At 35.2% G+C, this 144,179-nt stretch overlaps 5 protein-coding genes, 2 long non-coding RNA genes and 2 pseudogenes across 7 annotated transcripts; 3 read left to right on the top strand and 6 right to left on the bottom strand.

The window, feature by feature from the left end:
* Window positions 1-792: 792 nt before the first annotated feature.
* On the bottom strand, window positions 793-16,231 carry LOC120145889. The gene is made up of 3 exons (XR_005518162.1): window positions 16,002-16,231; window positions 15,770-15,967; window positions 793-803 (listed from the first exon to the last, which is right to left on the bottom strand). It is a non-coding gene; the product is annotated as an uncharacterized LOC120145889 (long non-coding RNA).
* Window positions 16,232-48,052: 31,821 nt separating this feature from the next.
* On the top strand, window positions 48,053-50,570 carry LOC120146014 (B3 domain-containing protein At2g36080-like). Its single transcript, XM_039159680.1, has 4 exons — window positions 48,053-48,086; window positions 48,153-48,820; window positions 48,905-49,060; window positions 50,434-50,570. The coding sequence occupies exons 2-3, from the start codon at window positions 48,244-48,246 to the stop codon at window positions 49,030-49,032; spliced, it is 705 nt and encodes a 234-aa protein (XP_039015611.1). The 5' UTR covers window positions 48,053-48,086; window positions 48,153-48,243; the 3' UTR covers window positions 49,033-49,060; window positions 50,434-50,570.
* Window positions 50,571-50,996: 426 nt separating this feature from the next.
* On the bottom strand, window positions 50,997-52,786 carry LOC120146011. Its single transcript, XR_005518170.1, has 3 exons — window positions 52,753-52,786; window positions 52,490-52,537; window positions 50,997-52,375 (listed from the first exon to the last, which is right to left on the bottom strand). It is a non-coding gene; the product is annotated as an uncharacterized LOC120146011 (long non-coding RNA).
* Window positions 52,787-53,807: 1,021 nt separating this feature from the next.
* Window positions 53,808-63,475, bottom strand: LOC120145841. The gene is made up of 3 exons (XM_039159569.1): window positions 63,281-63,475; window positions 62,428-62,590; window positions 53,808-54,316 (listed from the first exon to the last, which is right to left on the bottom strand). The coding sequence occupies exons 1-3, from the start codon at window positions 63,416-63,418 to the stop codon at window positions 54,120-54,122; spliced, it is 498 nt and encodes a 165-aa protein (XP_039015500.1). The 5' UTR covers window positions 63,419-63,475; the 3' UTR covers window positions 53,808-54,119.
* Window positions 63,476-71,094: 7,619 nt separating this feature from the next.
* LOC120146034 lies at window positions 71,095-93,149 on the top strand (annotated as a pseudogene).
* On the bottom strand, window positions 75,482-79,606 carry LOC120146033 (MADS-box protein AGL24-like). The gene is made up of 9 exons (XM_039159702.1): window positions 79,567-79,606; window positions 79,122-79,311; window positions 77,512-77,581; window positions 76,890-76,951; window positions 76,712-76,811; window positions 76,588-76,629; window positions 76,151-76,192; window positions 75,887-76,047; window positions 75,482-75,754 (listed from the first exon to the last, which is right to left on the bottom strand). The coding sequence occupies exons 1-9, from the start codon at window positions 79,589-79,591 to the stop codon at window positions 75,739-75,741; spliced, it is 708 nt and encodes a 235-aa protein (XP_039015633.1). The 5' UTR covers window positions 79,592-79,606; the 3' UTR covers window positions 75,482-75,738.
* LOC120146032 (la-related protein 6B-like) lies at window positions 91,324-123,328 on the top strand. The gene is made up of 11 exons (XM_039159701.1): window positions 91,324-91,381; window positions 114,311-114,768; window positions 115,082-115,163; window positions 115,319-115,413; window positions 115,547-115,618; window positions 115,822-115,901; window positions 116,016-116,115; window positions 121,598-121,645; window positions 121,726-121,791; window positions 122,220-122,366; window positions 122,757-123,328. Exons 2-11 carry the CDS (start codon window positions 114,319-114,321, stop codon window positions 123,015-123,017), a joined length of 1,401 nt encoding a protein of 466 aa, XP_039015632.1. The 5' UTR covers window positions 91,324-91,381; window positions 114,311-114,318; the 3' UTR covers window positions 123,018-123,328.
* On the bottom strand, window positions 94,577-100,166 carry LOC120145939 (rho GTPase-activating protein REN1-like). Its single transcript, XM_039159636.1, has 22 exons — window positions 100,128-100,166; window positions 100,012-100,050; window positions 99,876-99,938; window positions 99,735-99,785; window positions 99,597-99,633; window positions 99,398-99,474; window positions 99,030-99,100; window positions 98,861-98,939; window positions 98,482-98,626; window positions 98,270-98,389; window positions 97,974-98,051; window positions 97,829-97,881; window positions 97,665-97,734; window positions 97,488-97,572; window positions 97,043-97,289; window positions 96,535-96,783; window positions 96,107-96,361; window positions 95,848-95,897; window positions 95,591-95,642; window positions 95,423-95,506; window positions 95,231-95,344; window positions 94,577-95,145 (listed from the first exon to the last, which is right to left on the bottom strand). The coding sequence occupies exons 1-22, from the start codon at window positions 100,164-100,166 to the stop codon at window positions 94,978-94,980; spliced, it is 2,226 nt and encodes a 741-aa protein (XP_039015567.1). The 3' UTR covers window positions 94,577-94,977.
* On the bottom strand, window positions 106,596-108,825 carry LOC120145938 (annotated as a pseudogene).
* Window positions 123,329-144,179: the final 20,851 nt, after the last annotated feature.

Here is a 144,179-nt window from a genome sequence, read left to right as displayed (position 1 = left end):
TAACTTATTTTACTTTTCATATAATCACATAGTTTATATCATAGTCACATAACATGTATTCACACAGATCATATAACATATACAATAACATATAACACATATACTCATATCAAACACATGTTTATATTCATGAGTTCATGCATTCTAATATAGAAAATAGACTCGTCGCAAGTATTATTTCTATTAAACATCATATACCAACTAGTATGCACTCACTTGGACCTCACTAGCCAATTCTAACACTTATGACTCTTGTACATTCTTATAGGTTCAAATCTTCTTGAGCTTGTCTTTGATCGATATCAACACGAATATACAACTTATATAAATATCGGAGTTTGAATTTCTTATAACCAGTCAATATAACGTAAGTTATACAAATTATTAAATTAATAATTTCCATATAAGTAGTATCGGTACCCTAAGGTACAATACCGATACTTCTACCCTATGGTATCGATATTATACTTTAGTATCGATACCCAATTTCGATTCTGGAATTCATCTTCAAATTGGTACTGATACTTGCTCAATGGTATTGATACTACTCCTTTGGTATCGATACTCCTTGAACAATTTATCAACTTTTGCCTTATGGTATCGATACTTATTCAACCAGTATCGATACCCATAGCCCAAATATCACTCATTTTTCTCTTTGAAGTATCGGTATTGAATGAACAGTACTAATACCCCTTGCCCAAAATTTATTTATTTTACCCAAAAATTTACCAAACTTACTTAAATCTTCTACTATAATCTTCTTTTAACCCTTTAGGCTTAACTGCACCTATTCAAATCAACTTAGATCACTTTAATTCATCCTAATATCCAATATCCCACATACACACTTGAATTCACTAATCATGCCAATTAATCAACATATTCCAAATTCAGTTCTAACATTTTGAATTTCTTATTTCAGTTCATGACAAGTCAAATTCATCTTGAAAATCCATTTACTCCTTACTTTTCAATAATTCACTCAAAAACGCATTTTACTTAATCCCTCATAACTTGTTCATCTCTCAGTTTTGCACCAGTATAACCTTTCCTTAAGCTTTCTTAACACTCCAAGAATCAAAATCGACCTTAAAATAAAAGAATTAATCCATAAAAAGCATACTCACTTTATGCAAGAGCTTCACGGTGAAGAGGAGGAAGAAAAAAGAAGATAGAAAATTCCAGACTCCTTATTACTTATCATCCAATTTCCACGTGTTTATAATACTCTCCTCATACATTTTTAATTATTTTCTTATCAAATGACCATTATGCCCTTTATATTTCCAAAATTTGCTATCAAATTCAACATCAAGATTCTCCAATTAAGTCCCTGAACTTTTCACTTTTTCTCAAATTGATCACCAAATTTCAAAAACTTTCATTTTTGTCACTAACTTGGTTTTTGGGATGTTACACAATAATCATTGCATTCTTTTTCCATTCTGAACACATTTTAAAACTTTCATATGTCATTTTTCTTTTGAATACTTTTCAAAACTTTCACATTTATTTTCATAACCCAATGTATATGTAAGAGAATGCAAGGTACGTGAGTCGGACATAATGTGCGCACTAAGCACCAATGGTGCCATCATCATCATGAGAATATTCACTCCAAATGCAATCATATCATTTGCACCAACAGTGCTTCCTTTAATGTACATAAATGTACCAGATCATCGTCATAATTACTCAACTTAATGGCATGCCAAGTATACCTATGACTCTCTATGCAACATATAATTAGCTTTCAGATCATTTCATAATCATTTAACAATTAAACATTTTCAAATCAAAATCATTTTTAATTCATAATTGTAAAAATCGTAACTTGGACAGTTCATACCCTAAACCATTTATAAAGCCTTTATTTAAGCATTATGGAAATATCTCATAATTAACATAAAATCATTCTTTAAAAATAATACAAGGTTGACTTATCGTAAGTCTTTATCGATCAAAATAAGTAAATAAATAAGCTGCACTCACTTGGTAATGCCTCGCTAGTGAACCTTTATTTTCAGCATAAGCCTTTATTTTTGTACTTTTCCTTAGCTTTAAGCTTACTCATCTCACGATCTCGAGTACATTCTACATTAGTATAATTTATCAACATATAAAATTCAAAGCATACGTTAGTATCTACACTAACATAATAGGTGTATATTAACATAAAAATTATTGATTATGCAATTAATGCATATTCGATATAAACTTCATTTCACATTTTTAATACTAACTTTAACACTTTAAAAATACAACTTCAATCCTCTTACTATCCACATTCGTCCACTAATCTCCATATTCATCTCAATTTCACATTATTGACCAATGAAATGAATTCTTTTAGAATTCACCCTACCTTTTCCAATTTATTCGAAATGGTCCCTTTCCATTTTTCTTTAATTAACTTAATTAAAAATTCCAGCATTTAATTCTAACATAATATCTCAACAATTACACAATTTTCACTTAAATTCCCAATTTTCCATATTTGTGATCTGGTCCTCAAACTTTACCAATTTCTCAAAACGGTCCAATTTCACTTTCTAATTTCAAATTCAACATTCTAACATTAAATTCCAACATAGTACGTCAATTATTGAACAATTATACTTTAATCCCTAAATTTCTAAAAATATGCAAATATGTCCCTACACTTTCACAAACATCCAAATTGGTCCAAATCACATTTCAAAGCATGTAGAATCATTCTAATACTATTTCTAAGCTTAGGGAAATTGTTTTCAATATTGTTCCCTAATTCTTTTTCTTCATGGTCAAATATAATAAAGTGTATCTAGCTTGATTTTGAACTTGATTCAAACATGAATTCATCTTCTAAACATCATTCTCATGCAATCTCAAATATTTCCATATCATATTCAATAGAAAATCATTCTTTCCTTCAAACCCTAGCCTTAGCCAAATCCTTGTACATGTATTTCCAATTAATTTTATTCATCACACATGCTTGGAAACAATTCAACGTATACTAAATCAAAAATCCATCCTTAAATCGTTAAAATTCAACTTGTTCTTCATCCACCCTAATAAACCAAACTAATATTCCAATCAAGAAAACCATGAAATATATTTATACCAGATGATAGAGAATTTGATGTAGATTAATTCTCTATTTCACACCTTAGTCCCAAAACCTAACAAAATGGCTTAAAAATGAAAAATAAAATTTTTCTTACCTTGGCTATGAAGGCCACGGTTTGGAGGAGGAAGAAGAGTACATTTCTTGATTTTTTCCATCAAAATATCATGATACACTTGTCTTAAAACTAATTAAAATGAATTAAAAATTCATTTTATGCTAAAAGATCATTTTACCCTTTAAAAATCATGATAATTGCCAAATTACCATGCCACTTGTCCATATCATCATTCAAAGTCAAATATGAACAAAATATTCATTCTTTTCAATTTTTTCCTTATAGTTTTTCTGAATTTACAATCTAGTCACTATAATCCATCAATCTCGGTTTAACGTGGAAAATTAATTTAAATCCAAAAATCCATGTTAAATTTCACCAATTAAAAATATGAAAATGAAATTATTAACATTTTAATTTCCTCCTTCAAAATTTTCTGAATTTTTTTATTTGATCCAATTATTCGATTATTTACCAAACTTTATCGTTTTGTAGCTTTTTATAGAAACTCCGAATAAAAAATATGATTCTCACAAAAAATATCATTTTTGGGAAGAATTATTCCTTTACAGGTTTAAACTTATTTTTGGTAAAATTATTAATTTAGGCCTTGAACTTTTCTAATTTTCTACTTTGACCACTAAACTTTTAAAAATTACATTTTGATCACTTGCCTAAATTTTAGTGTATTACATAGAGTCCCCCTCGCCCAGGTGAATGGAGGGCCATGAAAATCCATATCCGAGAGCCCTTGGGAATACAAAAAATCAGGAAAAGGCCTATTCCCAAACTTATGAACCCAAGCCCCACCGGATCTTTTATCAGCATAAAGGATAACACTAAAATCTCTCCCGACAAGCCAAGGGACATCATTTCCCGGATTAACCCGCGCAAGCTGATTTCAGATATTTTTTCGACATGAACTGTGAGGGCTAGCATAAACTGCAGTGAAATAGAAATGAAGACCTCTACTGCTCTCTTGTACCATCATGCTGATGAACTGATTAGATACATGAAGGATATTAACCACAACTGCATTAGACCACAACAACCAAATTCCACCATAGAAACCATGAGCTTCGACACAGAACGAATGAGGAAACCCAACTTGGTCACCATATTGTTGCAATAGGACCACTAATCCAAGGCTCAATAAGTACCACGACAGTCGACCTATACTCACGAATGAAAGACTTGAAATATCTACGAAAGACAAGGCTAGCCACACCCTGATAGTTCTAACACAAAATCTTATTAGTAAATAAATAAAATCAAGGAAACGAACCTTATAGTTCGGCGTCGAGTCCATCTCCCTCTGAGAGGTCAACTGGATCATTCGATGTCTGGAGGTTCTCATCATCCGAGGATTGAACCATGAGAACCGCCACGTCAAGAGGCTTGGGCAAACTCCATTTTACTTCAACATTCTCCAAGACTATGCAAATGTGCTTAGCTAACTCAGAAGCTGTCATTTTGGATTTAATGTGAGGGGGTTATCGACCCACTGAACCTCTCTTATTACTATGCACTTGGATTTTACACGTGATAGTCGTTACCCGATGAGCGCCACGACCCACCTTGGTTGAATCATTAGACCCTTGCTCGACAATAGTAACAACTCTATGAACACCAGTTTTGATATTACTAGCTTGTTCTGTCACTTACACCTCCGATGAATCAACAAGAGGGATCACCTCTAAGGTTTTCTTACCTTCTTCTTACCTCTCTTCTCCAGTTTTGATGCTCTATATACATCGTTCTTAGTGGTGAGACCGTCGAGTTTTGTTTTCGCTATGCCATCAAAACAGCAAGGACAACAGTGAATACTGGTGGTGTAGATCGGTTCGAATCGTAAGCCTCCACGAAATCACATCTCGGCCTCTACTCAGTTCACCCGATTGAGAGCAATTTTGTTTTCCCCTAAAACCATTTTGAGAGAAAATGGCTGAAAGTTTTTGTGTGTTTTCTCCAAAAATGACTGCTAGACCTAACACACCCTTTTATACCCAAGTCACCCTAATTATATTAGGGTTTTTATTTTTTCAAATTAATTAAATCTATATTTAATTAATTAGAATTTAATAATCCTTTTATATCCAAGTTACCCTAATCATATTAAGGATTTTATTATTTCAAATTAATTAAATCTATATTTAATTAATTGAAATTAAATATTCGGGATTATTAAAACATATACTTAATTAACTCTAGATATATTTTAGTATCGTACAACAAATTGTACATCTTTGCTCGTTTCAATCCTAGGGTGTGACCCTGTAGGTTCTTGTAACGTTAGCAGTAATTATTAGAACAATTCTAATATTACATACAATGAGTGACATCTAGCAATATATCATTGTCACCTAAGTTACAAGAAAATATAATTCGACATATCATCTTAGTGATTAACTCTTTTATGTATTACATCCTTATGTCCTTTATATCTAGAATAGACACAAGTCTTGGAATAGTCACACTTGTATAGCCCATCTATTATTTCTTGATATCTAGAGTAGACTTTAATTAACGAATAGTTTATGATATCTCATATCAACTTATTCGAGCATGGCCATGCATTTCTAGTCTTACTCAATCAAGTTTCCTGTGATATATTTCCTATTATGTAGGAAGGACAAATCATATCTTAATCATACACACCCACTATATATATTGAGATATATTCAATAACAGTCTTTATAGAGCAACCAGTTACGGAGCTTGTTTAGCTGCATCAAAACATACAACAATATACGTTGGGACAGTATTGATCTCAAGTATGAGGATCATACATATAGTCATCACCATGAGCAATGTTATGACTGTCACATAATAATCCAATACATATGCTCATGGTGGGTCAATCCAATACATTGTTCTCTAACAATATAATCATGTATCAATTTTGACATCTCTATTTCAATGACAACTCGTTGTCATCAATCAATAACATGTTAGTCTTAACGTATTATTATTATCCATGCCCATAATAATAATTGACTAGGGATCTTTTAATAATAACAATTATGTCATTATATGGACTTTATTATCTTCCAGTTTATGTTAAACGCATATATATAACTAAAAATAATAGCAAAAATGACTTTATTCAATAAAATCGGTAAATAAAAGTATTATTACAATCATCATATGATTGGTCTTTGGGCATACTCTAACAATCTTGTATTTAATTAATTTAAATTAAATATTCGAGATTATTAAAACATATACTTAATTAACTCTAGATATATTTTAGTATCGTACAACAAATTGTACATCTTTGCTCGTTTCAATCCTAGGGTGTGACCCTGTAGGTTCTTGTAACGTTAGCAATAATTATTAGAACAATTCTAATATTACATACAATGAGTGACATCTAGCAATATATCATTGTCACCTAAGTTACAAGAAAATATGATTTGACATATCATCTTGGTGATTAACTCTTTTATGTATTACATCCTTATGTCCTTTATATCTATAATAGGCACAAGTCTTGGAATAGTCACACTTGTATAACCCATCTATTGTTTCTTGATATCTAGAGTAGACTTTAATTAGCAAATAGTTTATGATATCTCATATCAACTTATTCGAGCATGGCCATGCATTTATAGTCTTACTCAATCAAGTGGCATGTGATATATTTCCTATTATGTAGGAAAGACAAATCCTATCTTAATCATACACACCCACTACATATATTGAGATATATTCAATAACAGTCTTTATAGAGAAACCAGTTACGGAGCTTGTTTAGTTGCATCAAAACATACAACAATATATGTTGGGATAATATTGATCTTAAGTCTGAGGATCATACGTATAGTCATCACCATGAGCAATGTTATGACTGTCACATAATAATCCAAGACATATGCTCATGGTGGGTAAATCCAATACATTGTTCTCTAACAATAAAATCATGTATCAATTCTGACATCTCTATGTCAATGGAAACTCTATGTCAATGACAACTCGTTGTCATCAATCAATAACATGTTAGTCTTAAGCGTATTATTATTGTCCATATCCATAATAATACTTGACTATGGATCTTTTAATAATAACAATTATGCCATTATATGGACTTTATTATCTTCCAGTTTATGTTAAACACATATATAGAACTGAAAATAATAGTGGCAATGCCTTTATTCAATAAAATCGGTAAATAAAAGTATTATTACAATTATCATATGATTGGTCTTTGGGCATACACTAAAAATCTCCCACTAGTACTAAGACCAATCACTCACATATCTAATACCGAGTGACTCAATGTGACGATCATGCCTCTGTTGTGTAAGAGGTTTCGTTAAGGGATCAACAATATTGTCATCCGTGTGTACTCTATATATTTCCACATCTTCTCGATCAATGATCTCTCGAATGTGATGAAAGCGCCTAAGAATATGTTTGGATCGTTGATGAGATATGGGTTCCTTTGCTTGTGCAATGGCTCCATTATTGTCACAACGGAGTTCTACAACATCTGATATGCTGGGAACAACCCCTAATTCCATTATAAACTTCTTGATCCAAACAGCCTCTTTTGATTCTTCATTAGTTGCAATGTATTCAGCCTCTGTTGTAGAATCAGCTACCGTGTCTTGCTTCTAACTTTTCTAGCTCACAGCACCTCCATTAAGATAAAACACAAAACCCGATTACGATCGTGAGTCATCCTTGTCAGTTTGGAAGCTGGCATCAATATAATCTTTTATACAAAGCTCTTTCTCCCCTCCATAGACAATAAATTTATCCTTAGTTCTTCTTAAGTACTTAAGGATATTTTTAACTGCAACCCAATAATTTTCTCCAAGGTTCGTTTGATACCGACTCGTCATGTTTAAAGCATATGATACATCTTGTCTAGTACATATCATGGCATACATGATAGAACCAATAGCTAAAGCATATGGAATCTTATTCATACGTTCTCTTTCTTGTGGAGTTGAAGGACATATTTCCTTCGAAAGAGAAATGCCATGTCTTATAGGCAAAAATCCTTTATTGGATTCCTCCATACTAAACCTTTTCAGTACTTTGTCTATATGTGTACTTTGACTCAGACCTAGAAGTCTTCTTGATCTATCTTTATATATCTTAACTCCTAAGATATACGTTGCCTCACCCAAATCTTTCATAGAAAAACAACTACCTAACCAAGTCTTAACAGACTGTAAAGTAGGTATATCATTTCCTATGATGAGTATGTCATCTACATACAAGATTAGGAAAGAAACAATGCTCCCACTAGCCTTCTTATAAACACAAGGCTCATCTTCATTTCTGATAAAACCAAACTCTTTGATTGCATCATTGAAACGAAGATTCCAGCTTCGAGAAGCTTGCTTTAGTCCATAAATAGACATCTGTAGCTTACAAACCTTTCCAGTATTTCCAGGAAAGACAAAACCTTCTGGTTGTGTCATATACATATCCTCTTCAAGTTTTCCATTAAGGAAGGTGGTTTTGATGTCCATTTTCCAGATTTCATAATCATGGAATGCAACTATTGCGAGCAAGATCCGGATGGACTTAAACATAGCTACAGGGGAGAATGTTTCATCATAGTCTACACCAAGAACTTGTCGAAAACCTTTAGCGACTAATCACCCCTTGTATGTTTGTACATTACCATCTATGTCGGTTTTCTTCTTGAAAATCCATTTACACCCTATAGGTTTGACCCCTTCAGGTGGTTCAACCAAAGTCCATACTTGGTTTACTGATATGGAATCATCTCAGATCTCATGGCTTCAAGCCATTTCTCAGAGTCTGGGCTAGACACTACCTCTTGATAAGTCATGGGCTCATCTTGATCCATAAGAAGAACATCTCCATGTGTCGTAACGAGAAATCCAAATCTCTCAGGTGCACGATGTTCTCTTGTGGATCTACGCAGTGATTGTGTTTCTAATCTGTTGAATGTTCCTCAACAACTTGTGAAACATGCTCAACTTCAGGTTCATTTATCTGTTGCTCTTGAACTTCTCCAAGTTCAATATTTCTACCCTTCCCTTTCTTTGAGAGAAATTCTCTTTCGAGAAAAACTCTTGTTCGAGCAACAAACACTTTGTTCTCGTTAGGGTTAAAGAAATAATATCCCTTAGTTTCTTTAGGATATCCAACAAATATACACTTATGAGATTTAGGTTCGAGCTTTGTAGACATCTGATGTTTTATATAAGCTTCACAACCCTAAATCTTAATAAAAGACATATTGGGACGTTTCCCAGTCCATATCTCGTATGGTGTCTTTTGAACCGATTTTGATGGAACACGATTTAGTGTGAAAGCGGATGTTTCAAGTACATGTCCCCAAAAAGAAGTCAGAAGATCACTATGACTCATCATCGATCAAACCATGTCTAACAGTGTTCGATTCCTTCTTTTAGAAACTCCATTCCACTGTGGTGTACCAGGTGGTGTAAGCTGTGAGACAATCCCACATTCTTTTAGGAGTTCATCAAACTCTATGCTTAAGTATTCTCCACCTCAATCTGATCGAAGTGCCTTAATACTCTTGCTTAGTTGATTTTGTACTTCATTTTTAAATTCTTTAAACTTTTCAAGGGCTTCAGATTTATGGCGCATAAGATAAATATAGCCATACCGACTGAAGTCATCGGTAAAAGTAATGAAGTAATAGAATCCACCTTTGGCTTGTGTATTCATTGGTCCACATACATCACTATGTATTAACCCCAATAAATCACTTGCTCGCTCACCTTTACTATTAAAAGGAGCTTTAGTCATTTTCCCAACAAGCAAGATTCGCATACATCATATTGTTCGAAAACAAATGAATCTAAGAAATCATCTTTATGGAGTTTTGATATGCATTTCTCACTTATATGGCCTAAACGACAATGCCAAAGATAAGTTTGATTTGAGTCATTTGTTTTTGATCTCTTAGTATTTATGTTATAAATGGTGTTTTCTTGATCCAAAATATAGAGACCATTAACCAATTGTGTCGAACCATAAAAAACACTATCGAGATAAAAAGAACAACAATTATTCTTAATAATAATCTCAAAACCAATCTTGTCCAAACAAGAAATAGAAATAATGTTCTTAGTCAAACTAGGAACATAATAACAATTCTCTAAATTTAAATCAAGTCCACTAGGCAAAGATAAAACATATGTCCCTATAGATAATGCAGCAACTCTTGCTCCATTTCCCACTCGTAGGTCCACGTCTCCTTTAGCCAGATTCCTTCTCTTTTGTATTCCCTGTACAGAAGTACAAATATGAGAACCACAACCGGTATCTAATACCCAAGAAGTAGATGTTGATAAATTAACATCAATAACATAAATACCTGAAACAAACGTTCCATTTGCTTTTTCCTTCTTGACATCTTCAAGGTAAACAGGGCAGTTTCTCTTCCAGTGTCCGGTCTTATCGCAATGGAAACATTTTCCTTCTTTACTAACTCTCCCTTTGGGTTTCAATGTATTTTTCCCTTTTTGTTTGGTCTTACCATTGCCCTTAGACTTTACCACTACCTTTTTCTTTCCTTTTCCTTTGTCCTTGTGGACCATCTGAATGGGCTTAGGTCCAACCTTTTTCATGTTACTTTCAGCAGTTCGTAACATGCCAAGTAACTGTGGCAAAGTCTTGTTAATTTCATTCATGTTGAAATTAAGGACAAATTGGCTAAAGCTATTTGGAAACGATTGCAGGATAACATCGGTAGCCAATTCATCTTTGAGAGGAAATCCCAACTTTTCCAACGTTTGGATTTAACCCATCATCTTGATGACATGAGCTCCTACAGGAGTTCCCTCTGCCATTTTGCATTGAAATAGAGCTTTAGAGGTCTCTTATCTCTCTTGACATGCTTGCCCTTCATATATTTCTTTAGATTTTGAATCATCTCATATGCAACCATTTCCTCATGTTACTTCTGAAGCTCAGGAGTCATGGTGGAAAGCATTAGACATCCAACATCTAACATATCATCCATATGTTTCTTGAATTTGTCTTTGTCAGCTTTTGAAGCATTAGTTGCCGGTTCATCAGGAACAGGTTCCTCAATGACATATTTCTTCCTTTCCTGTTTGAGAACAATTCTCAAATTACGAAATCAGTCAAGGAAATTTATGCCATTAAGTTTATCCTTCTCAAGGAGTGATCGCAGTGATAAAGTGTTGTTTGCCATTAAATCTACAACAATGGAAATATTAAAGTAAGTAAATTTACCGAATTAAAATTTATAAATATGACTTTATTTACAAATTACTCCCACTATTTTATTCAAAATTAAAAACCCTTTTTGTTTTAATTTCGAAAAAATTCAACGAAATTTTTTCTAGTGGGTGAGGATCCATAATACATCAATTTCCTAAATCAACTTTGGCTTTTCTTTTAGGATAGTGATTATTTAGGTAAGTAACACTTGACTAGTTACATCTCATGTAACTCCTCATTTTGGTGAACAACTTTTGTTCAAGTCATCTCATGACTTATCCAAATATTTAACCTCTAGGTTTCTAATCCTATTAGAATAACCTAGCTAAGTTATTACCAATATTTCAACCGGTGAATATCACTTGCTTATTCTTCTCTTTTAACCAAGATAGATTTATGTGTCAATGCTTTGGAAAAACCCACACAATATCGATCAAAGCCTTAACGAGGGTAAATATAGGACGGTTAAGTTAACTTAGATTATTAAGAGGGATTTGCGTAATTATCTCATCATTTTTCATTTTATTATTAGGCCCTTATTGATCTCATCAATATTTATTCTTATTTTATCATTTGATGCATTGCATACATAACAAATATAGCAATAAATAAGATGCAATGGTTATAGCCCAAAACAATGACTAAGGTGGCTCATCCCAAGCCAATGGGAGAACCAAGAACCCTAAAGCCTAAGACTACTCTCTAAGCATCTTCTCGCCATTCTTCTGCTCCTTGTAAATCTTCATAGGTTTACAATTTTAAAAGAAACTCATTTTACATACGAGGGAGTAAGATGAGAAGAGAAATACAAAAGAGATATAGAAAGGCACGACTCGCAGACCGTATTTCAAATTAAACCATTATAAAGTGAACAAGGGCTATAACCATGCATGTCAAACACCATGCAAAACAAACATATCATATATATACACATGTTCTTACGCCTTTGTTAAAAAAAATTTATATGGGCCTTCAATTTGTACTACTGATGAGGGATCAAGGGGCGAAGCCCCTTGCGGCGCTTAGGCTGTCGCGGTACGGCCGATGGGTTTTTTTTGAAAAACAATACTTCTGTTTCCATGGAAAAACTTCACGATTTGATAACAATTATCAACAAAATCGTGCTTTTGGGATTTTCAATCCCGAAGGTTTTCTGCATCGGAACAACCATTGTTCCACTTCCAAACACGATCTACAATCACACTCCCACAGATCATCCAACAACAAATCGATTGAAAAACATATTAAAAAATTAACATATTAATCGTTACGGTTATCGATTCGAACAATGATATCAACATATTTACCGAAATCGATAAAACTAGAACATGCATCTCATACATATCGCATCAACCAAAAATTTAACCCAAATTCATATCGTACAAGTGGCTCTGATGCCACTGTTGGGACCGTCGGCGCACCCCATGGCGCAGCGGAAACAAAACTCGACGGTCTCACCAGTGATCCAAGTACGAAAAACTGAAATCGGGAGGAAGAGATGCAAATACTTACAGCGGGTTCCTTGAAAAACAGCAAGGACAACAGTGAATACTGGTGGTGTAGATCGGTTCGAATCGTAAGCCTCCATGAAATCACGTCTCGGCCTCTACTCAGTTCATCCGATTGAGAGCAATTTTGTTTCCCCCCAAAACCGTTTTGAGAGAAAATGGCTTAAGGTTTTTTATGTGTTTTCTCTAAAAACGGCTGCTAGACCTAACACTTGCGAACCTCTCGCTGAGGTTGTTTACCTCCTTTACGTAACCCCCCAACACTATCTTTTTCCATTTAACCAATACTGACCTTAGAAGTAGTGCTTTTTCCCTTACCATCATCAGCCTCCCGTCCCTCATTGTCAAGAGAAACAAACTGAGACCCCGACCCAGACGTATCTTCAATCTTATCAACATTACGATTCGACCCTCCTCTATGTCGCCTGTCTGCCACAAGCATCCACGGACCAAACAAGTTTGTTTCCGACACATCAACTTTGTTCGCGCATGTATTATTCTTAGAGCGATCAGTGGCTTCTACCTGGTTCTCGTTATCACCTTTGTTCATCTCACAAGCTTCCTTGGTTTGCCCGTAAACCCCACAAACAAAAATTTTGTAAGCCTTCATATTCTATCTTCTGAAGAATTCCATTAATGTGAATACACGAGACTAATGGTTTTGTAAGATCCATAATGCTCACTAAACGAGTGAATTTGTCTCATCTCCCAACATCCGTATTATAATCAATTTTAATCACCCTCCCAATAAAAGACGTTATATGATAAAACAATACCTTGGTTTAATACCGATAGGGTAAGCCTGACAGCCTGACCCAAACAATCACTTGGTTCGGATGTTTCTTTGATGTCGAAAACCCTCTACTCCAAGGCTGCACCGTAAGATAACTACCATATATAGTCCATGGACCTTCAATGAGGATTTTTGTGTAATCCTTGGCATCGGAGAAACGGACAAGGAAGTAGTTATTGTCCAGATCGATAATGTGTAACTCTCCTACCTGCTTCCATAAAGCTTGGACCCGACTCACAAGAGCCTTGTATCGAATCGTACGACCAAGGAGCCTCACTATAATCGTATTACACATGTTCATATCGATTTGATCATGAACTCTATCAGAGAACCGAATGGAAGGTATCACCCCGGACCGATTCGTTATGACGTCTTCAGCCATAACCGTTACTTCATCATTAATGAAACTATGAACCCTAGTATTCTCCCCATGCAAAGCACCCACTCCCGCAAATTTGCTTGCGTAAGAAGCCTTTGCCGCAACAGATTGTTGAGGCGCCCCACGTTCACCCTCTTCCACCAGAGATTATATACCAGATTTTCCAACATCCTTAACCCCATCTTCAATGGCAACCTACTTAGTTATATCCTCCAGCGTTTTGCCCGTAGATACCCCATTACGTCCCTTCTTTTCTTGTCACTCGACCTCCAATTGAGTAGCAGAAGCTGGCCTCTCCCTCGATAGACCCACATGGATATCTGGTACAATCTCCGGAGGTCCCCACCTGGATTTTCGAACTCGTTCAAACTCGACGACACAAGGTGGTTGTCCACGTAAGAGCCCATAAACCCTAATAGTTTTATTGAAGATGTTATTCATTCGTCTTTTTATAGTTATTAAGCATCATGTCATCTAAAGGTGAGCAACAAAAACCGAAAGATCAATTCGAACCGCAGTGTTTGAACTTGTTAAGATTATGAAGTAAAAACACAACCATGAAAATAACTGAACAGTAACAAAATCATTTTATCGTCCGTTGCCAAATTCGACAAGGAAAAACTACTAATGTTATCGATAATGTTCGGAGAAAGAAAGACTCTCTGTCATATACACAATACTCCAATTATTCATATATTTTTACAGTGACAATGAAAACATAAATCTGTTTCAGTTTTTAGTATGTACATTGATCTTTTACAACAACGAATATAATACACACGGATGCAAATGAACATTAATCTACTTCATCTGAACAGACGTATTGTCGGCTCCTTTCTCAAAGGAAACGCCAGAAAAGGACATGTTTTGTCCAATATTCACGCCATGTTGGTCTGTTCGCCGTTGTTTCCGCTGCTCATCGATTGATATCAGTTCAGGTTCTCTTCTATCTGCACCAACGAATCAATGAAGCAAGCCATTCGTCCACCTCCGTGTTCTCATTTAAAAAAAAATTACACTGTCTACAATATCTTTATACAATATTTATAAATACCAGACCATGTTTTCGAGCAGACAGTCTTTCATATGTAATCTTCAAGAGCTCGGTATCAGTTAGTCTTCAGGGAAGAAAGCCACTGGTCCTCGTACATTTTGCTTTCTGCAAATCAAAGAACACAAAAGAAGAGGATTCAGAACAATGCATATGCTTCAGCAAGTTCCATAATGCTTACAGAAGATGGCCATGATCGGAAACTTAAAGCACATGGCTTCCCAACAATTGTCGAACAGAAGACAAGTTATGGTAACTATGGACGAGTTGAAAGGAAATAGACTGCTATGTAACCTAAACATATAAAGAGATGCAACCAATTTGAGAATCAGTTTTAAAAGGGTCGAACAAAGCGATAAAATTACGGTCTTAAGCCAAAGTAAAATGGCTTTTTATCTCAGATTTCAATCATCATGACCTTGCTAATAGGTAGCAAAAAACTTGGAAAACATCATCTTCAATTGAAGATTGGCAAAAGAAAAATACGTTATAAGTCTCTATTCCCAATTAAGTACACTGGGACATATGCAGGGAATGACAAATTACGACAGCAAGGTGTCCACCAGAAGAAATGTCAAACTTTTCACAGTTCAATATCTATAAGAATTTCAATGGAACTTTTCACATTCAACGAGAAATGCTTATAACTAGTTAACGTGAAACCTAGAACATTGTTAGTCTGCAAATACTTCTACTCATGCAACCCTGAACATTTTTCATTACTTCGAACAATTCAAGCAATTCAACTATATCTGTGGACCAGTCCAGAACATAAGGAAATGCATCAAGATTAACGGAGTTGAATATGCTTTAATTCACAAATCCAGAAGCTAAAGTTTGTGTTAAGCAGCTGGTCAATGACTTGTCATATGCCGTGCTGCAGCTTAGTCGTTACTTTGTTCATAAATAACATGCCTAGTGCCAAATAACATTCCAAAGGCTCATGTATGGGAAATAACCCTATATATAGTTTACATAATTCAAATCCAGGTTGTTTCCTATTATGTCAAAGGCTTGCAATCTAAACCTCAGAACCAATCCAGTTATCGACTTGCTAAGCAATAAAGACAATGGAATTGAAAGTCGATACGCATTCTTTACATTAGAATACGAGTGAGAAATGGTTCTTACCAGCTAAATATGAAGTTTTTCTTGGGCAAGAAAACTCCCTGTTTTGTCTGGTTAAGAAAAGCAAGATTGTTAGGCTCTTAAACCCTCCTCAAAAATTTTCTCCTATGATAACTTGGTTGTTAAGATTTTAAGTCCCATGACAAACTTTGGAGAAGAAATACAAATGAATGAAAAAACCAAAACTGTCAATGATTGAGTGAAACAATGGTATAGTAAGAGTGTCCATCATTCAACATCAACTAATAACCCATTCACCACTAGTTTCCAGCACCAAGCCCTTAACAAAGAATAAATCAACAATGCAACACATCGACAACAATGTAACACCTAAAGGAACTTGTACGAATGGCAGCAAAGAATTGAACTCGCTTCAAACTTTTGATATGAACAAACCTTCAAAAAAATCTAAAAATAATCTATTCCATAATAGCAAGGTGAAACAAACAAACACCAGTAGCATCATCAAAACATTTCGTCGAACAAATTGGAAGCATGAACACCAAACTATAACCACCACAGATTATCAACACCAACAAACTTAATGAAACCAGAACACTCTATCAACGTCAACAACTACTGATACAACTTGACAAACATCGAATTTTCCAAATAAAAATAATTCATAATTCTCAAATAAATAAATAAATTAGTATAGGGAAGTATGGTCGATCCACATGGACTACGGAAGTTTGATAATAATGTTTCTCGGATTGAATCAACGGTTAAAAAATAAAAAAGGAATTTAAAATTAATGAAAACAAATGAATAAAATAAATAGATAAATAAATATTGAATAAAAATTATAATGATGAGAAAAATAAATAAAGTATATAAAGCAGAAGAATTCAATAAAGATGATATAGCTCAAGTTTTGCTTAGCCTCAATTTCGACTGGTCATCGAAATAAATTTTCCCTTCATGATGTATGCTAGTTACAATCAACAAGACTCAACCCTTGCAGCTAACTATTCTCTCCGATTAATCAAAATTTCCAAGTCTATCTCCAAAATCTAATCTTTGTTAGTCTAGTCACGTCTATCGCAGTTAGATCCAAAATAACTTTAAATTCTGGAAAAGCTCGACTCGAGTTATAGCGTCTCACCGAGAATCGAACTCGATCTTGATTTCCCTTAACGGACCTCCACTAAGTTTGTTCACAGGAAGCCAAATTACGACCAACCGACCCGACTCTAAACTTCAAGCAAAACAGTTTTCAAATCAATGTGTACCTTTTGAGCTGAATATGTAATAATTTTTAAGAGAATGACCGATTGCCACTCCTAGTTTCCAGAGAATCAAGAATATGATATGAATGTATGAAGATCAAGATTCAATTCTCACGAGTAGAATTGAGTTTTGCAAAAACCTTTGGCTAAGTAAAAGTTTAACCAAACATGGATTGAATCATGCTTAGCATTGTGAAAAGAAAATAATGAAAGAATAATAAAGAAAGAAAGATGGAGATGAAAGAAAAGTTGAACTTCAATAAATAACCAAGAAAAATAAATTCTAATATGATTTTCAACTTTTGAACCTAAGGGGTATTTATAACTCGATAGTTCTAAGAAAATAAAATAACTAATTCCTAATATAATCAAATTAATAATACTAATAAGAGCTCTAATAAAATAACTGATTCTTAAATAAAATAATAATAGAACAATCAAACTAAAAATCCTAAATTAAAAAGGTTTATCACAAAAGATAAATATTTAAGTTTTCTGGTTGAATTCTTCTTCATCTTCTGGATAACCTTGTCCTGTGTAAATTCCAAATTAAATATTCAAGGAAGTTCTGCTTGTCTTCTATAAGATGTTGAAATCTACTAGTTTTTAGACTAATTAGTCCAATGAAGCTCTTATCCAAATAAACTCAAAATAAAGATAAATCAGTAATACCCAAGCGATAAATGAGAGGTAAATAATAATAAAATATGTGATATTAAACTCTCATCAAACTCCCCTCACTTATTCAATGCTTGTCCTCAAGTATACATAAATTCCAATTTCCATCATTCACCAAAGATTCACTTAAAAGTTTATGTAAAATGTAACATCTCTAACACGTACCCGCCTCGATACGAATCCGAGGTGTCACATTAAATTTTTCAATCATTAACTATTAAAAGTAGTGGAAAATTTAAACTTTTATTTGTACTAAAATGACAGAACCCTTGAATTAAAGTAAATAATAAAAACTCACATTCACATTTAAATAAAATACTTAATAATTTACATAAATACAAAAAAGTATAGATTTACAAAATAGATCAGAACATTACAATTTAAAGCTTGTAATACATGCCAACAATTTACAAATAACAAGAAACATACGCTTTAATTTGTTCTGATATGATCTTTTGCAGTAGTATATTGTCCTCACATATCTTTAATCATATGTTTTCTTTAAACCTATGTGTGAAACAATCACACGCTAAGTCGTTGACTTAGTGAGATAAATACAAGTATCATAAATCATTATAAAATCCATTCTTATTCATCTCATAGAGACACATTTCGTAACGAATTAAAGTTATAATTCATAAAAATATATGCTTTTAGACATTGTGTTGTTTCTATTACTTTGCTCATAATAACCCAATGCATACTATTGAGAACTCTAGGTATTTGAGTATATTGAGGTTGTGCACTAATGCAATCACCACTGCTCACATAATTTTCACCAAAGTGCCACATATTTGTCCCTAAGGACCACATAGGATTGTCCTGAAGGACCACATAATTTTGTCCTGAAGGACCACATAGAACCCTCGACTCTTGGCATGCCAACTATACCTCCAATTCTCATACATACACCTTGGGATTTTTAGCCACATAATTATTTATCATTTCCTTATTCAGAGTGTCTTGCTCAAATAAGCACTTTCACATCGAGCATTTTTGTATAAGCATATATCACATATCACATTGTCATAATCATGTACATATAAAAATCAGAACATAGTTTAAGAGATATAACTTGAATAAAACATTGTAAATAAAATATTGCATGAAAGAAATAAAATGGTTTTCGATCGAAAACTCTGAGGTTGGCTTATCGCAAGCTACCCTCGAATCTATTGTAAATCAAATGAGTTGCACTCACCTTTGCCTCACTGAAGTCCTAAGCAAAATCCTAAATGAAATCCTTTTATCTTTCGATAAATCACTTTGGTATAACGCTTTGATCGAAACGATTCCGATCCAAACCTACTCGTAAATATATCCAATATCAATACCTCTTTACATTAGCGTATAACCAAATTAGTAATTACAAAAACGAAACTAAAACTCTCCTTTAAATTTCTAACGCACTAGTATTGGTACCCTTCTTATAGTACTGATACTACTATTCTATGGTACCAATACCTACTTCGGTATCGATACCATTTTGGAATTATGGAATTTCACTCTTAACAATAGTATCAATACCATACTTCTGGTATCGATACCCCACTTTAATATCGATACTAATTCAATCAGTACCAATATTGTTCATCGAATTCATACATTTCTCCTTCAATTTACCCTTATAGTATCGGTACTGTTCTTCCAATACTGATACCTTTATCCAGATTTCACCTCTTTTACTTCAAATTTTACACACTCTTCACCTAAATCTCAAACTTTTAACCTCATTCATACCCTCAAACTCATCATCCTTAATCATAGTTAACATACCTCCCTAATTTCCTTTATAATACCCAAAATTTCTCCTTAGAACCTTAGAACTGAAGATCACACCAAAACTTCAAACATGATCTTAATCCTATATTATACTTTTAATCCCTTAATTATAGCCTTGACAAGTCAAATTTATCATTAAAAATCCAAATACCTAATCATATCAACAAATCCCTTAAAGACCCATTTTACAAATTCATCATTAATTCACTCATCTTTTAGTTTTAATCAATCTAAAGTTTTCCTTAGTAATATATATCACCTAAATCTTCAAACCCAAACAAAATTTTGAAGAAACAACCAACTTGAATTAACTTACCTTTGAAATGGAGTCTAACGGGAAGAGAATGAGAAGAAACCAAGCTTCCAGATGTATCTTTCTTATCCACTTTCCCCATTTTAAATATCTCATTTAAAATGAATTTTAAATTCATTTCCAGCCAAAAGACCTCTTTGCCCTTTCACTCCTCCATCTTTGCTAATAAGCCCTAAACAAAATTTCCACAATTAGTCATTAAACTTTTCAACTTCTCAAAACTGATCAAGAAGTTTTAAAATCTTACACTTTAGTCACTAGGCTGATGTTTGGGGTGTTGCTTGAAATCCCAAGTACATGCATGGATCGAAGAAGTTATACAAGATAATCAAACAAAAGTGACAATATAATCCAATAAACAACAATTAACCAAATAAATAAGAGGTAGATATGCAAAGCATTTGTTATTTGCTTGTGAGACGAAATCAAACCAAGTTTAGTTTCCTCCTGAACAGCGATTGGCGGAGTGTGAGTTTTATTTTCCTCCCTTTTTGTACCGCTCACTCCTTTTATTTTCAAGCGCTTATTTTTTTCTTCTTCTTCTTCTTTTTTCTTTTTTTCTTTTTTGAAATTTCTTCCTATTTTACACTTCTCTTTTTTCAACTCTGTAGTTTCGACTCGTCATCGAATCTTTAAACTAGAAACGAGATGACAAACCAAGCACCTCACCCGGGTTCTATAATCTGATCACATTCAAACAATCTAACACTCACAATCGCCTCACAAAGTTACACACCTGAATATAACATTAATCACTAGCAAAATAAGAACATTCTCATGTTTAAGCAACACTAACAATTATACCACAAGGTTAAAAGCTTTCATCAAATTATTTCATCAACTCAAATCAATATTCGTGCATAACAAGATCAACTCAAGTTTGAAAACAAGGGATAATGACAAAACTAACAAGTCAACCAAGGCAATCAATAGTCATAAGAATTGAGATATCCCATCAAACCAACATGAATAAATAAGATGAAATTTTCACTCTACCCCTCACTTAAAGAGTATTTTCCCAATAAGAAGTAAATAAAGTAAAGGAAAAGGGATAGAAATACTCCCCATGTCTAGTGTCGATGGGTTGTCCGATGGTATAGGAACATTGACCTTTATTCAAATCAACGTCGTGTCCATAATTTTGATCTCGATCAGAAAATACATGGTGTTCCTAAAAATATAGAGAAAAATAAATACCAAAATAAAATAAATAAAATAAAATAATAAAATGGGTTGCTTTCCATTAGAGAGCTTTTGTTTAACATCGTTAGCTCGACGACATGGTTCAAACTACAAGTTCATCTAGAACGATTTCTTCGATCACCCAAGCTTGATTATTCTCAAAGAAAAGCTTCAACTGATGACTATTAACCTTGAAACAAGTTCCTAAATCATTTTGAATTTCAACTGTGGCATGTGGAAAAACTTGAGTCACGACAAAAGGTCCTAGCCACCTCATTCGTAATTTTCCTGCAAAAATTTTCAGCTTAGAATTAAAAAGCAATACCTTTTGCCCAATAGAAAAATATTTAAAATAATTTTTTTTATTATGAAATTCTTTTGTCTTATCCTGATAGACTCGAGTACTGTCATAAGTGTTTCTTCGTATTTCTTCAAGCTCTTGAATATGAAGTTTTCTTGTTTCACCAATTAAATCCATCTCCATGTTGCATTCTTTAATCGCCCAATATGATTTGTGTTCTAATTCAACCGAAAAATGACACAGTTTACCAAAGACATAGCGATATGAGGATACGCCGATGGGACCTTTATAAGAGGTGGGATATGCCCATAAGGCATTGTTTAATTTCAAGCTCCAATCCTTTTGATTTGGTTTCATAATTTTATCAAGGATTGACTTGATTTCTCGATTCAAAACTTTCACTTTTCCATTCATCTACGGATGGTAAGCCATAACAATTCTTTGAGCTACGCCATATTTCTTCATGAGTGCTTTAAAAATTCGGTTTACAAAATATGTCCCACAATCACTGATTATTTCCCTCGGTGTGCCAAGCCTAGAAAAAAAATAAAATCTTTTAGAAAATCGATAGTGGTTTTAGCATCATTATTATGAGTAGCTCTATCTTCTACTCATTTAGACACATAATCAAAGCGAGAATAATGTAACAATTCCCTAAAGATGAAACGAAAGGTCCTAAATAATCAATTTCCCACACATCAAAATTTTCACAAAAATGAATTAGGTTAAGGGGCATTTTATTTCTTCGGCTTAAATTACATGTACGTTGACACTTTTCACAAGATCTACAAAAAACATAAGTTCAAAGTAGTCGGCCAAAAAAATTACCATTCTAATAACTTATTTGTAGTTCACTTCAGACCAAAATGACCTCACATGAATAAGAATGACAAAAATTAAGTATATAACACTTTCTGCTACACATCATCAAATTACCTGATCGGAATAGTATTTCCATAGGTATGGATCATCCCATATATAGAATCAGGATTCACGTTTAATTTGACTTACCTCAGAACGTGATAGATCTAAAGGTAATATTCATGTGACCAAGTAATTTACCATATATGCACACCATAGGAGTACACCCTATGCCAAATACAAATGTTCTTCAAGGAATTCCTCCTTTATTGGCGCATCACCATGACGGGTAACCGACTAAGGTGATCATCAATTAAATTCCTGCATCCTTTCTTGTTTTTAATTTCCAAATTAAACTCTTGAATTACTAAAATCCATTGAATTAAGCATGATTTCACCTCCTTCTTACTCATCAAATATTTCAAAGATGCATGATCAGAAAAAAAAATAATTTTAGTTCCCAAAAGATAAGAGAATTTTTTTTTCTAAAGTGAAAACAATAGCAAAAAGTTCTTTTTCTATTGATGAATAGTTTCGCTGAGCCGCATCCAAAGGCGATGATGTGCAGTTCTTTTTCGATCTTTTGTCTCAACACAAATCTTACACTCTCATCGCTTGCGTCACACATAATTTTGAAGGGGTAATCCTAGTTAGGTGGTTGAACTATGGGAGATGAAATCAACTTTTCCTTAAGAAAATCGAAGGATGTTTTGCATTCTAGATCGAAGTCAAATACCTTATCCTTTTGTAACAAATTACAAAGCGGTTGTGCTACTTTAGAAAATACCTTGATAAACCCTATTATAAACCTGCATAACCAAGAAATGAACGAATATCCCTCACAGTTGTGGGGTATGGAAGTGAGCAAATAATGTTAATTTTAGCTTTATCAACTGTAATCTCTTTAGAAGAAATGACATGGACTAAAATTAATCCTTTATCAACCATTAAATGACATTTTTCATAATTTAAAACAAGATTGAATTTAAGGCATCGCTTCAGGATTTTTGTCAAATTTGACAAACATTTAGCAAAAGAATTATCATAAACTGTAAAATCATCCATGAACACTTCGATCCGTTTTTCGATGTAATCAGAAAATATACTTACCATGCACCTTTGAAAAATGGTTGGTGCATTACTGTGAGCACCCTTTTTTTATTATTTTACAAACCAGACAAAACCAACAGGTCTCAAGCCCAAACCAGTCTAAACCCGACCCAAATGCCTAAACCACCAAACCTGAGCCGGAGGCCCAAATCTGACATGGAACCCTAATCTAACCCTAACCCCTACTATAGTCACCCAACACCCTAACCAGATGCCACCCTTCCTCTGCCCCAACCACTGGCCACCATTTACTACCCCAGTGACAAAAGAAGCCACCCATACACGCCATTTGTTCCACATTCCTGCAAGAAACGCAAAGAAAGCAAAAAAATTGTAATAATTTACTTTTACGTGTAAATGGATATAAAAACTCCAATCCAATACACTGTAGAGGCTCGATTCTTCATCTGTTCAAAGCAATAAACAAGTTTTTAAGGTTACATTTTTTTTTTCGAATAGTAATTTATTTTTTTCTTCTTTTTTCTGGTTTCGATCTTAGTAAAAAAACTTTTTTTTTCTTTAACAAACTAACGTTTTAGTGAGAGAAAAAACAGTAAGCAAATATTTAAAAAACCTTTTAAAGTTTTGTTTCGGAAATATAAAAATGAGAGAGTTACCATTCGATCGGAACTTCACTGGCGGTTGGGGTCTCTATTACCCAATCTGAATGGTTGAAATAGAGAAGAGGAATCGACGAACAACATACTTGAAAATCGAAACGATCCAACGGTGGACGGCAGAGATCAGGATGGTGGAAGCCAAGACGTTCTTGGCAATTTTTGTGTAGCTTGGGGTTGATTCTTGTAAAACTAAGGGAAAATCTGTGACGAGGGGCCTGAGACGAGTCTCCTAGTGAAATTTGGTGGCCAACAGCCACCAGCGACAGTGGCGATGCGACGACTGAGACGGCAGCCAACGATTGACTGGGATTCTAGAGAGAGTGGAAATACTCTCTCTAAGTATTTTTTTAAAAAATGAAAATTATAAAAAAATGTATGTATAAAACATTTTCGGGGGAAATTTCGTTTTAGTCCCCAAAACTTTGTCGCATTTTTACAAAATAACCACTAGAATGGACCGTTTTCATAATTTTCCCATTTTCGTTTATGCTTAGTAATTTTTGGTATAATTTCTTTTTAGTCCCCATACTTTTAGCGTGATTTTACACTTTAGTCACGCTTAGTGATCTTTTAATCTTTTAAAAAATTGTGTTGACTGATTTTGTAATTTTACCTTTTTATTTTAATAGATAATTTTTAGGCTTAAATAAAATGAATACATGTTTTTAGGTCCCTTTAGTTTACGCATGTTTTGTATTTTGGACCCTAATATGTTTATTTTTATTTTATTTCAATTTAGCCTTTGAATTTCAATTTTTTAATTTAGTCCTATTTTATGTTTAATTTATTCCCTTTTAGTTTTGTAATTATATATTTATACAATTAGGTCATTGTATTTATGTTTATGTTTATTTTTATTTTTTATGTTATTTTTTCCTGTCTTTTTTATTTATTTATTGTTTTAATTTTTTAAATTAGGTTTATTAAATTTTTTCAATATTTCATAGTTTAAATTCTTCGATTTAGTTTTAAATTAGATTAACATTTGAATCAAGCTTAGAAATTAGGAAGACACTCTAATTTAATTATGGAGCAATTTGAGTCGTGTTTTCGCATAAGATGTTCGATTAATCGAATCAATTGCTCGACTTTTAAACTTTATTAACAGTTAATATTTTCTATAAAAAACTTTAGGTTTAATTCCCTTTTAATAGGTTAAATTATATAACATTTAGAGTTTTGGTTGTTAATTAGTCTTTAACTTTAGAAATTATCGATTTAGGTCCTTAAACTTTTAAATCTTCGAAATTGATAATTTTAGATCTTGACCTTTTTAGTCCCCAAATTTCAATTAGAGCTTTAATATTGACATAATTAAATAGGTTAAATAGGGCCTCCTTTTTAGCTAAATTTAGATATAGCCTTCTTAATTTAGGGAAAAATTTGAGTCGGCCCTCGCGTAAATGCTCAAGGGACCATCTCGGTTATTCGATTCAATAATTGGTTTAAAATCAAATAGGGTTAATATTATAACCTAGACTTCTAGGTTTGTGCCATTAGGCTCTTTAACTTTCATAATTCAACACTTTAGGACAGAGAAAGTGTAACACCCCCAACCCCTATCCGACCCGGATACGAGTCCGAGGTGTCACATTGACTTTTCAAATCATTTACTTTGACAAAAAATAAAATAATTAAATAAAAATTCAGTTCGAACTTTTCAATAAATCAAATAATTGCTATTGTGTAAAACATATTGATTTACAAAACTTATTAGAGCGTATCTGACACCAATATTTTATCTTACATGGCAACTACATTTCATAAAATGCATATAATTCAAGATTTTTCTGATATGAACTTCAGGAAGGAGATGCTGACCTGATGAGCTCATCTTCAATCCCTTTTTCCTCTTCTCGAAACCTACGTGTGAAACATTCACACACTAAGTCGATGACTTAGTGTGGCATTAACAGTTAAATATAAAATCTCAACTCTAATTCCTACTCTACACACTTCATAGAATTATAGTAATTTAATAAGCTCATAATACCTACAAAACATAATTACAAACATATATATATCATACCAAATCATATATTCTTTGATGTACTAATTACACATAGACACACATATCATCATTTACATTCATAATCTTTTATATGTTATCATCGCTTCTCCCTTTTTATATTATCCTCTTGTTCTTATCTTTAATACATATATATATCATATAACATCACATCACTAACAAACATATAACATCACATAGAATTTTCGCATATTATATCTTTAATGGCCCATGTACACATGTGAGAACTATAGATATGTGAGTCTATAGAGGTTGTGCACTAATGTTGTCACCACAGCTCATATAAATGCACCGAAGTGCCACGTAGAATTGCACCGAAGTGCCGCGTAGAATTACACCGAAGTGTCGCGTAGAATTGCACCGAAGTGCCACGTAGAATTGCACCGAAGTGCCGCGTAGAATTGCACCGTAGCGCCATATAAGATGTCCCTAAGGACCACGTAAAAAATTCCTTAAGAATCATATACATATGCTAATGACCAAATATGTGTCTCAAAAGACCTCATACATGTTCTAAAGAATACATATATATCCCGAAGGACCGCGTAGACCCTCAACTCTTGGCATGCCAACTATACCATTAGCTCTCAAGACACATAACATGGCCATTAATATTTATGTTTGTCACATATTCACACATTCGTATCAAATAGGCATATAATCTCATAGCTTCTTGTCACGTAAATCGTGTAATATTCTCGTAGAGTCTCATATCTCATTATCATATATATCATATCATATATATTTGTATTGACATAGACAAATAGTCATATAGATCACTTTCACATAACTTATATCATACTTTCATGTAATCACACATCACTTGTCACATGTCGTATATTTTATGATCATATAATCATATAACTTATTATCACATATCTTATAGTCACATACCTTATTTCATTTCTCCTTTTGATTACATAAGTCAATTATATTAGTTCACATGGTTTATCACATATACATGCATTCACATAGATCATGTATAAAGATGCACTTAACATCTAGACATATACATATACTCATGTACACATAAGCATCATAGCACTACATGCTTGTATCCGTGTACTTATATAATCTAATATCAGAATTAGACTCATCACAAGTCTTAATTCCATAAATAACTTATACTTAATATCATGTACTCATTTTCATATAGTCTATATATATATATATATCATAACTCCATGTTTTACATAATTACTTATCTCCCATCATTTATTTACTAATTTCATATATTTACCTAGTTCAATTTCACATAACTTATCACATATACAAGTCTTCTAATAAATTATCATCCAAAAGCTCCTATATTACCTCTATATGGCTTCATAGATTTTTATTATATATCTTATTTATTATAAATTCATTTAAGCCTATAAATCTTTCCCGTATAATTTATCTTACATGTTTATATAGTCACTTCCTCTTGTTATCACATAAGTCATTGGTATTTTACATAGTTCGTGATCCTAATTTATATCTCAGGTTCATATAACTCATATAGCATTTTCCTATAATACATAAATCATTGCCATATAACACATATCATATAAATTCATATCACATAACATGTAATACGAACTAAGCATATTCATGCAATATCAAACATAATCATACTTCTAAACATACAGTCATATATTCAACATATTGGAAACAGACTTGTCGCAAGCCTAATTTCCATATACAATACGTATATTCTAATAATATGCACTCACCTGGCCTCACTAGTCAATACCGATCTGTTATATTTTCCTTGATCAATCTTACTTGCCAAGTTCCGGAACTTGTTTAACCTTTGTATCTACATAGTAATATATTGATACTTATCAGTATACTAATTAATATATTCTAAACTATCATTTCTTAGGCTAAAAGAAAAGTTATTTTCATCTTTTAATGAAGGTATGCAATGATGCACTACACCATGTATCGATGCATCCCTTGGCGGGTGCATCGATGCACTATCTATGCATCGGTACATAAATCCCATTTTATGTTTGCATTTTAAGGGGGTGCATCGATGCACTACTTGTGCATCGATACACTGATGGCATTCGATGTTTTTATTTTAAAGGAGTGCATCAATAAACTTCATGTGCATCGATACACCTTGAACAATTTCTGGGATTTTACCCTTGATGCATAGGTACACATTGAATGTGCATCGATGCACATAGCCCAAAAATGTTATTTTTTAGCACGAAATCCCTTAATAATCCCCTCAACACTACATAATTCACCTCCTTTTATATCCCTAACTTGCATACACTTACTTAAACTAATTATTATCCATTCAATACCTCTAAAACTTAAAAATTCAATCCTCCATATAGAATTTAAGAATCTCACTCAAATTTCAACATGTTCTAAATCTAATTCTAACACTTCATATCCCTTAATTAGCTTGATGACAAGTCAAATCTCACTTCCAATGCTTATTATGAACTCTATTCCAAGATTTCATTTTTCTACTTCCTTTCTTAAATTCTTCATATACTCCTCATCTTGTGGGTTTAAGATAACCTAAGCTTTCCTTAAGCTTAGTTATCATCTAATGATCATAACTCAATCTTAAATTCAGTTAAATATTAACCAACAAGAAATCTTACCTTTGCTCTTGGCTTCCACACGTGAAGAAGAAATGATAAGAAGAGAACTCTGGAAACTAGAACCTTGTCTCTCTTCATTTTCACGTGTTATATCCTATGTAAAGGAGGAAAAAAATCATTCTTGTAGAATTACTATTATACCCTTCAACATTTCCATAATTATCATATAATCCAATAAGGAATTATTCCTATTTAAGTCATTGAACTTTTAACTTGTTTCGAAATCGAGCACATAGTTTTCAAAATTTACAATTTAGTCACTTACCCTAGTTTGGGATGTTACAGAAAGCCTTTAATTTACCTTAGCTTAATTAGGATTAATAAAAATTTGTTTGATTGCATTTTATTTTACCCCTAAGGTAATGTTCACTTATTAGAGAATTAATGGTATATATCCCGCAAGTATGCTCAGGGGATGACTACTGGTGATTCATGAAATAGGTCAACATCCTTTTCAAAACCTCATCATGATTTTTAAAATTAAGGCAATTTTCGGTCATTAGACACAATTACTGATCTCCCGCCTTTATGCTAGGGGGTGAATGATATCGATCTTAATAAACGAATACCCTTTTCAACTTTGCATCCGTAATGATTTTCAAATTAAATAAATATCGAACTCAAAATTTATGATTCTAAATATATGGTATTCAACTAGGTACCAATTTTTGGGTGCTTGTGGGGGTGATAATCCTTCCCCACGCGTAACTGACTCCCAAACCCGATTTCTGGATTTTCGCATACCTCAAAACTTGGTATTTTGGTAAAAATAAAATGATTTATTAAAATCACTCAATTTTTATGGTGTCCCAATCGCACCTTAAATTATTGGTAGAGACTCCTCACATTTTGAAAATTCTTTTCAAAAGAAAATCCTGAAGTCAATATCTGTCTTTTCCCCGCCCAGACGGAAAACGATATTGATACTTTGGCGACTCCGGTGGGGACGTTTTATTTTAAAACAACTTGAGAGTCGAGCCACAAGTTGGTTACCTTGTATTTAGGATTTTGGGAAATTATGAGTTCGATCTTGTTTTAATTTACAGTTCATTATGTTATTTCAAAAGAAAAAAAGATATTAGAACCGAGCTCCAAATCCGAGCTCCAACCCGGTTTACCTAAGTAGAGAGAAACATCACACCTCACGAGGAGCATTGGGATTCCTTGTGTGAGTTTGATAAAGTATCTCTAAAAAGCATCCTAAGTTGCCTATCAGGATATCAGATCTGAGGTACGCTTTTAATGGTGTAATCCCCTGATCAGAATCTGATTCACAAGTCTGAAATGGGCTAGAATCGGAGTCAACCTTAGCAAGTTGTGAAGATGGATTGGTAACCCTTTGCTAGAACCCAACCTCATGTAGAGAATTTAGTAAACCTACCCCGCTAAAGCCATATGGATAACGTAGGAGAACTAGAACGCATGCGGTTAAGACTATTAATTTCCTTTGTATGCTTTATTTTTCAGTCTCAACTTTGAGTAGAATTTAATTATTATTGCTAAGATTACATTTCTTTTACTAATCATTTCAACTAACTTGTTTCTTTTTTTTCTACTAACATTGATTTACTTTTGTCTGGTCTTGTCGCATTTTTGTATGGACATTACATATCATTCAAATGTATTGATCCCTTAAATAATTGATCCTTTAGAAGGTTCTTGAAAAATAATGCCCACGTCAATGTCTTTCACTGGGATTGGAAGAATTTTGACGATGCTCTACGTAGATCGAGTAGCGTCAAGAGAGAGTCTACCTACTAAAGAGACAAGCCAGACATCTACCTGTTGAGATAACAAGTTGGACTTAAGAAGATTCGGCGCTAAATACAACAACTGAAGATCACGAAATAGCTCGAAAGAATTATGAAAGTAGGAGACGACGTAGAAGCTTTGAAGACGATGTAGTACCCAAACGCTCTCAAGAGTTGGACAACTTACAGATGGACCAGATTTTCACATCCCCAGTGTACCGAAACATTGTCAGTTTTTCAAGAATTGTTCAAGGAATAGTTATTTTTGGGATCAATTCCTTGTTGTATTTGTATATCGCTTTTTGCACTCCTTTTTTTTGCATTTTTTGCATTTGTATGTGCATCTTTTCATTTTTGTTTCATTAGTATATATGCATTGTACATTAAATGGTATACATTGCATCTCAATGTGCATTAATAACGGATCCCGAGAGTAACTTGTGGAGAATTTTACGATAAAAGTTTTGAGGTAAGATGAAGTACCTCATTCGTACCAAAAAAGGATTGAGAGCTATGGACATGATATTATCACCATCTGAAGTACAAGGTGTATCACTAAGAATTGTGGGTCATTGAAGTGCAAGGTTCATAATTTAATTGGTTCAGGGGCATGGACATTAGATGAATGACGGGGCATTTTTATGCAAACAAAGAAAATCAATGCATCCACTAGGAACTTTTGATGCACTCACATATTGTCTTGTTTGGATTTCTTTTATTTCTCTTTTCATTAAAAGGTTTGTAAGTCACTTGACAATCAAACATTTTAAATAAAATTCTACCTTCTGAGGTTATGAGCAATAAGTCATTTTCAAACTTGAACTTTTTTAAATATACACTGGATTGAAAGTTCTTTTAAGAATCAGAGTTATAGACCTTTGATAGAATGACAAGATTGAAAACTGATAAAACAATGACCCTTGACCTTACCCCAGATGATATATTCGAACACCATACCTTTCTCTTGTAGGAACCAATATAGCCTTCTCATCTTATGAATAAATCATCAAGAGGCTTAGTATTCAGGTATGAATATGAGCGAACAACATGGGGCATATCTTGTGTATGACATTGCAAAACTGCCTAGACTATACTTTTGTTGAAGAGTTTCAATTATGATCCTAATCTTCGCAAATGGAATAATGGAATAGACGAATTTAGTTTAGGTTAGTTATTTGGGAAGTGAACTCTAAATGTGGGATTTCTTGACCATAAAAGACACCTACACTATAACATGTTCTTCTCGATGAGCTTAAGAAATTCTAAATCTGAATACTAAAAAGGTTAATAATTATTATTACTATAGATTATACAATAAAGTTGAGCTATTCCGCTAAAACAATTGGTTATAGAGGCAACTCAAAAGCCCTAGCTTTATGATAGATTACATTCAAACCATGACATTAATCGGATACTCAGTAGTTTAGTGTTTGCTCCACTGCAATTGTCAAGTCGAAGATCTTGTGATGAGATGAACCCTTTAACTAGCCCAATGAAGGCGATTATATATATATATATATATATATATATATATATATATATATATAATAAAGATGAATTCATCTAGCCAATCAATGACAAATTAAATCAGATTGATCTAATAATGAGTTCCGATGAAAATGGACTAAGGGAATTGAGGAACACATGTTATAGTCAACTTCACACAAGCACTTAGGAATTTTATATTTAGACTGATATCCCTGCACTACCTCTGCTAAAGGAAGTCTATGAAGCTTGAACAAATGAAAGATTTCAGAGAATCGAAATAAAAGCGTTCTAGAAAGTTTAGCAATTAATTGTGCTAGTTGCTTCATTTTGTTTGCGTCTGATTGAAATGCCAAGCCAAAAAGAGGGGCATGTCGTAAGGTTCACAATGACCAAGAAAGAAGTAACATCTTGATGACTGAAACCTTAGAAACTTTTAGGATCAAACCTGAAAATCAACCTATCAATTTTGACACTTGTCAAAGAGCTGTAACTATGAAAATATTAAAAGAGTTGTTGATTCTTTTGATATTTACTGAACTCATTATCTGTGAATTGCTCCAATTGTGAGCCTAAAATAATGACATTTTTCTTAAACAAACTTTCCATATTTTGAAAATAAAAAAAATCAAACAATACAATCTCTCTGGAGAGTTTAAATTGGAAATCGATGAAGGCCCCTCAGATTTAGAAGCTCAGAATCAGAAATTGGGCCAAAGAATTTGAATGTTAGGGAGCAAGAAAAGAAGATTTTTGTAAAGAAATGCAATGGTACACCTTGGTGTGGGAAAAGAATGAAGACGAAAAGATCGAGAAGAGAACCAAGATTGCTTGAGCACCTCTTCATTGCTATTAATCAAGAAAAATATGCATTACACATACATGAATTTGCATCTTTGCATCAAACATCTATCATCTTATGCAATGAAAACATTAATTTTTCCCTCTCATGAGGGCACAATTAAAATTTCTCTTGAAATTCTATCTTTTTCAAGGACTTTTTCACTTCTCATGAGAACATTCAGGAAATTGAATTCAACTATATTTTTTGCAGATCTTTCAGGAAAGAATGAGATTAAAAGACAACAAGATGCCCTTAGCAAGAGGGAGCAATCATTTTTAGATTCAACATTTCCAAATAAATTTTGTCTCGCTTGAGACAGTCTCATTTAATACAGAAACGTTATCTCACTTGAGATTGTTTTTCTTTAAAACCATATTTTATCTCACTTGAGATAGTTTCACTCGAAACAGAAAATTATATCTCGATTGAGATAGTTTCACTCGAAACATAAGATTTTATCTCGCTTGGGATAGTTTCACTCCAAACAGAAGATTTTATCTCGCTTGAGATAGTTTCACTCAAAACAGAAGATTTTATCTCGCTTGAGATAGTTTCACTCGAAATAGAAGATTTTATAACACTTTAAATAGTTTCAATCAAAACATAAAATTTATCCCGCTTGAGATAGTTTCACTCGAAACAAAAGATTTATCTCACTTGAGATTGTTTTTCTTAAAACAAGATTCATCTCGCTTGAGATAGTTTCACTCAAAATAGAAGATTTATCTCACTTGAGATTGTTTTTCTTAAAATATGATTTATCTCGCTTGAGATAGTTTCACTCGAAACAAAAGATTTATCTCACTTGAGATTGTTTTTCTTAAAAGAGACTACGTCTCACTTGAGGGATTAACATTTCCTTTGCTCAATTCACAACACTTCGAATCAGCAACGCCTCACTTGAGGGATCAACATTTCCTTTGCTTGATTCGCAACACTTTGAATCGGCAATGCCTCACTTGAGGGATCAACGTTTTCTTTTCTTGATTCATAATACTTCAAATTAGCAACTTCTCACTTGAGGGATCAATATTTCCTTTGCTCGATTCACAATACTTTGAATCAGCAACGCCTCACTCTAGGGACCAACATTTCCAGTAGAGAATTCATGAGAATAACTTATTCAACCTTTGCTCGATTCACAACACTTTGAATCAGCAACGCCTCACTCAAGGGACCAACATTTCTAGTAGCTTATTCATAATGAAGAGTTTGTTCAACTTTTGATCGATTCACGACATTTTGAAACAATGACGCCTAACTCGAGGAATCAACATTTCTGGTGGATATATCATGATGAGAAAAACCCGCAGCTTGAAGAGCAAAGACTAAGACAAAAAATGGTGCTCTATTATATGTGCTTCATTCTTGTTTCATAGCAATGAGCAAAGAAGGGCAGCTGTGAGCACCATTTTTTTATTATTTTACAAACCATACCAAAAAAACCAATGGGTCTCAAGCCCAAACCAGACCCAAATTCCTAAAATACCAAACCAGACCCAGAGCCCCAAACCTGACCTAAAACCCTAATCTAACTGTAACCCCTATTATAGCCGCCCAACACCCCAACCAGATGCCCCAATAAGAGAAGAAGCCACCCACACACGCCAGCTGCTCCACGTTCCTGCAAGAAACCCAAAGCAAGCATACAAATTGTAATAATTTACTTTTATCTGTAAATGTGTATACAAACCCCAACACACTGTAGAAGCTCGGTTCTTCATCTATTCAAAGTAATAAAAAGTTTATAAGGTTGCTTTTTTCGAAAATAAAAAGAATAAGAAAATGAGAGGGTTACTATTCGGTCAGAGCCTCACCGGCGGCTGGGGTCTCCGTTGCCCATTTCGAAAGGGAGAAGAGGAGTCAGGGAGCAATATACTTTAAAATCGAGGCGATCCAACAGTGGACGGCTAAGATTGGGACGGTGCAAGATGAGACGCTCTTAGTCGTTTTCGTGGAGCATGGGATCGATTCTCACAAAACTAAGGCCATATATGTGACCAGGATCCCGAGACGAATCTCTCAATGAAATTTGGTAGCCAACGGCCACCGGCGGCTATTGGCAACTGGTCGGGATTCTAAAGATAGCGAAAAGCCTCTCTCTCTAAGTTTTTTTAAAAAAAATAAAAAATGAAAATTATGGGAAAAAAGTTGTATTTATAAAACATTTTCGAGGGAAATTTTGTTTTGGTCTCCAAAACTTTGTCGCATTTTTGCAAAATAGCCACTAGAAGGGATTGTTTTATTAATTTTCCCATTTTCATTTGTGCTTTGTAATTATTGGTATAATTTCTTTTTAGTCCCCCTACTTTTAACGTGTTTTTATACTTTAATCATGCGTAGTGATCTTTTAATATTTTTCAAAAATTGTGCAGACTGATTTTGTAATTTTGCCTTCTTAGTTTAACAGATTATTTTTAGGCTTAAATAAAATGAATAATTTCTTTTTGGTCCCTGTATTTTATGCATGTTTTGTATTTTACTCCTTAATCTATTTATTTTTATTTTATTTCTATTTAGCCTTTGAATTTTGATTTGTTTAAATCCAGTCCTACTTTATGTTTAATTTATTCTCTTTTAGTTTAGCAATTAGATATTTATTCAATTAGGTCCTTTTATTTATGTTTATTTTATTTTTATTTTATTTTTATTTTATGTTTTTTTCTGTCTTTTTATTTATTTTTTTAATTTTTTTAAATTAGGTTTATTAAAAGTTTTAATATTTCATAATTTAAATTCTTAGATTTAGTTTTAAATTAGATTAACATTTGAATCAAGCTTAGAAATTAGAACAACCCTCTAGTTTAATTACGGAGCAATTTGAGTTGAGTTTTCGAATAAGATGTCCGATTACTCAAATCGATTGCTCGACTTTTAAATTTATTAACAATTAATAGTTTCTAAAAAAAACTTTAGGTTTAATTCCATTTTATTAGGTTAAATTAGATAACACTTAGAGTTTTGGTTGTTAATTAGTCTTCAACTTTAGAAATTATCGATTTATGTCGTTAAACTTTTAAATATTAGAAGTGGATATTTTTAGTTCTTGACTTTTTTAGTCCCTGAATTTCAATTAGAGCTTTAATATTGACATAATTAATTAGGTTAAATAGGGCCTCCATTTTTAGCTAGATTTTGATATAGTCCTCTTAATTTAGGGAATAATTCGAGTCGACCCTCGCGTAAATGCTCTAGGGGTCATCTTGGTTATTCTATTTAATAATTGGTTTAAAATCAAATAGGGTTAATATTAGAACCTACACTTCTAGGTTTGTGCCTTTAGTTTCTTTAACTTTCATAATTCGACACCTTAGGACAGAGAAAGCCTTTAATTTACCTTAGCTTAATTAGGATTAATAAAAAAAATTGATTGCATTTTATTTTTAACCCTAAGGCAATGTTCACTTATTAGAGAATTAATGGTATATCTCCTGCAAGTATGCTCAGGGGGTTACTACTGGTTATTCCCGAAATAGGTCAACATCCTTTTCAAAACTGCATCATGATTTTTAAAATTAAGGCAATATCCGACCATTAGGTACAATAGTTGATCTCCCGCCTTTATGCTGGGGGCGAATGTTATGTGTCTTAATAAACGGATACTCTTTTCAGCTTTGCATCCGTAATGATTTTCAAATTAAATAAAGATTGAACTCAAAATTTCTGATTCTAAATATAGGGTAATCAACTAGGTACCAATTTTTGGGCACTTGTGGGGTGCTAATCCTTCCCCACATGTAACTCACTGTCGAACCCAATTTTTGGATTTTCGTAGACCTCAAAAATTGGTATTTTGGTAAAAATAAAATGTTTTATTAAAATAACCCTATTTTTAGGGTGTCCCAATCTCACCTTAAATGACTGGTGGCGACTCCTCACAATTTAAAAATTCTTTTCAAAAGAAAATACCTGAGTTGGTATCGATCTTTTCCCACCTGGGCGGAAAATAGTATCGATAATTACAAAGATCGAATGACATCCGTCGATAATAAAAAGTGTCAAACGGACATGTAAAGGTGGTCTTTTCTTGATCTTCTTGTACTACAGGGATTTGAAAGAAACTTGAAAAGCCATCAAGACAACAATAGTGAGACTTTTTGGCTAAACATTTAATCATTTGATCACTAAATGGAAGCAAAAAATGATCTTTTCTAGTTAAAGAGTTCAACTTCCTATAATTGATATAAACTCTCGACCCATTCTAAAAACTTGTTGGAACTAACTCGCCTTCTGAATTATTAACTATTGTAACTCTGATTTTCTTAGGGACCACATGGACTGGACTTATCGAATTAGTATCAAAATTGAATAAATCATATCAGCGTCGACAAGCTTATCGATCTCCTTTTTAACCACCTCTATCATGGACAGGTTTAAGCTACTCTAACATTCACGAGAAGGCTTAGTATTTCCTTCGACTTTGATTTTATGCATGTAAGTCGAAAGATTTAGTCATTTGATGTCAGCGATTATCCATCTAATCGCTTCTTTATGTTTTTTAAGGACTCCTAAGCAAATCCTCTTCTTCCTTCATGGAAAGTTCGTTTGAGATGATAACTGGTAAAGTTGTTCATTCTCCTAAAAAAATACTTTAAGTGATCTGGTAATTGTTTTAGCTCGATTTATGGTGCCTGCAAAATAGAAGGTAACATCTTAGTTTTTAAGGAAGTAAGACACAAATCAGAATAAACAAATAAAATATTTTTCCAACTCCTTTATTTCATTATTTACTTCCTCTAATTCCCTGCACAATTCATCAAAAAAATTAGTCTCCATAAATTCATCGACGATATGTTCTAAAACATTAACAAAATTAATATTAGCCATTGAGTCAGGATATTTCATGGCCTTATAAACATTAAATTTTCAATTTCACCGTCAATTTCCATTGTCAAAATCTCACTTCTAACATCGCTTTTAGTATGAGTTGTGCTTAAGAATGTTCTACCAAGTAAGATTTTGGATGAAGTATTTAAATGTTCATCTTCCTTGTCAATGACGTAAAAATCTGCATGAAATACCAAGTCATTTATCTTAACCAATACGTTCCCAAGAACTCCATCAGGATACACCACAGATCTTTCAACAAGTTAGATTGTTACACCTGTTTCTTTCAAAGGCTCAACACTAAGTAAGTTATATGTCAAATGAGGCATAACATTTATTGAAGCACCCAAATCACACCTAGCTCGTTTTATACCTACCTTACCAATTTTACAAGGAATAACAAACATACATTGATCCTTGTACTTAGGTGGAATCTTACGTTGAAAGATAATAGAAATATTTTCACCCAAGTTTACTTTTTCATTTTTGGTAAGTTTTTTTTACTTATGCAAAGATCCTTAAAAAATATAGCATACCGTGGAAGTTTTTTGATAACATCAAGGAGTGATATCTTAATCTCGACCTTCTGAAAAAAATCAAGTATCTTTTTCTCCTCATCTTGTTTGTCACGCTTAACTAATCTCGATGGAAAATGAGGTGGAACAGTATAGGGGGTGGTGCAGAAGATGACATATGGGATGATGTAGAAGATAGCACTGACCTTTTTTTACTTTTTCTTCTTCTTTTGGGTTCTTGCATCAACTGCTTTGGGTGGCTTAGTCTCAACGACAGTGCCACTTCGAAGGTTCATGGAACTGGCATTTTACCTCGGATTAGGCTCTTTCTGCAATGATAAATTCCCTTGAGTATCCAATCACCCCACGGTTTGAGCCAATTGGCTCGTCTGTTTGTTCAGCTTTTGTTAGTGTGCTCTGGTTTGATTCTGAAACTTCTCCTAAGATATCGCCAGTATCTCTATAATTGATTCTAATGATGACTTTGGCGGCTGGTACTACTGAGGTGGAGGTGGCCTCGACTGATAAGCTTGATTTGGTCTTGGATTCTACCCATAGTTAAAATTTTGATGATCTCGCCACACCGAATTATAAGTGTTGGTGTGAGGATTGTGAGCTCTCTGGGGAGGTCCTGGAAAATTTTTCACTACATTCACATGAGTCATAGTATCTCTTGAAGCATTGGACAACGATCTTTTTTACTTGCAATGAGAGATTGAACTACATTATTTAACTTATTAATTTTATCCTTTAGAGTATGAATATTTATCTCGTGAACCCGTCCTGAGGATTCACTAGATAGACGAAACTGTTGAGAGTTGACGACCATAGTAGAAATCATATTCCTTGCTGCGACGGGAGTCATGTTGACTAGAGCTCCTCCACTTGTTGTGTCAATCATCTTCATCTCCTTAGAAAGTAAGCCTTCATAGAAGTATTGGAAAAGAGTTTCTTCAGTTAATCCGTGCTGCGGGCAACTAGCACAAAGCTTCTTGAACCGTTCTTAATAATCATATAGTGACTCGTTATCTTTCTAGCAAACTCCTAAGATGCTTCTCCTTAATTCGCTTACTTTCGCCACAGGAAATAACCTATCGAGAAAAATCGAGTCACATCAGCCCACGTAGTAATAAAATTTGATGGTAAATAAAATAACCAATCTTTAACCATATCAGCTAAGAAAAATAGGAAAGCGCAAAGTTTAATTTGGTCTTCAGATACTTATTATGGTTTCATGCTGGATCAAATCATGTGAAATTTGGTGAGGTGTTTATGCGGATTTTCACTTGGTAATCCTTGGAAGTTAGGGAGAAGATGAATTAACCTCATCTTGAGCTCAAACGTTGTTTTTCCATTAGGGAATATGATACATAACGGTGTTAGTTTGGCAGGCGTCGCAGCTAATTCTCGGATTGTCTGTTGATCCACTAGAATTGGTTCTTTGAAGTCTTCTTCGACATTATAGAAGGTTTTTTCGTCCAAGGGTATCTTCAGATTAAGTTTGGATTGTTGTGAATGTCGTTAACATTATCTCATTTCTCGTAGTGTACGTGCATATATTCCTCGGGCTGGTGCTTCGATCTTAGGTAACCAATCTGCTAGTTCACCTAGATTTTTCCTAGCCATAAATAAAAACAAGAAACAATATTAGTAAATTTGCCAAAATCCCCGGCAACGGTGTCAATTTGACAAGTGGTGAATTTGCCGAATAAAAGTAATTCATAATTCTCAAATAAATAAATAAATAAATTAGTATGGAGAAGTATGATCGATCCAGAGGGACTACGGAAGTTTGATAATGTTATTTTTCGGATTGAATCAATTGTAAGAAAATAAAAAAGGGATTTAAAATTAATGAAAATAAATGAATAAAATAAATAGATAAATAAATAAATATTGAATAAAAAATAATAATGAGAAAAATAAATAAAGTACATAAAGTAGAAGAATTCAATAGAGATGATATAGCCTCTGGTTTTGCTAAGCCTTAATTTCGACCGGTCATCGAAATAAAATTTTTCCTTTGTGATATATGTCGGTTACAGTCAATAAGACTCAACCTTCACTACTAACTCTTATCTCAGATTAATTGAAATTTTCAAGTCTATCTCAGATATCTTATCTTTGTTGGTCTAGCCACGTTTATCGCCGTTAGATCCAAAATAACTTTAAATTCTAGAAAAGCTCGACTCGAGTTATAGCATCTCACCGAGAATCAAAGTCGATCTTGATTCTGCTTAACGGATCGCTGCTAAGTTTGTTCACATGAAGCTAAATTACGATCAACCGATCCTACTTTCAAACTTCAAGCAAATCAGTCATCAAATCAATGTGCACTTTTTCATTGATTTGAAGATGTAATAATTTTTAAGAAAATGAAGATTGTTACTCCTAATTTTCAGATAATAAAGAATACGATTTGAAAATATAAAATCAAAATTCAATTCTCATGAATAAAAATTGGGCTTTGCGAAAACTTCTACCGAAGATCTTTTGGTTTTCCGTGGAGCTTCAGAAATGCAAGTACAAAATGTGAAGCGCGTGTTAAAAATCTTTGAACTCGCATCGGGGCTCAAGCTTAATCTTAAGAATAGTAAGATTTTGGGCATCAATGTGGAAAAATTGGATTTGTAAAGGTGGGTAAATGTGGTTGGCTGCGTTGTTGACAAATGGGGGTTGGGGGGGGGGACGCAGAGAAAGCGAGGATACATTGGGTTCGATGGGATTTAGTGTGCAATCCTATACAAATTGGTGGTCTTAATTTAACAACTATGAACAGGGCGCGCTGTTAACTAAGTGGGTAACATGGTATGGCAATGAGCAGTCGTCCCTGTGGCGTCGAGTTATCTCTAGTAAGAATTGCAGAGGTGCGAATGAATTACTTCCTCCAAAATCTTCAAATCCGCAATACTCTTGGATCTGGGAATGAGGTCTTGAAAACTTTTCACAAAGATGATGATTTTGGTAAAATTTTGAAAGCAAGTCTTTCTTTACAAGTGGGTAACGGCAGTAATATTTCATTTTGGGATGACGTTTGGATTGGAGACGCTTCTCTCAAATCCTGTTTGCCCCCGTTGCATGCCTTGCCCTTGAACAAGACTGGCGCGATCGCGACCTTTGAAAGGAAAACTGAGAATGGTTGGGTATGCCAGATACCCCTTAGAAGAAACTTTTTCGATCGTGAAATGCATATGTGGGATGAACTCATGGCTCGGCTCAATAATTTTAAATCTAGTGAGCTAGATACCGATTGGGTGAGGTGTATGGGGTCTAGTGACGGCTCCTTTTCAGTTAAGTTCCTAAAAAATCTCATTCATGGTTCGCTGTCATCTTTTAACTTTTGGAACAAGTTTGTCTGGCTTGGGTTTGCTTTCCACAAAGTTGAGTTGTTTGTGTGGCTAGTAATGTTGAAACGTGTACCGGTTAAAGTATAACTCATCAAAAAGGGGTGCCTCTTACTCCTAACAATTTGTGTCCATTTTGCTTAAATTTCCTGAATCCATCAACCATTTATTTTTCTCTAGTTGGTATAGTTGGAGGATGTGAATGTAGTGTTGTAGATGGCATGAGATTTCCTCTACTTTGCCTAAAGAACCTGTTGCATTTATGAAGGCGTGGAGAGGCCATGGAGTTTCAACTTTTAGTGAGGTATGGTCGCGCATCCCATGTGCTTTTTATTTGGACCATTTGGTTATTTCGGAATGATATGGTGTTCAAGGATATAATGATGGATTGGTTACAATTATTGTTTCTAGTTTGAGTCCGTCTTGCCTCTTGGAGCAATGCCAAGTTTGGCAAATGTAATCTCTCTGTGGATAGCCTGATAAACAACCCCTTGCTAGCCAAAAATTGTTTCTTAAGAACGAACAAGGGGTGTTAGAGTGCCCAAACGGTTGCCACCCCGCTCGGCTGGGTCAAATTAAATGTTGATAGAGCTTGCTCTGCTGGGGTGAGAAAAAGTGGTATAGGAGGTGCTTTAAGAGGATCGAGTGGAGTAATTTTATTTCAATTTTCGGAGATGTGCGGTCCGAAATCAATTATAACATTTCATAACACAACGAAAATTGTATCAATGACCAAAAAATTCCATTTCTATGAAGAGAAGCAAAGAGAGTGAATTGATAACACAATAAAATAAAAAAAACTCGTAACCAATAATTTATAGCAGAAAGAGAGCTTTGGATTCTAGTGAGGAAGACCTGAATAGATAGGTGTAGCAAAGGCAGGTGTTTGCTTAGAAAATGAGGAAAGTGCTATAAATATACACACGTACGAAAATATTTAATTTGTTTTTATTACAAGCATTGATTGACCCTCTACTCCATGGTGTTTTTCTCGAAATATCATCGGTGATCGGTATATTTATCGATCTAATACCGGTCAGATTATATTTCTCGTTCTAACACCCGTAGCAGTAAAGCGCGTCTCCTGGCATGCGCTATACGTTGATTTGGCGCCACGTGAGGTATAGCGCGCCCCCTGCACCGCGCTATTTGCTGACTGGGTTACACGTGGGGTATAGCGAGCCCCCTGAACCGCGCTATATATGTGTGTCTAGACAATTATATTTAGCGCGGATCCTGATCCGCGCTATACTATTATTACATATACCGCGGTGCAGGTACCGCGCCTTGTATGGCTATATATACCCTTCTCCCCCGGTTATGTTCCTCGCGTCTCTCCTCTCAACTTATAAATTAATACAATAATTCCGTCAACTAATTAATAATGTTGGCAATCTTCTCATATTTAGTTTAAAAGTTCGTGCGATTTTTCGTTATAAGGTAATTTTGTTATAAATATTTTTATTATACTTATTATTTAATCTGTGTCATTTGAAAAAATATTATACTAATTATTTTCAATTATATTATTTAAATTATTTACGTTGATGTGTAAAAATTTATTGTGTTATATTTTCGTTCATATATAATTTATTTAATCAGGTTTGTTTCAGTTATTTTTTTGCAGATATAATATTACCGCACTTTTAAACTCAAAGAATGGCGCGACTTTCAGCTATTGTTTATTATGATGGTGAAATTCGAGAAGATGAAACCGGCGTTGTTTTCGTATCAAATGAGCGTGTTAAAATATCATTCAAGAGAAAACATAACTCTTGATGAGCTGATAATGAAGATTTCGAGGAAGATTCATGTTGGAAGTAGTAGAAGAATGTCGTCGTTGCAGTACAAATTTCCAACATCATTGTTGCCATTAACTTATACAGCGTTCGAACTTTCGAACAATGATGATGTTGAAATGATGGTTGAAACTCAAAGTAATTATTCAGACGCCGTTATTGAGATGTACGCATATTTTGTTCAAGTGCGTGTTGTCCGGGGTCAATCATTAAGCTTCCACTATGGGTTGGCTGAACAAGTTGATCAAGTTGACAGCCCGACTACAGTAATGTGTAATGATTTTAATGCCATACTGAGAAGACATTCATCCGCAACCCCTTACAATATGTACCGAGGTGGGTCCACGAACAATCCGTATGGCAACATCGCGTCCAGTTCAAGGGGAATGCATTCATCCGCAAATTTCTTTGACCATATGGAGATGCCATCGGCGCAACCATCTGTGCAGTTTCCATTTGACACGATGGCTTCAAGCTCTAGGGGGAGGCATTCGACTGCGAGCTTTTTCGATCTCAATGTCGATATGCCTTCCAGTTTAAGGGGAAGGCGTGCAAGTAGTATGTTCTTCGACCTAAATGTGGAGAGCATGGATGAACCATCATCTCCACCAGAAGAACCGCTTCGTGAGCCTGGTGCGGATGGTGCTGAGACTGGACTATTCATTCACCCAGAATCACCGCATTTCAACTCCGATGATGATGAAGTTCCAGGAAATGTGGCACAAACTGACCCTCATGCACACATGTATGAAGTTGATTATGGTGCAATGTATGGGCCAGAATTTGCGGATATGACTCATCTCGGTGACTGGATATTACTCATTAATAAATAATGGTGAGTTATCTTTAGGCATGGAGTTTTCAAGCAAAGAAGAAGCGGTGATGGATATAAAAAAATACAATATCCGTAATTTTGTTCAGTCCAGAGTAAACCGATCTACGACCGAAAAATATGTATGCTACTGTGCCCGACGCGAAAACGGATGCAAATGGATGGTTCGCATATCGAAAATGAAGAGGAAAAACAACATATGGGAACTAACAGTATACAACGGTCCTCACACATGTTGTGCTGGAGGGGTCAACCAAGATCATCCCAACTTGGACTCTGAAGTGATATGCCAAGCCATCATGCCCATGGTAAAAGCAAGCTCTCATATAGCTGTTGCAGTGTTGATTTCAGCTATACAATCGCAGTATGGGTACATGAAGAGGAAACAACATGGGAACTAACAGTATACAACGGTCCTCACACATGTTGTGCTGGAGGGTCAACCAAGATCATCCCAACTTGGACTCTGAAGTGATATGCCAAGCCATCATGCCCATGGTAAAAGCAAGCTCTCATATAGCTGTTGCAGTGTTGATTTCAGCTATACAATCGCAGTATGGGTACATTGTTTCCTATAGCTGGTGCAGCTGAGGATGAACCAGAAGCACTTGCTCTCCGTCCACGAGTCAGGGGATGATGGCACTGTGTCGGATCACGTCTGTGTCGACGTCGCGAAAAGGTCTGCCTTCGTGCATCCACGGAAAGCAGAAACGGTTTCCCGTTACCATTAAACCACTCATAATAACCTTCAGCAACACTCAAGAGGTCAAGTAAAATGGGCTCTCTACGGGGAAGGCGCCGATGTCGATCCTACCACAACACGACCCACTCATGATGCCTCACCAGCTAATCTGTATCTGTCTTGCCGCGTCTATCTAACCTATGCAACTCGTCCATATTGCGCGGTGCATCCGGAATTGGTTTGAAAACAACCAAACTGTCGGAGCACGCGATGGAGTGCCACTCGACGGTCGCATAACATATCAGAGGGACCATCGCCATCCAACATCTGATGGACCCCTCAACTCAGGTGGATCACCGCCCTCACATCATCAGTAGAATATGGCACCCATTCAAACTAAAACAAATAATATATAATTTTTATCAAAATAATAATCTAATTATATAACTATAATCTAAAATCGATTTTTAAACATTAAAATTCATACATGTGTGACAGCCTTCTGATCGATTAGCACCCTAATTTTTTCTAAATCATCAGGTAGCTCCTGATGATTTTTCCTATCAGTAGACCACCTATTCAAGAAAAAAAATTATTATACACTGTATAAAATTATTAATATACAAAATCAGTTTTATAATTACCTCAGAAGTAGTGGAAATACGAATAGGTTCTTCACAACGGGACATAAAAAGGGCAATCGATATCATGCCCAAGACTGCAGCAGTAGGAGACATTCGCCGATAGAATTACGCCTGTAGTCAATGGCTCCACACATCTCCCTGTACAGCAAAGCCAAAACTGTTGAGCCTCAACTGAATGATCCGACGAGACGAAAGTCGTTAAGATGTCGCAACCACATGCAGTGAACTAGGTTGCGCAATTTATCCGGCATCAGCAACCCTCCTATCAACTGCAATATGCATGCACGTGCATACATCTTAACCTCATCCTCAGAGGCGTCTGCGCTCAACTCCCGAAAATTGGCATCTAACCAATTTAACGGTATCCTACCTCCGATAAAACTTTCCAGCACACGTCCTAGATTTTCCTGGCACAAAGTAGTCCAAGAACCGGAAGTTATCTCTAATATCATATCTCCATCCACCGGAAGCCCCAGGTGCATAGAAACATCCTCAAGCGTGATCGTGCACTCTCTGCACAGAAGATGGAATGTGTGGGTCTCCGGCCTCCACTGCTCTACTAAGGCAGAATAAAATGTTAAAATGTTACCGTATCAGCAAAGTGTCGAGATATATGATTTTCATCTAAGCGAAGTAGACCGCCTTCCATTATATATCTGCAAAAAAATTATATTAGTAAAATATTAAATAAAGTAAAATACTTAAATAAATTAAATACATAATATTAAAAATATTATAAAATATACCTTAAACGAGAGAGAATTTGAGAGAATTTGAGAGAATTTGGTGTGATGAAAGTGATTGAGGATGAGGTATTTATAGGGAAGGGTGGGGTGTGAACGGTCGGGTAATTAAAGTTATAGCGCGCCCCCTGAACTGCGTTATACCCCACGTGTCAGATAAATAGGTATAGCGCAGAACAGGGGGCACACTATAGCCACGTGTAACCCAGTCAGTCAGCGTATAGCTAGGTGCAAGAGGCACGCTATACCCCACGTGACGCCAAATCAGCATATAGCGCGGGTCATGGGGGCACTTTACTGCTACGGGTGTTAGGTTGGAAAATATAATCTGACCGGTGTTAGATTGGTAAATATACCGATCACCGATGATATTTCGGGAAAAACGTCCTACTCCATGGCATGTGAGAGTTAATGAATTACAATGCAGATTCCTGGTTTAAATTTCTTTATAAATCAAGGAACATCCTGTTGTTCCCAAACCAACTTCTTTATAAGCAGATTCCTGGTTTAAGTTTCTTTATAAATCAAGGAACATCCTGTTGTTCCCAAACCAACTTCTTTATAAACAGATTCTGGGGGCTTTTGAATTACAAAACTACGTTGAAATTTGAGACAAAAGCTTATCTTTACAAGGATATGTTTGGACGTATTAGATAAAATATACATATAGTATTTACAAGACTCGACTGAAGTGAAATGGGAGGATAGGCATGAAAACACGACACACAGATTCTTCTTAATCATTTACCACCACCACCACTTTCGTATTAAAAAAACAAAAACAAAAACAAAACTTCCTTTCACTGACTTTTGCCCTACTGAATACAAACCTAACAAGCATGGTCATCTGTGTCACTTTTAAAATGAAAGTATGAGATTTTTCACTGTTTGAAATGATACAAAATCCCTTTCTTTTTTTGCAGGTGGGAGAGAGGGAGAGAGAGAGAGGGTAAAAGATCAACCCTGACCGACCTGGTTTACCTCATCCCACCTGCTGCCGTAGGATGCCCTCCATATTGCGTCGCCATCTACCCTTCTGATTTGCTTGCCAATGTAACACCAGCATGAGGCACACAATTTATTATTAGTAGTAGTATTCACTCTGTTAGAATCTCTGTTTAATTTACTCAAGATTTCTTCCCCATACCATACATGTTTGGTCGAATTCAGCAATGCTTATCAGTAATATATAATGTTATATGTCTCTGTCATGGGATTGGAAATGTTGAGTTTTGCCGCAGGTAACCTACGTGCAAGCAAACTCAAACTATAACTGCTCTACTATTATTCCTATTATTTTTTTAGTCTAGAATGATTATAAGATAATTATTTAAAAAATTAATTATTAATAACATGTATTTTCTAAATATAATTATTCAAACTTAAAATCCTTTAAGAATAATATCATTATCTTTTACTACTCAATTCAGTAAATAAGTTGGAATTCACTGGCTTTATGTCTTTGGTATTCGCAAAACATTCCCATTCTTTAAAAAAAAAAAAACCCCACGCAAAAACCTTAAAATGTACTCTTGTAAAGTTACAATTCCCCCTTACCCCAACTTTTCCCCTTAAAAAAAGTAACAATATTTTTGAAAAGTGGTATTTGTTTGTTATATTCTCTGATTGTCTGCATCAAACCCCATACTGTTTACTCCTCTTTGTGCCCACTCCTCCTTCCCTCTCAAACAACAAGAAAAGATATCATATATGTCTTTTCATTAGGCCCTACAATCTCCCCCCTCTATTTCCTCTTCAAAAGCCCTCGCCCTGCGCTTCTTGTTCTCCCACCTCACAAATCTTTAGCTAAAAAACTCTTGAAACAATCCATGTTCTTCTCTTCCAACCACGCTCACTCCTCCTTCAACTTCAACCAGCATGAAGAACAAGGGCTCGAGGACCAAAGCCATGAAACGGAACCCATGTTCGAGAAGCCCTTGACCCCCAGCGATGTGGGCAAGCTCAACAGGCTCGTTATACCCAAACAGCATGCCGAGAAGTACTTCCCGCTCGGCGGTGAGTCCAGCGACAAAGGGTTGCAGCTGAGTTTCGAGGACGAGTTGGGAAAGTGTTGGCGTTTCCGTTACTCGTATTGGAACAGCAGCCAAAGCTACGTGTTGACCAAAGGGTGGAGCCGATATGTCAAAGAGAAGCAGCTTGATGCCGGTGACATTATCTTGTTCCAACGACACCGTTCGGATGGTGATAGGTTCTTTATAGGTTGCAGGAGGCGCGGTGCAGCCTCGACACCAGTTGATGGCAGAAACACCGTAACTGGCTCTGGAGGCGGCGGCGGCGATGAAATGTGGTGTGGCAGTAGGGGATTGTATCAAGGACATCCTTATCTTGGCCATATACAAGGCCATGCTGCTAATCTGCCATACCCCCCAGGCTGCCTTCATGCAGGTACATACATACGTACTTACACATATGTCGATAGAATATGTGAAATTTAGCAATGTGAATAGCTCTTTCTTTGCATATTTTCAGGGAACATTGTTGAAAGCGAAGGTGCAGCAGCCGGGAACCCAAGGAGGCTGGTGCGGCTGTTTGGGGTGAATCTAGAGTGCCAGCTCGACGAATCGGAGCCATCGACAATCCAGCCGCCAGTTTTATAACTCTCAGTCGTACCCTTCAAACTACATGGTAAGCCGCATGCATCCTGATGTTTCCTCATTACCATCATCATCCGAATCTAATGATAAAAAATGATTAAAAATGATGTAAATTAAAATAGAAAGTATTGGGATTCTGCCTGTTGTTGTTTGTTTGTGGTTCATAATTAATTGGCAAGTTGAGTTTGCCATTTGGCACGTGGCCTAATTGCATTTATTAAAGTATGACCAAGTATTCATGTGGTTTCCTTTTTTAAGAAAAGATTAGCATTGAATCTACTACTTGAATTAAATTTAAGACAGATAGAACAGTATTATAAGCGTCTTATAAAATTATACTGGCTTAGAAAGCAATGAAATAGAATAAATGAGCTGTAGAATTTAATAAAGAAATCCCAAGTGCTGAACGGAGTCCAGATTGTTAGTTAAATTAAATTCCAAGTCAAACAGTGTTTGTTTTTGCATTGCGTGTTCAAATTGACGGTGAATTTCAATAATTAAGATGCTCATACCCCAAATAGATGATTGGTCAAATCGTGTTCCATCGATTTGGTCTTAATAAAGTTGAGATCAAATCAATTCCGCAAGCTTAGTCACGGGCTTCTATTTTTATTTGTAATTTCAAATCTTAAAAATATAAATAAAAAAATATCAACTTTTTCCATTTGATAGAATCCAAGACATTTTGGATCATTCCAACTTGGTCATAATAGTTAGTCACATATAGGGTTGGCAAACGGGTATAATTTCGTAAAATCCGCACCATACCCGTTCAAATTGGGGCGGGAATGGGTAAAACTTTAGTAAGTAGTGAACGGATGTGGATTTAAAAAGTGGTATCAGTCGCAGATAGTGGGCGGATGATGGGTTTAAGACCTTACTCGTTCTGCATCCGTCCGCCCTACATCCGCTCGCCCACTAAATACTTATTAAATTTGGGATCATTATGAATTAAGTATAATTTTAGAGACTTATTTATAAATCATAATATTATATAAGATATAACTTATAATTTATGTACTTTATGATCTATATTAACACTTAAATCAAATAATCATTGGTTTATTTTATTATGTTTTTTAATAGATGTGTTTGTTTTATGTTTGTTGCTTATGTATAACTTAAGGTTGCTATCAACCTGGTACGTCTCCAGTTGGGTAGTGGGTGTGAGAATAGATATGAGAATGTATCTGTGGACAGATTGTGAATTTGAAAAATTTTACCCATCATGGGTGATGGGCGGGTGGTAGATTTAAAAATATTAGGTAAGTATGGGGATGGAAGAAGGTATCCGCACCCGACCTACCCGCTTGTCCCTATACACATATACTATAGAAATTCTCGAGAGAAAATTAAAGATGCATATATACATATATTTTTAATTTGGTGCTGTGATTGTAACAGGATGTGAATTTCAGGATGAGATATCAACAAGGATAAGATCTGAAGACGTGACATCCAAGATTTTATTTTTGCTGACCCCCTCCCCCACTTGGAAATGTCAAAATTATATTATTATTATCAAAAGAAATTAAAATCATAATTTAATTTTTGTTCAAGTAGGGGCTACAAATCAGTGCAGGAAGTGGGGGGATGGGCAGGTGATGCAAGGAAATTGCCAAATGGGGGAAACTAAGTGGTTTTGGAATCTATTTAGGGCACTGTTGGGATTCGGTTGTTCAATGAGTGATTATTAATCATCATCATAATGTATGGGTATGGGGATGGTAGTGGTGGGTAGGGGAGATTCAGTTCATCAATGGATGGCTCACTTTCTTGACTTTAATGGTAGAAATAGTATAATCTAATCATGTACGTTGCAGTGCAGATATCAGAATCTGAAAAGCTTCACAAATACAAACCATTTTAATCTTCTCTTTTTAACTAGCTCTTTTATCATTTTTTATGCATAGAATGTAATACGAGCCTCCTTTTTTACTTACTCGTGTCACCTTCAAGCTCTGGACCTCACTATGAATGTTCGATGTTGCCTCCCCACGTCCAGCAACGGCAAGTGCAGCGAGCATTGTAGTTTCCCTTTGGGGAGAAGTTTACTCTTTATGCAATAAACCTGCCAAAGGATTTGAATGAATACTATGAATATGATAGTAACAAACAAAATGGCTAGAATATATATATATATCTTGTATACAGTTATGGCATAAGGAAATATTATAAACATAATACAATTACACAAATTGGCAGGCCAGCCTATCACCGGATCATACCTGTTATCGGAACTTAAAAAACGAGGAACAATGTTGCCGTTGTGCCAAACTCAACATATATTGAAAAATAGCATATGAAACAGTACACCTAGCACTATGGAAAATGGGGGTGGTGAGGGGAACAGAAGTTTGAAACTAGCAGCCACAGCGTGCATGATTTGGTACATTGTTCCTGCTATTTTAAATATTTGAAATCTTTCGACTACCATACATATAATGAAACAAAGGAAATGTTTAGAAAATTCTAATCGGAACGTGTAATTTCTCTTGAAAAAGATCACCAAAATACGCTACATTCTCATAACTGTCACCGGTAGCATGCAATCAAATATCATGTCTGACAGGGAATGCACTTAATTTACCTTGAACTCCATGCATCCTGTCCACTAAGTTCTCCTCTACCTTTTTTCAACACTAAAATTTACAGCCACGGCTCATTTTCAAGAACCTGAATCCACCAACTAGACAAAATATAAGGTTCTTATGAACAGAATTTTAGTTAATCAGTAACCTCAAAAGGCCTAGCACCTATGCATTAGGCAGCTCATACTTAACCATCGAATCGAAACATCTAATGGATGTTCTTAATCAAGCAATCATACAGATAGCTCAGAGGAAGCTGATAGAAAAGTATATTTCTAAGTTACGATTAAAACCATTAAGTCTCAACAGTTCTGTAAACTCACTAATTGTCAACTGAGTTTGATATGGGAGCAGTCTAGTGATAATAATCGATAAGCAACCCTTGAATGAATGGCTTAGATTACTTAAACAGATATTTTCATGTCCGAAGTGCTTAAATGAAGGTTGGACCACACATCAATGTGTATGGAATAATGGCTACAGGATTCTAGCTAGAATGCACATGTTTCAAAGACATTCCAGGTTAACCAAGGGATGCTAACACAGGCAGATGGATTTGGTGACAAGAGTGACTAATCAGATGAAGTGTCTACTAATCATCAGGGCCCATAAGGATTTGGACAAGAGAGTTACCCATTGATCTCCACTGGAAATGGCCTCCAATGTTTCAGTGGCTCTGCAAGTGGGAGGTCACCATGTATTTCTTATCACTGACCTCAGGGTGATGGCTAATCAAGAGATTGAAGGGTCTCCTTCTGTATGATGGGTTTGTCCAGGAAGAATAATTCCATCATGCATATGTACTGTATATATATAGTAAGAACAAGAGAATATTTCTGTGTCCCACTTGGCTTTTCCTCTCATCATACCTTTTGCTTTTGGAGCTAAGTCAACCTCATCTTCAACTCTCCGAATATCTGCAACAGAAAAACAGGTTAATTTATCCATGCTTGAAGCCTGAGGAACAAAATCAATTCAATAGTATTGAAAGCAACATTGACCAGAATCAAGATATCAAGAGATGACTAGATATTGTAATAATTGTAACCTTGAAAATCCAACTTCAAAGGAAAAATAAATCAAGTTGGGAATTGCACACCTTAAAAGTTATTAGAACCATCAAAAAACATACCTTTAAAATAAAGGTTTGTCTAGCACCAAGAATGTCCATGATCTCAAGCTCTGCAAGCAAAGTTAATCTTGAAGTCAAAAGGAGCCGTCCTAAGTCGCCGAGGAAACAAATAACTTTCTAGAAGTATCTCATAGAAGTTTGCAGCTGGAGGCTTAAAAGAAAAAAAAGGTGCCCAGCTCTCAAAGCAAAACATTTCACCAGGTGATGACCGGTGTACAATAGCCCCACTAACAGTATCACTTAAAGTTGACAGAGTACCAGATTTCTTGCACAAAGTATTAAGAAAAACTGGTATCTTACAAGTTACAATAATGTTACATCCTATTGTTAGTGCAAGCTTAACTGGAATTTCAACTCTGCGCCAAACTCTAATTCTGGAGCCCCCACTTCCATTCAACCATTTGTGTTGTGCAAGTCATTTTCAACCCCTCCAATCTCTACAATATGCAATGTCCTTCAAAGATTTGCTATTGCAAAATTTGACAAAAATTGTTATCTACAAGACTTTCCCAAAAAGCAAAAAGCAGAAAGCAGAATCCAGTGGTATCTGTACAAATCATAAATTGATTGTAGGCTGAATATTTCACACAATAGATTCCTAATAATCCTCAAGAGGCCAAAAAAGATCCTCACTTCAGAGAAGGAAAACCCGAAGTACCCTGCTTCCAATGCATACGAAGAAACAATGTCCCACTTGCATTCCAACAAAAAGAAGACAGAAATTTTTTGCTACATGATGCTTTTCATTATAGTAAAATACAAACTTTTTCCTGGGGAATACATGCCTAATTCTTCATTTTCTCAGGCTTCATTTGTTTAATACTTAAGCTATTTCGAATAAATGTTAAAATTCAAAGGCAAAAAATCAAATGAAAAGAAAAATAGCAAAAGCGGCATCCAAATAGAACATCAATTAATATTGTTTGCAATAAGACTGGAACAGTACTTTTCTTTCATATTCAAGCTCATTTATGGTTTCTTTGGTGTACGAGCAGCTCGTTCAGGATTGGTCTTACAGAACAGTTAAGTTAAGATCAAGTACAGTATGCAGACTGGCTCCATTTACCAACTGGCAGCAGATATCTAAGTAATTTTTCCGGTTGCTCTTACCATAGACATAAGGCATCATGGTTCTTTTACATTTCTCCAAGCATAAGGATGTTGAATACTAAACTAAAAACAAAAACTAACAAACATGAAACGTCAAGAAGGAAAAGTTTCACCACTATGAATGAAGAATTCTCAGTATATGGATCATGCTTGTGATTTCAAGCCAACCCAGCTCCCCCAAAGCTCTAAACTTGTATCTACAATAGGTATGCTGGAGAAGTACTCACATGCATCTCCTTTTATGCACGTAACAGCCATCAAGTTGAATTTTTCTTGGCACTGCTGTCTTGCTGTGGTTTAGAAGAATCTTCCTTTTTCTCCATGACCTGCTGGATACCTTCTTGATATCCTTCTATAAAACTCTTAAGAGCATCTCTATACGCAGAAGCCCTTGTCATGTATAACCTCTGTAAAGCAGGCCTCAAAGTATCCATCCCTCCTCTTGCAGCAACCGCTATTAAATCATTTCCGTAAACAACATAAAAAAAGTGCAAAAATTCAGCATGATAAATATAATACCAGGAAAATAGAAAAACAAGGCGGAAAGGAGAGAAATTTAGCCTCAAAATATTTTGGTAGAAAAAGAGATGTACCCACAAGGTAAATAATGCAAAAAACAAGTAAAAAAAAATATCAACAGCTAAAACTTTTCATTTAAAAAACTAAAATAACACAATAAATATATATTAAGATGTTCAGAAAATGAAAATTTTGCAGATGGCACATCATGCTATCATTCTTCAGGGTGACCAATTTTATTACGAAATTCAGAAACTAAAATGTTGGCAACTGCCACCTCATGCTATCATTCGTCAGAGCGTGAACTTTATTTACAAAATAAGTATCTAGGTAATGTGAGACATCGGAATGACCTTCACATTGATGGCTCTAAGCATTGAAATCAAGATAAAAAAAAAACCACTTAATTTACAACGGAGCCTTGGCCTGGTGAAGAAGGAATTGTTTAACAAAAACCAACAGCAGTATAAAATCTAGGACTTGTCACAGTGATGGCTCTAGGAATTGAAACCCGGATAACCAAAACCACCTAGGAGATTAACGATATATTAATATCTTCCTTTATTAACAATAGAACCTTGGCCTGGTGAAGAAGGAAGTGTTTACCAAAAATATGCCAACTGCAGCATAAAATTTAGGACTTCAACACAGGTGCTAACAATATAATTAAAGAAAATATGATCAAAGATAAACCCTTTAGAATGTACATAGACTCTTTTTTTTTATAAGAATTGTAGGCCTCGTTAAAAACCCTCTTCTTGATTATAGGAGCTTATAACGAAGCTCCTTAATCAGTGGAAGGGGGAAAAGAGTGCCTTAGAAATTTATTCAACACCTGAAATTACATAAGATACAACCAGAAAAACACCCCTTCAAAAACAGAAAAACAGAAGACACCCCAAAAACAACCATAACCAACACCACTGACTTAGGGTAAACCAATTTAGATACCTGATTGGTTTACCTCCTACAAAACTACCACCACCCTTACAAACTCAAAGCTTGTGCTTTGCCCGAGAAAACACAAAACATACAAACCAAAAATCTACAGACAATCAACCAATCCCCTGCTTAGCTAACTTATCAGCCTCCATATTACAGCTCCTAGGAATCCATCTAAGAACAGCGTCCAAAGCATAAATAAGAGCCCCAATTTCCTGTACCAGATCACGCAAGGAAGTAGGGGCAGGTTGTTGGTTCTTAATCCAATCCACTGTACTTTTTGAATCACTTTCGATAATAAATCTTCCCTTCTTAAACCAACCAGATGAATAGAAAAAATCAATTCCCTCCTTAATAGCTTTTAGTTCTGCCAGAATAGGAAGAGTAGACCCTACTGCTGTAGAGAAAGTGGCTAAGGTCGAGCTATTTGAATCTCTTAAAATACCTCCAATTCCACCTCTCAACCCATCACTTGTTACTACCCCATCCAAGTTAAATTTAAACATATCCAATGGTGGAGGTGACCAACCAATAACCTTCTTTGAACAAGAAGGTTTTTGAATCTTATCAGCCCGCGATGGATCCCCTACTAGCATATCAGTATGCAAACATGCAGTAGGGTATTTCGCAAGGTATCATTTAGCCAACCTAAGTCTAATGAAGAAGAAAAGAGCTGTGTTGTCCATATTTCCGTTGTCAAACACCACCAAGTTTCTAGCCTTCCAAATTGACCATAACACGACAGTCGGGATAAACCTCCAAATAATAGAATTCTGCCGTAGGTTTGCCCAAGAACAGAGGAGGGAAATGGGATCTTGAGACAAAGCAGTAGAAATATCCCATAACTTTAGTAGTTTATTCCAAATCTCTCTTGCAACAGAACACAATAAGAATAGGTGCTCTAATGTTTCCTCATGGTAACCACAAAACGGACAAAGAACATTATCCAAAGGGATTTCCCTTTTCTTCAACTCCACTCGGACTGCCAATTTACGATGGCAAACCTGCCACAGAAAGGTTTGGACTCTAGGAGGAGCCAAACCTGTCCACACCCATTTCTTCCACTCAAACCTGCATTCAGAATTGCTGGACAACGTCTGTCTATAAGACTTGACTGAGTACAAACCAGCCCCATTTCCCGACCAAGCAAGAAAATCTTCCAAAGAACCAGAAACCGCAATATTATCGAGCAAAGACATAAGAGTAACCACTGCTCCAATTCCCAGTCACATAGGTTTCTTCTTAGATGAATATTCCAAAACATTATTAAGAAAACCACCAAACTCGGCTACAAGCCCCCGTTTATTCGTCGACAAAGCAAAAATCCTGGGAAATTGAGCTTTCAATGTCAAATTATTCACCCAAACATCAGTCCAGAAGGCAATTGACCTACCATTCCCCAAATGGATCTTGGAATTTGTTCTCAAACACTCTCCCATCGAATCATTTTTTACATAATTATTCAAAATACCCCTCCATACCCAAGAATCTATAGGTGAAGCAGCCTGTGATAATGCAAGAGATAAGTTGCTAACAGTATTTTTACAGCATATCATTTTCTTCCACTGACTGTTTTTCTCATTTGCGAATTTCCAAAACCCATTTCCCAAGCAAGGCTCTATTCATTAAGCTGATATCAAGGATTCCCAACCCTCCCTCTTCAAAAGGCTTCCACACCGAATTCCAATTCACCCAGTGAATTCGATTTTTATATTGATTTTCTCCCCAAAGAAAGTTATCCATCAACGAATTTAATTTCTAAGTCACCTTTACTGGAATTTTGAAGATAGAGAGAGAAAAAATCGGCAAAGAATACAACACAGATTTAACCAACACAAGTCTACCACCCATCGACAAAGAATTAGCTTTCCAACCTGTTAGTCTTCTGATGAAAAGCTGGATTACCGGTTCCCACAAACCTACAGAATTCCTACTTGAACCAATCGGTAAACCGAGGTACGTCATTGGAAAAGACCCCACTCCACATCCCGCTTCCTTAGCCCAATCCTTAATCCTATCAACCCCTAAATTGACGCCATACAAAGTGCTCTTTGACAAATTTAAATGCAGCCCCGACATAACACTGAAAACCCTCAAAACTCTCCTAATATTTAAGATCTGCATCGGTGAATCACTGCAGAATAAAATTAGATCATCTGCAAACTGTAGATGGGTCAAATGGAAGGAATTACCATCCATACCGATTCTGAACCCTTGGAAAAGGCCTAAATCCGCAGCCTTGATCAACATTAAGTTTAAAAGTTCCCCAACTAAATTGAACAGAAGAGGGGACAGACTGCATCCTTGTCTCAACCCTTTAGAAATGTGAAATTCCTTCGTAGGAGATCCATTCACTAACACCGAGATAGAGGCTGTAGAAATGCATCGATCAATCCAAGAAATTCATTTATCTCCAAAACCCATAACCTTCATTAATCTCAGTAAAATTGGCCATTCAACTGAATCAAAAGCCCTACGGAAATCAACTTTGAAGACTACTCCACGCCTCCCCTTTTTCCTCCAATACTCTCAATGCCTTCATTAGCCAAAAGAGCACAATCAAGCAATTGTCTTCCCGGAATGAAGGCAAATTGCGATGGGCTAACAATTTCATTAATAACTGAAACTAGCCTTTTCGAAAGCACTTTAGAAATTATTTTATAAATGCTGCCAACAAGACTTATGGGTCTAAAATCTTCAATTACCTCTGGATTCAGTTTTTTGGGGATTAGAGAAATGAAAGAATGATTAACCCCATTCTCCCATTGCCTACCTTTGTGAAAATCTTGAACAAATTTCATAATATTCTCCTTCATTAAAGGCCAGAATTTTTTTAAAAATCCCATAGTAAATCCATCCGGACCAGGTGCTTTCGCGTTGTCCGAATAGAAGATAGCCTCCCACACTTCCTTTTCCGAAAAAGCAGCCTCTAAACCTTCCATTTGGTCATCTGTTAATTTGGCAAAGTTCAGATTAATTTCGTCCACCTCCAGAGTTGAATTGTCATTATAACTGCGCTTAAAAAATCTGAAATAGCAGCTCTAATCTGGTCCGGATCAGTAACCTCAACACCCGCCACTTTCAAGGTCGAAATTGCATTTACTCTGCTCCTATTCAAGGCACATAAGTGGAAGAATCTGGTATTTCTATCCCCATTCGTTATCCACTTTTGTCTTGACTTCTGTAGCCAAATACTTTCCTCCTTCCTGTGCAAATTCCACAAATCATTCCTCCAACGCAGAAGCTGCTCCCTGTCCTGAGCAGAAATGCCACCACCTTGAGACCTCAATTCCAACTCATGTATTCTTGTTTCCACAACAGAAATCTGCTCCGAAAACCCCTTCTGATTTGTGTTTGGCCAGTTTTTTATTTCTTTCTTTGTTCCTTGTAGTATGCTAAGCAAACCCCTTCGACCATTCTCCATTTTCAAATTATAAATCGAGTCTGAATCACCCCATCAAACCCATCTTCCTCTAACAAATAATTGAAAAACCGAAAAGGTTTAGGACCCCATTCTATACAATCTTCTTCAAGCAACAAAGGATTATGATCGGATAGGGATTTAGGTAACAGCTTTTGAATTGCTTTTGGAAAATTCTGAAAGAAGCTATCCGTTAATAAAACCGATCTAATCTTATTCAAGTTGAAAACTCCCTATTATTGCACCAAGTAAACCTCCCTCCAACTAACGGTAAATCCAAAAAATTAAAACCCTGTACAAAAGCGTTAAAAATATCCAAAGAATGCCAATTTTGAGCCACTCCAATTTTCTCCTCTGGATCAAGGTAAGCGTTGAAATCCCCCCCTACACACACTGGCAATTCTAGAGTATGCACAAAACTACTCAGCTCCCTGAAGAAAACCTCCTTATCAGCCTCTACAGCCGGACCATATACGTTAATAATAACACATTCAAAATTAATAGCCTTAAATTTCCCTGATAAAGCAATAAATCTATTATGATAAAATTCCCTATTGACTTCAAAGAAATTATCATTCCACAAACATATTAAGCCCCCTGCAGATCCAACTGCTGGCTGACAGCTTTTTCCTTTCAACCAAGTACCTCCCAATTTCCTCCAAAATCCATTCTGGAACTTATTCAGTTTATTTTCCTGCAAAAGCATAATGGTAGGTTTAACTTTGGTGACTAATCTAGCAACAACTCGTACTTTTTCTGATTTCCCCAGTCCCCTAACATTCCAAGAGATCATTTTCAAATGAGACATTTGAATAACAATGAGAACAACCTTAAACAACCAGTCACCAACACTCAGGAATCCCGAGGAACCCCTATCAACTCCATCCTCATTATCTGATCTTCGAAAACTTCCTACCCTTCTTTAAAGGAAATCCCCAACAAGTCACAAACCTCCCTGGTAGCAACTGCTTCACTTCTTGCATGACCCGAAGGGTGTGAATGCTCTAAAGTTCTCCTATCATGGTCCAAAGAATCCCTACAAAAACTCCTATCCACCCTTCTATATATTCTATCAAGAAAAGTAATAGAAACTTCACCGTCCGAGCCGACACTACCGGAATTAGTGGGAGCAATTCTTAACTTCATGTGGTTTGCATTACTCCAGGGACGAGACAGGAATTGGACCGAGTTTTTAAAACTAATTCCCTCCTTTCCCAGTGATTTGCATTTATCATCCAAAGGAATTATCGAGCACCTCGCACCCTGATTCCCATCTAGCTTTCTGACACTCGAACTCAAAAGAGAACCACGAGAACCTTCCATCTCTAAACCATCTTCTTGAGCCGCAGCCTTCGAGCCTGACTGCTGAAGAACATCCCCCTCCTTCATCCTATAAACAGTATGAATATCATCCCCGAATCAGTTACTAAAACCAACTTATTACCAACATTTTTAAGACTACAAAAAACCATTTGAAGGCCCACTAGTCTCCACCGACCCCAATTTAAAATTTAACCTATTATCTTGGTCACAATTTCCAATCCTCAAAGAGACAGCTCCCTTGCTCAATCCTTTTTCTCTTCCATCGAGAAATTCCCCCAACACTTCCTGTTGACCTGGATCTCCACTCGAAGCAGTCTCCACCAAACATAAATTAATAGTCCCACTACAATCACCAACTTCTTTCTCCTTGACACACCCCTCGCCACGCGTACCAACCCCACATGGAGAATCCCGAACCCATGCTTCCACTCTTACCTGAGAGCCTGACATCTTCTGACTACCCATTAACCCATCCTGCCCCTCCACTTCATCCCCTTGGTTCCACTCCTGTGAATTCTCCGCCCAAGGATCCACAGTACCAACTTCTTCAACCACCTCGTCTAACACCGGGAAAAAATCTTCACCTCCTTCCACCTTAATTTTAACAGTAAACGACCTACCGAACGTTTTAACATAGACCTGAGGAGGTATATCAAACGGACTTGCCACTCTGCAATCCGATCTCAGAACAGATTGCTCCTGAATCTTCACTAGAGCGCCCCATCTAGAAGCTAAACTAGTGAAAAAATCAACTGACCAGCAGTTTAAAGGGACACCTATCAAGGAAACCGCACAATACATCAAAGGGACATTATTCACGTCCAAGACAGGTTCCAACCTATCAAACCAGAATGATAGAGCCTCCCATTTCTCTTCCACCGTTGCTACTTTCTCCTCTACAGATCGGAAAACTACTAAGCACGCATTATTAGCATGACCCCAACGAACCACCTTAGCATTGATACCTTCAGTTGTAAGAGCCCTCTGCACGAAATCAACTTCAAAGGTCTCCTTACAAATTCCAGTCAAAGACGCTCTCAACTAAGAACTTTCATCCTTAGGAATTAACACATCCAAAGGTTTCTTCCCCTCCCTAGAGACTCCATAATTGTTGACTCCCCTGTTAACTCCATAACTACTCACCTTCATGCCCTCACCTTCCTTAACTCCCACAACCGTATCCTTATATGACCTTCCATCATAAAACTTGTTCACCGGCATCTTCCCTCCATCGTGAACCCGGGACTTCGAGCTTCTCCCCCAATGCTCCTCTGCACTTTCACTCCTAGCCCCCGCCACGCTACTACGCTCCGAACTCCTCAAACTATTCTTCCTCTGGAATCTCGCAATCGAAACCGAAATTGCCCTCCCATCAATCAAAACATTATTCATCCTACCCTTTGCAAGGAGCAGATCCTCTCTACTTGCAAAGTGCACAAAGGCAAACGTGCAATACTTATAATTTGGTCTCCTATTAACGAAAGGAATGAATACCTTAATCACTTTACCATAACGATTAAAACGATCCCATAACTCCCTTCTGTTCACATACCTGCTAAGGTTGTCCACGAAGGCAACCCAAGAGACTCCTCCAGGCAAAGATCTACCTTTGTCTGAAGAAGCAATACCCCCCGAGTTCTCACACGCTCTCTCTCTAACTTTCTCTTGGAACTTAAGGTAGCTAACAAATCCTATGAACAGAGCAACAAGGGGATAAAAATCAAAGAATCATGCTACCTCTAGAAGAGTTCTACTAAATAGGGAAACTGAAATGAAAACCTTAGTCTGATTTCCTTCTATCAAGTAATGGCAAGAAGAGCTTGAGGATCAGGATCTAAGGAAGAAAGAATCTACTTACATCAGGAGTGATAGGGAGTATGTAATAAAAAAATGAGAGAGTTGAAAGAAAATGGAATTTCGGTGAATAGAGAGGGGGGGGGAGTGAGCCTGACCTGGAAAATAGGGAAGCTTTTAGAACTAAGACCAAAAATATGGTTTAACCCAAGTTTTTGGTACTTCTAAGACTAATTTGTCCCTTATTAGCACCAACCATTAAACAGAAGGAGCTTGCACATTCAATATCATACATTTCTTCAGAGCTCAACATTACAGCACATTGTTCCTTGACCTCCATACGAAGTTGCAAGCTCAAGTCTAAAGGATCCATTAGAAGTGAAATGGTCTATTCATAACAAAAAACTGCATCACGTATTTAAATAATTTAAGGAACAAAAGGTTTATTGTATATAGAAGTTGTCACGTACTACACAAGCTATGTTATATACTTCATGATTCATTATAGAACAACTTATACATCAGATAAGTTTCATGATATGAAATCACAGAGTAAATTTCCTTACCAATGTCTTCCAATGTTGAAGGTTCTGTCACTTTAGCCCTACTCTTATCACCATTGGGTTTACCTTCAGTCTCATCATCCTTCTTATAATCATTTGGTCGAAGATCAGGACCAATATCCCTCACCCAGCTTGCAGCATAAAGCCTTGAGGCCTCCTTCAAGACCTAAATATCGATGAAAGATATTTACTACTGATATACTTGAAGAAAAATGCCTCTTATTCACTATAGAATAGGCAAACCATATGTCCTTGATCATAATTTGAGATTCAAGTCCTTACTGTCACCGTAGCAGAATGGTACTTAAAAAGTCATTTAATCAATTCAAATTTCACTGATCCAGTTTGCTCCTGGAGTACCAGATATGGCACCTGTGATATTTCTATCTTCTTTATCCTTAACTTGTTATAAACAACAAAAGCAAGAATGCATATATATAATAAACAAAAATAATTACAGAATCACCAGCATACGTTCAAATGTAAAGCACTTTCAAACACACGCCATGATTTAAGGTAAAACCATGCATTTTATTTTCCATAAAAAATAGAGTTAGAAATATTTTACTTACAGCAAAAAGAAAAATGAAAAAAAAGGTTCGTTTACTAACCAAGCTCACTATTTTCACTATAATGGAGAGTGATAGAATAATGCTCTTTAAAGTGGAAGTAATAACTAAACCAAAAGCCGATAGTAAAATAGCTTTCCTATTACACAAAACATCAACAAATACAATTATTTAAACGGGAAAAGAAAGGATGGGAACAAAAAAAAATACAGAACCTAGCAGCATTCATCGTTTAAACCCAGAAATCAATCAGTAATCTAAACTACAACAAAGGTAGGGAAACTTACTAGGAAACGCTCGTGCCAAGTCAATTTGCGGCGTTTTTTGATGTGGGGAGGATCAGGCAATGAAGAAGGAAAAGCTATTTCTTTGAGATCGTATCGGATGTAGTCATACAGTTTCCTGCACACTACTTTCACCTTCATTTTACCCAATTTGATTAAGCGAATGAATTGAATATATTCCTTCTTCCACTATTCAAGTATTTAGGGGTAGCAGCTATTAACTGGAACAGAGCTGAGGGACAAGAACTTCTAATTTATGGGGTAGCATCATAGTTTTTATTTATATCCCCTAATTATGAAAATTTTCTAAATCATTACTCAAGTTTATCAAAAGTTATGAAATAATCTTTTATAATTAAGTAATTGATGAAAGATGGATGTGACAATTAATAATATTGATATAATAAAAATATATTCTTTAACCTATATTTAACCACATTCAAATATAATCTTTAACATTTATATATTATTACAATTTATTATTAGAACCAAACTATAATAAATATAAAGATAACTAGGATCTGATTATACCAAATTAAGAATAAAATGCGAGACGTAGAAGCGTACCTGAACTAATCTTGATTTTGCTTAGGTTGTGATCTTTCAAGAATATAGGTTTTTCTCTTGCCGTAAAAACTCTTTATATAGATTGGATATAACATCAATCTATTAGGTATCTATAATTGTATTTCTCATCAAACTATAAATACAACTTATTGTATCTAGTGTCTGAGATTGACCAAATTGTTACTTTTCTTAATGGATTGCCAGTTGAGTTTGAACCATTTGTGGATGCTATAACGGTGAGTCGAGAGCCATATACATTTGATACTGTAACCTTTGTGCTTATTGATGCAGAGTCCCGCATTAGAGAACCTGTTAAGGTAACTGACAGTATAAACATGGCCAATCATAGGGGTAATACTGGCAGTAATGCTCGGAGTGATGGTGTTTCTAATAATCAAGGCAAGAATCAGCCTGGTAATTGGTATAAGGGTCGTCCTAGGCATCAGTTCCAGTTGTGTGGTAAGCTGGGCCATTTGGTTGGGCGGTGTTAGTATTGTTTTGATAAAACCTTTAAAAATGAGTCTTCTCAACATTTTAAGCATCATGCTGATGGTTAAGCTAATGTTTGTAAATTTTCTTCTGAGACTACTAATGTATGTTACAATCCTTTTGTGAGCTCTCCTGCAGGGAACAATCTGTCTGATGAATGTGAGACTGACAACACATCAAATGTCAATTCTCTCATAGCTAGAGGAGTCTTATATATTGCTTATAAATGGTTTCCTGATTCGGGTGTTGCGCATCACGTCACATATGAAGGCTCTAGTTCTTCTTTATCTCAATCGTATTCGGGAATGGTAATATATATCTTGGTGATGGTTCTACATTAAAGATATTATTGGCAATGATATCTTCTCTGTTGGTAGTAGTGATTTTAAGCTTAATAGTGCGCTTTGTGTGCCTCGTATTACAAGGAATCTGCTGTCTGTTTCTAGGTTTACATGTGATAATAATGTGTATGTTTGAGTTTCATTCATATAAATGTTTTGTGAATGATGAAACTACGAGGGCAGTTCAACTAGAAGGAAAATTGAAAGATTGGTTGTATTGTTTTGATACTGTTATTGACTCTTATGGTATTGTGCATCATACCACTACTACACATGTTGTATCATTTTCTGATATAACATCTTTTGCATCTGTTTCTACTACTGATTGTGGCACAGACGCTTGGGATATCCATCTCACAGTGTCATGACTTTTCTTTCTCATAAGATGAATAAAACTGAAACTAATCGTTTGTGTAGTGTCTGTCAATTAGGGAAGAGTCATAACCTTGCTTTTACGTCTTTTACCATGGTGTATACTCGACCATTTGAACTGGTTGAAACTGATGTCTGGGGTCCTGCGCCAATTAAGTCCAGAAATTGGTTGTAGTATGTTTCATTCGTAGACATGTACACCAAAAATTGTTGGGTCTACTTATTGAGGAATAAATTCGATGTCTTTTCTTTGTTCAATGATTTAATAAAGAATCAGTTTCATATTAACATTGAAGCTTTGCAAACGGATGGTGGAGGTGAGTTCCGAGCTCTTGAAAAAGAGCTTGATGCTGCTGGGATTCAACATCGTGTCACATGCCCTCATATGTCTAAAAAAAGGGCATAGTGAAATGGAAACACCGCCATATCATTGACACTACCTTAACTCTTCTTGTTCAATCTTCAGTGCCTTTCAAGTATTGGTCATATGTTGTTCTCACTGCAGTTTATTTGATCAGTAGATTATCAACAAGCACTCTTGGTGGTATTTCGCCACATTAAAAGCTATATGGGAAGATGCTTAACTACCAATTTTTAAAAGTGTTTGGGAGCCAGTGCTTTTCGTGCTTGAGGGCATGTAATAGACATAAATTTGAGTACCGATCAAAGGCGTTTATCTTTCTTGGGTACTTTCCACAGCATCATGTCTATCAATGTCTTGATGATACTGGAAGGGTTTGTATTTCTCTAAATATTATGTTTAATGAAAATATATTTCCTTATTGCTCAGTTCGTGCAGATGGTCAATAGCCCCGGATGCGCGACTCATCTAGACACTCATGGGCTGTTTCATTTCCTGCAGCTGTGAAAATTGGCGATGGTCATGTCAATGATGGTTAGATTCAATCTGATGGTGGCAACAATCAGGTGGAGATTGTCCCACAATAGTCTGGTGATTAACAAAGTTCTGTTGCACCCATGTCCAGCTCTATAGAACGTGTTCGTGGTCAACCTCATGATGACTCTATTAATAGTGGTTGTCAGGGTGGTAATATTGGTGATCAAGCAAGTAGTGCCAAGGATTATGCTTCTTTTACGGTTGTTCATGCAAAGCCCTTTGTTGATCAAAGTGGCAACATCCATAGAATGATTACTCGCAGTAAGGCTAGTGTATTCAAACCAAAGATTTTTCATATTGTGCTCAATGACTTAAAATGTGCGTGCAACTTTGCAACATAAGGACTGAATGCCTGATGTTGAGGTTGAATACAAAGCTCTGTTGGATAATGAAACTTGGGAACTTGTACCTTTTCCATCTAATCGAAAAACAATTGTGTGTAAATGGCTCTTCCGAATTAAATATAATTATGATGGTACCATTTATCATTATAAAGCTAGGCTGGTGGCAAAAGGGTTCTTCCAGGTCCCTGGTTGTGATTTCATGGATACGTTCAGTCCGATTGTTTGATTCTTCTCTCTAAATGTTTATTTTCTATTGTTGTTTTACGTGGGTGGTAGGTTCAACAGGTTGACGTGAACAATGCATTTCTCAAAGGAGATATGTGTGAGGAAGTTTATATGAGGCAGCCTGAGGGATTTGAACAAATCGGAAAAAATGGTGAACCTCTTGTCTGTCGATTGAAGAATGCGCTCTATGGTTTGCGACAAGCTCCATGGAATTGGTTTAACAAACTCTGTGACTATTTGCGTTATATTGATTTTCATTCTTCTCAAGCTAATAATTCTTTGTTTGTTCGAGTAACTAATGATAATGTTTTGTATGTTGCTGTCTATGAAGATGACATCCTTGTTACAGGATCGTCTGATGCTTGTGTTCGGAAGGTTATAAAGCAACTCAATGCCAAGTTTTCATTAAAGGACATGGAAGTTATTCACTATTTTCTAGGAATTGAAGCTATTCATTTTGACTCATAGTTATTTATTAGCCAAATGAAGTATCTGGAAGAACTTCTTAACAAGTTCAACATGATCAACATTAAACCTGTAGACACATATTCCAGTTGTTCCTAAGCTAAGTAAAACCAATGGTGGTGCACCTGTTGATGGTCAGCTGTATCGAAGTGCAGTTAGGGCGTTGTATTATGTCTGTCACACGAGGCCAGACATCTCTTTTGTTGTTCACAAAGTTACCCAGTTTATGCAGAATACTTCTGAATCACACTGGTCATGGGTAAAATGGATTTTCAGGTATCTTAAAGGCACCTTAGACTATGGTATTTGGTTAGCACCAAGTAATAATGAACTTTCCTTGAAGTCATTTACTGATGTAGATTGGGGAAGTGATCTAGATTATCGTCACTCAGTATCTACTTACTGTGTGTTTTTGGGCGAGCACATGTTGTCTTGGTGCTCGAAGAAGCAACGATATTTGTCCACGTCCACGAGTGAAGCTGAATACCGCAGCTTGGCTGATGCTACATCTGAAATGCTTTCAGTCAATGTTGTTCTAAGTGACATGGGGTTGAAATTCATTAAATTTCCTACTATTTGGTGTGATAAAACCATCACTGTTGCTATGGCAGCTAATCTGATTCTGCATGCTAAAGTTAAACATGTGGACCTTGATGTTCACTTTGTCCGTGAAAACGTTTTTGGTCAAACGTTGGAAGTTAATTATGTTCAAGTTCAGTTTCAAATTGTTGATATTCTTACAAGCCCACTTGCCACAGCTCGATTTCAGGAGTTAAGAGAGCATCTTAAGGTTGTCTTTCTTCAAAAAACAATTGCTCATCAATGATGTCTGTTGTGTAGCTTTTATTTCTGGTGTTTTGTGGTTTTTTTATGCTTGTTGAAGGCTGGCTGAAGCAGGGTAAATGTTGAAGATCAAGCTTGGGGAGGTGTTGAAAGGTGGTTGAAATAGGGTAAATATTGAACATCCAGCTTGGGGTGTTGTTGAAGTTTGTTGGATCTGTTTGTAGAATCTATTTTTGCCCAAGTAGTCTATATGGGGTCAAACTAATAGTGCATAGCTAAAGTGATGCTATATAAATGAGCTTAATGGGTTAAGGGTATACATCATCTTTGGCCTACATTTCCTAATTTTTCTTAGTGTTTGACAGTTGTAGCATTCGTCTGTTCCTTCTGCAAAAGGTTCTTGTTTTGTGTGGTGACATATCTTCTTTCTACTAAACCGATTATTCTTCCATTTTTTAACAAATTTTTTGATGTGTTTTTTAATTAGTTTCATTAGTGTGTGTCATAACCTAATTTTGTTCAGTACCCGGATCGAAAATGAATTCTGAGTCGATCAAAATTGGTGGTTTGGATTCATGGAGCTTTGCATTTGGTCAACAAGTGTTGAGGAAATTTGGCGACCTAGACAGAAATAGCTCAAGGATTTATGAATATTTTGGATTTGAGCTTGATAACCGTATTTGCTCATTTTGAGTTTTAAGTGTTTATTTTTTATCAAATGAATGTTAAATGTCCATTTAGACCATATCAGTTTAGATAAATGGCCATTTTACAAGTCATGCCATTAATCCAAATACACCCATTTACATCATAAAACCCAAATAAAAGTCCAATTCCAAACTAAATTACAAAGTTCATTTGTGTTACCCAGACCCATTATACTTCATACCAGACCCATTTACAGAACCCGAAGCCCAACATTTAAGGTTTTGAAAACCCTAGTAAGGGTTCTCAAGCTATCTACCACCGCCAAGCATGCACCGTCAGATCTGGACCCAAAACGGTCCAGATCGAAAGTTGGTTATGGTTTCTAACCCCCATTCTCAATCTTCAGTCGCGCTGCCAGTGTATTCCAGATTCTTCCAAAGTGTTATGCGCGTGAACCCCAGGCAACGGCTCCTCAGCTCCCTAACGCTTGAACAGTGGTCGTTTTCCAAATCATCCATGCTACGAAACAATCCCTCGACAATGGCAGGGGTGTATGGAAAATGGTTTTGGCAGAACAACAGATCGCATGTGGTGGCCGTCGAGTGAAGACTTAGGGTGTGTTTGGTTGGAGGAATGGAATTCATATTTCCCTATTTGATTAGCCGAGAATGTCATTCTCAGTAATCTTACATTACCAATAGTAATTATTTTTGGGTATATTACCGAGAATGTTATTACCGAAAATGTCATTACCTCCCTTTCCTTAGGTATTGTTGGATTACCCGTGCTTTGGACTAAAATGCCTTTAATTTTTTTTTTCTTCCAAAAATATCATTATTTTGTCATTGAATAATAAAAATTCTACGAATGTTAAATTACAAATTTATCCTTAATTTATTTTAGATTTACAAGAAAAATCTATGATTAAAATTTTATATAAAGTTTAGAGGTAAAATAAAATTTTACTCTTTCATTAAACCTTTTTATATTTTCAATTTTGTAAAAAAAAATTATATAAATTTTATAAATTTAATTTTTTTAAAGAAAATATATAAATATTTTCCAACTTGTTAAAAAAACAAATATATAATAAGGATAATTTGGTCAAATATATATTTTAATAATTTTTTATTCCTTCAACCAAACACGGTAATCTTACATTCCTGCTAAACCAACCAAACACAAAATACAACATTCACAATAATCATATTCCCTGATAATCTTTTATTCCTACTGGTAATCTTACATTACGTAAATCAAACGCACCCTTAGCGTGTTCTATGGGTTTCAGTCGATGAAGGAAGAAGAAAATGGTTTTTTTTTAAAATATGATTGAGGCTCGTTTCATGGTTTTGGTTTCACATAGCAAATGGAAATGAAAAAGTGAAGATGGTATCACTTAGTGCACATGAGTTTTTCAACGGAGGGATTAATCACTGCTTAGATTTTTTTAGGATTTCCATATTTTGTACTTTGATCATGAATTTAGCATTTCTATTTTATTATTTTCGAATTAATGTCCTAATGTTGCTATTTTTCCATTGTTATGTTTTCAGTTTGCTTGGGTTTAGTTATGGGTTATTCTCTAATTAATCCCTACACATTTTCATCATTTTTATATCTTAGTCACCTGTAATGATTATTTCGTTTTTAATTTATTTGTGGTGTCCTGATCTTGTGATTTTACAGATTTCTCATGTTTTTATGTCCTAATTGTGTAATTTTTCTTTTAATATTTGTGTTCTAGGGTATTTTTAGAATTTTGGGTATAATTTCATTCTAGTCCTTTTCAGTTTGTCATGTTTCTTCACCTCAGTCCTTATCTCCATGTTTTTCATTTTTTTTGTAGATTGCATGTTTAATTTCAATTTGGTTTTAATTTAGTCACCTTCTTGAAACTTTAATAATTTAGAATTTGTCCCTTGAATTATTTTGTCGATTTTAATTTACCACTTTAATTAATCTTATTATTAATTGACCCTATAATTTTTTATTTAATAAATTCATTTTGGTAATTTTTAAAATGTTAATTAGTTTAGTTTTTATTTTAACTTTGTATTAATAATTTTTTATATCTGGATTTTCTTATTATGTAATTTCATTTTTTATTGTTTTTAACTTTATTTTAAGATTTTTTTTGATTAAATAAAATTTTAGGACAAATCCTTTAGATTTAATTTTCTTTAATTTAATCTATCGTTAGGGTCTTTAACTTTAGATCTAGTCCCTGACTTCACACTTTTAGTCCTTAGACTTTAGTTAGATATTCATTTTAACATAATCAATTAGGTTATTAATTATAGCCTTCACTTCAGGTTTAATTTCACCTTAGTCTTTTCATTAATTAATTATTCAATTTGGGCTTTCGTAGTAACATGTCTGATTGCTCAAATCAATTATTCGATTTAATAATTGGTTAAAAATTTAGAGACTTCATTTTCAAGTTTAGTCCTATAGTTTATTTAATTTCCATAATTTGGCACCCTAGGTTGGGAAGACTTTAATTAACTCACCTAGTGTAAATTAGGTCCTAATCGGTTGATTGATTGATTGATTGCATTTGTTTTAAATACAAGACAATGTTCACTTATTAGGGAGTTAATAGTATATCTCCTGCAATCATACTTAAGGGATGACTACTGGTGATTCCCTAAGTAGGTCAACATATTTTTAAAACCGCATCATACTTTCTCAATTTCCGAGGTAATATTCATTCATGGGGACAATAATTGATCTTTCGCATTCATACTAGGAGGTGAATATTATTGACCTTAATAAACGAATATCCTCTTTCAACTTTGCACCCATAGTGATTTCTAAATTAAATGAATTTCGAACTCAAAATTTCCTAATTTTAAACATAGGGTAATCAACTAGGTGTCAATTTATGGGCATTGTGGGGGATGCTAACCCTTCCCCGTGTGTAACCGACTCCCGAACATGTTTTTTTTCTAGATTTTCGCAGATCCCCCCCAAACTTGGTATTTTGATAGATAAAATGTTTTATTAAATTACTCAGTTTTTATGGTGTCTCAATCGCATCTTAAAAATGATTGGTGGCGACTCCCAACATTTCTAAAAATTATTTCGAAATTATTTCGAAAAACCCCATCGTTGCAACTAGTCGGCCTTCCCCCGAAGAGTCGGTTGTCACCGTGTGTTCATGAAAGACCTAGGTTGATAGTTCCTTAGTAAGCGCACAATGAAGAGTTTGTACCAATATACTTTATAAACACATAACCACTTTAAATTTTCTTTAACAATTAGAAATTTAATTTTTATGTCCTTGACGATAAGGTGTTTCTGTTGTAAATAGAACAAATGAATGTAAATTTATTATCACAAAATAACTTTAGTGGTCTTTCTATTCAATCCATAATTAGCAATACATGTAATAATTTTGTTCTTAAATGTATTGTATGAATCAATTTGGCTATTATCCAATGATTCATACCCAAAGTACTTAAATATTTTTTTAATACCCTAAAATCCTATGCTATGTCTAAATTTGTACAAACTTGACTATACATCAAACTCTTCATTTATTTTTAATCATAAGGAACCTTTAATATTTTCTTAGTTTGAAAATCATTCTTAGGGCACTAATAAAGATTAAACTTTTTTTTTCTTTTAGCAATAAAGGGTATTAATTGGTTTACTCTCATTACATTTGTAGTATATACAATCGTTAACTAAACACATCTCAAAACCAAATGAGATAATCACTTGATAAAAGTTATTATGTAATTAACAAGAGTCAAAATATTTGTTATACAATTAACGAGAGACATACTTAAGCTTATATATAAATTCCTTAATTCACATATCACTAATTTTGTATCATTAAACATTATTTTCTGATTGCATCATATAAAATATCTCATCAATGTTATCATTGAGAAAACAGAAACTTGAAATCCAATATCAAATATGAGAAACAAGTATCATGATTATCCTAAAAGAATCTTTCAATAAAACTAGATAAAAAGTCTCTACAAAATTAATACTTTAAATGAGTATAACCTTTAGATACAAGACATGTTTTATACCTCTCAACATTACCATTTGCATCCATCTAGGTTTTAAATATCTATTTACAATTAATCAATTTTACACCTTGAGCTAATAAGTTTTTAAACTTTATTATCTTGTATAGACTTATACTCTTCTTACATGGAATCAATCTAGTTTGAGTGTCATAATTTTTATGACATTTGAAAGTTGATTGGATCATCTTCCATTATTTCATTTCCATCATTATTTCTTGGATAAATACAACATAATCATCTAAAACGTCATTTCTCTCATCTCGTGGATTTTCTTAATGAAACTTGTCATTTGTGTTTGTTGAATTTGTTCTTCTAGAATAATTACCTCATCTTAAATAAAGAGATGTTCAATATTATCTTGTTGAGGTTTTAAATTTACTTCTTGATTAACATGTATGAACACATGGATACCACCAACAATGAAAATGGGAATTGACACTTTTGGTATCTACACTTTAATTTCATAACACTTACTTATGACACATGTAACATAATTAGTCACTTAACTTTGTGTCATACTTTATGATAACGTTATATATTATACATATGTGCTCATAAATATAGATTTTAATCCAACATTTATGTCCCTTAGTTATGAAAACCTTACCATAGGAAGATGTTAGTTATGAAAACCTTACTATAGGAAGATGTAAGTGGTTCCTCAAGGTTAAAGAAAATGTTGATGGGTTGACTAATCGCTTCAAAGTTGTTAAGGGGTACTCTTAGGTTATTGTGTATGATTTTGTTGAATACATTAAATCCAATAGTTAAGACATATATCATAAACGTTCTTCTATCATTGGCACTTATTTGAAATAACATGTTCATCAAATTGATATTAACAACACATTTTCAAATAAAATAAAATAAAAAGAATCCAGAAGAAGTGGTATATATGCAGCAACTGAGCGGTTTGAACAAAGGAAGATTGATGGCACCCCACAAGGGTGCATATTAAAAATAAACCCCATTATGGCTCCTATGAAATTGGTTAGCTAAAACAAAAAGGGTTTTTGTTGAATTTTAAATTTTTGAATATTTATCTTTATTTACGGGAATGTAAATATTGTCACGTATCTTGTGATATATGTAGATGATATCTTACTTATTAATAATAGTGCAATTCATGTTACCCAGATAATCTCTCAACTTAATAGAAAGTTTTCTTCGAGATACTTTGGTTGTTTAGTTTAGTTTTTTGGCTAAGTCAATGTAAGTACATAAATGAATTACTAAACAAAGTTGATCTAGTTGATGTGCATTTTGTAGTCACACTATTAGTTATTTCTCCAAAATTAAGTAAGTTTGATGGAAATGATCTTACTTATGCTAAATAATATAGAAGTACTGTTAAGACGTTGCAATACATCAATTAGACCTGACATCCCATTCCCTCTGAATAAGGTTGTACAGTATATGCAACAATAGACTCAAATACATTGGGCAACCGTCAAAAGAATGTTTAAGTATCTCAAAGGAATATCTTGATGATCATTGTTTAGTTTCTGAATATTGTTTTTTTATGGGGGAACATTTGTTGTCTTTGAGTTCTTAAAAAATAAAGGGCAAGTCTCTCGCTCTACAACCAAAGAAGATTATACAAGTTTGGCTGAGGGTGCACCCAAGGTAATGTGGATCACATCGATTTTAGCTAATATGAGAGTGCAACTTGTTGATATTCAGAAATATGGTGTGACAACAAACCCAATTTCACATGTAAAAATCAAATATGTTGCTCTGAGTTTTCATTTCGTTCGAGAAAAAATAAGATCCAAATAATTACAAATCAACTACGTTCCAGTCAAATGTCAAGTTTGTTGGCGCTAGCTATGTGTTCTTAGTCTACAACAAAAGAAGCGAAGAGAGTGTTAAAAAGTAACTGAACTACTTATGTTGTTTGTTAAGCTTTATTAATTTGTTATTCGAAAGTTATTTTGTTAGATGGGAATGTTAAAAGAAGTCTAGACACGGGCTTTCATATGTAATTTCGAGCTTAATGAAAATCTGTTAATGATTTTATTCTCAATTTTCTCCTCTCTAATTGCAGACTTAGCTGCTGCTGCTGACGTTCCACGATGAGCTTACCGGCGTTCCTCCGTTCAAGTAAGTCTAACATTCAGATGGTGTCACCCGACTCTAAATGATTTTCTGTTTCAGATTACACCTTAATGAAAATCTGTTAATGATTTTATTCTCAATTTTCTCCTCTCTAATTGCAGACTTAGCTGCTGCTGCTGACGTTCCACGATGAGCTTACCGGCGTTCCTCCGTTCAAGTAAGTCTAACATTCAGATGGTGTCACCCGACTCTAAATGATTTTCTGTTTCAGATTACACCATATCTTAAAATAGTAGTCAGTAAAAACAGACATAAGATATTATTTATGGAAAACCAATAAATTTTCAGAATGGGTAAATTTATAAAATTTAGTGATAAAAATGTATTATTAATAAAAAATATAAAAAGATAACCAAAAATATATAAAATTTGAAATTTTTAAATCAGTTCATTGTTAGTGGAGGGGGATTTGCTGTGCATCAGCAGTATAGTCACTTTGGTTGGCGGCTGCCCTACCTTTCATTTGTCTTGCTGCAATATTTTCTTTCATTAATAATACTTCAAGTTGCTGATTCAAATAATTTATGACACCACATATACGGGATGTTTCAGGTATGATAATCTTAATATACAATTAAAAAAACGCTCTCAAAAATATTAATATGTTTTTAACATTTTCGATAAAACACTACCTAAAATATTATTTTTTTTACCAAAAATGTTAATATTATGCACTACCTAAAATATTTAATATTTCTAGTAAAACTCTACCTAAAACATTATTTTTTCTACGGAAAATATTAATATTGAGTTATACCGGAAATTAATTAACAAAATTAACATTTCTAATAAAAAAATAATATTTTAGATAACACTTAACCTAAAATGTTAAAAAATATTAACATTTTTGATAAAATCTTTCCATAACCGTATTAAGACTACTTTACATCATATACATCTACACAGAGTACAAGTTTTGAAGTTACAACTTAATTAATTAAAAAAGTGCACTGCCGGCACAAGTTGAGCAAGTTTTCTTTCTACTTCCGAGTAGCAATATATATCCAAATATATAGCGTACTAGAACAAGCTTAAAGTTAAGATAAATCTTCCAACTTCTACATATTATATGTTTTATAATTTCTTTAAACCTAATACACATGATCATAAGAATATATTCTTGCAAGGGTTCCACAGCTTTTATCTTCTCATCGGTTTCCGCTTAAGAGAAGGGAAGCCTGCAAAAAAACACTCGAACTAAGCACAAATATGGCAATCTCTATTTTTTCTATTCATTACATTTGAATTTACGATATGGAACTTCTTACTACTGGATCAAACAAAATCATTTGTTGTGGAGATTAATTTACCCTAGTTTGAGTGAAATGTCTGAGCTATCATCTTCCGGTGGAGGGCCACTGTTGCAACTATAAATGTTGCCGGCAGACTCCGATGACATGCCTTCTTCCTGAGTTGTTGCAACATCTGAATCTGCTAAGACGGATCTTTTACCTTTGCACAGTGATACCAACTGAAAACATCCCACATATTCTTCTTTTTGTCAATATTGTTATAGGTAGCTTGGAACTTGAAGTGTTTATGTATTACCAACTATGGAAACTGGTACTGCTTACTTTGTCTTTAAGTTGCTTGTTCTCTTCCAGCAACTTTGCTCCCTGTCATTATCATCAAAGAGGAAATAAGTTGATAAAAGATAACGAATATTTCGAATTATTTTCATAGACCCAACAATGCAAGACGTGATACTATTACACGACATGAAATATGAAAAGTAAAAGAAAAACAAGATGAAAACATGAAATACGAGAATGGGTAGTTTTACTGTTCGGCAGCCTAACCTAACACTAATTTACAGCATAATTTAATTTAAAATATTATCATATTCAACTTAAAAAATTATATAATTGATAATAATTTTGATTACAATCGATAATGTCAAAATTTATATATAGTTTTTTAACCCTATATTAATTGGCTATATTTTATACTCGTCCGAGAAAAATATACACAATATGTCAAAATTTATATAACATGAACATATAGTACAAACCTTGGTTTCAAGTGAAGAGATCTCGTTCCTAATGCGTTCTCCCTGGAGAGAAAATCGGAATTTATAACATACCATTACAGTGGAGAAAATCAAGAATTTGCTTTGCAAATGAACTCGCACGAACCTTGGTCTCAAGAACTCGTGTGAGTCCAGATTCTAGCAGTTTTTCGAGTCGCTGCAATTCATCAATGTCCAATCCTTGAAGATCTTCTCCTCTTATCTGCCTGTTTTTATATGTTAGATACTAATATTTACATGTGCAATTCCCTTCAACACCACTCAACAAATTACTGATCACTGACCTTAGTTCAAGGGTTTTATCAGCAACTTCCTGGCTCAATCTCATTTCATCACTGTTTTCCAGCTATATTTTGAAAAGAAGAACAAAAAATAAGTGATTTTAAAGGCTGAACTCTTTTTAAAGTTTTTATATAATTAGAGAATCATAGCTTATAAATTTATATTCAAACATGTGATATATTAAGTTCAAATGAATGGTCCAAGTAACATGGACTCATTAAATCACCGGAAAAATACTTGAATATTGTGGTAAAAAAGTTGCCTGAATAAAGTGCACCAAGAATTATTTCATGATCTATGGTGATTGCCACAATAATCGGGATCTCGTTAGGACTATACGACGATTTAGAAAAAGCATGTCGACCTCTCAATGTATGCCAGCTGGCAAAGATGCAGTTCGAACGCAAGAAACCTTGCAGGCGACGCAGAGCAAAACTGGTCATGCAATCAACACATTTTCTTAAAATCACCATGTAATCTTGCTGAATTCTCCTATTACTACAACAATCACCCTAGATCATGAAATAATCTAGGGTACACCTAGTCCAAATAAATTTTTCCCACCTCAACATTCAAACAATCTTACCATTACCACAATATTCAAACAATTTTGCCTTAAATTACCTGAAGGCCAAGAGATGGTTGATCCAATTTGTTGGTCTGCAGAGTGTACCTTCCCAAGATATCCTTCATGCTTTAGGAAGAAAAAAAGAAAGGAAATATTACTTGAACGAAAGCATTCTTCAAGTGCAACCAGAATATAGGGGAGCATCATAAATATGAAATTCAATTCAATGAATTAAAACAAGGAACGTAAAGGATGTACGAGTGCCTGTCGTTGCTACTGCTAACAATTATTCTGAGCTCCGGTTAGCAATAAATGCCGATAAACATACAGTAGATCCATAGATGCTAGAGGCAATGTCTAAACATGTACTGATACTGTCGGTCTGCAAACTAGCGTAAACCCTCAACTCGAAAAGATAAAAGCCGAATTCAACTCGACTTTAATTCAAAATCAAAAATTGAAGCTCGACTCGAACTCGAAAAAAATTAAACTCGAAACATTCTCAAACTTAACTCATTGAAGCTCAAACTCGAGCTCGAATTTGAATCTTAAGTATATGAAACCAGCCTCTTACATTTAAAAAACATAAAAATGTTAATATTATTGATAATTTAATTTAAAAAGTTACAAATTTATGATATTGTTTTTTTGAATTGCTAGTTAAACTTTTCGAGTCATTTATCAAGTAGATCGTTTGGGCTCATTGAGAATTCAAACTCAAGCTCGAGTCCATTCAATTCGATTGTTGAACGAAATTTGATAAAATCAAATTCGAATAACTCGCTATATGTATGTCTTATTAACAGCCTTACTAATATATTAACTCTACATGCACAAACCATTTACCCTAGTTCACAAACGTGCTCAGTTTTTTTCCTGGATTGCATCTAAAGAACAAAGGCCATTCATGCTACTTCCAATAAGCTAAGGTTATGACACTAGAATTGACCTACGCACACCAGCCGTCACTTAGAAGTTAGAAGACTTGAATATTACTACGCGATACTATATTCTGTAACGTAATGCAAAAAAAAGCTACATAGAAATCCCTTTAAACTAGTTAAATTGCATTCAAAAAACTTGTTTGCAGCCCGCCAATTGTATGTAGATTTGCCGATAGAGAATCTAAAACATATATACCATGGAAAACCAAAGATCTTAAGAATCAGTAACCGAGGAGAATATATATGAATGACAAAAAAGCAAGGAACCCAAGTTTGCCCAACAGTTTCTGAGCTAAAACAGTTACTTAATTAATAAATTAATTAAGAAAAAAAGTAAATCAAACACGTTCAAAACTTTTTTCTTAAATCATCAGCAACAATACATTGTATAGATTTTTTTTTTTGTTGAGAGAGAGAGAGGAGGGAGAGGGAGAGGGAGAGGGAGAGGGAGAGAGAGAGAGAGGGGGGCATATTACAATGGCCTCCATAATCTATGGAAACAGAACAAAATAAAGATCATCCATCTGTATTCGTGATGTCTCATTTCTTCATGATGTTTCCATCAAAGGGTTAATTTTAATTTGAAAGATCAGTCTTAGGATGGATCAGTCACAGTTAGTACAAGCACTCCCCTAGCTCTTTCTCTCCATCTATGGCTAAAAGAAGAGAGAAAGTAAAAGGGGAGGAAGAAGAATATTAGTGTAAAGTGATGGAGAATATACCTGGAGCTAGCGAACTCAAAGAGCTTTCCAGTAGCTGAGAAAATAATGAGAGCAACCTCAGCATCACAAAGAACTGAAAGCTCTTCAGCTTTCTTAAAAAGCCCTCGCCTTCTCTTCGAGAAAGTCACTTGCCTTGCCGTCACGTTGTCGATCTTCTTGATCTTGATCTTCTCCCTCGCCATTTCTATACCTTAATATAAAAAAAAAGTTCAAACCCAAAAATCATTAGATTCTGATTTCTCCCCCAACTATAACATAAAATGACTTAAAAGTAAGATGGGGAAACAAAAAAGTGGGTTTTCTTGAATTTTTGTGCCAAGCTTGCTGAGGAAATTTTTAGCTGAAACCCTAGTGAAAGACCCTTGTTTCAGATCTAGGTTACTAAAACAAGAAAAGTGCAAAAACCCCCCGTATCTTAGCTCAGGAAGAAGAACCAAAAACGCACCAAGAATTGTTGGTTTTGTTTTCATGAGTTATACCTTATTGAGATATATATGTTCAGAAGCGGAAGTTTGGTCTGGTGACAGGAATCAAAAGGCTCCCATTTACAGAACTTTGGAAACCTAAAAACAACAAGAGAGAGAAGAGAAAGACGCTTTGGTTACGAGTGTTTTGCTGCTTCCTTAAAGCAAAAGTTCCCCTGACTTTCTATCCTTCAATTAGCTGGAGGTTTAAATTTCAACGTTAAATAAAATTAGGCGTTTTTTTAAAAAAAATCATCTTTTTAATTTAATATTTTGATTAGATATCGATCATATTATATTTTTTAATCTAATACTATTTGTAGTAAGGCGTGCTCTTGCAGTGCACTATACGTTGATTTGGCGTCTCTTGCGGCGCGCCTCTTGTAACGTTCTTTATGCTGACATAGATATACGTGTGTATGACGCGGGACAGATTGATAATTAAGGTATAGCGTGGGACAGGGGCCGAGCCTTACTTGTGATTCTGATACGCGTCAGAAAGGCGCGGCCCCTGCCCCGCATTATACCCTTAATTACCAACCTACCCCCGCCCGTTCACACACATCCCTCCCTATAAATACCTCCATTCTCTATCACTTTCATCACACTAAATGCTCTCAACTTCTCTCAAATACTCTTATATTCTCTTATTAAGGTATATTTTATTATATTTAGTATTTTTTAGTAATTTATTTAATTATTTTAATTGTTTAATATTTTATTTAATTAATTTTTTTTGAAGATATAAAATGGAAGGAGACCTACTTTGGTTGAATGAAAATCATATATATCGACACTTTGCTGATACAGTCATATTTTAACGTTTTAATTTAATTAATTTATTTATTTATTTAATGCATGATTATTAGTTTAAAAATTAATTTGTGTAATTATTTATATTTTAGGAGAGAGATCGTATATTATATCATTTTATTAGGAATCTTAAGTTAGTTATACCTACTCATGTAATGTCATATTTAGTAGAGGTTGGATTCGGTCACCTAGGTAGATATTAGGGTCACTGTAAGATATAATCAGACCTTATTTCTGTCTTAGTAGAGCGGTGGAGGCCGGAGACCCACACATTTCATCTTCCATGCAGAGAGTGCACGATCACGCTTGAAGATGTTTCTATGCACCTGGGGCTTCCGGTGGATGGATGTGTGATATCAAGGATAGCTTCGGTTCTTGGACTACTTTGTGTCGGGTTAGTCTAGGACGTGTCCCGAAAAACTTTGTGTCGGGAGTTGAGCGAGGACGCGTCTGACGATGAAGTTAAACAGTATGCATGGGCATGCATACTACATCTGATAGGAGGGTTGCTGATGCCGGACAAATCGCGTGACCAAGTTCACTGTATGTGATTGCAACATCTTGCCAACTTTCATCTGGCCGGATCACTCAGTTGGGGCTCGGTAGTAGTTTTGGCTTGCCTGTACAGGGAGATGTGTCGAGCCATTGGCTACAGGCGTAAAGCTATCGGCGGATGTCTAATGCTGCTGCAGTCTTGGGCATGGTATTGATTGCCCTTTTTATGTCCCGTTGTCAAGAACCCATTCGTATTTCCACTACTTCTGAGGTAATTATAAAACTGATTTTGTATATTAATAATTTTATACAGTAAATAAGAAATTATTTTTCTTGAATAAGTGGTCTACTGATAGGAAAAATCATCAGGATCTACCTGATGATTTAGAAAAAATTAGAGTGTTAATCGATCAGAAGACTGGCACACATTTATGAATTTTAAAGTTTAAAAATCGATTTTAGATTATAGTTATATAATTAGATTATTATTTTGATAAAAATTATGTATATTTCTTTTAGTTTGAATTGGTGTCATATTCTACTGATGATGTGAGGGCGGTGATCCCACCTGAGTTGAGGGGCACATCAGATGTTTGGATGGCGATAGTCTCTTTGATATGTTATGCGACCGTCGAGTGGCACTCCACTGATCGCGTGCTCTGACAATTTGGTTGTTTTCAACCCGAGAATGCACGAGGACAGACCTTTCTCTGCGATGTCGACAGAGATGTTCTCCGACACAGCACCATCATCCCCCGACTCGTGGACGGAGAGCAGGTGCTTCCGATTCATCCTTAGCTGCACCAGCAGGACCTTCACAACAGTCACCGTATCCACCAGCTTACATACTGCAACCATATATGATGTTGCCATCGCCTTTCCATTACCAGATACTGTCACCGCCGCCTTCACCTGGTTTTATGACCCCCCCGCCACCGTCACAGAGTTATATGACCCCTCCTGGAGGCTATTATGGGTCTATTTTTGCATATCCGACTTGGAGTTCATATGCTCACATTTTGGCGGGTTCAGCCTCATCACCCATGGCCGCAGCACAGACACCTCCTGTACAGTTTTCACACTCAACGATGTATGGGTTTTATGAGTTTTCCCAGTTTGCGCAGGCCGGTCGGATAGTCAGTCATACACCTCGAGGGTCCTTATTCTATGGAGGTGCTTTATCGTCATCAGATCCTCATCAACAAAATGTAGTTACTCAGGACGACGACGACGATGATGGTGATGATGATGATAGCGATGAGTCATAACCAGTGATACAAAGAAATCTTCCTCGAGACCGACAGCCACCGCCCTGCGAAACACATTCGCGACCCCAACAACTGCAAAATTAAAATGATCAAAAAATGTATAACTTACTAACTTGCTTTCACTTATCCATGCGCACAATTAATTGACACTCACCATTCTTCTTGTACCTTCCATGGTAGTTCGCAACAATGTGTCAGAGACAATACCTATGTTGGACAAAGGGTGGTTGCCACATTGGACACAAAGACTCCATTGCTGCTTTTATCGCAGCTCCGCAATCTGAAATGACACAGATTTTCTCCCTTGTGATAACATGTACACGTAAGTTTCGAACGAAAAAATCCCAAGAATCTATATCTTCTCCTTCGACAAGAGCAAAAGCAACTGGAAGAATGTAGTGATTGCCATCTTAGATAACTGCTAATAATAAAACTTGCTTGTATTTTCCATACAAGAAAGTCTCGTCTATCTGGACCATAGGCTTGCAGTATTTGACAACATTAACGCACTGTGGGTAAGTCTGAAAAACCCGATAGAATTGACATCGATCGCGTAGAACTCGATCATTATGGTATGCATAGGAGGTTTCAAAGTCCACAATTGTCTTAGGATTCAACGTCTGCACCAGCCTAAACCAACATGGAAGTTCGTTTTAAGATGAATCCCATTCGCCATGAAGTTTGACAATGGCATTTTGTTTTGCCAACCAAGCTTTTTTATATGAGACATTGTACCTATACTACGATTGTATAGCTGAAATCAACACTGCAACAGCTATATGAGAGCTTGCTTTTACCATGGGCATGATGGCTTGGCATATCACTTCACAGTCCAAGTTGGGATGATCTTGGTTGACCCCTCCAACAATACATGTGTGAGGACCGTTGTATACTGTTAGTTCTCATCTGTTGTTTTTCCTCTTCCTCTTCGATACGCGAACCATCCAATTGCATCCGTTTTCTCGTCGGGCACAATAACATACATATTTTTTTGTCGTGGAACGGTCGACTTTGGACTGAACAGAATTACGGATATTATAATTTTTTATAGCCATCATCGCTTCTTCCTTGCTTGAAAACTCCATGTCTAAAGATAACTCACCATTATTTATTGATGAGTAATATCCATAGTCACCGAGATGAGGCATATCCGCAAATTCTGGCCCGTACATTACATCATAATCAGCTTCATACGTGTGTGCTGGAGGGTCAGTTTGTGCCACATTTGCTAGAACTTCATCTACATCATCATCACTATCGGAGTTGAATTGCGGTTATTATGGGTGAATGAATAGTCCAGTCTCAGCACCAACCGTACCAGGCTCACGAAGTGGTTCTTCTGGTGGAGATGATGGTTCCTCCATGCTCTCAACGTTTATGTCGAAGAACCTACTATTGGCACGCCTTCCCCTTGAACTAGAAGGCATATATGGATTGAGATCGAAAAAGCTCGCAGTCGAATGCCTCCCCCTGGAGCTTGAAGCCATCGTGTCAAATGGAAACTGCACAGATTGTTGCGTCGATGGCATCTCCATATTAAGGTCAAAGAAATTTGCAGATGAATGTCTTCCCCTCGAACTGGACGCGATGTTGCCATACGGATTGTTCGTGAACCCACCTCGGTACATATCGTAAAGAGTTACGGATGAATGTCTCTCCATTGAAGTTGTTGTGCCGGCACCATGATGTGGATTTCCCATTATGGCATTAAAATCATTACACATTACTGTAGTCAGGTTGTCAACTTGTTCAGCCAGCCTATAATGTGAGCTTAATGGCTGACCCCGAACAGCACACACTTGAACAAACTTTGCATACATCTCAATATCGCCGTCTAAATAATTACTTTGAGAATCAGCCATCATCATTTTTCGATAGTTCAAACGCTGTATAAATTAATGGCAACAATGATGTTAGAAATCTGTACTGTAACGACAACATTCTTCTACTACTTCCAACATGAACCTTCCTTGAAATCTTCGTTATCAGCTTCTCAAGAGTTATGTTTCTCTTGAATGATATTTTAACACGCTCATTTGATACGAAAACAACGCTGGTTCATCTTCTCTAATTTCTCCATCATAATAAACAATAGTTGAAAGTCGCGTCATTCTTAGAGTTTAAAAGTGCAACAATATTATATCTGCAAAAAAACAACTGAAACAAACATGATTAAATAAATAATATATGACAAAAAATATAACATAATAATTTTTTTATACATAAACGTAAATAATTTAAATAATATAATTTTATATAATTACCTGCACCGCAAAAATATTTCGACGTATGCTCCCACTTTCTAATTCTACAAACACAGAAATTAATTGAAAACAATTAGTATAATATTTTTTTCAAATAATCATATATAACTATAAAATAAATATTATAACCAAATTACCTTATAACAAAAGATCGAGCAAACTTCTGAATCAAATATAAGATGATTGTCGGATGTTATTTACTGATTCAAATGATTGTTGGTGAGAGGGTTTACGGGAGACGGCTATTTATAGCCGAGAGAGGATGCCTTAAAGGCGAGAAGTTTGGGAAAATAATGCAAGGCGCGGTCCTTGCACCGCGCCTTGCATTATGCATGTTTGATAATTGAGATCATTGAATAGCACGGACGTGACGTATAGCATGGCCCCTGCACCGCGCCATACACACGTGTATCAATGTCAGCATAAGGTGCGTCGCGGGGCGCGCCTTACCTCACGTAGTGCCAAATCAGCGTATAGCGTGCTGCAGGGGGCGCCCCTTACTGCAAAGGGTGTTAGATCGGGAAATATAGTCTGACTGGTGCTTGATCGGGAATATTAAATTAAAAAGATAATTTTTCGGGAAAAATGCCATAAAATTAACCACAACATAAATAAAAATAATATATTTTATTAAAATTCACAAGTAATAAAAAAATCTGACTTTATCAAAATTTTATTAAATTGAAATAAAAAATTAAATTAAGAAAATTAGAACAACAAGAGAAAAATTAATACCAAAATATAACTTGTTGTGTCAAGGTGAGATCATGTATATATGTCAAAGTACAATTTCTTTAGAGAAAATAACCTCAGTGACCAAAAATGCCTTATAATATACGATTTTAACCAACTTTTTTTGGATTTGCCAAAATGACCAACTAAATCGCAATACGATCGATAATTGGCAACGCGATCTCCGGTATCGCAAATCAGTTTCCATATTCGCAACGCGAACATTGACTATCGTAATGTGATTTTCCAAATTTGTTGCGATAGTCCAAGTTCGCGTTGCGATTTATTCCAAATTCGTTGCGATAGTCAAAGTTCACGTTGCGATTTATTCCAAATTCGTTGTGATAGTCCAAGTTCGCGTTGCGATAGTCGAAGTTCACGTTGCGATTTATTTCAAGTTCGTTGCGATAGTCGAAGTTCGCGTTGCGATTTATTAAGAATTTTCTCTAAAAAGATAGTATTCGCGCGGACGTGTCGAAGACACGTATTACCACGACCACGACCCGAGACGAGACGGACGGCAGCGGCGGCGGCGCGCGAGAGTCCCCCTTGTTCTCTATCACTCAACAAGGAAGTGGGAAAGCCAAGCCTTAAATACCATTCCCAATAGTGTTTCCAATATTATGTGGGATTGAGCATTATCAACACTTGTTCCCAATACTATGTGGGATTGAGCCTTAAATAGTGATATTATTTGTGAATTATAGTTAATGACTTTAGTATTTGTATGAAAAGTATTTGTGGTTCGTTTAGTTTTCATGCAATTCTAATTTATTTTCAATTGATTGTAATTGCACGATAACAATTTTTTTATTCTCGCGAGTGATGCAATTGTTTTGAATGTTTTGCTTAAAATTGCAATAATCGCGATTGATTGTAGATTGACTTTTAATTATGACATATTTAATCGTATAATACTAATGCAATTGGTTGTTGATTCAGTTGTTTTAAGGTGTAAGATTGTTAATTGTTTCCTGAATAATCACATAGTATTGGAAACAAGTGTTGGTAATGTTCAATCCTACATAGTATTGGAAACACTATTGGGAATGGTATTTAAGGCTTGGCTTTCCCACTTTCTTGTTGAGTGATAGAGAACAAAGGGGACTCTCGCGCGCCGCTGACGCCGCCGTCCGTCTCGTCTCGTCTCGTGGTCGTGGTAATACGTGTCTTCGACACGTCCGCGCGAATACTATCTTTTTAGAAAAAATTCTTAAGAAACAAATGTAATACCACCAGTCGTTGCGATTTTGGACTATCGCAACGAATTTGGAATAAATTGCAACGCGAACTTCGACTATCGCAACGAACTTGGACTATCACAACGAATTTGTAATAAATCGCAACACGAACTTGGACTATCGCAACAAATTTGGAATAAATCGCAACACGAACTTGGACTATCACAACGAATTTGGAAAATCGCAACGCGAACTTCGACTATCGCAACACGAACTTGGACTATCGCAATGCGAATATGTAAATCGCAATGCGATAGTCGAAGTTCGCGTTGCGATAGTCGAAGTTCGCGTTGCGAATCTAGAAACTGATTTGCGATATCGGAGATCGCGTTGCGAATTATCGATCGCATTGCGATTTAGTTGGTCATTTTGGCAAATTAAAAAAAAAAATTGGTTAAAAGCGTATATTATAAGACACTTTTGGTCACTGAGGTTATTTTCTCATTTCTTTAAGATTCTTTTCGCAAATTAAATAAAATAACATACATTTTAAATTAATTAAGGGATCATTTGAAAACATTTATGGTAGTATGTCTAAAATTCCGTTCAAAACATAAAAATATTCTTAAATTATTAACTTTTAGCTAAAAATTCACTTTTAAAATAATCAAAATATATTTTTTATAATTTTAGATAATATTAGTAAATTAAATATGATTATATAATAATATTTATATAAAATCAAATTTATTCAATTACATATTTATAATGTGTCATCCGATTAAAAATTTATTATCTTACATTTTGCATGTTTTATGTTTCATATATGATACAGTTTTGAATATTTTTAGTAAATCAGGTTTTACATGTTATTAGTATAAGATATTTACATTTATATTCAATATTTTTATATAATCTCACTATAATACCATATAATTCACTTAAAATGTATAAAGTTGTATTACTAAAGCTACTAATGTATTAAAACATTTATTGCAAATATATTAAATATAATTTATATTGTTAATTCATTAATATTAGTAAAACATATATTGCAAATATATTAAATATAATTTATATTATTAATTTATTAATTTTATAAAAAATATATATTGCCAATATATTAAATAGAAAATTTAGTTTTATTTAATATTAATTTTTAAGTTTAATATTCAATCATTTATATTTCCTCTCCTTATAAAAAATATAAGTTTTAATATTAATTCGTTATTTTTTAAAAAGGGTAAACAACACCCGTAGTGATATTGATGTCTTACCTTTTTGGTATTTAATTTTTTTTAAATCATGCTTACTATTTGGTTTAAATTTTATTTTGATGTCTTATCATTAAAAATTTAACAATGATATTGATGTGTCGTTATAAAATAAAATAATATTATCTTTAAAATTAATAAAATGTATCACATCAAAAAATAATAATAAATATTAAAGTAAAACCTAAGCATGGTTTAAAAAATATAAAATTTAGGACCAAAATAGAATAAAAATAATATTCAGATATTAAATGTGTTGTTTACCTTTTTAAAAATTAGGGAAGAGAGAGTTAAGGTATGATTATTAATTATGCCATAACCAAACCAAAGAAAGTAGCTTTTATTTCAGCCTATTATTTTTCTTTTTTTATTATATTTGATTCTGTGTTTTTTCCATTGGGTTATAGATGTCCGTACCATGGGTAGCCATTGGTTGAGAAACGTAGCCAGATATTTAACCCTGCTTTTCCTTTAGCATCACTTCTCTCAATCACATCCGTCGCCATGCCTGCACTGCACCATTACCTTTTTTATCACTTCCACTTTCCTTTTATTTTCCCTTTTTCTAAACAACCAATAAACGGCCTTTTTAACACATATCCCGTATCAGAAAATATATTTTATTCTATAATAATAATGTTGATACACAGACGTTAATTCTGTAGGGGGTTTGATTCATGAAATGAAAGATTATCAGTGAGAATAAAAAATTACTAGTAGAATAAAAAATTACCAGTGAGAATAAAATATTACTAGAGAATATGATTACTATGAATGTTGTATTTTGTATTTGGTTGGTTTAGTAGAAATGTAAGATTACTGTGTTTAGTTAAATGAATAAAAGATTATTAGAATGTATATTTAATCAAATTGTTCTTATTATAAATTTATAAAATTTATATATTTTTTTATAAAATTGAAAATATAAAAAGGTTTAATAAAATGGTAAAATTTTATTTTAACTCCTGAACTTTATATAATATTTTAATTATAGATTTTTTTTTGTAAATCTAAAATAGTTTAATGATAAATTTGTAATTTAACTTTTGTAGAATTTTTATTATTCAATGACAGAATAAGAATATTTTTAAAAGAATTTTTTTAAGGGCATTTTAGTCCAAAACACTAGTAATCCAAAAATACCTAAGAAAATGAAGGTAATTACATTTCCGGTAATATACTCAAAAAAATCCACAATTGGTAATGTAAAATTACTGGGAATGACATTCCCGACCAACCAAACGGGAGAATGTAGATTTCATTCACATGGGAGTGTTTGGATGGAGGAATGTGAGATTCCCATGAGAATGAAATCCACATTCCCCCGTTTGGTTAGCCCAAGAATCTCATTCCCGGTAATGTAAGATTACCAATAGTGTATTTTTTGGGGTATATTACCAGAAATGTCATTACCTCAATTTCTTTAGGTATTGTTGGATTCACAGCGTTTTGGACTAAAATGCCCTTAATTTTTTTTAAATATCATTTTTCTGTCATTGAATAATAAAAATTCTACGAATGTTAAATTACAAATTTATCCTTAAACTATTTTAGATTTACAAAAAAAAATCTATAATTAAAATTTTATATGAAGTTCAGGGGTTAAAATAAAATTTTACTCTTTCATTAAACCTTTTTATATTTTCAATTTTGAAAAAAAAATTATATAAATTTTATGAATTTAAATTTAATATATATATATATATATTTTCCAACTTGTTAAAAAAACAAATATATAATAAAGATAATTTGGTCAAATATACATTCTAATAATTTTTTATTCTTTTAACCAAACTCGATAATCTTATATTCCTGCTAAGCCAACCAAACACAAAATACAATATTTTCAGTAATACTATTCTCTGGTAATCTTCCATTTCCACTAGTAATCTTTCATTCAGTGAACCAATCGCACGGAGTTACAGGCCGGGCAGAACGGGGTCGTGTGACTCGTGTCCAATAGAGCGACACATCGTTCAACGTTTGTCATCAATCTTTGCTTGAAGGCAATCCACATGAATAATCTCAAACGTTGGGGAACTTGGAGAGTCAACAGTAACTTCAAAACAGGAAGTTTAGTATCCCACGAATTCTCTGCAATTCTATTATATGCATTGTTTAAAACAAAAGTATGCTTATTGTTATCCTTCCAGAATAGACGGTCGTCGGTGTCCATAGGATCGGGGCTTTTAATACTTACAATGTGAGCGACCACTCTAGGAGAGAAAAAGACGAGGAGTTCTTCTACATCCCATTGTCCCATTTGATCGGTAAGGTCTGAGAAAGTGAGATCTCGCATAGAATAGGTCTGATCTTTATTGTGTTGCCTTAGGGGACCCAGGGAGGGGAGCCAAACATCATCAAGGAGTCTAGTTTCCGTTACCGAGGGACCACGCGATGCTGCCTTTGAGATCAACCCAGGATTTGGAAATTGCGAGTGGTAATTTTTTTTTTGTTTGCGACAAAATCGTTCGACGATGGAAGTAGCGAGTGTTTCTATCTCCAAGTGTGACCTAATCGGAACGGGATTTTTGGCGCCAAATTAACTCCTCTTGATCAAGAAGCATCTCAAGTTCAATAAAGAGTTCGCTTTCAAGGGTGTGAAGAAATCGAGAGGTCTCGTACAAAGAGCTCTCTGAAAACCACGGATCCAAGCCATAGTGATAGGTTTCTTTGTGCCAATAAACCCAAAGACAGTTTTTCCAATTATCTTAAATTCTAAATTTTAAATCCTAAAATCATACACTTAAACCATAGATTCTAAATATTAAAATCTTAAACCATACATTCTAAATATTAAAATCTTAAATTAAGCATTTAATTGGAATATTCTCATAAAATAATTAAGAAACTCAAGATCATGTCACGAAAAAAAGTTGAAAACCTAATTCATAAAAACTTAAACAAAAAGTAGATATGAATAGATCTGATTGCTATGTCAAACAAACCACATTAGAGGATAGAACTACGGAAAGACAACCAATAAATTACAAATCATTTCCAAGCATTGCGAGATAACTATCTACGGTCACAAGTTACAAGTCCAAATCCAATTCGAGAGTCCAAAGCAAGGAAGATCAACGAGATAACTAATGATTAATTGTTCGCCATCTTGATCAGTCGTGACGACATTAAATTTAACCCTAAGAAAAATAAAAGAAAAATGGTAAAAAAATACCAAAAGACAAAGAAAAGTGTACTATAAAAATAGAAAAAATTATACAATAAATATAAAATTATTAAAAAATATATATGAGATAAAAAAATATCATTGATGATAATCAATATTAAAATTAATACCGTCATCTATTAACAAAAAAAAAACTCAACAACGGAGACAATCTAAATATTAAAATCTTAAACTATATATTCTAAATAGAACGTAGGTCATTAAGATAAATTAAGTTTTATATAACTTGTTTATTAAATTAAAGTGATTATAAAATAATATATGTGTTAATTATTTTTATTTGTTAATATTATTAGTTGAGTCATTCTATATGGTAGGGAGGGTATATACTATAATTTGCGTCAATATAAGATTCTCTCTTTATGAAATCAAATAAAAACAACCGTTTAGATGAAAGATCATACCATCTCAACCGTTGATAAAAGAAAAAAAACGTAAGGGGTAAATAACTTGGAGTACCAGTTGCAAGTTGAGAAAAAAAGGGCTAAAAACAGCTTCCTTCTCCCCTCCTCTTCACTAACGCTGAAAAGTTCGAAGCTTTCTCATTTTCACGAACAAGAATAGGGACTGAAAAAAGCACAGTGAAGTTTTTGAAGCTTTTGAGGGACGACCCCACAGTGTCCTATTGTATCGCAGGCAACTTATCCTGCTATTTTCTCTCCTTTTCGATTCTGTATATTTGCTTATGCTCTAAAGTTTGCCTTTTGTTTCGAGAAACAATCGTTTGATAAGAAAGTAAAGGTTCTTATAATAAGGGAAACCTATGGTTTTAGTTGGGGCTGGAATTGCTTGTTGTAAGTTCCATATTTTGTTGTCTTGGTTAGAAATTTGAGATTTTTAGGTGATTTTCTAGTTTCAGCGTCTGTTTGGTAGTCTAGAAAAAGTAGGGTGCTGATGGATTTTTATTTTGAACAAGTGAGCAGAAGATATGGTAGTTCTTTTCATATATTCTTTCAAGGGGTTGTTTTTTTATGCTGATGAGTTGTGATTCTGATGTTCTGGATTTGTCAATTTTGTTCTCTACTCCTTTAGCTGAGTTTGGATTTTGGTCTTTTCAAGGAACTAAAACAGGAGGGAAGCTAATTTGTAATCAAGATTTGGAAATCTTTATTTTGATTTTGTTATCTTCTTATTTGAGTTTGTTTTAGAAGTGCTTGTTCTTTAAAAATTTATGTTGGAATTTGAAGATTCTTGTGACTTGTATTTTCTTACTTTTAGGTTTGAACTCAAGTATAAAAATGTTGAACTGAAGGTGTCTGATGAAATGCTAAAGTGATTTTTCCCCTTCTTTTTTTGTTACAGAGAAATGGATGATAAATTGGCCCAAGAGCTCTATTCAGAAAGTTTGCAGCTATCCAATTTACAATTAGGCCATTCATCAACTGCCAATGGTAATTTGTTAATCCTACCAATTCCATGGGTACCAAAAGTTTTACGTTATTTAGAACTGCTGTCTTTTTCTTGTTTTCAGATTCCTGTGAGGCGGACATTCAGGCTGACGATGGATCTTTATGGGGTGGTTCGGACGAGGAATTGGATAAAACATCCGATTTAGATCGTGAATGGCAGAGAAGGCATGATCAATTCCATACGGTACCTGATAATTTCAATTTTCCTTTTTTAGTTCATTTGTTTATCAATTGATGTCAGTTTTCTGTAGAGAATTTCTAGATCGGTTATCGTGATGGCCTGATAGCAGGGAAAGAAGCTTCTGCACAATAAGGTTTTAATATCGGCTTTAAGCAATCAGTTCCTGTAGGGTACAACTGGGGCATTACAAGAGGTGTTACTAGGTACAATGAAGAAGTTAACATTTTTTTTTAATGTCTAGAACCCATTGCATATACATTTTCCGCACGACATTATTCTGAATATTTTTTCAAAATTTTATTCTTTTTTTGTGTTCTTTGCCTTTAAAAGTGCACTGGATTGTCTTCCGGATGTGTTAATGGAGAGATTGATTGAAAAACAAGAAAAGAGAGATAAATTCCGGGAGTTACATAGATATGTGAATTCACTTTCTGCTCTTGATGCACTTAAGTTGTTCCATGATTATATTTTGACAAAGAAAGCCACGGAACAAAGCAAGTCTACTGAGGTTAGTGGTAGTGTAGATGGTGCACAAGAGAAAAGCTCAAACTCTGCTGGTTTGGGTACTTATGCTGCAACTCTCCAATCACTTATTCTTGACTCACCCGAAATCCAAGTTCAATTCTTTCATCAAGAGGTTTCAGGCCCTGATCTTTGTTGAAAACTGAATGCGCATTATTGTTTTACTTCTTTCTGTTAGTATGCTGATAATACTGGACCCAAGGATAATGATATAGCTGATAATGATTATATTATGGAACCCTCCTTGTTGCTTATTAATGTTCAAATACTCTTTAAAAATTGAATATCCATGTTCCTTCCCTTGTTTGTGAATCCTATTAGATTCTTGTATGACAATAGTAGCTCCACATGATTAGAGACAATAATGAAAAACATTTGATCAAATGAACTATTTTTATGCTCCTTTGAATCTATCGAAGTAGGAACTTTGGCCATCGAATCTGTTTTGATGTTTTTGCCTTCATATTCTTCTTTCATGGCTACCAAAACATAGATAAATATAGATATATGTATCGGTAAATAGGTTGTGCATAATCTTAATTGACTGTACCCTCCTACTCTAAAATGCTACTCTTTTATTATAGATAAATATAGATATATCTATGGACCATTGCCATGCAATCATAGTCAATGTTCAATGGCTTAACAGAAATAATAAACAATACAACATCTAACACTTAAAAAAAACCCTAAAGGATCAATTAAACTTATCTTCTCAATCATATCTCATATAACAAACGTTGAGCATGTATCTATGTCAATCAGATCATAGTATGCCAATTAGACGTGCACTTTATTAGACTTGATTATTTAATAGTAGTATAAAAATAATAGGTTGTAAAACTAAAGATGACATGAGGGTTATAAAAATAGAAATATTATTAAAATTAATATAATAACCTATATTATGATATTACAAATTAGTGTATGAAACCTATTAATGCAGTTAAGTTGTGTATTGTGTGAATCGTTATGGTGGGGAGTTTGTATTTTAACCCATAAAGTACTGAGACGAGACTAGTGAGTTTCCAAAGTTGAGAACCAATCCACTGCTCCATGATTATCTTTATACAACACTACTAATATATATTTAACAGTGTTCAAGGCCCACCACCATAAAGCTACAGAGAAGCATCTATAAAATCCAACGAAATAAAAATAAAATATCTCGGGGACACCCCATGTACTTAGCAGGCACACGCCTTAAACACTCGGCCAAAGCGACAGTTGATGATTATTTTAAAATACAATAATTATATATAGTTAGATTCAATGGTCAAATCTGAACATTTGGACAATGCAACTGTTATATTTGGAGAGGTGTTTCCACCGTTGGATCAGGAGGCATGGAAAACTGATTGTTGGACAAGCTTTTAAACCAAATCTTCTCCTTTATTAGATTGTGGAATTTGGGTAGTTCCAGGATGAGCAAAGTTAATTTAGGGCAGGTAAACTACTAAAAATGTTGGTAAAATTATGCATAAATTGTTTTTAGAGATATACTTCATCAAGGCAGCCATTCCTTGAAAAAAGAATGTCATAAGGTTCAGCCCATCTGCCTCAACAATGCTTGCTTGCTTGTTGTACACGAAAGACATTAAAGTTCTACGAAATTATTTTTTTAATGAGAATATTAAATGTTTCATGAATTAAAATTACATATGCATATGAATACTACTAGGATTCTCTGACAACAAAAACCAGTCGCCAACATTTTGCCTTATTTCAGCTTAACTCTAAGGACACATAATAATTGACATTTTTCATCTTGGATTAGAGGGCGGTTTATCAGTTTCTTTTCTTTTAGTGTGGTGGAATCGAAATCAGTTGCGCCTAGCAAAATCGTTGATCCCTCCCCGGTAAACTTTCCCCGCAATCAAAGCATCATCAACACTCTTAAGGTGAATTCTCCAAGGATATCAGCAACGTCCTTTGCAGAAACAATGATTCCAGGACTATCAGGAAACTTACCTCCTAATTCTTGAGCTTTTATCTGAATTGTAGGACATCATGCCCTTCAAAATTCATATCATCGCCTTTTCATTTGAGTTCACTGCCCTAATTCAATGATTCCGAACATATTGGCCTGCTCCTGCTGCTTTGTCTGAGCCTTTAAAAACAGCTTCAGTTCCCTGCTGTTGTTTAAGCTGCATTTGCAGATCTTTAACCTTTTGTTTCAAATTGGTTATGTCTGTCTCTGCTTGAGCTATGTCCTTGAGAGTTGCCTTTGTCTTCATAATACCAAGCAAGTTAAAGTTTGATGCAAAAATAAGGATTAGGTGCACAAGTTTAAGTCAGAGGTAGGCCATTGTATACCTTTTCATCGATTTTATCGGGGAGAAATCGAGGTTCTTGAGACGAGTTAAGCCCCGATTCTAGAGCTTTTCTTTTATCTCTCTCCCTTTGCAACTCTTCCTTTAATCTTGCTACCTATAAGCATAACATCATGCATGAAACAGAAAGGACAGCTCAGAAAAGAAATCAAGAAAAAGGTCCTGACAATCATACATCTTTCTCAAGACTTCGACAACGATCCTGCAATGCCTTCTTTCGTCTTTCCATGCGGGCTTCGAGTTTGGCATTACCTTCGGTCTACATTAGAAAGATGACTAGTTATGAAAACTCTCCATGCAAGATGAGATAATAATAATTCGAAAGGCAGATATATAGCAGAACCTCTTCTCCACGTCTGTTTTGTAAGTCAGAATTTTCAGCCTCAATTTCGATCCTAAAAATGACCAAATTAGGTAATACAAAATGAAATAGGATAGATTGCTTCATACTAAGCATGAAAGAATGCTTCAAAAGATGCATGCAACGTTTAGTTGGTATTGCATCATTGTATGTTATATGAAAGAATAACCAGGAAAGCAAGTGGTAGCAGGCAAATTTATACAAGGTTTTTACATACAGATCATGGGAGCATTGCTTACTCTTCTTCAAATAGAACATCAGTTGATTCCATTGAAAGGTTCTTCTTTGCCTGGACATGCAGATCCAGTAACTTGAATAATCAGTAAAGGCATGAGTATAAACGCATCGAACCATCGGTGAACTTGAGAAGTTATTAGTTAAATGAGGTAACTTCCAATTCCTAGATTCATACTTGGAAATGGTTATTAGCTAACAGAGAAACTCAACCAACTAGGCTAAAAACATAACAAATCATAAGTGCAGAAAGAAAACACTTACAGCGGTACGTCCCCAAACAGCGTTACGCCTAGCTTTCCGGTCAGGTCCACTCCCGGCTGCTGTTGATTGTTTGCTATGAGGGGTTTGATTTTGGTGAGCTAACGTGTCCTCCAACTTGGTCTGATAATCTTTCCTACTTTTCAAATCATCATTTTGAGACGGTAGATTGTGAGTTGAACTTGGAAGTGTCTTGGTTGCTTTTACATCTTCATCAGATTCAGAGGACTCGGTACTTGAGCTTGAAGAACCCGAATCCTGCAATTTTATATTCAGTGCATTATCCTTTTATTACTGATTTGTTGATCTTTTCACCTTTATAGAAAGCTTTAAATGTTCCAAATTCCATACTCAAATTTATTACTTGTCACTTTTGAAGTTTATGAACAACCATAACATGTAAATGCCATGGTAGCCAGTAAGGAACAAACCTTATTGACATCCCGATCATTGGTAACAGACTGGCCACTTTCACTGCCTGATTCTTCATCATTATCATCTTCATCATCATCCTCGTCATCCTCGTCATCATTGGATACATCAGACCCTTCCGTTCCATCATCGTCTTCACAAGATTCATCTTCCTCACCGGACTCATCATCATCATCATCGGCTTCTTCCTCACTTCCGCTTGCACTCTCGTCCGTATCAGTGTATACTTGAGAGGAAATAGAACCTTCCTGCCAAAAAATAGCAATGTACAGACAATTCTATAAGACAATCACAGTCACTTAAGATTCTGTGCCAATACATAGCACATACACTTCAGGAAAAGACAATTTCGATTCAATAATCATGTTTGCTTGAAAAGAACAGATAAAATAAAACATCGATTCCGAATCAAAGATAAATGCCTCAGACATTGTAAATTTATGGGGAACATACTTGTCTGTATAGTGACTACATAAAGCAATATCAGAAGAGTTGTGGAGAGCTCACCCCAAATATATGATCATACTGTTCCAGTAATGTTATAACAATGGCTTGAGCATGATTAGCTGCAGCAGCAGCTTGTAGCAATTGCATTGAACTATCATTAGAACCCACATCAAAATCCATTTCGATCTCACAATCACCAGAAAGAAGGGGACGAAGAAGTAAGGGTGCCATGCATGCCGCCACGGCTGAAGTGCTCATCAGGTTTTGATTTTTGTGAGAAGCCACGACTTGCATCATCATTAGAATTCTGAAATTAAGGAACAAAAAAAGTAAAACACCGAAGTAGAAGCCAAAAAGCCAAAGAATAAGGGTGATATTTGTGATTATGGAAGTAATGAATCCCATTCTTTCCACTAAAATGCTCATGTATAAAGCATTTCCAAGGCTCCCAAATAGTTGTAGCAGAAAGAATACATGGTTAATCACACAACTATGAATCAATTACCTCTGTAACAATCGACAGTTCGGCTCAGGAAACGTGTCCAACACTGCCGCCCGCATTGCATTAACTCTAGAACCATGCTGAGTTCCTAATCATTGTATGGGTCGTGTTGACACATGTTATCGACTTAACTTGTTACAGGGTAAAACTGGAGAAAAAGAACTTGAACAAAAGACTTACTGCATGCATCTAGTAGTGCCTTGCAGCATGATGCAGGAACAGGAGGTGATGGCAACTCTCTGATGATATACTGGAAAATGGCATGAAAATCAGGTAACAAAGCATCAGGGTCAGCATATCTTGCAACTTAAATGAAAGAATCTTCGGAAATTAATACCGCATACCTTCACACAATCAGCAACGACATGTGCATCCTCTGAAGCAAAATCGGTTTTTCCTGCATTAAAAAGCAAGACCTAAAAGGGTTAGAAGTAGCTTGTGCTTCTTGCTCTATCATGTTCAGTAAGCAAAGAGGTTATCTGAACAAACCCTGTTCATATTCCTGAATCCGGCGCTCAACATCTTCAACATCGGCAGCTTGTCGTAAGATCCCTTCTACTTTGACACCTGTTGAGTTACTTAAACATGAATAAAAGTGCTTTAAATATGTACATGGTGCAGGAACTCATCCATAATATCAGTATCTCAAGAACTAAATGAACAAAAACAAACATGTACATCCATGACTAGATTGAATATGCATTAGACTATTCAGTATAGGGAATTACAAATTTAGAATATTACTTAAATGAGATTGCAGCAATTAAAAGGAAAGAAAAACCCACCATGCTCTTCTATATATCTAAGTGCCTTCTCCAAAAATGTTGGAGCTCCATCAACATCTTCCAGGGCAAGTAAAATTGGTCTGCCTACGACTGTAGATTTCGCAGGCTGTTTATCATTCACTAACAAAGAGACAGAGAAGGGCATCAATATCTCAAATGATAGGATAAACAAATCAAAGAAGCCAATGGAGTTAGAAATTTGGTACATATACCTGGTTCCTTAGAACCATCATCTACATCGGCTTGATCGTTCCGGAAAATGCCATTTTGTCCAGTTAAATTAGCAGAACTTGGTGCTTGTGACAAAGCATTCTCAAGTGCAGCTTTCCACTCATACAAATCATCCATTGTTTCGGCCTACAACACCAACAAATGGAACAACCGATCATGTCATCTGATTTTTCCTAACATCCCACTGTTTTTTTATATTTGGGCTTTGAAGTTTCCCATAACTCAACTTTTTATCAAGCTATGGAAATGTAAAACTAAAGTGCCATGAATCTGAAAAACAACTCAAGAAAACAGTTTTAGATGAAACTATGATTCGAAACAGTAAAAAGAAGAATAAAAGAGAAATTATAGATGAAGAACCTTGAGTGTGAAGGTTCGTCCATCGGGGCCATCGTTAAATTGTACTATTATAAGCTTTTTATCAGCTTTGACAACCACACTAGAAATGTTAAAAGGTAACACAAGTCAATAATTCCAACTTGAAGAAGAGATCAAGAATTGATGATCATTTTCAGAAATGCAAGCCAACCTGCCTGAATTGTTGAGGTCAATACCACCTAAAGTTAAATTCACTTCATTCCCCTTCTGAGATACGGAATTCTGAGATGTAAAACAACAGTATATTAATTCTCTAAACCTAATGTGTACAAACTTTTCTTTTGAATAGTTAGGGTGATTACATGGTAACATCTGTTCAAAAATTTTCTTAACTATTAATAACACGTACATATACTGGCATAACTGTTCAAACTCAAAACTTCTAGAGAGAAAAACATTCTCTTTTTCCATTAAGGCCCTTCAATGGGTTCCTAAACCTAATGTATACAAAATGCAACAAGAGAGGGAAGGAAGAGTACATGGAAGGTAGATACAAAATGTCAAAGTACAATCACTTACAGGATCGCTTCTGAAGAAAACGAGTGAAGTATGTGTCAAAATGAACCATCTTTTCTTCCATGATGTCCAACCAATTCCTATAATCAAAAGAAAAATGGGATCTTGATTTAAAACAATGCATATTTTTCTTGTACTATATAATTTAAGGTGAAAGGTAAATGAGGAACTGAATTTAATTGCAGAAGCAAATAAAACAAACCTTTGGATGATAAAAAAAGTGGTCCACTCTTTAAAACCTACAAGAAAGCTTAAAAGCCCTAAAATGAGCCAACTTTTACAATTTTGAAAACTCCATGCTTGAGAAACAGATCTAACAAAGCACTTAAAATATTAAAACAGTTGTAATATGGTTGATAACAAGCACAGCATAACTAACATAGATGTAATCCTTCCATGAAATGATACATAAAGATAAATGTGAACATGAAGTTTGTGATAACAAAGATCAGTGCATGATTATTTAAGTAATAATTCATACTGGATTTCCAGATCTAGAAGACTGATGCTCGGGTGGGCCTGGAGTAGCTGCTGCGGCATCTCCCTTAAGAGACAACAAAATTGATTTTCAACACAAAGATCAAACACTAAAAAGCAGAGCTTAAAAAAATGAGTACCTGAGACGGCTCCCGCTCTTCCCTTTTGGGAGCCATCTTCTGCCAACAAAATCATCAGAGACAAAACACAAAAGGGTCCAATTTTTGTTCATGAAAAACTATAACGAAAAACTCACATTTTGTGCTTGAGGTGGCTCTTCCTTTTTGCCAGTCATTTTCTGAACCTGTTGCATCAGAGACGGTTCATCCCTTTTAAACAAACAATGATTTTCATTTTTAAACAAACAAGTAGAGCATTAAAATGAAGAAGAAGAAAGGCCTTTGGCATCAACTTGGAACGTTGTTTATGGAAAACGAAAAAGAAAAGTAGGAGAGAATGAGAAGGAAGGCATTTTGGTTGGTTTGTTTGAGAGTGGCGTTGGCTCGGAATTCTTTGCTAAAGCGGAAACCACGTTGGGTCAACCAAAGGGTAAGGCTTTCCCTCCAACACGGAACGATGTTGCCATTGTCCACGCCAACCCCTACTTCTTAGTTCTATTTTTTTCTTCTTCAAATATTATTTGTGTTTTGCGGCCAAATCTCATTTCTGCTAATTTCTCAGCACCTTGGCTCTGTTGACTGTTGTCGGAGATATGTTGTCTTCCTTGCACTTAACGCATGAACAAGAGTTAACAAGATTGGACGCGGCGGGCGGCAGGGATCGGCAGAGGAGAGGTCTATTTTTATTTACGTTATTAATCTTGTTTTTTTTTAAAAAAAAATTAAAAGTAAGTCTTCTAACATAAGATCTTATAATCATCTCTGAAGATAATATAATTTTTATATACTTTAAATTTTTTTATATTTTTTTGATAATATATTAATATCTTTTACAATTCTATAAATTCATTCTTCGAACATATTTTTTTTAATAAGTTTCGATTTATATACATTTAAAAGTAGAAAGCCTACTATAAGTATACAACGTAAAATGGAGTCACTAACAAAATAAATATGAGCACACGAATAAGCTTCAAAATAAAAACCAACAAAGATTTACCCTTCAAACAAGAAACAGCCCAAGCAAGCTCCCGACTCCAACCCAATTCATCCCTCCTCAAACCGCATAACCTTCTTCCAAACACCCCGCAAAAAAAGACAATAAAACAATAAATGATCCCTCATTTCTACAACCTCATTACGATTCATACACATAGGATCACCGTCAATATTCATTTTTGAAAGCCTATCTCAAATGACTAACTATGCAATGATTGAGTGCTTAGGAACATGTAAAGGGAGCCGAATTACCTTCTGTCAAGGCACATTCGGGACCTTCCTTCTAATCTCCCCCACAATCAAGAAGCCGTAACCTGTTGGACACTAGGAACTAAGGCAGAAACAGGTGTAACCTCGTCCCTTAGCTTGAAAAGCTTCCTAAGCTCCAGCTAGTGTAAACTTGCCAGGAATCTATTAATAGAATTTTGTGTTCATCCTACTAATGGAAAAAAATACAAACTACCTTGAAACTAATGATTTCGGTAAACTTAGTTTTTAATAGTCTAAGATAAATATAAAATAATATTTGTTTATAATAAGCACAAGTATTTAAATTCGAGACCTCAAAATAGAATAATATTTTCTTTAACTATCTATATTAATTAATGAATTCTTTCTCACATCTTTTAGTAGAAAACGACGGAGTTGTCCTTTTTTTTCCATTGCTGCAAATATAACTCTAAACTCAACTCTTTACAGTCGATGCATACATTGACTCTGCTAAGTTAGTTCGTCGATCTATTTTGATGATGATGTTCTTTACGGTCGTAAACTGGTGAGCTGAGTATGAAATTTGGCCGAAACAAAGTATTAGGTAAAATTAATGAAGGTACAAGTTCAATGCAACCAAATTAAAAAAAATAAGAAAGATTACAAGTTATTCGAATTCGATAGGATCAAAGTTTGATTAATATTTTCTTTAACGAGTTGAGCAGCTCGAACTCGACTCATTCAAAACTCGGTAAACGCTCTACTCGAGACCTTAACGAGTTGAGCGTGCAAAGTCTAACTACACTTGATAAGTTCGCGAGCTCGTTAATTTTTTAAAATATATTTTTAGTAATTGCTTCAAAATTATTTCATTCAAAAATAAATCTAAATAATAATTATTAATTTATGAATAAATAATAAAAATAATAAGTAAACTAATCTATTATTTTTAATAAATAATAAAATATTATTAATTAATAATATTATTTTAATACAAAAAAGACAAATCCAACCCTAATATCCTCCTATAGTATTAGTAATTTTTTTAGTTAAAAAAACAAGGTAATTTTTTAGTGAGCTTAACGTGCAATGAGTCTAGTTGATCAGTAATTTTTTTTAATGAGCATGAGTCGAGTACAATTTTAACGAGCTTAACGAGAAACGAGTCGAGTTAAGCAATAAATTTTTTTTAGCGAGCACGAGTCGAGCACTGTCCAACTCACGATCGACTCGCTGGATAAGCACCTCTACTTAATTTACATTATCACTACAACAAAAAAGAGGATTAGCGGCGTTTGTTTTACCTATAGCGGCGTTTTTAAGCACCGCTAAAAACGCTCGCGACGATATGAAAAACGCCGCAAGAAGCGTTAGGCAAATCATCGCTGCTAAAGTTCGCAACGTTTGATAACAAAAAACACTACAATAGGTAAAGAGATATAGCGGCGTTTTTGGAATAAACACCGCAAAAGGTCGAATATATAGCGGTGTTTGTGGGATAAACACCGCAAAAGGTCGAGAGATATATCGACGTTTTTTGGATACAAACGCCGTAAAAGGTCTATATCTTTAGCGGCTTTTTTAAAAATGCCGCAAAAGGTTGAGATATTTAGCGGCGTTTTTTGGATAAAAACGACGTAAAAGCTCTATATCTATAACGGCGTTTTTAACAAACGCCACAAAAGGTCTGGTATATACCGATGTTTTTTTTATACAAACGCCGCAGATTATCTAAACTTTTTACGGCGCTTTATGTAAAAAGTCGGTATTGTTTTTGTTATTTAGTGGCGTTTTTTTATTACAAACGCCGCTAATGAACACAAAATTGACAACAACTGATTTTTACTTTGATTACCCCAAATCTATTTTTTTCAACCTGTTCCATTATCCAACAAACATGACATCTATAACAACAAACTCTATTTCCATAACAACCAACATCAAATCCATTATAGTAAATAAAAGTTTACATTAACGTAATAATAATGCAGTTAAACATTGTTTAGTAACATTAACAAAACATATAACATAAATAAAACCTAAGATGGTGGATTATGATGTTATATTTTCCGCATCATCTGCATCATAGCTTCTATTCGATTTTCAAATTATTTACATTTCTGTTGATATGTTGCTTCTCTCTCTGCTTCCGCTGCTTCTCTCTTTGCTTCTGCTGCTTCTCTCTCTGCTTCCCTTGCTTCATTTTTGGCTTTCTTGTTAGCCATTTATTGATTCATTTCAGCCAACTGTTGTTTTAAACGACTTACTTCTAATTGGGAAGACTGAAACTGTGATGACATGTACTGGATCCAAAATATTTGGTGGGAGTAACGAATGATCCTTGACAGCGAACCCGACCATATCTTTCAGGACCTAAAACGTCATTAATAGCTTGATTTTCAATGTCATCCACATTAACAAGACCATGACTCGAAGCCGTAGCTTCATACTCTGCCCTTTTCTCCCTCAATTTGTCCTAATAATAAAGTAAATAATTAATTCAAATAAAAATGTCATACTACAGATATAAATAAAACATAATTCAAATCTTCTATCCAATAAATGTACCATAATTTATGCAGCTTCAGTAGTCATAGGAGTGTCATCCTTTCTTGTATTTGTCATGTCGAAGAGTTTGATTTGGCCAACTTTAGAACCATATGTATTTTCCTACAATGTACCATAATCTAATAAATTTGAGTTAGTATGTACATGGAATACAAATAACTATGTGAATAATCTATAATACCTTGTTATTAGCTATACAAGCAAAGCTCTTTGATCCAGCCGTGCAAGTAAACTTTGTTGTTGCCTGCTAGCAACACCAACATGCTCTCAGTCCTACAATTTCAAACAACCACTTATAAAGTCAATATTATAATTCGTTAAAATTATTTTTGAAAAATACATCATACCTGTCCTTTTTGTGAACTCCAAAATCTGACTGTATCTTTCCATTGATACTTGAGCATTCCAAGTGAGACATTTTGGAGCTTCTCTTCAAGGCTGAGATCATTCTTGAAGTATTTCTTTTTTAATGAACTCTTGTGGTCTCTCCATCTCTTCCATAACGCTTGCTTCAAATAATCGTCCTAAAACTAATCAAACCCTCAGGCTTTGGAGAACTAAAAGACAAACATATGAAAGTCAAAGCAAAAAAATTCATCTCTAAGTAGACTAGACTAAAATCACGGATTCATTTTTCCATTTTCATTTAACTCATTCCTACTTTTCTCTTTCATTTCATAAATCCGATGTGGTAGACCCCAACAAGGACTAAATCGATCATTACGAAGTTCATCAGATTAAATTGCAGTAACTAAACTAAAATTTTCCATCGCGAAAATTGCATTAAATGATCTAAAGAAAAGGAGATGTTAGTAGAAAAAAAAGGAAAGGAAAACGTAAGAAATAAGGATAGGAATGATTTTAGATTGGGCCTATTTTCGGACAAGTGGGGGACGAGTTGCTGTTATCCCTCGAAAACAATCCGTAAATTTTGGTGCACGAATTGCTCCCAAAACAGGCAAGGCGAAAGCACACAAAGCCAAGGGAGAAAAAAAGTCGAAATAAGAGTGCGAAAGAGAAGAGATATATACATTTTGCTGACCAGAAACTGGCGACGGCGACATAATGTTGCGCTTATGATGATGGTTTCTCGGGGCGACTTCACTCTGATGTTTAGGAAAATTTGGAATTGTGAATGAAATAATTAGGGATTTGGAACCCGATGGCTTAAAGGATTGGACAATCGCGGCGTTTATATTAAAAACGCCACTAATTTACATGACTATGGTGGCATTTATTACAAAAAATGCCACTAAATTAAATGACTATTGCGGTGTTTTAACAAAAATGCCACTAAAATACGAGTTTATAGTGGTGTTTTCATACAAACACCACTAAACATTTATTTTTTAGAAAAGGAGGGAGGGAGTGGGAATGAAAAAAATATGTGAAGGGGAAAACATGAGAAAAAGGTGCGGTAAATTTTAAAGTTTAGCAACGTTTGTGTTTAAAAATGCCACTAAAATACGAGTATATAGTGGCTTTTTTTATAAAAACGCTGCTAAAGTACTAATATATTGTGGCATTTATTGAAAAATGCCACTAATGTAGCAGTCTATAGCGGCGTTTGCATACAAACGCCTCTAAAGTAAGAGTCTTTCACGGTGTTTTCATACTAACACCACTAAACATTTTGATTTTTCAAAAAGGGAGGGAGCGGGAATGAAAAAAATATGTGAAGGGGAAAACATGAGAAAAATGTGCGGTAAATTTTAAAGTTTAGCAACGTTTGTGTTTAAAAATACCACTAAAATACGAGTATATAGTGGCTTTTTTTATAAAAATGCTGCTAAAGTACTAATATATTGTGGCATTTATTGAAAAACACCACTAATGTAGCAGTCTATAGCGGCGTTTGCATACAAACGCCTCTAAAGTAAGAGTCTTTCGCGGCGTTTTCATACTAACACCACTAAACATTTTGATTTTTCAAAAAGGGAGGGAGCGGGAATGAAAAAAATATGTGAAGGGGAAAACATGAGAAAAGGGTGAGGTAAATTTTAAAGTTTAGCAAACGCCGCTAAAATACAAGTATATAGCGGCGTTTTTGTAGAAATGTCGCTAAAGTACTAATATATTGCGGCGTTTATTGAAAAACGCCACTATAGAGGAACCCTGTTGCAGTGTTTATATAAAAAATGCCACTATAGATGAACTTATTACAGCGTTTGTCAAAAAACGCCACTAAATTACTACTCTATCACGGTGTTTTTAATCAAAACACCACTAAAAGTTAACATTTTGTAGCGTTTCGAGTGTAAGCGCCGCTATATGTTTTAAGTTAGTGGCGTTTACTCTATAAACGCCGCTATAGAACATTTTTGTTGTAGTGTGTGTTAACCAAAACGCCAATCGAGTTATATTCACACACTTTCGTATTGTGTTTTGTCTTAATATCTAATTAAAATATATGATTTCTTTTAAAGAAAATAGAAGGAAGAGTTTTACCTTTAAGATACTCAAATTAAATATATTTTCTCATTTAATTGTGTAAAATTTTTTCAATATCAATTTAAGTATTTAATATTATAATTATTATCATTTTAAGTGTTTCAACAATTGAATTTTTCTCTTAAATCACACGTGTAACATTTATATAATTTTGATAATTTACCCACATCCAAAACATTTGATGCAGAACTCTTACTCTTGCACTTGTTTATGTCAAACTTTTTGTTGTCAAATAATTTTATAGATTTGCAGATAGAATCCAAATATATCTTATTTGTAAAAATAAAATTATAAGAATGTTAAAAAAGTAATTTTTTATATTCATTATTTGAGATTTTTACTATTATTAATAGAATATATATATATATATATATCATTTAAAATATATAAGAATCTAGAGTTTTTAAGGTGAATATCCCACTTATCCTCTCCGTTCTCGGTCCATTCCTGCCTTTAAACACTTGTGAAGGATTAGGAAGTGAGGGCATTTCCGATTGAAGAAGGTGGGCTTTCTTGGACTGCTTAATTTCATCATAAAAGTACGAAAGGAAGCCCCATAGTGAGAGTGCAAGAGCCACTCCCTTATCGCCTTGAAAGCTTTCTTTGTAGAAAATTACAGCCAGAATCTCAGTTACGGGAAACAGAACAGCAATCACATTACCAGATACCAAAGACGATGAACAGAAGATTATTCCGATCACTCCCAAATAGAAACACTGCCATATGATCGCACTCATAACCACAACCACGTAACAGGGTTTTAAATAGCAGACGAATAACGGTGTTGCGGTCATTATACTGCGGTCACGGCGGTATCCGAAACCGTTATCGTGAAAAATAACGGTGTGAAGCGGGCTCACACCAATAACGGCGGATAGCAGCCGCAATTTAACGGATCGCGGCCAATCGTGGCAATAGCGAACTGCTATTCCGCTATTATTCCATTATTTTATTTTTTTTTTAAAAAAAAACAGATTTTTTTATTAAAAAATTCACGATCAAAATATCCGCAATGACCGCAATAACATCCGTTATATCCGCAACTATGATAAACCCGACGTGAGCAAAAAGTTGACCACGAACGCTATTTAAAACCCTATCACGTAATACTTGGTTTCCCCAAGCTCGAATTCCCTTGCCTCCCTTGGAATCACCTCAAATTTGTTGTTGATGAACATTTTGATGGTTGGAAAGCCAGTGGCGAATAAACACATCACAATCCGAATCTCCATCACGAGCGCGTAGCTCATCTATTGCTTCGCTTTCTTGTACGTAAACTCCTTCACCGTCATTATAAACCTCGAAAGGTTTCCTTATTTGATTCTTTCTGGGGAAGATCACCGCTCGTGTTCAAAGCTAAAATGTGTATTTCGTTAACAGAAACACGACGTTGATGGAGTAGGAAGTGAACTTCTATGTTGTACTAATACGGATATGGGGACAGATACGGGGACAGAAAACGACAATTTCTAAAATTACAGGGTACGAGGACGGCAATGGTACAACATATAAAAAATATTTAAAATTATAAATAGGTGTAAAAAATCACAAATAAAGTCAATACTTCATAGAAAATTGGTGTAACACCCTAATTTAACCCTAATTAAAAATCCTAACATTTGAGAATTTTTTCTAAATCCCCAAATTAATTTTGGTGGCTGATTTGAAAATACTGTAAAATGTGTTGCCAAATTCGAAAACCCTAAAAAGCTAGGGATCAACTAGAAATTATACCAAAAATTCTTTAAATCCTATACTAACTCTTCTTTTAATCCTCGCGATTGCTTCTTCTTCCTTTTTTTTCTTTTCACAAACCTTGAAATCGTCTTCAATGGCTCCTATGTTTCTTCTATTTTGCCTTCCTTTTGTATTTGCTGGTCATGACAACAACCAAGCTTTGAGTAAGAATATTCTATTCTTTGAAGCTCAGAGATCCGGTCACCTCCCTCGTAACCAGAGAATCACATGGAGAGCTAACTCCAATTTGAATGAAGGCAAGATCAAGTGGAGCATGCAGAACCAAAAGTACCCCTGGGGACGTCTCCGAAACGTCCCCGGATAAGCATTGACCGTCTCCAAACTCAGTCAGTCGTATCCTACTACCGTGGCACGTCCCCGCGGTACGTACCCCAACCGTCCTCGTACCAAAAACGTATCGGGTACTTGAAACGGGTTCCTTTGCCATCCCCGTGCTTCATAAGTAAACTTCTGCTTCACCAAGACGAAAGCGAACACCGTGGTGAAAACCAACTGAGAGGCGATGATTAAAGCGACTTTCGAAACGGGAAGGCGGGCAACGCCGTAGGCGTAGATGTAGTCATCAAGGCCGGTCAGGGTTTTGATGACGTCAGTGGTGATGAACAAACGGGGTTTGATGAAGAAAAGCTTGTTTTCCAAAGTGGGTTGGGTCCGAGAACGGTGAAAATAACCACAATTGATTGGGAGAAGGATGATGGGCCAACCGTCAGTCTCGAGCCAGCTGGAGAACCAAACTCGTTTTCCGCCATGGATGAAGTAGAGTCGCATGATAAGTGGACCACTACAGTGGCCTATAGAAAGGACGAAGCAGTTGATTAGTAGCAGAGCTCTTCTCATGGTGGAAATGTTTAGGGTGGTGAAGTCCAACCCAGTGGTGGCTATCTTTTCTCACAATTACTAGAGTGAGAGTGGGGAATTTAACTTCATTTGACTGAGCAGACTAATTTCATTATCAATTATTATTATAGAATAAGATATCATTATATCATGTAATTTTTTTAAATTTAATTTTACATAAATTTTAGATTGCTTATTTAAAAGGCTTGAATAGCTAGATAAGTAAAAATAAATATTCCATATAATTTATATATTGGACGGAGATCTGTTGGGGCTAAAGGGTCCCGGCTCTATTAAAATTTATATATTCCATATAATTTTGATTTAATAATATTTTAATTCATATAAAAATAAATATTTAAATTTAAAAATAAAAGAATGATTAAATATTTAATTAAGTACAAGTCCAACTAAAGAAGGATAAGTATGTGTTCTCAAAATTTTGGTCTAATTACAATTTAGGTTATTGTAAATTTAATATTAGACAAATTAGGAGTTGTTTTGTGATTTTTGATTTTTTATTATAAATTTAGGGTGAATACATGGTAGTATCTGTACAAATATTTTTAACTATTTGATAATGAATACTAATATCCCTACATACGCAGTTCTCAAACTCGGAACCTTAAGAATAACAACAATCTCTTAATAACTAAGGTCACTTGGCTTATGTTGATTTTTTAATACCTAATAAATCTTTATATATTTTCAAATAGTTTAATATTTTGAATGCTGCCAATATTTGATTCTGACTCCGTCTGTGATTCAAAACAATATAACTTGGTACAAGCCGCAAAAAATCAATTAAATTATATCATAACCAATCTAGAACTACAAATAGTGGTAACCAATTCTAATATTTATCCCACTCTGCACAAACTTCCACCGTTACATACTATGTGGATAGAGTAGTCTACCATTGTAACTTCCTTATTTTTAAATTTGTTAAAGAATTGCCGGTTAATTCAATGGGATGAAGCACTAGATCACTTAAGTAAGGTTAGGAGTTTGAATATTGACAATTACGAATAAAATAAACTAGGTTGAGAGGGTTGTTCTTGCCTTTACAATACCCGATCCGGATTAGTCGATACATACATACAACAATAATAACAAAACCCTATTCCTATATACAATTGGGTAAGGAGGAGGTGGAGATAGTAGGCTGCCCCCAACGCCTGGTTGAGAGTAACTTCTGTGGAAGACCTCCGACAGTGAGAAAATAAAAATAAAGATAAAATATAATGCATGTATAAATAAATCAATAAATATATAGTTGAACAGTCTTCATATGCAGTCTTTATATGCGTGTCTGTAATGGGAAGTAATCCCTGCAAATAAATCCTTGCGTAAAAATCTCTGCTTATAGACAGAAAACATTAGAAGGATACACAGAAGTCAGCGATAGCAAGCTACGAGAAGGAATAAGGTCAAATGGGTTAAAACCTAAACTAAGGCAACACTACTCCACTACCCTAGTTATAAGCCTTCATAAATTCCAATGACAAAAATGTATAAAAAGTAGAAGTCCTAGAAATTAACTACAAAGGCATTAAAAAGAAGACAGAGATGCTACACCCTATGACTGTGACCCACACTACTCGACTACCCTGGTCTTAAGTCTCCATACTTTCCTATCAGAGGTCATGTCCTCGGTAAGGGCTAAATCCTTCAAATCAGATCTCAAGCAGTCTATCCACTTCCTCCTTGGTCGTCCTCTCCTTCTGGCATCGTCAACTGTAATCGACTCTACCCTCCTGACCGCATCCGACAGTTGTCGCCTAAGGACATGCCCAAACCACCGTAGTCTTCCATCCCTCAATTTTTCGGATACAGGCACCACCCCCATGGACATCGTAATTGCAGAGTTTGGTGTCATATCCCACAGAGTCCTACCACATGCCCATTGAAGCATTCTCATTTCTACGGCCTCCATCATCCTTACGTGATCCTTCTTGATTGCCCAACATTATGATCCATACAACAGCGTTGGTCTTATTGTCATTCTATAAAATTTTCCTTTAAGTTTTAGAGGCACCTTCTTGTCACACAAAACTCCAGTTGCAGCCCTCCACTTTAGTCATCCCACCTTTATACGGTGTGTAACATCATCATCTACACCCCCATCTTTATGTATCATAGACCTCAGGTACTTGAAACAATCCTTTGAGGGGAGAATGTGTCATTCGATGCATACTTCTACATCTTCATCGTGTTGGTTCCCACTGAAGTTTGAACATAAATACTATTTCTTTTCAATATTGATCCTTAGACTTTTTTCTTCCAAAATAGTCTTCTAGGTAGTCAGTCAACTATATAGCTCAGATTTTATTTTAACAACTAGGACAATGTCATCAGCGAAAAGCATACACCAAGGAACACCGTCTGGTGTCGCACAATAGATGTCGTCCATAATAAAGGCAAAGATGTAAGGGCTAAGAGCATACCACTGGTGGAGTCCGATTTCCACCGGGAAAGACTCGGTGTCGCCAACTGTAGTCCTGACGTATGTAGTAGTTCTACAGTACATATCACGAATCACCCTGATATAAATAGTTGGGATCCGTCTCGTTTCCAAGGTCTTCCAGATCGTATCGCGGGGAATGCTATCATACTCCTTCTCAAGGTCAATGAACGCCATGTGAAGATCTCTATTTTTCCCTATATTTCTCCATAAGTCGTCGAAGTAGATGAATCGCCTCCATAGTAGACCTGCATGACATAAAGCCAAATTGGTTTTCCGTAATCCTAGTAATATGTCTCAACCTAGCCTCTATCACCCTTTCCCATAGCTTCATGGCATGACTGAGTAGTTTAATACCTCTGTAATTACCACAACGTTGGGGATCTCCTTTATTCTTATAGATTGGTATCACCGTAGACTCTCTCTACTCCTCTAGCATCTTGGCAATCTCTAAAATAATATTAAAGATATTAGTCAACCACTTAACTCCATCTTCTCCTATGGACAACCACACAGTGATAGGAATTTGATCTGGACCGACAGCTTTGTCCCTCCCCATCTTTCTAAGAGCCATTTTGACTTCCTCAATCCCAATCCTGTTTGTAGGGCAGTCATTGGCCGTAGTATGATGGTCGGCTGACCCATCAACGGTACTATCTCTATAGGGAGAGGCACCGTCATTAAATAATCCGAAGAAGTAACTACCCCAAACCCTCTTAATATCATGATCTTTCACTAAAAGAACACCATTGTTGTCCTTAATAAACCTAATGCTACCTAGATCCTTTTTCCTATTCTCCATGGATTTTGTAAGCTTGAAGATGCCGTTTTGTCCTTCCTTGGTGTCTAATCTCTTGTACATTTCCTTGTATGCCTTATCCTTTGCTTTAGCCATTGTTTTCTTGGCTTTTCGCTTTGCCTACTTGTATCTTTGTTTAGCTCTCGATCTTTCTTCGTCGTCATTGCATTGTAGAAACTCCTTGAAGCAAGTTTGCTTTGTCTTCACCTTAGTTTGGACTTTGTCATTCCACCACCACGATTCTTTATGTTCCTTGACCTTTCCTGTCGACAACCCAAGGGTGTTTTTGCCCACCTCTCTGATGGAATTTGCTATATTTTTCCATAATATATATGCATTATTTGAGTTTATAGTTCCAAAACCTGTATGAGACAAAACCTTACTCCTAAAGTCATTAGCTGTCGCTCCATGTAAGTTCTTCCAAAGAATCATAGGTTTACCTAGTTTAGCCCTCCTATGAGTGCTCCGCTCGTGGCGTACACGAAACACCAAAACCAACAATCTGTGTTGTGATGCACATGCCTCTTCAGGGAACACCTTACAGTCAATGCAAGCCCATCGATCCCGATTTTGAACCAGGATGTAGTCGATTTGGGTATAATGTCCCTCGCTATGGAATGTAATCAAGTTCACATCTCTCTTGTTAAAGAAGGAGTTAGTGATCACCATATCGTGTGCAGTAGCGAATTCAAGCAACGTGCACCCCTCCTCGTTCCTACTACCAAAACCGAAACCCCCATGAACACCGTCATACCCGTCGATTGCTCTACCTATATGGCCATTGAAGTATCCCCCTATGAAAACTCTTTGGTCCTCCGGAATGCTCTTAAGTACATCATCTAACGAATCCCAGAAGCAACATTTCTCTCCTCCCCTAAGCCAATGTGTGGGGCGTACACTAAAAGGACATTCACCACTTCCGCTTCTATAATATCCTTAATCATCATGATCCTATCACTGTATCTACAAACTTCAACTAAATTTTCTTTGAGCCTAGAGGATACCAAGATACCCACCCCATTTCTAGTGTTATCTATGCCTGAACAACACAACTTGTACCCGTTACACTCTCTGGTGCGAGCCCCTTTCCACCTAGTCTCTTGAATACATGCAAAATCTATTTTTCTATTACTTAGTACGTCGGTCAGCTCCAACAGCCTAACATTCAATGTGCCTACATTCAACGAACAAACTCTAAGTCTAGTCTCCTTGCTACCACTCTGTCGAGCTCTCCCCCTATACGCCCTATGGGATCTAGAAGAAAGACATGACCTCAAGTAATCATCTATAGCCGAAGCTATGAGAAACTATGAAAAAGGAATCCAAAGAAGACAAAAGATGCACCAATAAACGCCAGAAAATTGAGGGGTACTAAGAAGCCTAGTTGGTTACTTAATAGGATTTTAATTTATATAATGCTATTGTTATTATTATTGCTAAAAGCCTAGTGTTAAAAGAGAAGAAAATAGAATAATATTGATTTTACTCTGTTGAGATCTAGAATGAAACTTCAATCTGATATGGATCTATAACGGCTAAAAGAACATGCAGTTAGCAACAAAGAAAAAAAACATGCAACAACAAATGGTTGTTGAAATTACAGACCAGTAAAGATCGAAAAATAGATGAAGAAACAATAATTGTTGAAATTTAACCAACGAACAAGATTCTCTCTTGACAAACCCAAGACAACATACGAGCAACAAAAACCAGCAGTGATGAATTAGATCTAGACGAGGCATATAAAAAATGAAGCGGTAGACGAAACAAGTAGAAAGAGAATAGTTTGTCTAAACAAGCTAAATCTAAGTTGAAAATTTCAACCTTTTGAAGGAATACAACAAAAAAAGTTAGAGGGCCACATTGAAAAAAAATACAAAGGTCACATTAGTTTTTTCTAAAAATACAGGGACCTTTGATGATTTTTGCCAAAAATAACTTCTCGTGTAATGAACGTACTTGGAGTCGCTGGTGGATATAAATAGGGCAGTATGAAGGTTGAGTAAAGGCCGAGAAATCCTCTCCATTGTCTTCTCCCTCGGCCTCGCCTCCCCTCCTCCCCCATCGCAGGCACGGTCCTCTCACTCTCACTCAAGCCAGCCAGTAGACCCTACGTAGTCAAAGATTAACACCTTTTCGCTCTGTCTCCCCATCTTTCTATTTACTGTATTATCCCCCCAAATAAAAGAGTTACAATAAAAAAAAGTTCACCAAATTCTAAAATCTCGATTATCCCCAAATCATGGCCCTGCCGGAAACCCTAGATTCTCCGCAATCATCCGCTTCTTCTTCAGATCCACAACTATCGAGGAACTTGTCGTCCAGCCGTCTCAACGCCCAAGCGGCTGAATTCGTGCCTACTCGCTCGACGCCTCAGCAGCAGCAGCAGCAGCAGCAAAGTCTGAGGATGATGATCCCTCCTCCTCCGCCCCTTGGGATGATGCACGTGTATTCTCCTCCTCCTCCGCCGGGCACGGGTTTCCACCTCCCCGTGCCTGTGCCACCTCACTTGGTTCCAGTTCATCACATGTCTATGCGAAATCATCACCCTAATCCTTACCACAACCATCATTATCGAGAGCAAGAAACTGAAGCTGTTGCGAAGAACGATCAGAAGGAGCACAAGGATCATGGTACAGCTTCCTCCAAAAAGGGACTATCCGAAGAAGCTACGCTAAAAATTTTGAATCAGGTCTCTAGCATCACTCGACAACGTTTCTTCTGCCGCTTTTGGCTACTATTTTCTAATGCTTGTTTTCTTTATGTGTTTCTTGAATTACTTGTGTTTATTCCTTCTTTGATTATTCTGCTTGAATTTCTTTGCGCTTTATTCTAGAATCTAATTCTAAGATTAGCCAAATGCTAGACTGATGTTGTCAGCTTCTTCGTGAATTTATTTTAACCATAGCTATTTGACTATTACCAATTTTCTCATTGTGGCCTTCTCCTCTGTCATTTCCATTTCAATTTTTCTTTAATGTAAAACACCACAATCTATTTCACAGGTTGAATACTACTTTAGTGATTTGAACTTGGCCACGACGGATCATCTCATGAGATTCATCAACAAGAATCCTGAAGGTTATGGTATGACTTCTTTCCAATATTGAGCAAAAAGTTTTAGACTAGAACTAGTTTATTTACATTCATACCATTTAAACAGGAAGTCTCACTGGTTTGACCACCTATCTGGTTTTTAAAAGGTTGATTTAGACTAAAATCGTTCTTTGTTTCCAATATAGTGCCAATATCTGTTGTTGCATCCTTTAAGAAGATTAAAGCCCTTGTAACAACTCATTCCCAGCTAGCTACTGTTTTGCGGAACTCGTCAAAGCTTGTGAGTATTTTTCCTTTGTCTCAGGTTTTATGCACTTACAGTTCCTTCTTAGGTTCTATTTTGTTGTTGTAGTTGCCTCATATCTCCTCAATGGCCCTGCTTAATTATTTGTTTTTGATACCATGATATACAGGTAGTGAGTGAAGATGGAAAAAAAGTAAGACGCCTGCATCCCCTTACTGAATCAGATATGGAAGAGTTGCAAGTATGTTTTGTTCATTTTATTTACCCCTTCATATTTCTTATGCAATTTTATTATGCATTTTTCATGTAAATGTCTTGTCTTTCTAGTTAGGCAGCATCTTAAAATGTTGCTTGAGAATTTTGTATATTTTTTGTAGCTTATATTCATCAAATTAAATATTCTAATGTCTTTACATATTGCTTTCAAATTCTTGTGATTTATAGTCTCGTATAATTGTTGCTGAAAATTTGCCTGAGGATCACTGCCATCAGAACCTCATGAAGATTTTCTCTGCTGTTGGGAGGTACCGAGACTATTACCTTCTAGATAAATTATAAACTCTGGGTAGTGAGTTTTACTTCTAACTATTTTTATTGCTTCTATGTTGACCAAAATCTCTTGATGTTTTCATTCTTAGTGTGAAAACAATTCGTACCTGTCAGCCTCAACCCTCTGGTGGTGGGTTGTCTTCAGCATCTAGGTCAACAAAGAGTGATGGCATGCATTTTAGTAACAAGGTACATTTTCTCATCATGGATATGTTGGCTATATTGTTTATTTTGTATGGAAAAATCTTCCCTTTTTTTTTGTCAAATTCTTAGGAATATTGTAGAAACAAAGTTTTCCGGCTCTGGTAAATAGAGTTTCCCGGCTCTGGTAAAAAGAGTTTTCCGATTTTGGTAAATAGGGTTTTTGATTATGAAATTAATTTTATTCAAAGAACAATTGCATATTACACAAGAGGATACATGGGATTTTTATATACATGAATTAGATACCTAGACAAGATAAGTCATCTTTTCTACAAATTAGGAGATAGTTTTAGAGATAAGTTAGGATTTAGAGTTTAACTTAAATACTACTTACACTCCCCCTCAAGCTGGGGAGTAAATATTGTGTAGACCCAGCTTGGATGTTATTTCGTCAAAGTTTATCCTTGGAAGTGCCTTGGTCAATACATCTGCTAGCTGGTTTTGTGAAGGGATGTAGCTAAGTTTCACAGTTTCGCCATTTACTTTTTCTGCAATAAATTGTCTGTCGATCTCCACATGTTTTGTTCTGTCGTGGTGCACCAGATTCTTTGCAATGCTTATCGCAGATTTATTGTCACTTTGAAGTTCAAAATTGTTGTCGTCGCACATCTCTAGGTCAGTTAAGAGTCTTTGCAGCCAAATTCCTTCACAGATTCCGAGTGCTATCGCTCTATATTATGCTTCTGTACTGCTTTTGAAGACTACTGATTGTTTCTTGCTTCTCCATGTCACTAGGTCTCCCCACACAAATGAGCAGTATCCCGTTGTTGACCTTCTATCTGTTAATTCTCCAGCCCAGTTTGAATCTGAGAAGATTTTAACTGTTTTGTTTTCATGTTTTCTGAAAATTAACCCATGTCCTGTTGTCATCTTTAGATATCTTAAGATTCAATTAACTGCCTCCAGATGTTCTTCTCTTGGATCATTCATGTAATGATTAACAATGCTAACAGGAAAAACAATGTCAGGTCTAGTTAGAGATAGATAAATGAGTTTACCAACTAGCCTCTGATAATGTTCCTTGTTTACTTGGTTTCCATCTTTACTCAATTTCAAGTTAACTTCCATAGGAGTTTCCGAGGGCTTACAATTAGTCATTCCAGTTTCAGAAAGTAAGTCTAGAATATACTTTCTTTGATTTATGACAATTCCTTCTCGTGATCTCGCTACCTCCATGCCTAGGAAATATCTCAGAGTTCCCAAATCTTTGGTTTCAAACTCTTTTGCTAGTAATGTCTTCAACTTCTCGATTTCTATCAAGTCATCACCCGTGATAATGATATCATTAACATAGACTATCAAGATTGACTTCTTCTTATCAGGAGTAGTTTTTACAAACAGTGTGATTGTATTGGCACTGTTTGTAGTTGTCTTGTAACATTACCTTCGTGAATCTATCAAACCAAGCTCGAGGTGATTGTTTTAGACCATTTAAGGATTTCAGTAATTTACATAATCGATTATTTCCAAAATGAATTCTTAGTGGAACTTGCATATAGACCTCTTCTTCAAGATTGCCATTGAGAAATGCATTTTTTACGTCTAGTTGGTGAAGTATCCAATCCTTGTTCACTGCCAAGGATAATAGAACTCGAACAGTGTTGAGTTTTGCAACCGGAGCTAAGGTTTCCTGATAGTCAACTCCATAAGTCTAAATGAACCCTTTTGCAATAAGTCTAGCGTTCTCTCTCTCAATTTTTCCATCTGCCATGAGTTTCGCAGTAAAGACCCATTTGCAGCCGACTAGTTTATTGTCTTTAGGTAGATCAACAATGACCCAGGTTTTATTGTTTTCTAGAGCTGAAATTTCTTCTTCAACTGCGTTCTTCCACTCAGGACTTTTTAATGACTCCTCTATGGTCTTTGGAATGTGAATATGATACCTGAGATGTGAAAGTCTTAAAACCAGAAATTAGTTTCCCATAAGCAACAAATTTACTAATAGGATGAGTTGTACATCGTCTAACTCCATTTCTTTGAGCAATTGGTAACTCACTAGAATCAATTACCACATCCAACTTACATTGGTCACTATCTCCTTTGTCTGTCGATTGATTTAAACCCGGTTCTGGCTCTTGATAATGCATTGGTTGCGGTGTGGAAGGTAGGGCTTTTTTGGGTCGTCTTTTGTAGATGAGAATATCGGTAGATGGTCTAGGTGTTTCATGAGAGTCGATGGGATTAATGGATTGGTTTTTATTATCAGATGTGGTGGTGTTAGGAGGTTGTGGAGTGGGAGTTTTTTCAGTAGAAGATGGACTGATGGGTAACTCAGTAATAATCGATAAAAATTGGAATTCAGACTCACTCTCCCCCTGGATTTCGGTTTTTGAGAAGAACGGTTTATGTTCTTGAAAAGTGTCATCCATAGATGTGAAGAACCTTTTTGTAGAAGGAGAGTGGCAACGATAACCTTTCTGATGGGATGAATAACCAACAAAGACACACCGAATTGCCCGAGGATCAAGTTAAGATTTATGAGGATTGTGGTCATGGACAAAGGCAATACAACCAAAGACACGAAGAGGAACAAAAGAGGTAAAATGTTTGAAGTGAGGGAATTTAGTGGAAAGGATATCCCGTGGACATTTAAAGGCAAGAATCTTACTAGGCAAACGATTGATTAGAAAAGTAGCTGTTAAGAGAGCCTCACCCCAAAGGTATTTCGGAACATTAGAATAAAAAAGGAGTGCTCAGGTTACCTCAAGAAGATGACGTTTTTACGTTCGGCGACCCCATTTTGTTGTGGAGTGTCGACATAGGAGGTGAGGTGGACTATTTCGTTTTCCTGGGAGATGGATCCCAACGATAGAGAGGTATTCCCCACCATTATCAGATTTAAGGATGCCAATGGAACTTTGGAATTGTGTTTCAACCATTTTGTGGAATCGTTTGAAGATGGTACAAGACTCTGATTTGTCCTTCATAAGAAAGGTCCAAGTGGTACGAGAGTGGTCGTCAATAAAAGTAATAAACCAATGAATTCCATGTAAACCCGTAACCTGTGAAAGTCCCCAAATGTCGCTATGAATTAAGGAAAAAGGTTTAGGAAAGCGAGAGGGAGGAGGAGGATAAAAACTCCGAATGTCTTTTGCAAGAGAGCAAATGTCACAAGAAAATGATGCCAGATTTTTATTAATAAATAATTTACGAAACAATTTTGTAAGATAAGAAAAACTTAGGTGACCTAACCTAAAATGCCATAACACAATGTTGGCAGCCGCATCTGTGAGAGAACTGAAACAAAAGAAGAGATAAATGGTGTAGGTGAGTGGTTGGGAACGAGAGTATAAGGAGGAGCGTCAAGGATGTAGAGTCCACCACGACACCTAGCATTGCCAATCACCATCCCCGATGTCAAATCTTGAAATTCACAATAATCACGAGTAAAATGAGAAGTACAACCCAAATAGGTAGTTAATTTGCTAATCGAAAGAAGATTGCATGTCAAACTTGGAACAAATAGAACATTAGACAAAGTAATGTGACTATTAATGCGAATTGAGCCACTGTCCTTAACCGGTGATTAAGAGCCATCAGCAGTACGAACACTGCATGAGATACCATTTTTGTAAAATGTGCAAAATAAACTGAAGTTGCCCGTCATATGATCATTTGCTCCGGAATCAACAATCCAAGAGACACATCCTGGTGAAGGGAATAAGAAGGTAAAAGGATAACTACCTTCACTAACAGTGCAGGCAAACTTGGACTTAGTAGCAGGAGGAATCTGTAAATAACCAAACATCTGCTGTAGATCGTCCAACTGTTGACGAGAAAAGGAACCACCCTCCAATGTCGTTACAACAGAGTTACCGTGAGATGGACGCGAGGAGGATTTGGATGGAGTCCAATTGGCTGGACGGCCATGGAGCTTCCAACATTTATCACGAACATGACCAGGCTTTTGACAGTGATCGCACCAGGGACGACCTTTCTTGACATGTGTGTCGCCATATGAATGTGTATTTAAGGCAGAACTTTCAACGGGTGGAGGAAGCATCAGAGAGCAGTGGCTTTCTTCGCGGCGGACTTCAGAGAACACCTCGCGAAGAGACAGAAGAGGCCTGATGCCCAAAATCCGGCCACGGACATCATCAAGAGAGACGGACAGTCCCGATAGGAATTGAAAAATACGTCGTTTTTCAAGTAGCCCTTTGTAGAGTTTGGCATTTGCATCGGTTTTCCAATCGAGAGACTCAAACAGATCAATTTGCTGCCATAAGCGAGACAATTGAGTGAAGTTTTGGGTCACAGTGAGATCTCCCTGCTTCAAGCCGTTGATTCGGCATTCAATGGCAAACAGAGCGGACGAGTTTTCTTGATTGGAGTACGTCTACTTGGTAGCGTTCCAGATTTTCGAGGCGGTTGTGTAGAGCATGAAGTTCGTTCTAATGTCAGACAACATAGAGTTGAGGAGCCATGACATAATCGTGGTGTTGTCGGTGAGCCAAATGCCGTATTTGGGGTTGGAGGGATTGGGGACCGACATATTGTCAGAGAGATATTGTTGTTTCCGGCGACTGGTGATCGGATTGAGACCAGACAATGTAATTCTCACCATTTAAACGATGATAAGTAATGGATGAGTCGGAAGGAGACGGATGAACAATGGAAGTTTCAGCCTCGGTTGGCAGGTTGGACGAAGAAGGATATGCCATGACTGTCGAGGAATTGAGAGCTTGGGATACGTCTCGAACTAGCAGGGAACACTGCTATAAGTGACAATCAGAGATTTGAGGAGATCGGCGCTAGGATGAGTATCGAATGGGCTGTGCGGCGAGGAGATAGTGTTGGCCAGGCAGTTACCAATAGCAGCAGAACAGGTACCAAACAGCGGAACAGGAAGGGCTGTCGCTGTGATGAGGGCAACGTTGGACCGACGGCGCGACAAGAGCAGTACGACGAGGAGAGCAGCGCTGCGACGGAAGCGGCACTGATGTGGTTGCGCAGCAAGGAAGACGACACTGTGAAGGGGCGGTGCTGCGAAGAGGGTGGCGTTGCGATGACGACGGCGATGCGAGGAGGATTTCACAATCGGAAGGACGGCAGTGCACAGAAGGCACACTGCTGGCCGGAAGGATGACGAATGGCGGCAGCAGCAAGGCTGGGATCGACGCCGGCGACTGATACCATTTAGAAACAGAGTTTTCCGGCTCTGGTAAGCAGAGTTTTCCGGTTTTGGTAAACAGGATTTTTTTATTCTGAAATTATTTTTATTCAAGGAACAATTGTATATTACACAAGAGGATACATGAGATTTTTATATACATGAATTAGAGACCTAGATAAGATAGGAGTAATATTTTCTACAATTAGGAGATATTTTTAGAGATAAGCTAGGATTTAGAGTTTAACTTAAACACTACTTACAAATATATCATAATTTTTTTTCTTTGTCCTAACTAACAAGTATCAACTATTGGAAGGTGCTTTAATTTTGGATTCTTTTGTTTTCCTTCTGTAGTTGCATGCATTTGTTGAATATGAATCTGTGGAGTTGGCTGAGAAAGCTGTAAGTAACCTGAATTTTTATGAAATGACCCTTTTTACCTTCTGTGGTTATAACAAATGGATGTGTGACTAACTTTGCAGGTTGTTGAGCTTAACGATGAGGGAAATTGGAGTGGCCTTAGGGTCCGTCTAATGCTTCAAAATGCAGTATATGTAGATTTTTGCTTCAATTATATTGTTTGCTCTTTGCTTACTTTTTCTTTGCCTTTATTTTTTGCAACTCATTTTCTGTGAAGAATCTGGAGTCAATTTTTTTTATTCACAAGGAATAAGGGTGGTGGAATATGTGCTGTGCTTTCCAGCAGAACCAAAATTTAATGTTAAACGAGTATTTAGTGGATCGTACAGTCCAAGCACAAAATACATATACCAAAAAGAGATCCAACTATACTTGGTTGTTTCTTAATCTTATATCATTTATTACATTATTTTCAGTTAAAATTTGGTTTGATGTTCTATCCAAAAAAAAAAAAAACAATTGGTTTGATGGAGAAAATTCTATATGTTTGGCTAATTTCAATCGACTATGAAGCAATACTGGACCATTGATTTGTATTTGCATTCTCTCATTTTAGTTGCAACCAGTTTATGCAAAAGTGAAAAAGGGCCATGGTGGAAAAGGTCATTGCGAGGAAGATGAATTTTCTAATACTGAGATGCATTCAAATGAGAAACAAGAAGATCCTTCTCAGTTATATGATATTCGTTCACATGGGAATCCTGTAAGTATCGACTCAATTCTTATAATAAGTATATACCTAAAAGATTTCCCCTGCCAATTAAATATTGAAATGGCCCCTTGCTATGAACATATGGTGCCATTCTTAATTGGCTAAGTTGCTGAACTAATGGATATAGTTGGAATTTAGCTGTGCTTTTAAAATAATGGGCTTGTTCCACATGTTGATTTCTTGTTGCTTTGAAGATACCTTAAGACCGTAACAGTAAATTCTGTGATGTAACATAAACCAATTGGTTCGACACTGTTACCTGTAGGGTTTAGAGCTGAAAAGAAAGTTTGGAACTTTTGTGATATGCCTTCTTTGGTAGCTTCTTTTTCTTTTTAATCTCAGTTTCCTGAATTTATTGTACCATATATTTATCTTGGACAGGGTGAGGAGCATCCTAATGACAAAGAGGGTGGGCAGAAAAAAGGGAGAAACAGGAGCCGGGGCAAAGGACGGGGACGGACTCAATACCATATTAACCATCATAATAGTCAAGGAAATCACGTAGGCACTCCAGCGTCAAGTAATTGGGTCAGTAATGAGCAAGCTACTATAGCTAAGCAGCCTCCTGGTCCTCGTATGCCAGATGGCACGAGAGGATTTGCTATGGGTCGGGGGAAGCCAGTTGCTGTCAATACTGCATGAATATCTACGCTGCTGCGTAATCGTGCAACTTTGTGCAATGTTATAAAGGGGTAGGGGGAGGTGTGCTAAAAAAGTGGTGTCGGGTGGCAGACGGGTTTTTGTTCTATGGCAGGTACATGTAGCTAATAAGACCATTTTCCTCTGATTTTGTATTGTGCGGGTATGGAAGATGCAAAAACATATGCATATCTTATGTCTTCTTTTTTTCTTTTAATATTTTTGGATGTTAGATTGGGTTGATGTAGTGAGTAGATGACAAATGCCCCATATATAATGAATGAATAAGCAATAATAGTACTCGTTATGATAAATCTGTTTTGCTTTCTGTGTGTAATGTTTATTTGTATGTATGCATATGTATGTAGGCGTGTAGTTTAGCTTATTTGTTTGCATTGGATTGTGGTTTTATCGAACTGGGAATGTAAACAAAGCCTGCCTGGCTGCATTTACCAATCCATTCCTGCTTGTCCCCAAAAAGTGCTGTGGAATGATGTTCCAATTAGCAAGGCACTGCCATGCTGCCGCTGGATAGAAAGCGGCAGCCTTCATGCTCAAAATACATTTTCAGCTACCACCAGCGACAATATGGCATTTCAAACTTCAAATACAACCATCTTCCTCGATTTCATCCCGTCTTCTCTCCATGCCCACTGGAACGAGGGATAATTTATGCAATTATACTAACTAATAGAGCTGAGGCAGCAGCTGCTCCTTTCAAATTGAAGTTATAGATGATCCATACATGTTCTCTTCTTCCATGGTCAACGGTCCTTTTATATTCGTTATTCAGAATTCGAAGCCATAGACATAGAGAGAGAATGGGAGTGACTCAGCTTTCCTTATGCTCCTTAACTTTGACTCATCCATTCTATGTAAAATAACAAAATAGCACATCCAGCCAATTGTAGTAAGCATGATTGTGCTGACAATTACAGTTGCACACACAGCAAACCATCTAGACTCTTTTCCGACCAACACATAAGTTGGCGAAATAAATGCAACCGAAATGAAGAGGCATGCCAGCCACATGAACAACCACCGATGTCTGAAAAATCACCGCAGCCAAGGAGATGAACAATATCGAAAACAATAAGCGGTGTCTTGTTAGCAGAATGGGAAAATATTTGTAATCAATCAGAGAAGGTTTTGCTATGGAAACCGAAAAATCAATCAAGATAGATATCTATCCCTGTTCATCTAAACCTGAACTAATTTTTTCCTGGCACATCAGGAAAAAATTGGATGTAGCACTAAAAAACCTCAAACAGTTGATTCCCTTGAACCATACAAGTTAATAAATTGATGGTTTTGAAATTTATTTAATGAATGAGAAAGCAGCTGAGTACGAACCTCCTTTATTGCAATGTGCAATGCCATTTGACCCTTTTTGTCTATACAAAAGCCAGTAGTCGGATCCTTGCTGAGAAAATATTTCACTATTTCCAAGTGCCCCATTCTTGCTGCTGAGTGGAACCAAGTTCAAAATCATTTTTCTGGTTTTTGGAATTGTTAATGATTGAAATCTTTCCTAGGTGGTTAAATATGATTATTGTGGTGTGTTTAATCTTTTAGAAATAGAGTTTTGAGCATTTGATCCAAGGTTTCGTCAAACTAAGTTATTCTTTTAGGGAAAATCCCTTATATCAACATTTTGTAAAGTTTCTTATGGTTTTCCAGAATTTAGTGACAAGTTTTTATGATATTTATGTGTACATGAAAAATCGATTCTTTTGGAGTCTTCTTTTAGCATAACACGAGAGCCATGTCAATGAGTATTTTAAGTTATTTTGAGGTTGCATGACACATTATGTTAATTAGAAACTTAGAAATAGATTAATCTTTGTTTTACTTTCCGTAGTAAATGATTCTCAATTTAATATGTTGCATGAGCAAGTGAGACATTCGTAGATAATTAATGCTAAGCATGTGATGATGATATGCCTTTGTTTTAATGCACATAATATACTATGAATTCAAGCAATTCAATAAGACACTTAGAAGTACTATCTAAGAATATAATTATAGTTGTTATGTGAAAAACTTAAAAAGTGATTGCGCAAATGATGAACTGAAATATATATTTTAAAAACGTAAATACAAATGCGTGTGAACGTGAATAATTTAAACTTTTAGATAAATAACATGTTATAGGATTGAGTATACTTGTGATATGTATTTTAATGGGCATTGAAGGCTCATGATATGTTACATAGATAAGAGACTGGTCAACCATTCATGGGACATGTTTGATGTGCGGAAAAATACTTAGCTTATGCTATATTTTGATATAGATATGTTTTGACTCTATAAATCTTTCTGATGCATTTTAAAAAGAATTGTGCATCCAACAATTTACCTTTTTTTTTTGAATTAATCACTGGTATCCGATCTATTGACCGACTAATTCAGATCGGGTGCTGCAGAAGCGAGGGCGACCATCTTAACCAAGTTTACTTCATTCGCAAATGCCATGATTCGAACCTCTGACCTTGCATAAGGGACCTAGTGTCTCATCCAACAATTTACGTTTATGTAACGTTTCATATGATTAAAAGTGTCAATAAATCGCATATAAAAGATTCAAGTGACGCTATTGTGTCATGTGCTGTGTACATTAATGAGCATGACACACATGTGGTGGCTAAAAGAAACGTGATAATAATGCATGAGATTTTATAAGAATAATGGTTTGTATGATGCATACAGGGCCGTATCTGGGCTGGGCAGGAGGGGCAGGGCCCAGAATTTCTATAATATACTATATATAAAAAATGGGTTTATATAAATTATGGGGCCTAATTATTTTTAATATTTGTTATTGGGGGCTTAATTTTATTTTAATATTATTATAGGTTCATATTTTCCTAATACTTATTATTAGGGGCTTATTCTTATAGTTTATTTTTTCTAATATTTGTATTAGTGTCTAATTTTTTACCAATATTTTTTAATATTTATTATTAAGGGTCCAATTTTTTTAATACTTGTTATTAGGGGCCCAATTTCTTCAATATTTTTTTATTAGGGGCATACTTTTAAACTTTAGCTTCTTTTCTAAAATTTATTTGTTATTATTACGAGTCTAATTTTCCAGTACCTTTTAGTAGAAGTCCATTTTTTTCAATATTTATTATTATGAGCACATTTTTATTTTTTTAAAAAAATATTTTTTATTAGAGACCAAAATTTTCAATGTGTGTTAAATGGAGTTACCCTTAAAATTTATTTTTTTAACATTTGTTATTAGGAACAACCACTTAAAAAATGGTTTGCAACCACAACAATCATTATGTAGTAGTAACATTTGTTATTAGGAACAACTACTTAAAAAATGGTTTGCAACCACAACAACAATCATTATGTAGTAGTAACAATATCGTCTGAAATCACGATATCCATAATTTTTATGCTCATAATATCATATGTTATTAAAAATTGACAATTACGATATTTACAGTGATCGTAATATCATCCTCTATATCTACAATAGTGATAAACACAACGTGACCGAAGATAAATTTAAACTGTAATCTAAATCTTCAGCCTAATTTTTTTGTTCTCCCTAAGGCCACCAAAATCTCAAAAATGTCCCGGATGCATATAATATGCTAATATTTAATTTAATTTAGATAGTAGTGTACGTTTGTGGTAGTTTAGACACTCACATATTTAAAAAAAAAACATTCACAGAATTTATATGAACTCACTCTCGTTTTACACATTTAAAACGTGTAGAAAAATAGAAATAGAGAGGTTGGAGAAGATGGCAAGTGAAGTGATCCAACGAAATAAATAATAAAGTTTTCTTGAGCATTACTTTAATTAATTTTAGCATAACACTTTATTTAATAAATTAATAATTAAATTGTAATAAATCAATAATATAAATACCTAAAATCTATTTCTTTTTATTTAGATATGAAACGAAGTCCAGAAGAGTAAACTCTCCATTTTAAAATGCGGGCAGCTAAATATAATATTTTTTTGGTAAAAATTATCATAGGTCCCTGTACTTTAAAAAATTAATATGGTCATTGTAATATTTTTTGCTTAATATAAACCTCCAACTCAAAAAATAAATTCAATATGATCATTTTATCGATGTTTTTTTGTCATTGACCGTTACAGTGTTGATATGACAGTTCACTGTACTTATGTGATGGTATACAATACTGACGTGACAGTCCACGAAGATTGATAACAAAATAAATGACGTGAAAAATGAGCTAAATTAATAACTCAAACATGACAGATGAACTATCACGTCAGTACAATGCACCGTTATATTAATATCCTACATAATACTATAATATATTAAATTATTTACTGAATATGTCTTAGGTTAGCAAAGGTAATCTAACAGAGGGAAGAGCTATCTCTCTCTATCACATTACACCAAAAGCGTTAAATCGATCCAACTCTTCATCTTTAATTTTTATCTGAAAAAATGGTAAGTTTAATTTATTTATCTGTTTGATTTCGCTTTGGATCTGGTTCAAATACGTTTGATTTACATTTGCTCTCCGATTTCTGTTTAATATAGAATGGGAAACGCGACGGACTTTTGAATTATGCTCCTTTTGCGTTTTATTGGCTTTGGAATTTTTTCTTTTCTTTTATCATTTCATCATTTCTATGCGGCTGGGAAGGAGAGTTGGGGATTTTAATCTAGTTTAGATCTGCCGCGTAAACTTTTTTTTCTTCGCTTCAGACGTTAATTCGATTTTGAATTTTGATTTATTTACCTTCTTTGAATGAGTTTGCATTAAGATTGTCGCGGTCGTCTTTCGGTTGGGTCCGAAATTGAACTTCGACTTGAATGAATTGGGTTAGAGTCGTCACCGATCATTTTAAAACGAATTTAGGTGGGTCGGACACCATCTTACCTGATATGCGTTGTACCAGAAACGTGTTGGGTTCAGGAGTTGGTTACGGTCAAGGAAAGATTAGCACCCTTGAACCGCCCTTTCGGTACTAATTAATTCGTCAGTTGTCTTTAATTGCAAAAATTAGCAATTTAAATTGAAATTTAAAAATTCGGTTCGAACTACTTACTTTAAATTGGTTGGAGAAAAAAAGGAAATGTTAGATAAAAATAAATAAATAAATAAATATTAAAGCGATCAAAGAGAAAGAAAGAAAAAAATAAATAAATAGGAAAATAATAAATCAAAGGAGATAAAAAAAGAAAATAAATAAAAAATAATAACAATAAATAAATGAAAAGTCACAAAAAATTAAATAGAAAATAAAGAGAAGGGAAAAATAATAAAATAAAAAAGGTATAGGTCAAAAGAAAAATAAAATAAAAAAATAATAAAAAAGGGAAGAATAAAAAATATATTGGAAAAAAATAAAAGTTATTAAGAAAATACATAAAAAGGATCAAAACGTAAAAAAATAAGAAAAAGAGCGGCCAAACCAAAAGAAAAAAAAAAGTGACCAAATTAAAACATGCAAAAAAAATACCTATGCCCTTTTCGAATGAAACATAAATTGGTGACTAAAACGCTAACATATTGAACTCGGAATCCAAATTGAAATGATGAAAATTATATTCAGTGACTAAAACATAAAGAGAACAAATTACAGGGACTATTTTCATAGTTTACCCGTGTGCAAAATTGCGCAGAAAACCCCTCATTGAAATTACGCCGTTTTGCCCAGCTTATATATCAATTTCCCTTTAAGCCAAAATGACTATTCTTTCATTTAATCACTTTGCCCTCTTTCTCTTTAAATGATGAGAGAAAAAATTTTCTCTTCTCGCCTCTCAGCAGGCGATTCCCGGTCGAAGCTGGCAACGGCCCTACGACCTTTCCACCGAGCCGGCCCCCGGCGATGGTGGCCGGAAAAACTAAATTCCTCCAAAATGAGCCCCTCGATCCCATGAACCCAAAACCAAGCCCCAAACTTCACAAAAAAACCTCAAACTACGTAGATCTACTCCCGAAGATCTGACTTTTTACCTTCGTCGATTGAGACTTTCGGTTCTCCGGTTTCCCAACGCGGTTTCTTACTCTCCCGATGGTTTTCACGAAACAAAGTTTCAAACTTTTACTTTCGCTTTTGGGTTTCGAAAGTTGTAGCCTTTGGGCTTGTTTTGGTTTTCTTTTTTTTGTTCGATCTTGTAGTTGTTTGATGATGGTGTTTTGGTTTTCGCCGGTTTTTGTGTTTTTGTTGTGTTGATGTTCACCGTTTGGTTTTGTTGTTGGCCCACTGTGATGGCTGTTGATGTTTTTTCTTGCGTTGATGATGGTGGTGGAGTATTTATACCCACCACCGACGCTTGTTATCTCCGCCCTCAACGGGCTGTTCCCACCATTATCGGACCGTTGCTTACTTTCCCGTCTAAAACGGGATGGGTCAGTCTCGATTTAGCAGAGACTTGCTGCCCCGTGACCGGTTTCTGGCCGGATTTTTCGCATGGTTGTTCAGTGGCTTCTGACTGCCCTTGTGACTTGTTCCATGCGGCGTTGTGACATCCGTGAGAACCCAAATCTGCTGTTGGGCTGGTTCAGGCCCAATCTGGACTGAAATCTGGACTGTTATTGAACCCTGAAAAAACATATAGAAAGAAAATAATAAAAGAAAAATGAATAAATAATAATAATAAGAATAAAATATAAATTATCTAATATATATACTTCAAAAATATTTTTTAAACTATATATTATATTTAAAAAAAGTTTTCAAAACTATATATTATATAGTTTTCAAATCGTTTTAAAAATATTATATAAGTTTTCAAAAAATGTTTTTAAAACTATATATTATATAATTTTTCTAAAAATGTTTTTAAAATTATATATTATATAATTTTTCAAAAATGTTTTAAAAAATTATATATTTATAAGTTTTCAAAATGTTTTAAAAACTATATATTATATAAGTTTTCAAAATGTTTTAAAAACTATATAATATATAATTTTTTTCAAAATGTTTTTAAAACTATATATTATATATATATTTTAAAAATATTTTCAAAAACCATATAATATACAACTTTCGAAAATCGTTTTCTGAAAATTATATATTATATTTTGTCAAAAATATTTTCACAAATTATATTACTATATATACATATATACACACACACATATATATATATATAAAACAAAATAACTCCGGGCGAAAATGAGTGTCTACAACTGTCCCTCTTTGTCCTTTTTCATGAAAACGAAAAATGAGACAGAGATAAAATGACACAAATTTTCGCTCGGTGGAGCCGAAAATTAATTTGAATTAGGAATAACTCCTTGTCGAATTTGAGTTGCGGATGACCCCTCCGTCGCGAAGTCGAATCCATCTCGAAATAATATGGAGTTGAAGTTGTAATTCGGGATTTGAATCGGATTGTGGCTTCTCATTGCTAAATTGTAGTCAACTTTGGTCTTCTTCTCGGTTTGAAGGCCTCGGTTAAAAAAATTCGACTGAAAAGTAGTTCTTTGACTCTACCATGTGGTTGATAAGCCATCGATATGAATGGAATCGAGCTCAATGGAATCGAGCTCGAAGGGTCTTCGTTGACAGATAGCTTTTCTTGACTTAAGCTATGCTGTCGGGAAACAGTTTTTTGTTACTGAGGCACGGTTAACCCGAGTCTTCTTCTCGACTTGAAAACCTCGATTGCAACCGGACAGTAGTGTGATTGAGGTGTCATCGACGTGAATAGAACCGAGCTCGACAATTTTATTGACAGATAGCCCTTCTTGCCTTGAGCTATGCTGTAAATGATGTGCCCTCGAAGCTGAGTGTAATCGAACTCGAAGGTCTTCGGTTGGCAGATAGCCCTTCTCGACTTAAGCTATGCTGCAAATGATATGCCTTGGAGCTGAGCGTAGTCGAACTCGAAGGTATTTTGGTGACAGATAACCCTTTTAGCCTTGAGTTATGCTGTAAATGATGTGCCCTCAAAGCTGAGTGTAATTGAACTTGAGGGTCTTAGGTTGGCATATAGCCCTTCTCGACTTAAGCTATGTTGCAAATGATGTGCCTTTGAGCTGAGCGTAGTCGAACTCGAAAGTCTTTGGTTGGCAGATAACCCTTCTCGACTTAAGTTATGCTGTAAATGATGTAACTTGGAGCTGAGCGTAGTTGAACTCGAAGGTTTTTGGTGGGCATGATTCCCTTCGTCGTGAAGTTGAAACCGTGGATGGCCCCTTCGTTGTGAAGTTGATCCTCGAATTGGATATCCTTTGTCGTGAAGTTGAAATCCAAATATTTGTGCTGTTTTGAGCCCAATATCCTTCGCCGTGAAATTGAAATTGACTTTGAAACTGGAAAGTTGTTTGTTGACAACCAGCCCCCCCTTCACTGTTAAGTTGAGCTTGTGCTATCTCGAGTTCAATATCATTTGCTGTGAAGTTGAAATTGACTCTGAATAAAACTGAAAAGTTGTTTGTTGATAGTCAGTCGCCCCTTCGCTGTGAAGCTGAGCTTGTGTTGTCTCGAGTCTAGTATATTTCGCTGTGAAGTTGAAATTGACTCTGAATGAAAATGAAAAGTTGTTTGTTGACAGTCAGTCGCCCCTTCGCTGTGAAGTTGAGCTTGTGTTGTCTCGAGTCCAATATCCTTAGTTGTGAAGTTGAAATTGACTCTTAATGAAACTAAAAAGTTGTTTGTTGACAGTCAGTCGCTCCTTGGCTGTGAAGTTGAGCTTTTGTTGTCTCGAGTCCAATATCATTCGATGTGAAGTTGAAATTGACTCTAAAAGCTGTAAAAAATTATGTGTGCTAAATGTGACGCTCTTAAGTATGTCTAAGATGCATGCAACGTGAATTAATTCTGTTTTATCTCTTGGATGGAGCCTCATTTTTGTCTGTTGGTCTTGTCATTGGAATCGACCATGCCCCATTTTCTTCTCAGGTTGATGTCACAAATTCTATTTGGCCTCTCGAATTGATTGTTTTCAAGAATGTGAAGTGCTCGAAACTTGGCATTATTCTTTTTTCTTCAATAGAGGCAAAATGAGCCTTAACAGCTTCCAGGACTTTTCACACTTGAGACTATCCTGTTTGAAAATGTTTTTTTATCCTTTCTCTTATTTTAGGAGGGGAAAAATATATAAAAATGTAAGAATTCTGTAAAACATTGTCTTTTAACCCGAGCTCGCAATCGAATCAAATCATAAACATGAGTTCAAAGTATATCAAAGGAATCGATAGCTCTTTTTAATGCTTTCAGAGTTAGAACTCTTTGAAAAATGTTCAAATGGATGAGTTGGCTTCAGGTTGACTTAAGGTCTCAGCCATAAAAAAGGTCATTTTTTCGGTTATAGCAACATGCTTTTCTTTGGCTTGGCATTTTAATTGGATGCAGACAAAATGACGCAACTAACATTATCAATTACTAGACCTTCTATTTTTGTCCTCCAAAATCTTCTATTTGTTTAAGTTTTATAAGCTTTTCTAATAAAGGTAGTGCAGAAATATCGATCTAAAAATGAAATTCTTGAGTGCTCGTGTGAAATTGACTATAACAGGTGTTCCTTAACTCCCTTAGTCCATTTTACCGAAACTTCTTATTTAAATTTGCCATTGTCTGGCTAGCTGAATCCATAAAGCCGGAGCGTTTAACCAATTGCTCTAGAGGGACAACTCAATATATAAACACCTTTATCAGGTTAGCTGAATCTTATCCATAAAGCTGTGGTGTTTAACCAATTGCCTTGGAGGGACAGCTCAAGCTTTATTGTATAGTATAATCGCCTTTACCAGGCTAGCCGAATATTATCCATAAAACCAGGGCGTTTAACCAATTGCTCTAGAGTGATAACTCAAGCTTTATTGTATATATATATAATATATAATAATCTGGGTATACAGGTCCAATTTCTTAAGTTTGTCAAGAAGAACCTGTTATAGTCTAGGTGTTTTTGAAAGTCAAGGAATCTCATCTTTAGAGTTCAATTTCCAAGCAACTGACCTAAACTAGATTTACCTACTCAACTATTCCATCTGTGAAGATCATTATCATCACTGAACGTCTTAAATAAAAAAGAATAGTAATGTCATATTCAAAAGGATGCCCCATGTTTTCTGCACCTTATGAAAGGAAAAGGTTATATTGGTTAATTGCAAGAGCAGGGTACGGTGTTTGAGGGTATATTCTGGGTAAGGTCAAAGTCTTTTTTTTAAATCATGTTGCTTTGTCAAAGATCTGTAACTTTGAAGCATTTACAGAGTTTTTTAATTCAAATGATATTCAAAGAATTGCAAGTTTGCAAATATGATTCATTCCTTAACATCTTTAAAGTAACATAAATTTCTTTAAAAGTCCTTACAAAAACTTGAGAAAAACTGAAAAAACAAATTCAAACATAATGCCTCAAATGATGAAATGATCTTCCTCACTTGGATGCCCCCAAGTTGTTGAAGTCGATCCAGTTCTGGTTACGCATCTTCTGTATGACTCTTTTGAATGCGTAACAGTTCTCAATTGTGTGCCCTGGGACACCGCCGTGATATTCACAATGAGCATTCTCGTTATACCACTTGGGGTTTGGGGGCTTCATGGGTTCCACCGGATATGGTGACACTACATGGGTGCCACAAGTTGTTTGTAAAGTTCCTTGTAAATCTTGGGAATATAATAAAAATGTTCCCATTTTTGATGAGACATGTGAATGTAATAATAAAAAAACAATAATGCGAAATATGCAGGAATGCATGATGCATGCAATGTTCGAGGCATTGATCTAAAAATATGTCTGTTAGTATAAATAATCCTCATTGGGGACAAAAGTGTTTTATCTTTAAGAGACAAAAATATCCTGACAGCTTCTGACATGTTGACTAGTCTTCTGCTTTTGTCTGTCACCGGTTGAATAACCTATCGAACCCCTCTGGCTTCTCTGGATGAACCGTGGAAATGTTGAGTTGCTTTTTGTACTGGCCCAAGAGGTCTTTAATGAATGCATCTCTGGCATTTATCTTTTATTGAACCTGTTCCCAATGGATACGTCATTGGAGCCCTCAATTGATAGGAACTATGTGAAGTTCGTTTGTCTGTTTCTTGAATTCGTCAGCAATGGTCTCCAATTTCAGCTATCGTTTTGCCATTGTTGTCTTTGAAGAGACTCCCAAGATCAGTAATCTTCATCTTGCCCCTGCAACCTCTGCCAGTCAGTTCTTCAAAGATAGACTTTCATTGTGCTTGATGTAGACCCGGTTCATTATGAGTCCTTTATAATGCAGCAGAGTGATATATTCTTCAATTGTGGGCACCGCATCTTCTGGATTGAATGTGACACATAGTCGCCTTGTAGATTATCCTATGTATTTTCATCTATTGTATTACAACCCCTTTGTTCATTAATGCAGATTATTCATGTTTAACAAACACGTTTTTGGTGTATCCACACCTCTTTTAAATGATGCAAGTGATGAAAATAAAATGAAAGAGAACAAAAAATAAAAAGAGTTAGTGAGGTAAATCAAAACAATAAAAATGAAAAATCCTACCCCACATGCTTTAATTCTTACCCGGCCATGATCTCTATCCCGCATGCTAATTTCAAACAAATCCTAACCGTATATTTGTCTAGTTCGCATGCTTTGAACAGAAAGTAAAGCATGAAATAAAATCAAAGCAGTCTAGGGTTTGGAATGAAGTTTTGGGGTGGGCTCTAATTCCATGTACTCTCCAGGTTTAGGTTCTAAAAAGCTACCCGAGTTCTCCTTGCTGGTGCCCCTTGGGCTTGCCAGACCCTTAGTCCTAAGCCCATTACAAGCTTGTGTGGACTAAGTTAAACTCGAGAGGATACATTCCCTTATGCCTATGCGATGAATAAATTCACACGAAGACATAAGGTATATGAATCCCGAAGGTTACTTGCTAGGCCTGTGCGGAGAATGAAATCTCACGAAGGCGTCGCTTTCACCCCACTTAAAAAGGGTTTGGTGCTCGGGTATAGAGCCAGAGATAGAAACTTTTAAAAAATCTGAAATCATTGAAAAAAATGTCAGTACAACTATTTATTTGAAAAATAATCAAAGGTAAATAATTGGAATCGAATTAATAAATTAAAATTAAAATTTACTACTTTCGCATAAAAAGATAACCGAAAATTAATTATGGCATAGTCACTTACCTGGTCCACAGCGGAGTCGCCAAGCTATCGCGGTCGTCTTTTGGTTGGGCCCGGAATTAGGCTTCAACTTGAATGAATTGGGTTAGAGTCGCCACCGACCATTTTAAAATGAATTTATGTGGGTAAAACACCATCTTACCTGATCTGCGTTATACTAGAAACGTGCTGGGTTCGGGAGTCGGTTACGGTCAAGAAAGGATTAACACCCTTGAACCGCCCTTTCGGTACTAATTAATTTGTCGGTTGTCTTTAATTGCGAAAATTAGCAATTTAAATTGAAATTTAAAAATTTGGTTTGAACTACTTACCTTAGATTGGTTGGAGAAAAAACAGAAAATGTTAGATAAAAAAAAAATTAAAGCGATCAAGGAGAAAGAAAGAAAAAATAAATAGGAAAAATAATAAATCAAAGGGGAAAGAAAAAAGAAAATAAATAATAACAATAATAACAATAAATAAATGAAAAGTCATAAAAAATTAAATAAAAATTAAAGAGAAGGGAAAAAGTAAAAAAATAAAAAAGGTATAGGTCAAAAGAAAAAATAAAATAATAAAATAATAAAAAAGGGAAGAATAAAAAATATATTGTAAAAAATAAAAATTATTAAGAAAATACATAAAAAAGATCAAAACGCAAAAAAATAAGAAAAAGAGTGGCCAAACCAAAAGAAAGAAGAAAAACTGACCAAATTAAAACATGCAAAAAATACCTGGGCTCTTTTCGAATAAAACATAAATTGGTGACTAAGACGCTAACATATTGAACTCGGAATCCAAATTGAAATGATGAAAATTATATTCAGTGACTAAAACATAAAGAGAACAAATTACAGGGACCATTTTCATAGTTTACCCGTGCACAAAATTGCACAGAAAGCCCCTCATTGAAACTACGCCGTTTGGCCCACCTTATATATCCGTTTCCTTTTAAGCCAAAATGGTTATTCTTTCACTTAATCACTTTGCCCTCTATCTCTTCAAATGATGAGAGAAAAAATATTCTCTTCTCGCCTCTCAGCAAGCAATTCTCGGTCGAAGTTGGCAACGGCCCGACAGCCTTTCCACCGCGCCAGCTGCCGGCGATGGTGGTCGAAAAACTAAATACCTCTAAAATGAGCCCCTCGATCTCGTGAACCCAAAACCAATCCCTAAACTTCACAAAAAAGCCCCAAACTACGTAGATCTACTCCAGAAGATTCAACTTTTTACCTTCGTCGATGGAGACTCTTCGGTTCTCCGGTTTCCCGACGCGGTTTCTTACTCTCCCGGTGGCTTTCGCGAAACAAAGTTTCAAACTTTGTTTGCTTTCGCTTTTGGTTTTCGAAAGTTGTAACCTTTGGGCTTGTTTTGGTTTTCTTTTTTTGTTCAATCTTGTGGTTGTTTGATGATGTTGTTTTGGTTTTTGTCGATTCTTGTGTTTCTGTTGTGTTGATGTTCACCGTTTGGTTTTTTTGTTGGCTCACTTTGATGGTTGTTGATGTTTTTTCTTGCGTTGATGATGGTGGTGGGGTGTTTATACCCACCACCGACGCTTGTTATCTCCGCCCTCAATGGGTTGTTCCTGCCATTATCGGATCGTTGCTTACTTGCCCAGCTAAAACGGGATGGGTCAGTCCCGATTTAGCCAGGACTTGCTGCCCTGTGAACGGTTTCTGGCCGGATTTTTCACCTGGTTGTTCGGTGGCTTCTGACTGCCCTTGTGACTTGTTCCATGCGGCGTTGTGACATTTGTGAGAACCCTAATCTGCTGTTGGGTTGGTTCAGGCCCAATCTGGACTATTATTGGACCCTGAAACAAACATAAAAAGAAAATAATAAAAGGAAAATGAATAAATAATAATAATAATATAATATAAATTATCTAATATATATACTTCAAAATTTTTTTAAACTATATATTATATTTAAAAAAGTTTTCAAAACTATTTATTATATAGTTTTCAAATTGTTTTAAAAATATTATATAAGTTTTCAAAAAATGTTTTTAAAACTATATATTATATAATTTTTCCAAAAATGTTTTTAAAATTATATATTATATAATTTTTCAAAATTGTTTTAAAAAATTATATACTATATAAGTTTTCAAAATGTTTTAAAAACTATATAATATGTAAATGTTTTCAAAACTATATATTATATATATTTTTAAAAATATTTTCAAAACCCATATAATATACAAATTTTCGAAAATCGTTTAAAAATATTTTCACAAACTATATTACTATATACATTTATATATAATAAAAATAATATATATATATATAACAAAATAACTCCGAGCGAAAATAAGTGTCTACAAAGATTTGTTACTTAATTTCGACTAATTGTGTAGTTTTGCTTTTTTGTGTGTGTGTGTGTATAACAACCACTCAGACTCGAAATATGTGGTGTTCATTTCATCTGAGTTCAGTTTTATTTGTGTGGATTGGAACTTATTATTATTGTATGAATGTTTGTTAAATTCTGTGGGTAACATTCTTAATGATCATATTTGCATCAGAGGAAACTTGCTTAGAGAAAAGAGAGAGTAAAATCTCTAGATCTTCATCTAACTGAACCATGGTAACTTATATCATTTATTCAGATTCTGTTGGAGTAAGCTGGAAGCTGCAGTTATAGCTGTTCATGTAGACTGATGCAGTTAGGTTGTTAGTTGGTTAGGGTTATTAACAGCTACGTATAACCGTATGGATGTTGTCTATATAACTTGTGTAAAGGTAAATATTAAGCAATGAGAAAGAAAGCATTCTTCTGGTTTTGAGTGTTGTAGTTTAGTCTCTTTACGTTCTTTCAACATGGTATCATTTGTTGTTGTATCCTAGGGTTTCCTTAATAAGGAAAAGGTGTGCTTTTGCTGTTCGTGCTTTTCATTGATCAAAGTGCTACTTCAACAGCTACTTCAATGGAGTTTTCTTCAAGAAATACCAAAGTCTTCACCAACAAAAAGGTGAACGTGATTCTTGATGAAAAAAATTTTCTTCTTTGGAAGCAACAAGTGTTACTCACCGTGAGGAGCCATCGTCTTGATCAAATGTTGACTGGAATGATCCTACCTCCTCCAGAAATGGTGGTAGGTGAAGAGGGAGTTGTAATTCTCAATGAAGAATATGAGAAGTTCTTGGCCCAAGATAGTGCTTTATCTTCTTGGTTGTTATCAACGGTTAGTCCTCACTTACTCCCTTAGTTTGCTGGTGCTGAAACATCATCCTAGATATGGAACAAAGTGTTGTAATTCTTTGCTAACCGTTCTGCCACTGCTGTAATGAGTTTACATTACAAGCTTCAATCCCTCAAGAAATGAGGAGATAGCATGCGAGTATATCTTATAAAGGTAAAAGATGTAACTGATGCATTAACTTCCTGTGGAAGTCCAGTTCCTGTGTCTTAACATGTTGCAAGCATTCTTAAGGGTCAACCCTTCATTGCAGGCATATATGCTATGCGTGATTCACTGTCACTTGATACTGAGCAACATGAAATTTTAGGTTATGATGAGCTTAAATAGAATTCGAGAATAATAGTTCTTTTGAGTATTATTAATTTGTATAAATGTTAGAAAGTATACTTACATTGTATTGTATGTGTGATTATGGATACTTATGTAGATCATAATCAAGCTCTCGAGTCAAGCAAATAGAAAGACAAGGATAAAGTCGCCGATTAGTAGGATTTACATTTTGGGTATAATAGTGAGGCAGACCATGTGAGTGCATTTATTATGTACTTATATGTTATAAGAGTCATAGATGCACTTTAATCGATGTATGTATTGCATTTACCGAATGGGCACTGTGTGTGCAACTTATGAAATTTATAATAAGTTTATGAATTTTCGTATTGCCACTGTGTGTGCAACTTAAGAAATTCATAATAAGTGTATGAATTTCCGTATTGACACTATGTGTGCAACCCCACGTAATTCATAATGAGTTTGTGAATTACTGTATCAGCACTACGTGTGCAAAATCATTGAATTTATAATGAGTTGTAATAGTTAAGTGGTATTTGAATTGTTATAATATACTCATGTTTAAAATTTATCTCATTATTTTTATGCCTCACTAAGTGATTACTTAGCGTATGTTAATTTCACACGTAGATAATAGTACGAGCGGAGTAAGGAGTGCAACTAACATCGCAAATCAAGGGTCGCCTCATCAGTAACTGTACGATAACTATGTCTACTTTTGATGTTGTTAGCTGGCATGTAATAGAATTATGAAAATGCTTTGAAAAATATTTGATTTATAATGATGTAAAATTTTAATATGATCGAACTTTAATATTCGTTTATGTACTATAAGTTAATGAAAAAGCTTTATAAATATTAAACTTAATGTTTTAAGATTTGAAAACAAAATTTTAATGGTTTTTCAAAGTGGAAAGTTTTAAAAGTTATGTAACATATGTGACTCGTGTACGGAAATATATACAGGAAATGTGTGTTATATTTATTGGTATCAGAGCTACAGGGTTAGATGATTATCGACCAAAATTGGGTGTATTTTATTGTAAAAAGGGTTTTACATGCCACTAAGATGTCAAGGTTATTGATATGGTGTAGTTATAATATGATTGATGTCACTCCTTACTAACTTAAGTGTTATCATTATGTATGTTCTATTAGATGTCGGATTCTACGAATTCGATGAGAGAGACTGATCAAGAAAATAGAGAAGGGTCGGGTAGCAAGAGCTATGAAGCTAATAGTGAGCATCTGATTCCGTTAGAATATGCTAGTGCACTGGTAAATCAGGGTATGCCAGTGCCAGAGTTTGGAGCTTTTATGCAGGCTCTCGGGTGCCATCCTGACTCGGTTTCAACCTCCTCCGCCTCCCTTTGCTCCTCCAACACCGCAGATGTTAATTCCAAAAGAGTTGAGAAGTTTAGGAGCTCCGGAGTTCCAGGGAGAAGAGGGTGAAGGTCCGATGGATGTTGATTTATGGTTAAACGACGTTATGATGATGCTGGAAAGTCTTCAATGCTTAGATTCTGAAAAGCTGAGTTGAGTTGTATCTTTACTCCGAGGATCAGATCGGGTGTGGTGGAAAAATACTACAATGTATGCACCACCTGAGCAAGTGACATAACAATTTTTTCAAGATGAGTTTAAGAACAAGTATATCAGGGAGCAATTTATGAGGACGATGCTGCTGAAGTTTCTTAATCTGAAACAAGGCGATCAAGCACTACATGAGTACAAGGCTGAGCATAATAAGCTGAGTCGTTTTACTACTGAGGTAGTTCCCAATGATAAGGCTCGACATGATTGGTTCATTGAGGGTTTGAGGCCAAAGTTGAAATAGATGATGTTAGCTTTAAACTTACCCAGCTTGCAATAAGTTATCAACCGAGCTAAGGCCATTGAAAGAGCTCAAGAGGAGACTCTAGCAATGAAGCAAGGTATGCAGAAGGAAAAAAAAGTTGAAATGTCTTCAACTTCCCATAATGCTAAGAGAGACAATGGTTCAAGTTCTCGATATAATAATAAAAATGGTTTTGCTGCAGTTTCACAGAAGAATAGTCAATCACAGTCTTTTATTGTTAGCTTGGGTAGAGCGTTTGGAGGACGAAATACTCCATGTCAGACATGTGGCAAATCGCACCGGGGAGTATGTAGATTGTTCTCTGGCGCTTGTTTCTATTGTGGTGAAACTGGTCACTATGCTCGAAATTTTCCAAAGAGATCCAGAGATAGATCAGTGCAAACCGAGAGATCAGTAACAGTATCTAATAGAAATAGATGAAGATCCGGGGGATAACTTGGGTCCAACCAACGTCGAGAGACTGGAGGAGTGGCCTGGATTTATAATATTAAGACTAATGAGGATCGACATGACCTGGAGATCTTAATAGGTACATTCTATATTTTTTATGAACCTATATTTGTTTAGGTTGACCTTGGTTCTACACACGCTTATATTAGTAAAAAGTTGGTTAGAGCTAAAGGAATTCCTTTAGAACCAATTTTTAGTGAAATTGTAACATCCTCAATACCGTGTTAGTAATTTAAGTGTAAGATTTTAAAATTTTAGTGACCAAAGTAAATAAATTGAAAAGTTGAGAGATTTAATGGAAATATTTCATGTAGGATGAATTAGCAAATAAGGAGAAGTTAAGAGGGCAAATGAGTCTTTTATCAAGGAAATAATTAAATATGGATAGTGGATATTTTATAAACCCACGTGGGGCTTATGTATGAAACAAATGTTTCCAGATTTCTCTCATCTCTTTTTCCTTCTTTTTTCATCTTCTTCTCCCAAACGTGAAGACCCAAGCTCAAGGTAAGTTTGATTTCTTTTGGTTAATCCTTCAAATTCAAGTATGATTTTGATTCATGAAGTTTTAGGAAACATGATGGAAGGAAAAAGAGTCTTAGAAACTCAAAGAGTTTTGAGTTATAGAAGATTAAAGAGAATAAGTTTTAAAGTGAATTCCTGAAAAAGAGTTAATAAATGAATTTAGAAGTTGAATTTGACTTGTCATAGGTGTGAATAATAAGTTATAAATGTTAGAATTAAGTTTGGATAACAAGGAAAATTGGGTATGATTCTTAGCTTTAAGAATTTCAATGAAGTGTGGGAGATTCTAAAGTGTTGAAATGATAGAAGTTAGTTAAAATGGTTGTAGTTAAGTTTGGTGGTATGAAAGGAACCTTGTATGAGAAAATTTAGTGAATAGTGGATGATTTTTGGGTTTGAACAATAAATTCTGGGTTTTTACAGATTATCCAGGGGGAATCGATTCCCTATGGGGAGGGTATCGATACCCCCTAAAGGAAAAGTTAAAGTTTGGTTCATTAAATTCGTTTAAGATATTAGTATCAAGTTATAAGGTTTAGACTTTTGATAATTGTCTCGAAAATTATGTTTATATAGATAACAAGCCTAAACGAGTTATGAAACAATTGACAAGTAAGAACGATCGAGGGATTAGAAACGATTGATAAAGAGATAAGTTCTAGAATTGGTTCAAATCCAACAAGGCTAAGGTGAGTGCTCATATTAGATAGAATTGTATGGAGATAAGATTTGCGATAAGTCTATTTCTTATAGTTGAATTCATGATTTCATATTCATGTACATGCATATATATATATATATTGGATATAGTTATTTCATACATAATTCATTTATTCTTTAATATGATATTATATGAAAGAATGTAATTGTCAGAGAATCAATCCAGGTATATGAAATAATGAAAGTGATCATATGTGTACATGTGAAGTGAAATATGTGTTTATATGAAAAGTGATGACAAAGATATGAAAATGAGAAATGTATTCATATTTAAGCCCATGTGATTTAATATGAGAGCTGTAGGTATAATTGGCATGCTAAGAGTCGAGGGTTCTACGTGGTCCTTCGGGACATATATGTAATTCTGTGGAACATATATGTGGTACTTTGGTACACTTATTTGGTCTATTGTAATATGTATATAGTTCTTAAGGAGTGGTCCTTCAGGACATACACATTGGTCCTTCGGGACATATATAGTGGTCCTTCGGGACAAATATTTAGTGCCCCTAGTAGGGAATTTATACGAGCTGTGGTGACACCATATGTGCACAACCTCAGTGTACTCACGTACCTTCTGTTCTCAATATCATACACGGGCAATTGAAAGATAAATTAAAGTGAAAGTGGCATAAGAAGGTAAGTTCATATGTGCATGACATGATCATATAATGTATAGTGTAATACATACATACAAGTTGTAATGTCATGATTGAATGGTAAGAGTGCATGTTTCATGAATGCATTGATATATATTTTATTTTATGCCTCTCACTAAGTCTATAACTTAGCGTGTAAGTGATTTACACATAGGTACCAAGAACCAAGAATAGCAGAAATATGAGTGGCAAGAACAACAACATTGCTAGAAGATCATATCAGAATTAATTGATAAAGTATATATTTTAATTGTGTATAGTATGTTGGCATGTAAGAAATATTTTAGTACGAATTCTCTAATCGACTTTTCTAATGTTTTAAACGTAATTATGTAAATGTAAATGTATAGTAATGAACGATTAAATTTTTACGAGTTTTACGTATGTTTTACAGAAGTACTATAGCAGTACTGTAGTAGGGGAATCGGTACCCTGTAGCAGGGAATCGATTCCCTGTTTGTAATCTGGAAAAATTTGATTTCATGGTATTGTTCATTACTATTCACGGTACTGTTCATACCATATTTTACTGTTCATAAATATATTTTTGCCTCAAAATTTTATAACAAACATTATTTAATAGTATATTATCATATTTTCTTAAAATAAGTACAAATATTCTGTTATTTGGTAATAATATTGTTTTAAAAAGGCAATGTGACATCTCGGACTCGTATTCGGGTCGGGTACGGGTCGGGTATGGGTTGGGGGTGTTACAGAAATGATAGTTGTAAACCTTATAGGTCATAGTGCAAGAGTAACATGGGTATGTAAAAAATGCCCTATAAAGATTCAAGGGGTTGTATTCCTGATAAACTTGATGAAGTTTCCTTTCGATGAGTTTGAAATTATTTTGGGCATAGATTGGTTGTCTCCTCACCATGGCTGGGTTGATTTTCGCAAGAAGCAATTATTTTTAAAGATGTGGAAGGCTTAGAAATTGTTGAGATCGACAAAAAAGCAGAATCACCATCCAATGTGATATCAACCATAACTGCAAAGAAAATGATGACAAAAGGTGCATATCTTTCCTAGCTAACATGATAGACACTCAAGTATCAGAAGCGAGATCAGATGATATTCCAACAGTTAGGGAGTTTTTGGATGTTTTTCCGTAAGAATTACCAGGTTTACCTCCAGACCTTGAGGTAGAATTCAAGATTGAGGTTTATCCGGGTACCAAACCTATTTTTATGGCTCCATATCGAATGGCTCCAATTGAGTTAAGAGAATTAAAGGCCCAATTGCAAGATTTGCTCGATAAGGGATTTGTCTGACCCAGTGTTTCTCCTTAGGGAGAACCTGTGTTTTTTTTATGAAAAATGACGGGTCTATGCAATTATGCATCGAATACCGTCAGTTAAATAAAGTAACGATAAAGAAT

The sequence above is a fragment of the Hibiscus syriacus genome, unplaced genomic scaffold, assembly GCF_006381635.1.
Source record: "Hibiscus syriacus cultivar Baekdansim isolate YM2019G1 unplaced genomic scaffold, ASM638163v2 tig00110895_pilon, whole genome shotgun sequence".
Taxonomy (NCBI): domain Eukaryota; kingdom Viridiplantae; phylum Streptophyta; class Magnoliopsida; order Malvales; family Malvaceae; genus Hibiscus; species Hibiscus syriacus.
The sequence above is the reverse complement of the archived record's forward strand: the minus strand, read 5'-3'. Positions and strand labels throughout refer to the sequence as shown.

Bases quoted from the DNA above. Each gene is read 5' to 3' on its own strand.
- LOC120146014 (XM_039159680.1), top strand. From the start codon at position 48,244: ATGTTCTTCTCTTCCAACCACGCTCACTCCTCCTTCAACTTCAACCAG. The intron at 48,821-48,904 runs GTACATACATAC...GCATATTTTCAG, and splicing joins CCCAGGCTGCCTTCATGCAG to GGAACATTGTTGAAAGCGAA.
- LOC120145841 (XM_039159569.1), bottom strand. From the start codon at position 63,418: ATGAAGGTGAAAGTAGTGTGCAGGAAACTGTATGACTACATCCGATAC. The intron at 62,591-63,280 runs GTAAGTTTCCCT...ATCGATATTTAG, and splicing joins CTTGGCACGAGCGTTTCCTA to GTCTTGAAGGAGGCCTCAAG. The intron at 54,317-62,427 runs GTAAGGAAATTT...ATGATTTAATAG, and splicing joins TTCAACATTGGAAGACATTG to CGGTTGCTGCAAGAGGAGGG.
- LOC120146033 (XM_039159702.1), bottom strand. From the start codon at position 79,591: ATGAAAACAAAACCAACAATTCTTG. The intron at 76,812-76,889 runs GTCAGTGATCAG...ATATAAAAACAG, and splicing joins GATAAAACCCTTGAACTAAG to GCAGATAAGAGGAGAAGATC. The intron at 76,630-76,711 runs GTTCGTGCGAGT...TTTTCTCTCCAG, and splicing joins CACGAGTTCTTGAGACCAAG to GGAGAACGCATTAGGAACGA.
- LOC120145939 (XM_039159636.1), bottom strand. From the start codon at position 100,166: ATGACTGGCAAAAAGGAAGAGCCACCTCAAGCACAAAAT. The intron at 96,362-96,534 runs GTTTGTTCCTTA...ATAAAATTGCAG, and splicing joins ATGATCGGGATGTCAATAAG to GATTCGGGTTCTTCAAGCTC. The intron at 95,345-95,422 runs GTATGATTGTCA...TTATGCTTATAG, and splicing joins GTCGAAGTCTTGAGAAAGAT to GTAGCAAGATTAAAGGAAGA.
- LOC120146032 (XM_039159701.1), top strand. From the start codon at position 114,319: ATGGCCCTGCCGGAAACCCTAGATTCTCCGCAATCATCCGCTTCTTCT. The intron at 116,116-121,597 runs GTACATTTTCTC...TTCCTTCTGTAG, and splicing joins GCATGCATTTTAGTAACAAG to TTGCATGCATTTGTTGAATA. The intron at 121,792-122,219 runs GTATATGTAGAT...CTCTCATTTTAG, and splicing joins GTCTAATGCTTCAAAATGCA to TTGCAACCAGTTTATGCAAA.